Source organism: Engystomops pustulosus, chromosome 9 (assembly GCF_040894005.1).
Source record: "Engystomops pustulosus chromosome 9, aEngPut4.maternal, whole genome shotgun sequence".
In the NCBI taxonomy this organism is placed as follows: Eukaryota; Metazoa; Chordata; class Amphibia; order Anura; family Leptodactylidae; genus Engystomops; species Engystomops pustulosus.
In genome coordinates, this window is record NC_092419.1 from 29,892,923 (window position 1) to 30,014,818 (window position 121,896).

Consider the following 121,896-nt stretch of genomic DNA (forward strand, 5'->3'; position numbering starts at 1 on the left):
CTGGCACTAATAACTTTTTGATACTTCAGTGTACGGAGCTGTGGGTGGTGTAATTTTTTGCGACTTTTGATGACGTTTTTAATGCTTTCATTTTTAGGACTGTATGGGCTTTTGATCACTTTTTATAGAATTTTTATATTTTTCAAAATGGCAAAAAAGTGCCATTTTCGACTTTGGGCGCCAATTTCCGTCACGGGGTTAAACGCCGGAAAAATTCGCTAATATATTTTGATAGATCGGACATTTTGGGACCCGATGATACCTAAAGTGCTTATGATTTTTACTGTTTATTTATATTTATATCAGTTCTAGGAAAAGGGGGGTCATTTAAACTTTTACTTTTTTTGCTATTTTTTTTTTAAATAAAATATTTTTTTTATTTTTTTTTACCATTATTTGAGATCCTCCAGGGTAATTTAACCCTACAGGGTCCAATTGTTAATACTATATACTGCAATACTACAGTATTGCAGTATATAGCTATTTTGCAATGATTTTAATAGCCTGCCCTCTGCTGGCTATTATATTTTATTGCACATGGCAAGCCTACGAGTCTCAATGAGACTCTAGGCTACCTTAGCAACGGATCCCATATAAAGGTAAGTTAGGTGCCGCGGTCGAGTTTGGCCGCGGCACTTAACAGGTTAACTGCCGCGATCGGTGCCAGCAGTTTTATACAGCCGTCACCCGCTGTGTATGGAAAAAAGCTCAGCTTGTAAGCAAATGTGCCCCATTATGATTCATCCAACACACTGACACATAGAGATGAGCCAGATCAGAGATGCATGAAGTGATTACACAGAGGCTGATAGACCATTACACTGTGAGCTCTGCTACATCTCACAGCTATGTGCCAGCCTCCCCCTTCCCCCAGGCCACTTATCTCTTTGTAGTTTGCAGTCTCTCTCTCTCTGCTCACCATGTGCTGGCAGGATGTGATGAGTGAGTGTCTCTGAGCTCCGTGCAGGGGGTGTGGTTACGGGTTCACAGCAGAGACAGAAATCTCATCCAAGATGGCCGCTCGACCCTAAGTCAGAAGTTACTGAGTCGTGTCTAGGGGCAACTGAAATCATGTACAGCAGGACTGATAAAGACAGGTTGGACTTATATCTGTGAAATTCTGTATGTTTGTTAATAACAGTGAATTAGAGAATGTGTTATTTTGTTATCCTGAGTACATATAAGAAACTTGTCTTTGTGGAAATACCCCTTTAAGGTTTTAAAGTTCCCCCCTCGCCACCCCCATGGGCCGGGGGTAAGCTGCTATGGTTTGGTATTAATGGATGAATTTTTGTAAATTTTCTGAAAATAATATTTTTTATTTTTTAATCCAATGTGTATTTCACAAGATATTCCACCGTTTCAACCTTTTTGTTGCACACTGTGGAGCTCTTCTTTAAGGTATACAGCAGTACACCCTCATAAATAATAGTCATACTGGTAGAATCATATGTCCTCAGAAAGTTTCACACATATTTGTTTGGAAATATACAACGTAATTGACCTTGAATGAATCGCTGAACAGATAAACTCTGGAACGAAATAGTAAATCAACAAACATAAAATGTCCTGGGCAGAGGAGCAGAGATTCACATGTAGAGTGAGTCAGAGATTTCTGTAATGAGCGTGAATCCAGCAAGGAGAAAAATTTCTACTGTTCTCAGGACAACTGTGTAAAAAGCTGATTTATGGGTTTTGTCCCTATAGAAATTCACAGATTGACCAAGATTGTGTAATGCAATGTGAGCAGCTCAGTCCTGTTTAAAGGGATTGTTATATTGTTATTGTATATTGTTATTGTTATAACAGGCTGATTAGGGAGGGTCCCAATGCTTGAAGACCCCCAGCAGCCCAGAGAGTCAGGTCCCGTTCACACTAATGGGTGAAGAACAGTTTGCGTCCTGTCGAACTTTGTCAGAAATTGCCAAAAGCTGCTATCTCCGGGACTCTCACAGAGTGCCAGAGAAACCTGAGCGCCGTGCTCAGCAATTTCCAACACGCCCATAATAATAGAATGGAGCCTCAGGGTGCGTGCTCGTGTTACTGCTGTACCCATTCATGTGAATGGGATCCCCATTCTAGGAATTGCTAGGATCCCATTCTCGTGCTTAGTCGGGATCCCAGCAGTCGATCCCTCACCAATAAGTGTGTTATCCTTTATCCTGTAGATAGGGAATAACTTGGCACAACCCCTTTAAATGAATGGGGCTAAGTTTCAATATCAAGTTGCAATATACTTTGTATGGGTTCCAATATACAGTATATGTACTGTATCTGTTATGTAGTAAAGTGGAGAAGGTACCATTAGTCTAGTTCAGTGTTTCCAGGAACAGTAGTAAATTACAATTTGTACAGTAATTTAATGTTCACATTCACAGATCACAATGCAGCTAATGTAATTTCCTCTCCTTATATAATACTACACAATAACTAAGTATATAATACTTCCTCTCTTCCTCTGCCATTTTGAATTCAGAAATGCCATTATGGTGCATCTGAATAATTCTGCTGCTTTTTAATCCTTTCTTTAATATTACCTGACTCCCTGCCAGCAATGTGTGGTGAGTCCCGGGGGGAAAGGGGTAAGGGGCAGTTCAAATGGCACAAGTGATCTTCTCCTCAGTTTCTCCTCCTCTCATCCTCACTCACTGCCCCCCACCTCCATCAGCCTCTCCCCTGCTCCCTCCATTCTCATTTGAACTGCCTTTTCCCCGGGACTAAGCACATACTGCTGGCAAAGAGCTGTTAAAGAAACAGTTACATTAACCCCGTATCACTCCGCCCCATAGTAGTACTCAGCTAGTACGGCGCTGAGCCTATGCTGGTTCGGCTCTGCACCAGAGTAGAGCCGGCATTGGGAGTTGCAGGGTGTCGGTGTCCCCGAGAAACACCCGCTGTCGGAGTGGGATCCGTTTGCATGTGTTTAACCCATTAAATGCCACGGTCAGCATGACCATGGCATTTAATTTGCCATTAGGGTTAGACATCATCTTAAAGGCACAGTGTCAGCCTATGCATGTGCATAGACTTTCACAGCTAATACCCTGCAATACATCAGTATTGCAGAGTATTATCATGAACAAGCAATCAGGTGATTGCTTGTTCATGTCCTATGGTGGAAGAATTAAAAAAGTTAAAAAAAAAAAAGATATTCAATTCAAAATAAATTAATAAATCAATAAAAATTCCCATGAGCCCCAAAACATATGAAGAGACATATAACGCACAAAAAAGTCTAAATCATAACACAAACCCCACATATATAGCATCACTGTGTCCGTAACAACCCGTAAAATAAAAGTAAATAATTATTGAACCCGTACAATGAACGCCGTAAATAAAACCGCAATGCAAAAATGATAGATTTTGCCCCACATTAGGGTTATTTGGCAAATTTAGTAAAACATAAGAAACAATATTCATGTCTAGTATCTTCGTAATCGTATCGACCCATGGAATAAAGATAACATGATTATACAGTGTCATACAGTGAACACCAAAAAAAAAAAGTAAAAAATCCAATAGAGAATTGCTGCTTTTCTACTCCTAAACTAAAAAAAAAAGTTCAACAATTTTCAACAATACCAACAATACCAACCCCAAAATGGTAACAATGGAAAAAGCATCTCATCCCGCAAAAAAAATGCCGTCACATGGCCCCAATAACGAAAAAGCGAAAATTTTATAGCCTTCAAAAGAAGGTAACGAGAAAACTAAAATCCTGGCAGCTGCAGGGTGCTCCTTCCCTTCTGCGCCTCGCTGTGCCCCAATAAAACAAGTAACGGCCACATGTGGGGGGCCGGTGCACTCAGGAGAAATTGTTTAACAAATTTTATGGTGGGTTTTCTCTTTTTATCTTTTGGAAATGTGTAAATTTTAGGGCTAAATGAACTTATAAACGGCACAATTTGACCATTCTAAATTTCACCGCCATTTTTATTCAATTACTATGAAGATCTCAAGGGGTTAACAATCCTCCTAAAAGCTGTTTCTGATAGCTTGAGGGTGGAGATTTGAAAATGGGATTATTAAATATTATTATTAATAAAATTTAATTCAAAAAAGTATTTATCCCCAAAATAGTCAACTCTGAATATACGGAAAATCAATATTCGATTTGTAAGCCGCGCCAAGCCTACATCAAAATAAATTATCCAGAAATTTCAAAAATGATGAAAATGTAAAGTTGACAAATGGAAAATGTTATTCAACAACTTATTTAGGTGGCAAATCTATCTGCCTGAAAGGGTAATGATTTTGAATTTCGAAAATGGCAATTTTTTCAAAAAATTCATCATTTTTTCTTTTTTTTTTGTAAATAAACGCAAAACTTATCAGCCAAAATTTACCATATTTAGTAGATATATAGCCCAATACTATCCTTCTGTGAAATGTGGATATGTGAATAAGGCTTCTTTCCACAACAATACTCATGTGATATAATGTATGTGATATAAAGTAAGTCACATTACTCCTCATCCTCTGTCCTCACATTCAGTGTCCAGTGATAGTGGTTGCAGTAACAGAAGTAAATTACAATTTCTACAGCAATTTAATGTTCACATTAACTGTAATTTCCTCCCCTTATATAATACGACACAATGACTTAGCATATGATCCTTCTTCTCTGCTGACATCTACAAAAAATGTCTCTACTCCATTAAGATTAACGGAACAGATATGGAAGGGTAGCAGCTAAATGTCATAGAGCAGTGGTGACGAACCTATGGCACTGGTGCCAGAGGCGGCACTCTGAGCCCTTTCTGTGGGCACCCGGGCCATCACCCCAGCATGAAGTTCACCAGACAGAACTCAAAGAATCTTCCTACAGAATCTTCCTACAATGATAGATGAACTGGGTTGGTGTCCTTGGGAGGCTGAAGGATTGAAAGTTGTCAATGAACAAGGAGAAATAAATTACTGCTTAAATTTCTGCGCTGGCACTTTGCAATAAATAAGTGGCTTTTGTTTGAAGTTTGGGCACTCAGGCTCTAAAAGGTTCGCCATCACTGTCATAGAGAATGTACAATATATGGAGAAGTTGTCACCCGGATCAGTGGAGGACATAAAAAAGCTAATAAAAGTTGAGCCATTTTTCTGGGGCTTGAGTCAAAAACCATTTCCCATTGCACCGCAGGGTAACAGTCGATACATTGTGATTTGAGATTTTATTTTTCAGGTTTTCAACCTCCGGTTCATCATATAGGTTTATATAGTAGGTTTTCAACCTATTAAAAAAAATAAGACCCACTACTAAACCGATAGAAATATCACTGAACATTTTTTACTTTTTCAGAATTTTAACCTGACCCTAACTGGAATGAGAAAGGATTAGGTAACCCCCCCCCCCCCCCATAATTTAGGCCACCACGTATGGGATTTTTAATCTACCACAAGATCAAGATGTAAGACTAGACTACACCCGCATGGAGGATGTTACTCCGTGTGGAGCAGGGGTATGTCGTTGCCCCTTGGATTTGTAGTTTGATGTGCTGTAGGTCAGCGTGTATTGCATCCCTATACACTGTGGCTAAACTTTGTGGATTAACCCAACATTATTTCCACTTCCATAACCAACATGTCTCTTATTGACCTGGATTTTAAATCGGCATGGAAAAATCCACCCCTTGAATACTCCAGTTTTATTTTCAACCTAATCAACTATTCATCTAAGGTTTTGTTCACATTTACTTAATGGGGTTGGCCATCTTTAGGAAAGTTTAACGGGCTAAGTGACCCTTAGGAGGGACGGCAGGTAAAGACCAGCAGAACTCCGGGTTCCAGTGTCATGCTGTCTTCTGGCAGAGGGGATCTGTAGTCATTGCTGCCTGCACATCCCCTCCGTGGTTGGAGGGTTAGGGTGCACTACTAGGGCAGTGGTTATGACAGATGCCAGAAAATTTGTAATAGACAGTACCCCCATTCCCTAGACCATTGACGGCGAACCTTTTAGTGGCCGAGTGCCCAAAAAGACACCAAAAACCCTCCTTATTTATCGCGAGGTAAATCTGCCTCTTCCTACAGTCCCAAGTAGCGAAGTAAGTATCAAAATATGACTGAAAGCAGCATCTTTTAAGCTGCTTGGAACTGAGGGAAGATTCTTCGAGTCCTGTCTGGTGTGCCGGGGCAATGGCCCAGGTGCCCACAGAAAGGGCTCTGAGTGCCACCTCTGGCACCCGTGCCATAGGTTCGCCACCACTGCCTGAGACTAAACGAGCTGCCTAATTAGTAAACTCTACCACCAGGAATCTGGTGGTAGATGTTCTTTGAGGCAACCATGTGCAAGGTGTTGAACAAAGATGGAGGGCCTTAAATTAGCCTCAAGTTTTACATACACAGATAAAGCTCAATACCTCTGGTCCCCTGAACTGATGACATACAGCATCTCCTAATTATTATATATTACATCAATCATACACATCAAATCCTAATGAATTAATATAGAGGACTCCCTCCCAAGGGTCCAACCACACAGTTGGCGGAGCCTACAGCAATTGTGTGGGCATGACGGGCTGGGCTGGGAGGGTTTGGATTATAGAGTATAGGTTAAGGGGGAAGAGAACAACAAGACAGGAGATTTTTGAAAGGGGTTTTGAAAAGTGGGATGGAGTTTAGAATTTATAAGGGCTAGCCGGAAGGGTGAGCCTCATTCTAGCTAGAAATAAATTGTCCCACCCTCCCCTTAGTTATGTTTGTTTTAGGGGCACTTTTATGTGTTTGGGGAGAAAGGATACATGTAGTCTTTAAACCTTTTGTCAGGGGGGGGGTAGTTTGAGGTAGTGAGGATGTTAATTGTAAGGTGGCGGGTTAAAATGGAAGCTTTTAAAATGGTGCATGAAACCAGGAAGGTGGATTTATATGAATAAGATTTTGTGGTTTTCCCCCTAGAAATGACCAAGGAGGAATGGTGGTCGTTTATTGTCTCCAACGGTGGGTCTAGGGTCACATCTCCATTTGCCACGTACCTTGGAGGTTGGTGGCTGGTGGAGCTGTGGGTGTGCCTCTTGCGTGCTGTGCATGTGGTTACGATTTACGAGGAGACAACTTTATCTATATTCAAGGGTCCCTGCCAAGCATGCCTACGGGTTTTGTGCTGGTTGCCAAGAGCTCGGCTATGAACAATTACAATGTTATGTGTTTTATATTGGCATGTTCTTAATACCAGTTTTATATCTTTCAGATTTCACCTTTCCAAAGAAACCCCATCTCTGCGTCTTATTTAGTTACGTGGTGGCCAGGCCAGTAGTATTTCATCTTCTCCCTAACCCTGAACTCAGTCACTGCCTGGTCGTGTATTTTAGGACAACTACTATAAGGCTGCATTCACATGAACGTGTGATTTCTCCAGTCCCGTATTTCCGTGGAGTATGAGACCATATATATGTGACATTTTTAATACACATGAAGCACATATTTAACTCGTATTTTATACGTCCCTATAGACTTCTAAGGGCATACGGAACTGAAATACGTGAGAAAATAGGACATGCTCTATATTTTTATACGGCTAGTATATGGTACAATACAGTGTTAACGGTTGGATGTATAGTCCATTGAAATGAATGTGGCCGTATTCAGCCTGTAAAAAAAAAAAAATATATGGTACAGGTAACAAACGGCCATTTTAATATGGTCGTGTAAATGCAGCCTTACCTTGCAAGGCATGTAGTTGCCTGCTTAATAGGGAGTAGCAATGTGTAACAATTCGTTTCGGAGGCTCTATCTATTTAGAAGTCTCCCGGTTCCTAAAAATATTTACCAGGGATAAACATGGTACATATTACATAGATAGACCATAGAAGATCTTCTTTGTTAGGTACAATCATCATGTTATATCCTACCAATGTGTAGAGGGCACAAGGACTTAATTCTGCAGTCAGCTGCTTTAGGCAAAACAACTGTACCAGCTGAAGAACAGAATAAATCATGTAAAACAGTCCTATATAATATAGACCGCCGATTCACCCCTACTGCACACTGCCAGCACCCGCAGGGCAGGAGCCAAAATAGCTTCTGTTTCATTTTGTGGTATTCTAGGAAAACAAGGCGCTTTCTGTATGAAAATAGGCGTCTCCCCTTCCAAGTATACTGCTGGCCTTTAACCAAGTAAAATGGAATATTAACCTTTACGTCAATCTCAACCTTCTGAAGATCATTCGCAGTAGTAAAATTGATACAAAACCCAAAAAAATTGCACCCAGGGGCCTACTAAAGACTCAGTATTCTTGAGGCCCCCATGCAGCATTACCTCCTGGCCATCAGTATATTTAGGAAGCTCGTATCATGCATTAATGCAGCAACAGAAGTTATGTCCTTGACAGGGTCTGCAAAATAAGGGTCAAGGCCAGAACATGTTTTTCCCTAACCCCAATAAAATCTATATTGGAAAGATACCAACAATACATGTTCTCTAACAAGGCAGCTTAGATACAGCAGCTGAGTTCTGTGTAAAGTGGAGGCCCAAATAATGTACTATGGATCCCTATATAATGGCAGCACAGATACAGCGTCTCAGCTCTATGTATAGTAAAGACCCCTATAATATGGATTAGACACCAGCTGGACACAGTGAGAAATTAATATGCACCAGTTATATCTAGTAATGTTTTCTATGAATGTAGCGAGAACTAATCTTTATTGATATAGAGATATTGATATTTTACTTATATTGATATACCGATATATCATATTCTGTAGCGCTTTACGAATCAAATACTACATTACAGAGTACAAACACTCATATGGAACAATAGGAATGAGGGCCCTGCTCACAAGAGCTTACAGTGTATGAGAATGAGGGGTTGACGCAAGACTAACCTCTTCCTGTACTTGCCCTGAAGCTGAGTCCAATTGGCTCTGCCCATGATAACTTGTGTTCTCTCAGTAATTTAGCACCAAATACTGTGAGATTACTACAAGCAAATCCACTGAATACTGCATATTGTACATACAGGATGCATATGGTGACTAGCATGGTAGCTTTCATCACCATGGAGGAGCATGGAAGTAGTAGAAATCGGCCATTCTTTATAAGGGAACACAATAAAATAATTTAATGAATAAATTCAACCATCTTATATACAAAGTCCAGGGTCAATGGGGCTTCAGAGAAGCCTAGAGCTTGTTATCTGGTGTATGACGAATAACAGACGGGAGGAGGACACAGGATGGGTAAGTAATGAGAGAGTTGAAATCCAGTTGGCGAATGTGATAGGTTTGCCTTAAGATATGGTTTCAAGATCACATTTAATACGTTGGAGGTTGGATATTAGCCAGGGGAGGACATTCCAGAGACATGGTGCAGCTCGGGAGAAGTCCTGGAGACGTACGCGAGAGGTGTAATCACCTGGCAGATCGAAGAGCACAGGTTGGGCGTTTGACAGAGATGAGAGAAAAGAGGTGAAATAGGTGAAAATAGAGTGAAGCGAGAATAATGTAAACCTTGGATCTGCATAGTTCTCTATAGCCTCAGTTACTTTAATTTATTCTGACCTATTTCTACTTCTGACATTTAAAATTGAATAACCTCCAAAAAAGGAGGCTGAGAGAAGAGAGGTCTGGCAGAGATCAGAAATCTCAGTGCACAGAGTAAGGTTGAAGGATTTACAATGTCTGGATTGCTAGAAGGCAATGGAGATCAAAGCAGCAGCGTGGAAGCCTCAATGCCATATGAAACCTGTCACAACTGTGACAAGGGTAACCTCTATAGGTACACTATAGAACTGTACCTGTCCTGTTTGTACTCACAAATCAGATTTTGGCCCAAAATAGCTTATGCAAAATCTGATTACATTATTGAAATGCAAACTGATACAGAGATACCAAATTAATATTTTTTGCTTATAAAATTGTAAAAAAAAATATTTTTTTTTGTGTTTGCCTACTTTTTGTAGATCTAGCTGTAATTTAAATATTTACCTTACAACTTTTATATTCATTTTTAGATACAAACCTTGGATTTTTGTTCAACCTAGGAAAAAAATTGCATTAGTTTCACAGTAAAGGCCATTACAGATACACACATTTAGATATTTTTGGATCAGATTTATGTCTATGTCTGTGCCGTTTATGCTACTTTTATCATTCCTGTTCAGATTTAAAGGGGTTGTCTACTGTCAGCAAATAATTGATATGGTTTGTGTAATGAAAAGTTATACAATTTTCCAATATACTTTCTGTATCAATTCCTCAAGACCTCTAAATCTCTGCTTGCTGTCATGTGATAGAAAGCTGTCCATTACTATCACACGGCTCTAATTACACTTTGTAATGCTAATGGATTGTGTACCTGTGTGTCTATCACAAGACCATGGACACTATAGGACACTGTGCACTATAGGACAGCAAGCAGAGATCTACACTCACCGGCCACTTTATTAGTTACACCATGCTAGTAACGGGCTGGACCCCCTTTTGCCTTCAGAACTTCGTGGCATAGATTCAACAAGGTGCTGGAAGCATTCCTCAGAGATTTTGGTCCACATTGACATGATGGCATCACACAGTTGCCGCAGATTTGTCGGCTGCACATCCATGATGCGAATCTCCCGTTCCACCACATCCCAAAGATGCTCTATGGGATTGAGATCTGGTGACTGTGGAGGCCATTTGAGTACAGTGACCTCATTGTCATGTTCAAGAAACCAGTCTGAGATGATTCCAGCTTTATGAGATGGCGCATTATCCTGCTGAAAGTAGCCATCAGATGTTACAGGGTACATTATGGTCATAAAGGGATGGACATGGTCAGCAACAATACTCAGGTAGGCTGTGGCGTTGCAACGATGCTCAATTGGTACCAAGGGGCCCAAAGAGTGCCAAGAAAATATTCCCCACACCATGACACCACCACCACCAGCCTGAACCGTTGATACAAGGCAGGATGGATCCATGCTTTCATGTTGTTGACGCCAAATTCTGACCTTACCATCCGAATGTCACAGCAGAAATCGAGACTCATCAGACCAGGCAACGTTTTTCCAATCTTCTACTGTCCAATTTCGATGAGCTTGTGCAAATTGTAACCTCAGTTTCCTGTTCTTAGCTGAAAGGAGTGGCACCCGGTGTGGTCTTCTGCTGCTGTAGCCCATCTGCCTCAAAGTTCGACGTACTGTGCATTCAGAGATGCTCTTCTGCCTACCTTGGTTGTAACGGGTGGCGATTTGAGTCACTGTTGCCTTTCTATCAGCTCGAACCAGTCTGCCCATTCTCCTCTGACCTCTGGCATCAACAAGGCATTTCCGCCCACAGAACTGCCGCTCACTGGATGTTTTTTTATTTTTCGGACCATTCTCTGTAAACCCTAGAGATGGTTGTGCGTGAAAATCCCAGTAGATCAGCAGTTTCTGAAATACTCAGACCAGTCCTTCTGGCACCAACAACCATGCCACGTTCAAAGGCACTCAAATCACCTTTCTTCCCCATACTGATGCTCGGTTTGAACTGCAGGAGATTGTCTTGACCATGTCTACATGCCTTAATGCACTGAGTTGCCGCCATGTGATTGGCTGATTAGAAATTAAGTGTTAACGAGCAGTTGGACAGGTGTACCTAATAAAGCGGCCAGTGAGTGTAGAAAACCATGAGGAATTGATACAGAAAGTATATTGAAAATTGTATAACTTTTCATTACACAAACAATATTATTAATGGCTATCTGTGGACAAACCCTTTAAAGTTGTAAAGTTGCAGGCGTCAGCCACACGGGGTAGCCGCGGGATAGAGGAATTATGTTATGTTGTCTCTGTGTTTAACTGTTTAATGTGCCATGGTTAATTTATATATACAGGAGGTCCCCTACTTAAAGACACTTGATACAGATGACCCCTATTTACAGACGGACCCCTCTGACCACTGTGATGGTGAAGCTCTGTGGATACATTACTATAGTCCCATTCTGAAATGATCAGCTGTAATATGTCTGTAATGAAGATTTATTGACAATCCTTGGTCCCTTCACAGCCAAAAATTTAGAAAATCCAATTGTCAGTGGGACAAAAAAATTTTTTGTCTGGAGCTACAATTAAAAAATATACAGTTCCAACTAACATACAAATTCAACTTAAGTCCAAACCCAAGGAACCTATCTTGTACGTAACCCGAGGACTGCCCATATAAGAAAGTTATTTCTCCACCATTTCCCCTTAATTTTCATTTTGGATCCTAAGTCAAAAATTTTACGAAAAACCAGCGAGTAGTAATAACTAAACCTTGGTGTAAAATTAAAATAAATAAATATATAAAATAAAATATAAAATAAAATAAATCTAAATAAAATAATATAAATATATATACAGTATACATGTATATATATATATATATATATATATATATATATATATATATATATGTTTTCATTTGAGAGCTGTAGTCTTTTTGTTTTTCAAGTCTAGGACGACCTTTTTATCTGTTTTCTTAAATGTCTCCATTAAAGGGGATTGCACTGTTAGTATCGAGGTCTTCTCCTAAGGATAGGTAGTTAGTATATGACTGGAGGGAATCTGACACTTGGACACCAATTCTAGACACGCTCTGATGTCGGAACAATTCTGGCGATAGGTCATCAGTATCAAGAAAGGTCCAGAGATAGAAATAAACGTAATGAAAAGTAATTTTTTCCCGACAGTTGCAATACATAGGATGTAGAGATCTATTTCTCTATGTGTCTGACGTTGGGAAGAAGTGTGGTAATACGGTACCCCGCATACAGGAACTGCGATTTTGTTTACAAATCAGCGGCAAATGAAAACATTCTGATATCTCCTTAATGACAATGAACCCGAACATCTTAACTCCTGCCAGTTTGTACATGGTGATCAATGATTCATGTCTTGTTAAGTTTATATAAAGCTTATGTAAATATTCATAACCTCGGGGAGAGTTCAATAAACACAATGCTAGGGGCTTTGATATCCAGCCTCACATCCTCATCCTCAAATAACTTACACAGATCCCTGTTTCTTCCCTCTTTGATGCTATTGATCTGCGATGATCACATCACTTCTAAGTCAGAAGGAAAACCAGCCATGGTAATGGCTCAGACAAGTCCTGGTGTGAAATTAAAAACAGATGCACAAAACATTTAAGGCGTTATATAATGTAATAAGAGATCCCATATGGTAAGGCTGTTGTGTCGGCCATGTTACATTTTATCTTTCATTTATAGTTTGGGAAAATAAGTTTTCCAGGGTGGGATAAGAAAAACCACACACTTTTTAGCTACCTTGTAAGGCAACTCCCTTGACATCAAGCATGACCTACAAGAGGCCTTAATACATGATGCAGGATTAAAACCAAACCAGTATCTCTATTCCATTAGGAACAGACTCCTAACTGTAGGCAGGGCTGTTTCGACCTTGTTGGGTCTCGTCAGTACAGTGTAGGGAACTGGTTTGGCTGGGTGAAAGGCTTGTGAGTAGGGTTAGGAAATAAGAGTTCTTCAGAGACTGCCAATTAAGGCCACCACGTAGGTGTGTGGGGTCTGAGGATACCCAATCAGATCTAAATAGTGCTGTTCCTTCTGGAATAGATATGGCGGTTTGGTTTTAATGCCTATTTTAGGTAATCCTTGATGTCTCACAAGGTAGATAAAAGAGTCATGGTTTTCCTTATCCCATCTTGGAAAACTTTGCATATTTTTCCAGAATCCAGAACAGTGTGGCCTTAATTGGCAGTCTTCGTAAGGAGAACTCTTACTTCCTGACCCTCATTTATAGTTTGAAAGGTTGATCTTTAGGGCTCCTAGACTATGTGTTTAGAATCCTACATTGGTGTAGCCCTCGGGCCCAGCCATTAGAATTGGATGGATTTGTACCCCTAAGTGCTAAATATATGTTGCTGTCCTTTGAAAGGGGTTGGCCACTTTAACTAATATCTTTTGCAATATCTTCCCTGAAAGTGGAAGTGGTTGGCTGCTGCCAATGTTCAGGGTGTTTCCCCCAGTGATGTCACGATATTTTATTTGGATAGTTACATAACTGGGGTCTCCGCAGAGCCTACGATCAGTGGAAGCCATGGGGGATGCAATACTGTTACATTAGTCCCCCATAAGCTATCTGTTTTGAACATAGATTCAAAAAGGATGACTCTGTTTGCCAGTATAGTCTTTGGATACATTAAGATTATACAATGGGAGCTTTCCTGGCACATACACTGAACATATCCATATAAAAGTTGCATGAATGTAATTTAAAGGGCTTTTCCCACTATAAACTATTAATGGGTCATACAAAGGCCAGTTCCCGTAAATTGGAGGATGGAGTTGTCTGCTTCTAGCTCTGTCCTTGGCGGGGCCAGTGTTATGGGGCAGCAAACAGGGCATTTGCCCAGGGCCCCCTATTCTGAATGTGGACTTTTTTGGGCAGAGGATGTATTTCTCTTTTAATACCCATCGGTTGAATGCTGGGTATGCTATAAATCTATCTATTCTCTATAACTATTAATATCTTGTCTTTCAAATGTATCTGCTATCATCAATCTCCCTATCATCTGTCTATCTAATATTAAATTCTCCTACATTCCCATATTACAGGTGGCCTTACCCTACTACTGTGTTATTATTGTGCAGGGCTAAAGGAGCCTCTTACTGACTGTAACTGTTTATGAAATAGTTTCATTTTGGGCCCTTACTTTTAGTTTTGCTCAGGGCCCCACTGTATCTAAATCTGGCTCTGGTCCTTGGTGTAAATCAGATGATTGGTGGGAGTGCCCTTACACAATGTAACAGCCTGTGAAGCTACAGCATGGAAGGGCTCTGGAAACGCCCCCCAGAGCCCTTCTTTCTGGCTCATTAGCATAATTATAAAAATAGATTTTAGAAGGAAGGAGGCCATGGATAACAAACATAAGAAGATCTCTACAGCCACGATGCCTGGATCTATGAGTAAGTGTCCCTGTTTTATCATGATGGATTTTGATGGTAGATTTTCTTTAACCCCTTAACGCTCTGCGCCGTAGCTCTACGGCGCAGAGGTATAAGGGATGTATGAAGAGGGCTCACGGGCTGAGTCCTCTTCATACAGAGGTGGGGGTTGTTGCATATTGCAGCAAACCCCCACCGCTAATAACCGCGGTCGGTGCTTGCCGGCGGCGTTTAAAAGACGGCGGCGCTCAGGCGCTGCCATCTTTATTACGATCGCCGCGCCCCTGAACGTCATCGGGGGGCGGCGATCGGTTGCCATGGTAGCCTCGGGTCTTCGTTTGACCCGAGACTATCTGGCATCTAAAAAATAAAAAAAAATTATAAAATATTAAAAGTTCAAATCACCCCCCTTTCCCTAGAACGGATATAAAACATAATAAACAGTAAAAATCACAAACATATTAGGTATCGCCGCGTCCCAAAATGCCCGATCTATCAAAATATAAAAACGGTTACTGGCGGCGGTGACCTCCGAGGCGGGAAATGGCGCCCAAATGTCCGAAATGCGACTTTTACACCTTTTTACATCACATAAAAAATGAAATTAAAAATGATCAAAATGTCGCACAGACCTCAAAATGATAGCAATGAAAACGTCGGCTCATTTCACAAAAAATGACCCCTCACACATCTCTGTGCGCCAAAGTATGAAAAAGTTATTAGCGTCAGAAGATGGCAAAAACATTTTTTTTTTTTTGTACACATTCCGGTATAAATCCGGTATCACCGCGATCGCACCGAGCCAAAGAATAAAGTAGGCGTGTTATTTGGAGCGAAGAGTGAAAGTCGTAAAAACTCAGCCCACAATTCCACATTTGGAATTATTTTTCAGCTTCGCAGTACAAGGCATGTTAAAATAAATAACATCACGGGAAAGTAACATTTGTTACGCACAAAATAAGCCCTCACACAGGTCTGTACACGTAAAAATGAAAAAGTTATGGATTTTTGAATTTGGAGAGCGAGAAATGAGCCAAAAAACCCTGCGTCCTTAAGGGGTTAAAGCAGAATTCCTATCAAAGAAATGCATGATATAATAATGTCATCTTTGTACTAGTGGTTGTATATATAATGTATCTGCTCTGGATACATGAACATCCCAGACTGTGCAGTCTGCAGTAGGAGATCAGCATCACATTGCTCTGCCGCCTCATTTTCTTTCCTCCTATACTACTATACTACATTATATTCATCTCTCAGTAATCCTTAATCACCAATTTGTATAAAAATTAGAATTGGTTAATATCTAACTTGCCTGTAGAATGGTCCACTCTTGCTGTCACGTCAATGCTTTCCTGGATGTCTATGAGCCTATGATTATATTTTTGGTGTCCTTTAATACTTTGCAAATACAATTTCACTGGACTGGTCCAAAAATGCATCTTAGTCACAGTACAGCATACTTTGATAGTGGCTAAATAGCCTAACAATACAGGCAGTCCCCTATTTAAGAACACCCGACCTACAGAAGACCCCTAGTTACAAACGGACCTCTGGATGTTGGAAATTTCCTGTTCTTTGGCCTCAGGCTACAGTAAACAGCTTTAATAGTTATCAAATGTGTCTACAATTAGGCTTTATTGTTAATCTTATAACAAGCCAACATTTTTAAAATATATTTGTCACAGAGACCAAAAAAAATTTGTCTGGGGTTACAATTGTAAAATATACAGTTCCGACTTACATACAAATTCAACTTAAGAACAAACCTACAGAATCTTGTACATAAACCGGGGACCCCCAGTGCAGGAATAACATACAAATACCAGTCCCAGCATGGATAACCATGCTGTATTTAGGGGAAGTGTGATAAAGCCCCACGTGTATCGCCACATCTGTGGCTTCCTCAGGGGTGATAAGGTGTCAAATAAGCAGGATATATATACAAATCCAGTTTGTGTGTCTGCCTATGGAAAGCCACGTTCTTATGGAATAGTTGATCCTACGCTTCCTGGGAACATCCCTGCACTTTGTAAAATACTGAAGACCCCCTCAGCTTTCTTAGACCTCACCAACACCACCCATTTCCCAAAGTCAAAAATCCCAGCATCACATTTTCATGTATTGCGGCTGCATAATAATACATTACAATTCATATATTTGTGTTTTTCATTGCCTTTAGACATATGGCGTATTATCCATTGCAGGGAGCATGCGGTAATGGGACACGGCGTGATCTGTAAGCGAATATGCTCTTAACTTCAAAAAGAAATGATGTTTCATCCTCCAACACCCCTGAGGACATGTTGATGTTTCTCTGACTTTACATATTTTCTTGTCCCTATATAAACTGTAGAGGATTCTCTATGATTTGCCTCACTGGTTGCTACATGCTGTGTTTTCTCCCAAATGATTTAGTCCGAAGAAAAATGTTTCGGATGAAGGTCAGAGATTACAGATAACGGAGATCTACTCTGCCAATACATTTAAGGGAAACGTAGGAGCCTCAGCTCTGGCTACTCCACGCCCCAGTAGCCTCTTTAGAAAATGTATATATTAGGGAATTAAAAGTTATTAAAAGAATGCGGGGACATGAGGAGTAGCCCTTAAAAGGGCTATCCTCATGCCCTATAGATGCACCTACTACCCGATCTACCTTTATATGTACATCCGTGGTGGTAGGCTTCCTTCAAAGGGGTTGGCCACTTCTATTCATGTTTTTTTATGTTAGTGTGTGGGGCAGGATATTAGGTAATTACCAATATACATCTATTTATAGTTCTGCTTTCCTGATATGTAAAGTGAAGCCTCCTGTCTTACCTCATGTTACCTCATCAGCCAGAGATTCTCTAAAATGGCCGCAGCTGGAGGGTGTGGTGATAAAATCTAAATTATGAGAAAGAGACTCTAAAATTCTTCTGCTTTTCGAAAACACAGGCCCCAGGCCAGGGCAATAAAGCGCATGCAGTGATCACCCAGACCCCCCTATTAAAAATAATGAAGGGGGTGGAGAGACTCTACATCCTTTCACCAGTTCAACTATAGGTTACGGCCAACTCACTAAAGGTCACAGGTATAAAACCTCATCTTGCTTTATAGATGAAAGGAAAATGTGGCATCATCCATATTTCAGCTTCAGCTTCCCTAATAACTAGCGGTAGGCTTCTACAGTAACCATGTCAACGGCTAAGAGGTGGTTTCACTACAACAGGAAGCAATTACCTAATTCCTAAACTATTACCACTCAAATCATTATGTATAGTATGTACGAGTGCGGGACATTATGAAGGACAAGCTGGAATTAAAACCAAGTTTATTGCATAAGATATCAGATCAGCCAAGAAAGATTCTGAGGCCTACAAGATTGGTTTACACCTCATAGTAATAAAAGGCAATTATCCTATGGCAGGCCTCCTGGTGTCATCACAAGCAGAGGGGTGGTCAGGGAATCTTAGAATCTATTTAAATAAGTCTTCAGCTAAACATTTGTCATTCATTGGGGGGTCCCAGGTGGACAGTTTGATAAGGCTTTTTTGCTTCCCCAGGCACCAGACTTAAAGCGTCACATAATGTATTAAGTTCTGTTTTCTTTATCCCTTTATATTTTTTGCATTGTATGTTTATGTCTGTTTAACGCGTCACCATTTTTGTATAATTACCTTTTTTATTGTAAGCACTGTCCTTTTGATATTAAACATCAATTTAATAAGAGACTTCTTGTGTCCTAACAATTCCATAACTCTGAGGAGACATTACCTACATTTATTGCTTAATTGGTGACTGTAATCTAATATTGGTGCTTAATATATCTTAGGTGTCTTGTCGACCTATATAGGACAAGTGGGGGCAGCTATATCACTCAGGTTATTGGAGGGCAGAGAGCTGTCAGAGCATTTTCCAGTGAGACCCGGCAGACTCCCTTCCTGAACCCAAGTCAGATCCAGTCAGCGAGCAGCCAGATTCCTGACAGAGGGTAATGTGATTGTTACCTTGCCATGAATATTCATCCTTGACCTCATATTCATGAATACTATTATGAGGTCCTGGCAGGGCGATTGCTCATGGACAGATAAGATCACATGACCCTCCATCTGCAGCCATTTTATAGTCAGGAATCTCTGGCTAATGAGATAAAAGTCAAGAGACTTCACTTTACGTATTAAGAAAGTAGTGCAGAACTATTGGTAAATTACCTAATATCCTGCCCCCTACACTTACACACACATTACATAAAATGGCTCCCCCACGATGCCCCCCCCCCCCCCGAGCCGTTTTCGTGGGGTGCCGATCGTTGCTATGGCAGTTCTGGGGTCCGATCAGATGGTGTCTGTGACATCATCTTAAAGACCCAGTGTCAGCCTATGCATGACACTGCATAGTAAAAAAAAGCAAAAAATAAATGTTTTTCAATAAAAAATAAAGTAATAAATCTATAAAAATGCCCATAAGCCCCATAACATATAAAGAGACATATAACACAAAAAAAGTCTAACTCTTAACCCAAACCCCACATATATAGTATCACCACGTCTGTAACAAACTGTAGAATAAAATTAAAGAATTATTGAACCCGCACGATGCTGTTAAAAAAAAACTGTTAAAAACCTGCCCAAAAATATGATTTTTACCTATTGAATCTCACAAAAACTGCAATAAAAAGTGATCAAAAAACATATGTACTCCAGAATGATACTGTTGCAAAGTACAAAATGTCCAAGAAAAAACAAGCCATCAACAAGCTCCATAGTGGAAAAAGCAAAAATGTTATGCCACTTGGAAGACGGCAATGCAAACTCATTGGGGGTCATTTACTAAGGGCCCGATTCGCGTTTTCCCGACGTGTTACCCGAATATTTCCGATTTGCGCCGATTGTACCTGAATTTCCCCGGGATTTTGGCGCACGCGATCGGATTGAGGCGCATCGGCGCTGGCATGCATGCGACGGAAATCGGGGGCGTGGCCGAACGAAAACCCGACGGATTCGGAAAAACCGCCGCATTTAAGAAAAAAAAAGTGTCGCGAAAATAACACTTACCTTCACCAGGTATAGGCCGGTGAATTTCAGGGCATTCCAGTGCGCCTCCGGGGAACTTCAGCGCAGCAGCGCCACCTGGTGGACGGCGGAGGAACTACCTTAGTGAATCCCGGCCGGACCCGAATCCAGCGCAGAGAACGCGCCGCTGGATCGCGAATGGACCGGGTAGGTAAATCTGCCCCATTAGGTTTTATTTGGCAAATTTAGTAAAATGGAAGAAAAAATATTCAAGTCTGGTTTCCCCGTAATCGTATTGACCCATAGAATAAAGATAACATGATTATTAGTCTATACTGTGAACACCGGAAAAAAAAAGTAAAAAATCCAGTACAGAATTGATGCTTTTCTACTCCTGACCTCAAAAAACTTCCTAAATTTTCAACGATACCAACCCCAAAATGGTAACACTGGAAAAAGCATCTCGTCCCGCAAAAAAATGCCATCACATGGCCCCAATAACAAAAAAGCTAAAATTTTATAGCCTACAAAAGGGGCCAATGAGGAAACTAAAATCCTGGCAGCTGCAGGGTGCTCCTTCCGATCCTGCGCCTCGCTGTGCGCCCATAAAACAAGTAACTGCCACATGTGGGGGGTCTCTGTACTCGGGAGAAATTCTTTTTATCTTTTGTAAATGTGTAAATTTTAGGGCTAAATGAACGTATAACCGACACAATTTGACCATTCTAAATTTCACCTCCGTTTTGATTCAATTACTATGAAGATCTCAAGGGGTTAACAATCTTCCTAAAAGCTGTTCCTGATAGTTTGAGGGGTGCAGATTTGAAAATGGGTTGGTTATATAGGGTTTTTAATGTTAAATATGTAAAATTTCATTCAAAACAGTATTTATCCCCAAAATGGTCAATTCTGAAAATACTGAAAATCGATATTTGATTTGTAAGCCGCGTGACGTCAAAATAAATTATCCAGACATTTCAAAAATTATGAAAATGTAAAGTAGACAAATGGGAAATGTTATTTAGTGACTTATTTAGGTGGTAAATCTATCGGCCTGAAAACACAATGATTTCGAATATGGAAAAGTTTTACAAAAATTCATCATTTTTTCTTTTCTTTTTTTTTTTTTAGAAATAAACGCAAAACTTATCAGCCAAAATTTACCACTAAAATGAAGTACAACATGTGGGGAAAAAACAATATCAGAATCATTTTGATAAGTAACAGAGTTCAAAAGCTATAACCGTATAAAGGGGCATTTTTTGTTCTTTTTTACTTCCACCAAAGTTAGGACGTATGCCATGGAGGGGCCTTTTCAGTGAACTATTATAATTCTGTTTCTTGAGGCAACCCAAAATCATCAGGATCAAATTCCTGGAAAACCCCTTCAATAACACATGGACACTCTTTTACCCAATATCTTGTCCAACAAATTTTAATGAACATATTTTCTTTAAAGTTTAGGAAAGTTTTGCCTCTTATGACAAAATAGTTTGGTGCGCAACAGTAGAAGGTCAGGAATAATCTTCAGCTGATGACATCTGAACCTCATGGGAAGAAGACATAGAATCCTCTGAAATATGTTACATAAAAGCACAGGAATCAGACGTCACTTCTGTAGTTTTACGGTCAAGGGAAGATGTGGTGCCAAAAATCCTTTACTTACTGGCTCCAATAGGGGCTGGAGGTTAATTGGTAACTAGGCCGTGAGAGTGAATAAATATGTTCGTCCATCGCACAACTTTTTACTATCTTGCAACATTTTGTTATATCTAAGGTTTCAATTCCTCTTGGCTTCAGTTAGTATCAATCTAGACCTGAATAACACTAACATACAGTCATAGGGATATGACTATGTTATACAGTGTGTGTTATTGCAGCAGGACTATGAACAAGGTATTTACATTCTAGGATTGTTGCTGGACTTGGAGTACTATGGTGCACTGGTGTATGAGATCTTGTCTTACTGCAGTACTCTGGGTAGATATTTTGTGCTGTACTACTAGCCCAGGACCCTTGCTATTGGACAGTGCGACAATGTCACCCTCAGGCCTGAAAGGGTTGTGCACCCCTGATCTAAAGGGTCTATACTTGCAAACTCTATAGAAGATCTAAGCCAACATTTCTAACACTGAGGTAGTCAATAGTTCACAGTAACGTTTTACATTGTTGTCCAATATTTCCATGGCCCTTGTTTTTAGACCAATCCGAACCATTGTTTTACACACTGTGACAGTTTACACCTCCTTTATGTTTATTTTTAGAATTATCAAGTATCTGACTTAAAATTTGGATCGGGAGGTAAGTGGTCTTTTTACGGAGACTGTTAATTAAGACCGGCATGTAGACGCGTGGAGTCTAATCCCGCATCATATCATAAGGCTTCCTGAAGGTCATGCTCGATGTCAAGGGAGCTGCTTTAAAAGGTAGCTAAAATAGTCGTGGTTTTCCTTATCCTATCCTGGAAAACTTTGCCTATTTTTCTTAAAATTTGGATAACATACATCGAAACTACCTAGCATTGCATTGAAGACTGCTCTTCTCAAAGAAGATTATATATACCTTATTTTTTGGACTATAAAACACACTTTTTAGCAAGAAAAAATCTTGCTAAAAAGTTCCTGTGTCTTATAGACCAAAGGTCAGGAGGATCCAGCACTGCCAGACCCACTTGACCACTGTAAGGGAGATCGGGTGATGTCCTGATATAGAGCTGCACCCGATCTCCCAGAGAGGAGAGCCTCCACACTGCTCTCTCCTCTCCCGGGTGTCCTACAGAACCTGTGGTGATGTCAGAATCACGTGACTTATCACATGCTTCTTACATCCCCACATACTGCCGAGAATGGGGATATGCCGCCCTGGGACAGGGTAAGAAGAAGAGGAAGAGGGAAATAGAAGAAGGGGGGGGACTGTAGGGATGATGCAGAGCTGTTTGTGTAACTGTATGGATGTAGCAGAGCTGTGTGTGTATTTGTATGGATGATGCAGAGCTGTGTATGTAACTGTATGGATGATGCAGAGCTGTGTGTGTAACTGTATGGATGTAGCAGGTTTTGTGTGTGTAACTGTATGGATGCAGCAGAGCTGTGAGTATGTAACTGTATGGATGTAGCAGAGCTGTGTGTGTAACTGTATGAATGATGCAGAGCTGTGTGTGTAAATGTATGGATGTAGCAGAGCTGTGTGTGTAAATGTATGGATGTAGCAGCGCTGTGTGTGTAACAGTATAGATGATGCACAGCTGTGTGCATAAATGTATGGATGATGCAGAGCTGTGTGCATAAATGTATGGATGATGCAGAGCTGTGTGTGCTGTGCTTTAGTGCGACCAACAGGGATATTTTAATAGTTGTAAAATATGTTTTTCCTTTTTTGGAAGCCTAAATCTGGGGTACGTCCTATAGTAAGAAGCGTCTTATAGTCCGAAAAATATGGTATATAGTATATCGGAGGTGGACTACTAGAACAGGTGGTCTTTATGAGAGATTTGAGTGTATTTCACAGAATGTAACCAAACCCTACAACCCCCACTGTTGGCTGCAGGACCCATTAAAACAACTATAAACTATTCTCTGCCATCTTGATACCAAGGAGACGTACAAGTAAATGCTTTACTCCTTGATGTCACTAATTAAACACAGTCAATAAGGCAGCGTAACAACAAGAATGCAGCTTGGACCCCTGCCACCACAGGGGGGTCTGATTAATTGGATACAGGGGGATCATCTATAGAAATAGTTGGAGTTCTTCTTTAAACATTTCTCAGTTTGAGCTGTAGACTCGGAGCCAAGTTCAGTAAATTAAAGGACTGAATAACTCATGGTGGGGCCTTTATCTCGCAGCCTTAGACTCATGTCAGTTGGATTATTATTGCTATTATGTTGTTTGTTTTTCTAAGGTCATCCATTGCCCTGGAATTCTGCTCAAGTTCAATGGTAAGACTTGTGCAATTAATTGCAAGCACAGCCGAGCTGTGATCCCAAAGAGAAAGCATTCCAAGTACCGGCATAGTCCGTCTGAAATATTAAACATGTCCCTATTGTGATCCCACCTAACAAGCTGGGAAATGTGCGGGCTATAGACAGAGCCGCATTGTCATGGCTCTCAGATTACCGTCAGAAAGATAAAGGAGCACAATACTCGAGTCTTGTTAGCTTCTGGCCAAAGCCCCGAAATTCCATAGTAAATCACGGTAGAATTAAACCCATATTCTGTCTTACATCAATGGGGATCATAGTTTTGTGAAGCTCCGAATTAAGGATTTTATTTACAATCCATCTAATGAATTATCCCTATTTAGGCATGCTGGGACATTTCTCTGCCTAGTGGAGACGGGTATTACATGTAGGCTTGTAAGAGAAGCGGAATGCACCATCAGTGATATGTAACCAGAAGAAGTAAGATTTTATTAGGAAATAGAATAATATGTTGTTTTTTTTAATTCTTTATATTTTTTTAAATTTTTTAAATTCTTTTTCATTACATTTTTAAATTCTATCATGAGATGCAGCAGATGACCCCGAAGCACATTTTGCGCATGAATGTAAGATTCAATTACTCACTGGGACTCATTTACTAAGGGTCCACGGTCCGCACTATCGTCAGAATACCCGACGATTTCTGATCCGCACCACATTTAGAAGGGGTTTTTGGCGCACGCAACCTGATTTTCCGCTGACTTTCAAAGGTCATGTGCGTCTGTCAATAGGGGCACGAAAGAAGGGGCGGGACCCAGATAAGGCTTCACCAACCACTACACTAGACTAGAAGTATAATGTTCTATGCAATCCCATATACACTACTATATATTTAATACAGCCAGGATATATATAAAGAAAAAAATACAATATGCGCTCATCAAAAAATAACAGTAATGACTCCAAAATGAGAATAACATAATTCTTAAAGGGGTTGTCCGGGACCTAGGTTCCCCTGACTAATCTAAAGCTATGTGTGAATTGACTAACTTTCTAATATACTTACCGTTCCTGAAGTGGCAGGTTCCCCTCGGTCCAGAGCCGGTCACGTGACATTGCGTCTTCTTCTCTCTTCACTTCCGCTGACGTCACGTCCACAGGTCTATCTTCTACATGTTGCCGCCCCCGGGATGGAAAGGCGGGGTCTTCTCCTCCTCGTCACTCGATGGGCTGGGAAGTCGGCATCTATCCGGCGCATGCGCAGTAGAGGAAGCGCTTCGATGCGGCCACTGCGCATGCCCGGAATTTCTAATACTCTGCCATGCATGGCACGTCCTCCGCCGCATATTCTCGTCCAATCACAGCAGATCCAGCACAATCCAGCAGAGCCTGGAAGGTGTAGTGGGCGCGGTTGCCAGCACCGTGTAGGCTGGAATGGGTGGATACACTCCCTGCTGTGTTTACAGTACAATGCACTGTGGGGAGTGTAGTTTCTGCATCACAAAAACGTCCATACAGGAAGCTGGCATTGTAAACATTTGCAGGCTGATGTGTAACCCCATATGCAGGGAGGATTCAAAGTTTGAATCAAGGTAAGGCATGGTCATTAGGGTGATGATTGATGACTACTGGGAACATCTGGTGAATTTTTATAGTTCCGGATAACCCCTTTAAGCTGATCAAAAATACAGTTATTCTTCCCAAGTAGAAAATGCTAATCAGAAATAAAGTGCTGACACAAATACATTTAAGTGCTTGTTCGAGATATAATGTAATCATGCACAACCCTGTTGATTTTCTATAAATATCTGTTTGTAAACTACCCAATATTGCTTGTATGATGAAAAGTTATACAGTATACATTCTGTATCAATTCCTTACAGTTTCTAGTTCTCTGCTTGTTGTCATTCTATAGGAAGAGTAATCAGAGCTGTGTGTTATAACAAGTGTTATAACAAGTATGACATCACGTGACCAGGGATAAAACAAGCCATGCACCTGTGTGACATCACATGACCAGGGATATAATGAGATGTGCACCTGTGTGACATCACATGACCAGGGATATATAACAAGCCTTGCACCTGTGTGACATCACATAACCAGGGATATAAAGAGCTGTGCACTTGTGGGACATCACATAAGCAGGGATATAACGAGCCACACACCTGTGTGACATCACATGACCATGCATCGGGGATATAACGCGGCAGAGTACATGATCGTCGGACAATGCACTTTCTGTGAACTCCTCCGGACGTATAAGTAAATGTTCCCATCTGTTAATGTGTATTTTAATATCTTGTTAACACATGCATTTTGTAAACACAATGTTGACAGCAATGAAATTGGGCAGATCTACTCTTCTCAGCTGTTGTGATGCATTTGAAAACACATGCATAACATCACTTGTGAGCGCAGCCTGATATGTCGTCATCTGGGGTGTGATTAGAGAGCTTAAAAATGCAGGCTACGGCCTCAAATCCAAAATTTAAGGTGGTATCCACTCCTGCATATAACCCCCCTTCCCCCTGACATGGCTTGTGTCCATGTAGATTTGAGACATTTGCCCCACAAGTTGCACCTTCCAGGATTGGAAAGACTAAACATGTATCACAAGAAAAAAGACCTGATCCTATATAACAGTGATGGCAAACCTTTTAGCCACTGAGTGCCCAAACTGCAACCCCAAACCCCTCCTCATTTATTGCGCGGTGCCAGCCAAAAATTAAAGCTGTAACTTATTGCTCCATGTTCTTCAACAACGTTCAATCATATTGGCCTCTTGAGGACACAAACACAGTAGAAAGAAGGCGGGAAAATTTGCATAATTGTAGCTTCTTTCCATTGTCCTTCTGTACACAGAGAATCATGGGGCCAGCAGGAGGTCCTCCAAAATAATTTGGCCCTGCTACATATTCTGCCTCTTCCTACAGTCCCAAGTAACCAAGTAAATATCACTTTAAAATATCACTGAAAGCAGCATCTTTTAAGTTGCTTGGAACTGCAGGAAAATTCTTTGAGTCCTGTCTGGTGTGCCGGGGAGATGGCCCGGGTGCCCACAGAAAGAGCTTGGAGTGCCGCTTTTGGCACCCGTGCCATAGGTTCGCCACCACTGCTATATAAGGAGCAAAAAAGACCTGCTAAATGTCTTAATTATACACCAAAGGAAAATAAAACTAAGATCCATGTCCCCCAGTGAGCGTCAAGATTCCAGAACATAACCAGAATAACTTGATGGAAGAGGACAATACTTGGAACTATAGTGCTTTATATGATTACTGCAGCGCTTACTTCTTCAAGAATCATTTGCATTTGACATATTATAGCCGCAACCGTACTCAATTATATTCCCATATTGTTAAGATCCACAGCGATTACCTAACCACCGACCCCATGATAGTAAACTGTCTGCGGAGTCACATGCTGCTACTTGTGACCCAGAAAGAGATGATTGGACACGCTGAAACACAGAGCGCCCACTGTCTGCGCTCCACAGAGGAGCCATTGAGCCGGCTCACATGGACCACAAAGACCTCGCTTCCATGTGAACAGTTTGTGGTTAAAGAAGTTACCCCCTTCTTATAACTTTTTTATTTTGTATTTTTTTTACATTTCAGTCTTGCACATGATAAGACACCAGTGCAAACAGCTATCGCAGCCCATCACTTGACTAACCTTGTGTCAAAGAAGTGATTTTATGCTTTTGTTGACTTATGAGCCAAAACTAACACAGAGAACATAAAAAGCAAATTAAATACGGTAACAAATGTTACAGAAAACGACTTTAACATCTATCCCAGGGCCGACAGCTTAAAGGAGAGCCATTTTCTTCTATCATTGCCATTGCTGGTACACAACAAAAACACAGAAGATTTCAGTTCAAACATTTGGGGAAGCTGGATAATGACTCCCTGTTGAAGCACTGTAATAAAATTGGTTGTATCAGGTGTTTTGTTTAGTTGGTGCCCAACGGACACATAAAAATGTCATGCATAAGGCTTGGGGTATATGCTATTTTTTATTTTAAAGTGGAATAATTTGCATATGCAGCTTTTCAAAAATATGTTTACATTAAATATTAAATTATACACTCACCGGCCACTTTATTAGGTACACCTGTCCAACTGCTCGTTAACACTTAATTTCTAATCAGCCAATCACATGGCGGCAACTCAGTGCATTTAGGCATGTAGACATGGTCAAGACAATCTCCTGCAGTTCAAACCAAGCATCAGTATGGGGAAGAAAGGTGATTTGAGTGCCTTTGAACGTGGCATGGTTGTTGGTGCCAGAAGGGCTGGTCTGAGTATTTCAGAAACTGCTGATCTACTGGGATTTTCACGCACAACCATCTCTAGGGTTTACAGAGAATGGTCCAAAAAAGAAAAAACATCCTGTGAGCGGCAGTTCTGTGGGCGGAAATGCCTTGTTGATGCCAGAGGTCAGAGGAGAATGGGCAGACTGGTTCGAGCTGATAGAAAGGCAACAGTGACTCAAATCGCCACCCGTTACAACCAAGGTAGGCAGAAGAGCATCTCTGAACGCACAGTACATCAAACTTTGAGGCAGATGGGCTACAGCAGCAGAAGACCACACCGGGTACCACTCCTTACAGCTAAGAACAGGAAACTGAGGCTACAATTTGCACAAGCTCATCGAAATTGGACAGTAGAAGATTGGAAAAACGTTGCCTGGTCTGAGTCTCGATTTCTGCTGCGACATTCAGATGGTAGGGTCAGATTTTGGCGTCAACAACATGAAAGCATGGATCAATCCTGCCTTGTACCAACGGTTCAGGCTGGTGGTGGTGGTGTCATGGTGTGGGGAATATTTTCTTGGCACTAATTGAGCATCGTTGCAACGCCACCGCCTACCTGAGTATAGTTGTTGACCATGTCCATCCCTCTATGACCACAATGTACCCAACATCTGTACTCAAATGGCCTCCACAGTCACCAGATCTCAATCCAATAGAGCATCTTGGATGTGCAGCCGACAAATCTGCGGCAACTGTGTCATGCCATCATGTCAATATGGACCAAAATCTCTGAGGAATGCTTCCAGCACCTTGTTGAATCTATGCCACGAAGAATTGAGGCAGTTCTGAAGGCAAAAGGGGGTCCAACCCGTTACTAGCATGGTGTACCTAATAAAGTGGCCGGTGAGTGTATATGCAGGTTTACGTACAAGATAGGTTCTGTAAGTTTGTTCTTAAGTTGAATTTGTATGTAAGTCGGAACTATATATTTTATAATTATAACCCAAGCCAATTGGACAATTGGATTTTTAAAATGTTGGGTTGTCATAAGAACCAGGATTAACAATAAAGCTTCATTACAGACACCTGTGATAACAGTTATAGCTGTTTATTGTAGCCTAAGGCTAAAGTACGGTAAATTACCAACATCCAGAGGTCCGTTTGTAACTAGGGGTTGTCTGTAAGTTGGGTGTTCTTAAGTAGGGGACCACCTGTACAACAATTATGATAACTACAATAATAAAAATAAAATAAATGTAAAGTATTAAAATGATTAAAGCAGATTGAAATGCAGGAGAAAAAAAAGACAAGTAGTCTGTAAAAGCAGGACACAAAATAGAACAGTGAGCCCAAATTCTGGGCCGCCAAAATAGCCCCTACCAGCTTACTGGGTACACCCTAACTAGTAACTAGGTGTAGGTCCCTCGCTGCGCCAAAGTGTATACAAGTACCAAGACAGATAAGTGATAAAAAGGGGAGGTTGGCAACCTGGGTTATAACAAGATATCAAGGAGAATTGAATATAAAGGAGAATAGTTGAGAACGTAAGCCAATATTGAAAAAACAGAAGTAGAGATAAATATCAAGATAAGCATAGACAAAAGCTAGCATAAAAACTGTTTGGAAAGCAAAGGAGGATGGTGCACACAGGTTTATAGCAGAATTCTCTAAGTAAGAGAGGTTTGGCTCTCAAGGGAGGGGGCCCTGATCATTTCTGGTTCAGAGTAAGGATTACAGAGCGCCAGCAGTCCAGCAAATAGAGCACTGTTCAGACTGCAGACTGAAAAGCACCAGATGGAATTCAGCGCCTTCTCAGCCTGACTGTACGTACTGCAGAAGACCAAGGCCCAGATGTAACATCCCTTTCCTTAATCCTGGACTACCCCTTTATTAATTCAAAAACATACATAGCTATTTTTACTATCACGTTTAATATCAAACATGCAGGTCTTTTCATAGAGTTTCACAAGTATAAACAAAAAACATAAAACAAAATAATAAATTCAATTAAAAAATAACATTGATCTATTTATATTTTCTTAAACTGATAGAAGAGAAATCGAAAATAAAAGGTTGTTTTTTTTAATCAATAACAAACTTTATTAAGGGTACTTTAGATATGCAATTTACACAACAAACAAGGCACATGCAGCATGGTCTTGCAGGACCCAATGAAGAGGTAGGATAAGGAGTTTACACTTGCAAAGTACACAAAGAATGTATAAATGGTCAATGGGAAATCAAATAATAGGCGTATAAAGTAAACTATTTGCCAGCATAACCAGATGTACAGTACTTACCCGTAGAAGTTCAAGTTCAAACAAAGCACCCAATAATGCACCTGCACCGTGCCTCTACCTGCCTCACAAAGTACCATCCAATGGAGAGGGCGAGGACCTATGCTTAGTATGATGTATGTAGTTAGGTCGGAATTTGTAGGACAGCAGTGAATGGCGATTCAAGCCACTTATACCAAATAGCATGGAAGATCCTATATTTTTTCCTATGGATGTATATCCACTTCTTGAGGGGATTATCATTATTAACAGTTTTTATCCATTCAAGATGAGAGGGGGGAGGGGTGGGGGGAGAAGACATCCAGAACCTAGTAATTCCTGGCACAATATAGGGTTTCACTGAGGAAAGCTCAATTGACTTAATGGACTAAGGTTATTCTCCCAACGTGCACTTGCCATGACAGGCGTTCACTTGATGGGGCTGGTTAGCAGCGGAATAAGAGGAATGGGGAAGGGGTTATCCACCAGTTGATCACCCGGGAGCTGTGTGGTTATGGCGTGGCGGAGCTGGAGGTACAGCAGGTGAAAATAGTTAGGTAGAATGCGTGAGTCTTTTAACTCTGGAAACGTATTCTGTCTTCGTAGAGGTCTCCCATATAGAATGCCCCCGGGCTCTCTAGCTGACCCCATAAGGCACCAAGGAGAGCTCATGGAGAGCTGGCTTATTCCACAGAGGGTTAATTTTCTCAAAACCAGTGGTGTTATACTGAGAGTGTACTCTTGCCTATAAACAGAAAGAATTCATGCAACAGGGAAGATACCCAGGGGGAGCATTTAGTAGGTAGTGGTCTACGACTGAGCGCAAGATCCAGGTATCTCCAAAGTCACTCGGCGAGGCTGAGCTGCGGCTTTTGTAGTATGGACTAGGGAGAATATGCAACTTAGATCAATTTATCCCACGGCTCAAGTGGAGACCAAACTATTTGATCACCTCCAGTACTGCACTCAATGAGGGTCTATTAAGAAAAGTAGAGTATTGTACGCTTACATACTAACTCCACCATTTCCACCATCCCACCAATCCTCGGTCCCCTAACGCCAGGTGAGCACCGAAGCCAATACAATAGCATAAAGGAGGGGGAGAGAGGACAGCCCTGGCGAGTAACTCTAGCTAGCGTAAATTGTTTGGAGTAAAACCCATTAACCAGGAAAGAGGCCACTGGGAATGTTAAACCCCAGTACCAACCACATTTTAGGCCATTCCACTGTGTCAAAAGCCTTAGCTGCGTTCAACGAGACCAAGACCTTCAACCTGACATTATCATGGACTGCCTGAAGGTTCAGAAAGAGCCTGCGCACATTGCGAGCAGTAGACTTTCCCGGCATAAAGCCATTCTGATCAGGGCCAATAATGACGGGATTATGAAGTCGACTCTGCGTGCCAGGACCTTAGCCAGGATTTTAACATCAACCTGGAGCAGGGAGCTGGGCCCACAAGATTTGAAGTGCGTTGGTTCCTTTACTCGTTTGAGGATGACCAAAATGTGTGCTTCAGCCATGGAACTAGGCAAGAAGCCTGCCTTAAATGCCTCTTTGTGCAATGGTGAAGGGGAGCCTGGACATCAGTGCGTTCCTTATAGAATTTGGGCAGTAGGCCGTCGGTAGCAGGGTACTTACCATTGGAAAGATTTCCAGCTCTGTAATAGGGGCCATTGCCGCACCGTCCTGCAGGAGAGGGAGGAGAGGGAAAGAGACCCAAGATATCAACAGTCTCCCTATGGGTCACTGCATATGTGGAGGAGTACAGAGAGGTGTAAAATTCCCCAAAGGGTGAAGCAATCCACTGTAGCAAGAAATCAGTGTTTTTCGGGTTTTTTTATTATGGTTATAGAACCTACAGGAACCGGTAGTGTATATCCACCATACAGTATCTGCCTCAACAAAGTCTGTATAGAGATTAGGGCATCATGGATACTCACTAACAAATTCTAATAGTTGTCTGCTTAGTGTTTCTTGCAGTGTCTAAAGAGGCCTTAACATGACTTTAAGCCACATTGGATCTACGATGGTTGGACATTTATGGCTTATCTTTGAGTAGACTCTCTTACGGGGCTATGTGGCAACTTTTTGTAGTGTTACCAATTGATTTTAACGATTGAGCAATACAAAAAGTCTCTGTGTAGTCTGTAGCTAATGCAGACAATTCTGAAAGGCAAAGAATGAACCCAACAAATTAGACACTTGTGTGAAAGGTCATGGGAGGGCATGGAGCCATGGAATCAAGCATAATTATTGTAATGGGAAAGATGAAGGTTTGCACTCATGGCTATCATTACATAGAAGCTAGCCTACAACTTGGACTTGGTCACGCATCATCTTCTGTAAACAAGTTGTATATAGCTCAATATATGTTGTGTTATTGTGATTTTTTAAAAAAATCCCAAAATCTTAGTAGAAATACTATGGGGCAGATTTACTTACCCGGTCCCTTCGCGATCCAGCGGCGCATTCTCTGCGGTGGATTCGGGTCCGGCCGGGTTTCACTAAGTCAGTTCCTCCGAGGTCCACCAGGTGGCGCTTCTGCGCTGAAGTTCCCCGAGGCCCGCCAGACTCGCGCTTACCTATTCCTAGTGAAGGTAAGCGCGAGTCCTGCAACCCGCTTTTTTTTTTAAATGCGGCGTTTTTTCCGAATCCGTCGGGTTTTCGTTTGGCCACGCCCCCCGATTTCCATCGCGTGCATGCCAGCGCCGATGCGCCACAATCCGATCGCGTGCGCCAAAATCCCGGGGCAATACAGGGAAAATCGGCTCAAATCGGAAATATTCGGGTAACACGTCGACAAAAACGCAAATTGGGCCCTTAGTAAATGACCCCCTATATGTGGAAACCAGCCAAAATGGCTTCCCTCCTGTTTTCTACTCAACTGTAAATTATCCAATCGAAAGCTTCTGGTTTCTGTCAGCTGACAAAGAACTGATGTCTGATTGGTCTAGAAGCTGCACACACTGGGCCATATGTATTACTATGTGATAGAAATCAGTGGTAATTTTCTCCAAAAAAATAAACTTGTGAGACGTTATCAATCATTAAGCATTAAGCACATTGATGAATCTTGTGAAGTTTGTGACCAACCTAAAGAAACTCTTGAAAAATCTGGCCCAATCACTACAAGTGACACACAAATGCTGTAAATGTTGTTTTAAAGTAACCGTGATCAAGAAACCATGGATCCTTTGTCTGATTTAATTCACAATCTAATGGGCTCCTTAAAGCATTAAATTGGTGATAGAAGTCTGTTAAATCCCACACAATGGACTCTTTGCATATTTCGGGGCCCGTGTAAATATTTTGGCACCATACTGTTGGCTTTAGTTGTGAATTGTATGTACTACTAATATAACATGTGTTGCCTGAAATTCTATTTTGAATGTAATTCCTAGTTTACGGGCTGGAGACGTTTTGCACACATTTTGTCACAAAATTTTATGGCTACCATATGGTTAGATTGTTGGTCATCCATAGAGATGAGCGGAACTGACATTCACATTAGGGTTCATCAGGCATATTCGCCGATTGACCGAACACTGACCCATCATTACATCACTACTGACAATAGATGATGTCACAGCTTATCTCCTCCCCCTCCCTGTTCAACGACCTCTATATAGATAACACTGAGCCATCATTACATCACTACAGACAATAGATGATGTCACAGCTTATCTCCTCCCCCTCCCTGTACAATGACCTCTATATAGATAACACTGAGCCATCATTACATCACTACTGACAATAGATGATGTCACAGCTTATCCCCTCCCCCTCCCTGTACAATGACCTCTATATAGATAACACTGACCCATCATTACATCACTACTGACAATAGATGATGTCACAGCTTATCTCCTCCCCCTCCCTGTTCAACGACCTCTATATAGATAACACTGAGCCATCATTACATCACTACAGACAATAGATGATGTCACAGCTTATCTCCTCCCCCTCCCTGTACAATGACCTCTATATAGATAACACTGAGCCATCATTACATCACTACTGACAATAGATGATGTCACAGCTTATCCCCTCCCCCTCCCTGTACAATGACCTCTATATAGATAACACTGACCCATCATTACATCACTACTGACAAAAGATGATGTCACAGTTTATCTCCTCCTCATCCCTGTGCAATGACCTCTAAATAGATAACACTGACCCATCATTACATCACTACAGACAATAGATGATGTCACAGCTTATCTCCTCCCCCTCCCTATACAATAACCTCTATATAGATAACACTGTCCCATCATTACATCACTACTGACAATAGATGATGTCACAGCTTATCTCCTCCCCCTCCCTGTACAATGTCCACTATATAGATAACACTGAGCCATCATTACATCACTAATGGCATTAGATGATGTCACAGCTTATCTCCTCCCCCTTTATGCACAATGACCTCTATATAGATAACACTGAGCCATCATTACATCACTACTGACAATAGATGATGTCACAGCTTATCTCCTCCTCCTCCCTGTACAATGACCACTATAGAGATACCACTGACCCATCATTACATCACTACTGACAGTAGATGATGTCACAGCTTATCTCCTCCTCCTCCCTGTACAATGACCTCTATATAGATAACACTGAGCCATCATTACATCACTACTGACAATAGATGATGTCACAGCTTATCTCCTCCCCTCCCTGTACAATAACCTCTATATAGATAACACTGACCCATCATTACATCACTACTGACAATAGATGATGTCACAGCTTATCTCCTCCCCTCCCTGTACAATGACCTCTATATAGATTACACTGACCCATCATTACATCACTACTGACAATAGATGATGTCACAGCTTATCTCCTCCTCCTCCCTGAAATGGCTCTTGTGTACATGTGTATTGAGTGCAAGAACAGATGTAAGTGGATTTCAAGGGTGAAGGTCCCTCTCTGTATAAACGTTGGTGGGCGGTATAGGTGGCCCAGGGCCCCTAGATAATAATCCACTGCAGGCGGTCCCCTACTTAAGAACACTCGACTTCCATACGACCCCTAGTTACAAACGGACCACTGGACATTGGTAATTTATTGTACTTTAGTCCTAGGCTACAATAAACAGCTATAACAGTTATCACAGGTGTCTGTAATGAAGATTTATTGTTAATCCTGGTTCTTATGACAACCCAACATTTTTAAAATCCAATTGTCACAGAGACCAAAAAAGTTCTGTCTGGGATTACAATGATAAAATATACAGTTCCGACTTACATACAAATTCAACTTAAGAACAAACCTACAGACCCTATCTTGTATGTAACCCGGGGACTGCCTGTACTGGGTTCCTCAACCCCCGTGCACTTCAGTACTCCATTGATTTTTACCATTTCAGCAATTCCACAGCGTGAATTGGATAGGATAGAGGTCATTAATTCACCACCACTTTATTGATATGGACAATCCCTTTAAGGGCAGGCATTCCAGTTCCCATAGTGATCAAACTAGAAACTTTTCCATATTGCATTACTTTAAAAAAAAAATAAAATAAAATAAAATATTTTACAAAAAAATTCCAATTGGAACAGAAGAGAAATATGTTATGGGAAGTAATGGTCATTATTACAGGATCCAAGTGCGGTCCAGTTCAAGGAACAATCGTCTTTTGTTAATACAACCTACCTCGAGCCACCCACTGTGACGCTATATATCTTACCCATAGTGCCCGGGGGCATGAGAGCATTGCCAGGTTACATCGTACAAAAAAAATGTGCAAGAATGACTCCGCTCCGCAGGCCATAGAGACAGCAGTAAATAAAATAAGACCAAGGAGAGGAACCCCCAAAAACCAAAGTGTAATAAGCAACATCAATAACTTCAAGTGAAAATAAAATCAAAAAACTAAAACTACACATAAAAGTAGTTAGGTAAGATCACAGATTCCATCCCAAAACGATCGGAATCATATATATCTAACAATACTAATGATACAAGAGAAAGTTAAACCACAAATGTTTTGCCGTTCCTCTGTAATTCCTCAGGGAAAGGTGTGGGAATGTTTTCATGGGGATAACAAAGGAGATGTTCACACACAATAATGAAGCTCCATGCCACTTTCCATTACTAATAGAGGGGGAAAAAGTGCAGCGGCGCCTTTTACTCCACCATAAATAATGACTACATTAAAGTCCATGGAGAAATAAGATGAACTGAAGACCTGCCGTTCAATGTACAATTTTAACTTCTGTTACAATTTCCTCAAATGGAGGGGTGTAATGGAAAACCTCATTGCTGGTGTGAAATTGGCCTAACGGGACATTGTACAACATGAGGACCTCTAGGGGCCATTATACTGTTCTAGGGGGCATTATACTGTGTGGAGACCTCTAGAGGGTTATTATACTATCTGAGAACCTCAGGGGGACAGTATACTGTGTGAGGACCTCTAGGAGGGGCATTATAATGTGTGAGAACCTCTAGGGGGCATTATACTGTGTGACAACCTCTAGAGGGGCATTATACTGTGTGAGGACCTCTAGGGACAATTATACTGTGTGACAACCTCTAGGGGGCATTATATTGTGTGAGGACCTCTAGGGGGCATTAAACTGTGTGGGCACCTTTAGAAGGGCATTATACTGTGTGACAACCTCTAGGGGGCATTTAACTGTGTGGGGACCTCTAGGGGGCATTATACTATGTGCAGACCTCTAGAGGGGCATTATACTGAGTGAGGACCTCTAGGGGGCATTATACTGTGTGAGGACCTCTAGGGGGCATTATACTGTGTGAGGACCTCTAGGGGGCATTATACTGGGTGAGGACCTCTAGGGGGCATTATACTGTGTGAGGACCTCTAGGGGGCATTATACTGAGTGAGGACCTCTAGGGGGCATTATACTGTGTGGGGACCTCTAGGGGGCATTATTCTGTGTGACAACCTCTAGGGGGCATTAAACTGTGTGGGGACCTCTAGGGGGCATTATACTATGTGCAGACCTCTAGAGGGGCATTATACTGAGTGAGGACCTCTAGGGGGCATTATACTGTGTGAGGACCTCTAGGGGGCATTATACTGGGTGGGAACCTTTAAGGGGCATTATACTGTGTGAGGACCTTTAGGGGGCATTATACTGTGTGCAGACCTCTAGGGGCATTATACTGTGTGAGGACCTCTAGGGGGCATTATACTGGGTGGGGACCTCTATAGGGGCATTATACTGTGTGAGGACCTCTAGGGGGCATTATTATACTGTGTGAGGACCTCTAGGGGCATTATACTGTGTGAGGACCTCTAGGGGGCATTATACTGGGTGGGGACCTCTATAGGGGCATTATACTGTGTGAGGACCTCTAGGGGGCATTATACTGTGTGAGGACCTCTAGGGGGCATTATACTGGGTGGGAACCTCTAAGGGGCATTATACTGTGTGAGGACCTCTTGGGGCATTATACTGTGTGAGGACCTCTAGGGGGCATTATTATACTGTGTGAGGACCTCTAGGGGCATTATACTGTGTGAGGACCTCTAGGGGGCATTATACTGTGTGAGGACCTTTAGGGGGCATTATACTGTGTGCAGACCTCTAGGGGCATTATACTGTGTGAGGACCTCTAGTGGGCATTATACTGTGTGAGGACCTCTAGGGGGCATTATACTGTGTGAGGACCTCTAGGGGGCATTATACTGTGTGAGGACCTCTAGGGGTCATTATACTGTCCTATTTTTTTCATATTTGCGGATCACAGACAATAATAGATTCTATGAAACTGCAAAGAAAATGCTGTCATTTTTTTCCCTGATGATCCCGGAGAACCAGGTGTGACACCTTCTAATTAACGTTAAACCATAACTTTATGATATTTACTGTCCCAATTAATAACTGTATTTACGAGAAACCTAATTGCCCGCATTCCTCCGACCAGTCAGGCCACAAACCTCCTTTGTAGAAGACTCTAAATTAGAAGGGGATGACCCTCGCCATTTCCTTATAATGACCCATGTTTCTTTATTAGTGTGGGAAGAAGCGTGTCACCCGCCCCGCTGTGCCAGAGCCACTAGAGAGGCCGCCGGTCCCTCACACAGCAAGCAGAGATCTGACAAGCTCATAAGATAAACACGGGGACACACTACTTGGCAATTAATAAAGCCTTCATGTCAGGAAGTGGAAGCAGATAAGACTGGAATATGATGTCACCCCTCATTACTCTGCGGGTAGTATGAAAACACTTGAAAGAGGACCCGGCCAACAATGGGAACTGAGTGCTGTTTACACTTCACATGATGCGGCCAACACTCTCTGTGTTACTCCCAGCTATCTCGCTGTTTTGTTGTTACAATGTGTCAGTGACTGATCATTGCATTATGGGTTCATGATCTATTTATCTGTACTCACAGCGAGAAATGTATTATTAACCAGAAGAAGAACCTCATCTGATGGAATTTCTGTGTGATCCCTTCTCTGCTCTACTCGTCTTTGTCTGAGGAGATCACTAAAATGTTTCAATGGAACATTCATGGCCCGGCTTAAAGGGGTTTTCCCACGAACTATAGTTAGGCTCTATCTGAGGGATAGGGCCTAACTTGCTGAACAGTGGGGGTCTCAGAGCTGAAACCGCGAAAATGAGGGGTCCGTCGGAACCCTCCCTTCTCCTTCAGACTAATGGAGCAGACGACCGCGCACGACAGTTCTGCTCCTTCAGACTCTCTATGGAGCTGACGGAAATTGCGGAGCTCCGCGCTCGCCGATCTTCATCAACTCCATAACGATTAATGGAGCGAAACGCTCATGCTGGCCGCCTGCTCCATTAGTCTGATGGAGCGGCGAGGGGTCCGATGGTCCGATGGACCCTCGGTTTCGTGATCTGCGGAGGATCAGTACTGAGACCCCTACTGTTCAGCAAGTTATCCTGAGGATAGGTCCTAACTTTAGTTCGGGTGCAAACCCTTTTAAGTCACCCTTTGGGTGACCTGTGGCTAGGGGCATCAAATTGCCGAAATAGAAGTTCGGCTGCCAATCCAGCAATATGTCACTGTCGTGCAGGACACACCCAAACGCAAATGGAAGGTTCGTGTCCGTTCATCTATAGCTCCAAGCCATTCTCCCTTGTTTTAATTCTTTTGTATCGAAGCCTTTTATTTTTGGTAGGCTCCCAACTCACCGCCTCTGTAAAATTTTCTTCTCCCTTGGTGTGATGATGGAAGAGAACCATCTGAATTTAACTTAAATTCATTTAATTTATTATTATTATTTAATATTTTTCTATATTATTACTATATGTTATAATTAGGGGGCACAATGCCAGCACTTTCTAAATGAGGCAGCACAGTGGGGCATCTTAGAATGAGGGGACGTATTAAGGGCATTTTTTCCCCACCAGAATGCACAATGTTCCTTCAACTCCCTCACAACAAAATAATAAAAGCAAATTAATAAATTCTCCTTGCTTAAAAATGGTTTCAGTTTAAAATACAACTTGTGCTGAAAAACCTTAATAGATAAATAAAAAAAATATAAAATAAACACTCCAATAATAATAAAAAAAAAATGTAAATATATATTTGGACCTTAAATTAATACCCTGTTCTTCTTATGTTGGGTTCTGCTGAGGGTCCCATACAAACAAATGACCTGTGTTGAATTAATTTCTGGTCCCCCCGACCCATCATAAAAAGAACAGGATCTTTATTATGGTCCAAACATATTTTTCTATTTCCTATTTTTTATCATTGGATTCTTTCATTCTTTCTTTATCGCTTAAAGCTTCGTTATGCATCGGTTTTTCAGGATGAGTTGTATTTTTAAATGGCACAAATTTGGGCAGAGAGAATTTATTAACTTGCTTTTTTGTTTTCTTGTGGGAGACAGGGTCGGCTCCAGGTTTCAGTAGGCCCCTGGGTAACAGAGTCTCAGTGGGTCCCTTTGCAGTAAACTCATGTGGCGGCATTAAAACTTCAGAAACTAAAACAGTCTCCTGTTCACAAAAATATTCCCTAGTTTATCATCCCGAACAGCCCCCTCATGGTTTTTTTTATATACAGCCCCCTCACCCCCTATGGATTCATTACATACAACCCACTCTCCCATCTCCCCCATGGAATCCTGATGTACAGCCTTATGTGCCCCCCCCCAGTGCTGGTGCCGGCCCTGGTGGGGCTGATGGGGCTGAACTCTGGAAAATTTTTACACTGTGTCCCTGCTCATACATGAAACTATGTAGTTCTGTTTTTTTACATCCTTCAGATTCTCTCTACAAAAGTTCAGAAACTTTTCTTTCAAGTAGCAAAGCTGTCAGGTTTGGATTTTTATCTCTACACCCATCTTTTATATAACTGCAATTTGTGTCCATCAAAATTGTACACAATTATTTCAAAGTTATGTCTGCAATGTATCTGTATGAGGTCTTGTTTTTTTGTGGATGTATAGATATTTATTTCTCAGTGATCAGGATAAAAAAAATAAAAATTCCAAATATGTTTTTACAAACATCATTCACTCTCTGTAATAAATGAAATAAATTCATGGAAATGTGGACTCACAGAGCAGATCTGACTTCATATTCTGCCCTTCAAAAAATAAGACTCTGCTTTTACTGGATGTTATGGACAGAGATCTAACTGTAGAATTTTTTTTTTGTTTGTGTTCTGTGTTTGTTGTTTATATGTTAATTATGCAAATTTTCTTTCCCAAATTGTGCTTTATTTTTAAATTCATTTCTATATCATGTCCAATTTTTCATCTTTTCTCTCATCCCAGAAATGTAACATGACAAGAGAAATTCAGGGTCGTATTAAGTAGGGGGTATAACAAAACACCCTTTTCTCTTCAGTTCATTGGTAATTAGGTCTCCTTGCAAAAGGGCGAAGAAAGACAGACTAAAGTGCAATAAAGGGGCTTTACAGTCCTGGCTGAATAGAGCCTCTGTGCCAAATTCATCTATTGATGTTAAAATATATAGAAAACTTCTTGAAAACACATATTGTCAGGGAATATAGTATTTTTCTGTCTGCTGGAATATCCCCAGGCTGCTGGAGCAATGCAGTTACATATAGGGGGCAATCACTGTATTGTGTGCACATTGTGGAAGCCAATATAGGCTCAGCTGGGGTTGGCTAGAAGACTACCAAGAGTCTATAGGGATCACAACGGGCATATCCATCTGCTGTCCTTAGTTTGACCTAAACGTGTAAATTATAAACCAGTTCATTAGACTTTCATCTTATTTTCAATTGTTAATTATACAATTGTAAAGGGATTTTCCAGATTATTAAAATTGGTTATCTGTAGGATAGGTCATCCATGTCATTTCATGGGCGTTTGACACTCAGGTTCCTCAGCAAACAGCTGCCCCCATCAGCAAAATCATCACATAAAACAGACAACAGCTCCACTAGTTCTTGTGTTGTACTTATGGTAGGAACTTTGTTCTGGTGCTGTATTTATGGTATGAACATTGTTCTGGTGCTGTATTTATGGTATGAACATTGTTCTGGTACTGTATTTAAGGTATAAACATTGTTCTTGTGCTGTATTTATGGTATGAACATTGTTCTGGTACTGTATTTAAGGTATAAACATTGTTCTGGTGCTGTATTTATGGTATGAACATTGTTCTGGTGCTGTATTTATGGTATGAACATTGTTTTGGTACTGTATTTAAGGTATAAACATTGTTCTGGTGCTGTATTTATGGTATGAACATGTCACGCCCGTGCCAAAACGCTGCACTATCCGTAGGTGGCGTTAATATGTGTGTAAACTGTGCCTTAATGTTTGTGTTTATGTCTGCCGCACCCCTCAGATTCTGTCCTGCAAGAGTTTTACTCTGGACCTGTAATTGCTTGCTCCTTCCACCTGAGGCATTGCCTAGTTCCTATAAGTGCTCAGTTTACCCTGGACTCTAGTTTCAGTCCACTGTGATATCCAGTTCAGTCTTAACCGTTTATCTAGTGGTGGTGGTTGCGCAGTTGCTGGGCTGGTGCTCACAGAACATTGTTCTGGAGCTGTATTTATAGTATGAACATTGTTCTGGAGCTGTATTTATGGTAGGAACATTGTTCTGGTACTGTATTTATGGTAGGAACATTGTTCTGGAGCTGTATTTATGGTATGAACATTGTTCTGGAGCTGTATTTATGGTATGAACATTGTTCTGGAGCTGTATTTATGGTATGAACATTGTTCTGGAGCTGTATTTATGGTATGAACATTGTTCTGGTACTGTATTTATAGTATGAACATTGTTCTGGTACTGTATTTATGGTAGGAACATTGTTCTGGTGCTGTATTTCTGTACAGAGTTTGGTTTTAGTGCTTTATATCTGTACTTAATTTGTTTTTGGTGTTTTATATTTAGAATGGACTATATTAATTCCTGGGGACACTGTAAATATTTTTGTTACGTTGAAGAACCCCGAACAGATTGATGACTTCTCTTTTTGATAGGTCATTCATATCAAAAATCTTGAACACTTCTTTAAGAAAAAACTTGGTAGAAAAGACTATATGCCACACAGTGGCAGTGATGTGTACAAAGTTCTCGAGTTACAAACAAGACAGGTTCTATTGAATTTGTATGTAAGTCGGAACAGGTATACTTTGCAAATGTAATGAATGAATCTGTTGCACTCTACACATGCAAACTGCACTTAGCACAGACTGCACTGTTTTAGATAAACGTGCCACACAGTGTACAGAGAGGTCTGTCTGTAACTAGGAGTCATCTGCAAGTTAAGTTTGCAGATAGGTCTGTCTGTAACTAGGAGTCATCTGCAAGTTGGGTGTGCTTAAGCCAGGGACTGCCTGTGTCTTTAATCTCGGTAAACTGTCCCTAGCTCCATATTGACAGCCAAGTGTGGACTACTCTGGGTACCATGACCAAGGATTCCAACTTAGAGAGTCTTTACACTCCTTCAGAGATTAAGGCCTTATGCACACGACTGTATGCATACTGTATCTGTTCTCTATATACATGTCTGTATTCTTGCCATAAATATGGGACGTATTGCAACCATATGGCAATGTATTGCACTGTACCCGTACCGTAACCTAGGACCGCCCACAGGCCCAGGTCTCAGCATGGAAACATATTTAGCCCGTATTTCATACGCTCAGATCGACTTCTATGGGCCATACAAAATGGAATTACAATGGAAAACAAGACATGTTCTATATTTGTATACGTCCCACTCATGGTACTGTGGACAATATGGCCATGTACATGGATGGCTTTATTGCCCATTGGAATGCATTGGGCCGTATACCGGCTGTATATATGGGCGTTTTAATACATTCTCTACATGTACGTGTGCATGGAACCTATCGGTGAAGAAGAAAGGGAATGTGCATACTCTACACCTCTGGTTAATCAGATAACCCATTACCATGTTTCAGGGTTTTTTATTGGGTCATCCATCAATTTACAAGGTAGCTGCCAACAGGTGATTGAAAAGCTAGTTTGCTAATATTTCCCCACACAACATTGCTTCTAAGATTATTTACATAATCTCCACAATTAGAAATACCGTATATACTCGAGTATAAGCCGACCCGAGTATAAGCCGAGGCCCCTAATTTTACCACAAAAAAACTGGGAAAACCTATTGACTCGAGTATAAGCCGAGGGTGGGAAATGCATTGGTCACAGCCTCTCCAGTATGTAGCCAGCCAGCCCCTGCCCCAGTGTATATAGCCAGCCAGCCCCTGCCCCAGTGTATATAGCTTGCCAGCCCCTGCCCTGTGTATAAAGCCTGCAAGCCCCTGCCCCAGTGTATATAGCCTGCCAGCCCCTGCCCCAGTGTATATAGCCTGCCAGCCCCTGCCCCAGTGTATATAGCCTGCCAGCCCCTGCCCCAGTGTATATAGCCCCCCCCCTTCCCCGTCGTGCAGCACAACAATACCGGATGGATCGCACAGAAGATCTACGGGTGCCGCCAGAAAGACGAGTTTTGATTTATTTATTTTTTTGACTCGAGTATAAGCCGAGTTTGTGTTTTTCAGCACATTTTTTGTGCTGAAAAACTAGGCTTATACTCGAGTATATAAGGTAGTCAAGGTGACTTGGTGATGAGCAGATCTAAACCGCAAAGTTCAGGTTTGAACCGTGACTATCTAAGAGAAATCTATGGAAGGTGGTCCCTATAGTGAGTACAGGGACTACGTCCAATAGCCCTTGGATCCTACTTAGTCTAATTTTTTAATTTTATAATACCCCACATCAGTCCATAGTGTGTTTTCAGTATTTGCTCTTGACTTTCCATGAAAAAAAAAATACACTAATGTATACTTTGACCCAAAACTTGAAATTTGTTCTGTGTCCTAAAATGAATTACATGCAAAGACCTAATGACTAGCCACTGGTTATAGACCATCCAATTGTAAAATTCTATTAGGACATCAATTATCACATGCAGAAGAAGAGACAAGAGCTGACAGATGGCTGCAGATTAAGACACAACTCTCATGTGATAGATATTTGCTAGATACCAGAGCAAACCTGACAAATTATTTGGTTTTATTTCGACACAAGCTAGAACTGACGACAAACCAGTTCCAACCAAGTCTGCCCGGTATCAATAAAAAGAGGGCTGATCCGAGCATGACATTATCATGCGGGCAGCGTCATGCTTTTCAATCAATCCATTGGATTCGTTTCTGTACATTTACTTATCTCCATTATATGTTACTAATGATAATGTGAATATATAGGGTAATAGGATCAAATGCTGGGCCGCAAATTATAGAGCGGGACCTATTCCTGCCCAAGGAATAGGTCCCGCACGCCAATGATAGACAGGTCACAATAAGGGACAATGGGCTCGTTGTTCATGGGCTTCAAATAGTCCTCATTCATGTGCATGCAACACACCAACGGGTGTATAGGAGGTCCCCTACTTAAGGACACCCAACTTACAGATGACCCGTAGTTAAAGACGGACCCCTCTGCCCCCTGTGACCTCTGGTGAAGATCTCTGGATACTTAATTATAATCCCAGACTGCAATGATCAGCTGTAAGGTGTCTGTAATGAAGTTTTATTGATAATCCTTGGTTTCCATTACAGCATAAAATTTTGAAACGCCAATTGTCACTGGGGCAAAAAAATTTTTGGGCTGGAGCCACAATTATAAAATATACATTACATACAAATTGTACGTAACTGCCTGTATTTGAGTATAACACAATGGGGGAGATTTATAAAGCTGCCTGAGCCAGAATTTGTGACTCAAATGAGGTAATTTATCTTTATTTTTCTTCCTGTTTTTTCTGTCTTTTTTGAGACTTTTTGGCACATTGCAATTTTTGCGCCTTCTTGGGGACATTTTGAAATATCCGCCGGACATTTATTTTTCGTCAGTCAGACACATTTATCCTCTATTCCAGATGTGCTAAATGTCGCAAACGATATTTATCATTTCAAACTGTTTAAAATTTGCAAATTTTTTGTTGCAAAAAACTACGGATGAAACCTTACTTAAGGAAAACTTAGAAAATGAAAAGAAGTGACTTGAAACATTTGTGCGAAATATTTTGTGACAAATGTCTCAAAAAGTGATTTGAAATAAAATAAACCATTTAACACAAGGAAAAAGTGAGATTGAGAAATTACCAAAGAAGCAGATGGAAAAACGGAAAAACGACAGGCAAAAATTAGCCAAAACTAACAGAGATAAGATAAATGACCCCCCCAAACTGTCTGAATTGCCTTGCAACACATTAAAACCATTCTAAGTTTAGTTTGCTGCACAACAATAATTATTTTTTGGCACAATGGTTTAATTTTTTTGCCCACAGAATGTCTACATTTAGGACACGCCCCCTTTCCCAGGCCATGCCTCCTATTCATAGAAGTCTGAAAAGAGCCTCCAAATTATCTAAGATCCTTAATAAATGTGGTGCAAGACATTCCAGACAGTTTTTTACATCTTCGACATTCTTCTGCTGCACCAGATGACCCTGACGATGGATGATAAATTTGGAGTCGTTTAACCCTTCCCCTTCCCGGTGTTTATGGAAATTTGGTCACGTGACTGCCAGAGCAATTTTTTAAAATTTTGACATGTACATATAAATATGAAATTACAGCATAATGAATCATACTAAACCCATTTGCATTAAGGATTCAAAGTGTAATATAAATAAATGCAAAAAAAATTACTTTGATGGCAAAAAAATAGCAAGAAATGTGCCTCAAACAGAAAATAATTCACATGAATAAATCAATATATAATCACTAAAACTGAAATAACCAAAACTCTGCTTTTCAGGTAGAAATTTTAAGATGCTCACAACCTGCAAAATATAGTGGTTAAACACATTGAAATGGAAAGTCACCATAAGCTATATATTTTTTAAAAGCAGTCTGTCTGGCAATTGTATTTTATGAAAGGAAATCTACCATTTGCTTTTATGCATTATGAAGCAAACATACCTTGAGAATGCTGTAGCTATACTGATGCAGAAACATATCTTGTTTAATGCCTGAACTGACTGCTTTTGCTGAAATTATGCACTGCTCTAGCCTTGTACTGCCCAGCATAAGCTAAGAATAAGTCATCACTGTGTTGTCCCTGACAGGCAAAAGTAGTCAATCGCTGCACCATCACCCCTCTGCTGTGTATGAGTCATCCAGCTCAGTTTGATTAGTCATGTCTGGACAGTTCAGGAAGCTCCATGTAATGTGTTTATGTACCACAGCATGCATGCAACCCAGCTTTCCCAAGATCCTGAATTTTGAAATAGTTTGTTGAGCAAAACCACTTGGATCAGGGATTAAACAAGATATGGTTCTGCATCAGTGTAGCTACAGCATTCTCAAGGCATGTTTGCTTCACAATGCATAAAATCAAATGGTAGATTTTCTTTCCTATGTGACAAACACAAAATATTAAAAATAACATTAAAACATATATTTTCACATCAAACTCACATCAAAGCCAAGCTTTATGCACACATTGGAATGTAAAATAAAAAGTCAAAGTGAGCAGATTTATATTTACCACAACACACCATAAAGAATTTACACTCCCAAAAATACTAAAACAAAAGTCGTGCAGAATTTGGTTGAAATCCACAAATAATAAGTCCGAGAAGTTCAGTCTTAGAAAGATCAAAGGGAACCGGCCATTCAAATTAACCCACCGAAAATAAATTCTTCATTAAAACCTATGATTAGAAAACACATTGCCCTTGTCCCTAAATCCTGAATCCCTATCCTTTTTATGGGATATTATATACAATGTTGACAAATCAGCTTGTAAACTTATATGCAACTCACCTGAGGTGAGTCAAATGATATTAATGGGGTCCTGCATAATACATTTATGCGTACACTGCCCTGCTTCCTTGTTCTTGATTGACAGGCCTTACTGCTACAAACATGCTTCCATATGGAATTAGTACTTAGGAACCATCTATCAATATTCAACTACAGACATACACCGCTTCCTTTATTTTCCCCTGCAGGGGCAGTAGGAAAGGTAGGTAGAAAGTTGTACACAATTCCTTGGTGGAGCGTTGAGTGAGAGACAGGCAGGGGCTGTGTATGACTCAGCACTACTACATCATATCATTACCCACTCCCTCAGAAAGCTGAGGACTGAGATCTAGCTATATGTAGAGAAATCAACCTCACACTACCCTCAGGAATGTCTCTTTCATTCATGAGGGGGGCCGGGTTAGCAGTGAAAGCGAGATGAAAGGGAATTTAAATACTGGTCAGAAGTTAACAACGCTGGGTGGGACAAGGGGCACATAATTAAATATGTTTAAAAATGTATAACGCAAAAAGTAAAACGCTCCTATCCGGTCAAAAAAAAATTTGACAACAGTAAGACGATAGGAGTTCATCCATACCCCACATGTGTATATTCACCAAAATATGCAACAAAGGGAACATCAAATCCACAGGAGGCACCAAACAATTTTTGCTGAAAATTGCACTTTGCTTCACACTGATTTATTATTGTACAGTTCCTTACACAGTGGTAACCCAAAGCAAGTTTGCTTTCATATTGTTCTGGGTAAGAGATGGTTAATAAGATGAATACAAATTAATGTTATCCCTTTCCAAAATTTAGATACAAATTAAGTCAATGTTTACTCTGTCTGTGAGCTGTGATAAGCTCCTCTCTTCAACCTCCTCTTTCTTCTATCTGCATGCTGGCAATATGAAGCTGGAGAAGGAGGAACATATTAGAGGGCTATAACTTTGGATACCTGGCACCTAGAATCTCACACACTTATCTCTCTCTTTCTATCTCTAATTCTCTCTTTATATGCACCTAGAAGCACCACAATATTAGATTCGTTTTTTGCAGTAGTATAAAATGTGAATGACACTCACCCCTTATTTGTTGCCTCTTCCCTAAAATAATGTTTATTTAAACATACTCACATGCAAGCATATATATGGTGCAGGGAGGACAACACCAACACCTCACGTGTATGGGAGCATAGATTCATATAAAAGAGGAGATGCTACTTAGTATTCCTCTTTTGAGATTCCATGTGCCACTCTTTGACGTATAAGATACATCCTTGGTGATAAAAGGGTGAAGGCCATCAAGTCCTACTTTGCACCATCTATTAGTTGGACTACTATCCTGTGCCAAATAAATACAATTTTAGCGTACTGACTTTTTGCTGTGAGACCATGCTCCCTTTTCCCAAGACCATGCCATTTATACAAGTCGGAAAGTGTCTAAAATGGTCTAAAAATAATACATAGATAAAAATGGCAAAATGAATTTACATTTGTTACTGGGTTCATGCAACTGGGTTTTGGGAAATTGCAAATCTGACAAATTTACAAATTTTAACAATATATATCAGTTGTGTTTTGGAAACATTTACAGGATTATATAATAAGTGAATACATCAAATATATTGTATGATCATCCAATTATGTTCCAATTGGCTGCAGGGTGGTAGCATACAGTACTGATTGTCGTTTAGTCCTGACCATACAAAGCTACAGACAGTGTTAAGTATTGGTCCTGAAGATCTGTGTAACCGTAACTTTGTGTTTGTTGTTTGTAGCAGCAGGACTGTGAAAAAAGCATTTATATTCCAAGATTGTAGCTGGACTTGGTGTACTGTTGTGCACGCCTGTGTGACAGCTGACATCACATCGCCTCCTCTTTGCTCTGAGTAAAAGAAGTTGCAATCTTCCGGATAGATATTACAGCAGGGGGTAAGGAGCAATTTTAATTCAGAGTTCGAAGCACACAGCATGGACAGGAGACTCCATGACCAGCAAAAAATCCTGGAATATAGATGCCCTGTTTGTAGTCCTACAACACAAACAAAGGTATGGTTACACGGTTTTCCAGGGCCAATAGCTAACACGGCCTACTGCTCGGTATGGTCATAATTGCTGGAAGACTACATTTTAATGGGGTTAGTCCTATGTAAGGCACCAGATGCACCTGAGAACAGTTGATTGGTGGGACGCAGGGTTTCAGCACCAAACTGATGACCTACCTAATAGTGGGTAATCAATCATTATAACCCAGAAGTCCACTTTAAATTGACTAAAATATGATCAAGAATAGACAATGTGAAGTATGGAGCTGACATAGCGGTGATATGCACACAATGTGGAGAGTGTGGTCCTCTGGATGATCAGTCATGTGATAAAATTCTGAATAAACAATAGCGATTTTTCTAAGTCGACCATTAATAGTAAGAGATGCAATATGGGGCCTGACAGGTCAAAATGTGGACTTTAGTGTATGAATGAACAGAGGAACATGTGTAATCTACACTAGTGATAAAATGTAGTGATGTACACAGAAGAGACGTGATAAAAGTTATATAATACAATATATAATGCAGCTTTATATGTATAATATAATCCCGTATTGAAGAAAAGATCAGATAGGATGAGAGTCTATCAAGGGTGGACATTCAGGCAACATCGCATACATAGCAACTAGAGATGAGCGAACATGCTCGTCCGAGCTTGATGCTCGGTCGAGCATTAGGGTACTCGAAACTGCTCGTTACTCGGACGAATACTTCGCCCGCTCGAGAAAATGGCAGCTCCCGCCGTTTTGCTTTTTGGCGGCCAGAAACAGAGCCAATCACAAGCCAGGAGACTCTGCACTCCACCCAGCATGACGTGGTACCCTTACACGTCGATAGCAGTGGTTGGCTGGCCAGATCAGGTGACCCTGGGATAGACTAGCCGCTGGCCGCGCTGCTCGGATCATTCTGTCTCTGGATGCCGCTAGGGAGAGAGCTGCTGCTGGTCAGGGAAAGCGTTAGGGTGTTCTATTAGCTTACTGTTAGGCAGGAGTGATTCTCAAAGAACCCAACAGCCCTTCTTAGGGCTACAATAACGTTCTACTTTTTTTATTTTAATTTGCATCTTTTACCATTTTGTGAGGAATTAGCAGGGGGACTTGCTACCGTTGTGTTTAGCTCTTAGTGGCACACATATCCATAGCAAAGACCGAAGTGGGAAAATTCAGTAGGGGTTGGATTTCTATTAGGCAATAACTCAGTGTCATCTCATCTGGCATAGTAGTGTGCTTCCTTTGATACTTGGCTAGAAAATAGCCATAGGAGAATACAAACAGCTTCTTGAAGCCTACAGTAGCGTTCTATATATTTGATTTCTGGTTGATCTGCTGGTGGCTGTAGTTTCTGCAGTGCATGTACTTGCCAATTCTGAGCAATTTGTAGTGAGACTTGCGACCGCTGTGTTCTGCGCTTAGTGGCGCACATATCCATAGCAAAGGCCGAAGTGGCAAAATTCAGTAGGGGTTGGATTTCTATTAGGCAATAACTCAGTGTCATCTCATCTGGCATAGTAGTGTGCTTCCTTTGATACTTGGCTAGAAAATAGCCAGAGGAGAATACAAACAGCTTCTTGAAGCCTACAGTAGCGTTCTATATATTTGATTTCTGGTTGATCTGCTGGTGGCTGTAGTTTCTGCAGTGCATGTACTTGCCAATTCTGAGCAATTTGTAGTGAGACTTGCGACCGCTGTGTTCTGCGCTTAGTGGCGCACATATCCATAGCAAAGGCCGAAGTGGCAAAATTCAGTAGGGGTTGGATTTCTATTAGGCAATAACTCAGTGTCATCTCATCTGGCATAGTAGTGTGCTTCCTTTGATACTTGGCTAGAAAATAGCCATAGCAATAGGATAGGATTGTTTGGTTTTAAAAACTCAAAAAAAAACAAAAAACACAAAAAAAAAAAAAAACACAAAAAAACACCAAAAAAAACAAAAAGAAGTAAAAAAAAAAAAAAAAGTTATAACTCTCATTTTAAAAATGTTTAACCCGAGGGCTAGGGGTAGAGGACGAGGGCGGGGACGTGGGCGTCCAACTACTGCAGGGGTCAGAGGCCGTGGTCCTGGGCGGGGTGAGACACCACCTGCTGATGAGGGAGCAGGGGAACGCCGCAGAGCTACACTCCCTAGGTTCATGTCTGAAGTTACTGGGACTCGTGGTAGAGCACTGTTGAGGCCAGAACAGTGCGAACAGGTGATGTCGTGGATTGCTGACAATGCTTTGAGCAATTTGTCCACCACCAGTCAGTCTTCCACGCAGTCCACCCATGTCACCGAAATCCCCACTCCTCCAGCTCCTGCACCTCAGCCTCCTCCCCCCCAGTCTGCCCCCTCCCAGGAAAATTTGGCATTTGAACCGGCATACTCTGAGGAACTGTTTTCTGGACCCTTCCCACAGTCACAAACCACTTGTCCGGTTGCTGCTGAGCAATTTTCCGATGCCCAGGTTTTCCACCAGTCACAGTCTGTGGGTGATGATGACCTTCTTGACGTAGTGGAAGTGTGTAAAAGGAGGTGTCCGACGATGAGGAGACACGGTTGTCAGACAGTGGGGAAGTTGTTGTCAGGGCAGGAAGTCCGAGGGGGAGCAGACTGAGGGATCGGAGGATGATGAGGTGACAGACCCAAGCTGGGTTGAGAGGCCGGGTGAACACAGTGCTTCTGAGACGGAGGAGAGTCCTCGACCTGAACAGGTTGGAAGAGGCAGTGGTGGGGCCAGACGGAGAGGCAGGGCCAGAGCTGGTGCATCAGCGCCACTGTCAACTAGTGAAGCTCCCGTGGTGAGGGCTCTTGCGGCGAGGGCTAGATCTTCAGAAGTGTGGAGGTTCTTTAAGGAAACACCGGATGACCGACGGACTGTGGTGTGCAACATTTGCCAAACCAGGCTCAGCAGGGGTTCCACCACTACTAGCTTAACTACCACCAGTATGCGCAGGCATATGAATGCTAAGCACCCCACTCAGTGGCAACAAGCCCGTTCACCTCCGGCCGTGCACACCACTGCTCCTTCCCCTGTGTCAGCTGCTAGTCAGCCCCCTGCCCAGGACCCTGGCACAAAAACCCCATCGTCGCCTCCACGATCCTCCACAGCATCCACCAGCGTTCAGCTCTCCATACCCCAGACGCTGGAGCGGAAACGCAAATATAGTGCAACCCACCCGCACGCCCAAGCCCTTAATGTGCACATCTCCAGATTGCTTAGCCTGGAGATGCTGCCCTATAGGCTAGTAGAGACCGAGGCCTTTCGCAACCTCATGGCGGCGGCCGCCCCTCGGTATTCGGTCCCCAGCCGCCACTACTTTTCCCGATGTGCCGTCCCAGCCCTGCACCAGCACGTGTCAGACAACATCATCCGTGCCCTGACCAACGCCGTTTCTGACAAGGTCCACCTGACCACGGACACGTGGACGAGTGCTGCCGGGCAGGGCCACTATATATCGCTGACGGCACATTGGGTTAACTTGGTGGAGGCTGGGACCGAGTCTGACCCTGGGGCTGCTCATATACTGCCGACGCCGAGGATTGCGGGGCCTACCTCGGTCCAGGTGTTTCAGGCCTACTATGCCTCCTCCTCCTCCCACCCCTCCTCCACCTCCTCCTCCGAACTACCATTCGTGGGCACGGCGCCATCAGTCGGTAGCTCTAGGCACAGCAGCAGTGCCGTCGCTAAGCGACAGCAGGCGGTGCTCAAACTGCTGAGCCTAGGCGACAAAAGGCACACCGCCCAAGAGCTATTACAGGGCATCACGGCGCAGACTGATCTGTGGCTGGCACCGCTGAACCTCAAGCCGGGAATGGTTGTGTGTGACAACGGCCGTAACCTGGTGGCGGCTCTGCAACTCGGCAGACTGACACATGTGCCATGCCTGGCCCATGTGTTAAATCTGATAGTGCAGCGTTTCCTCAAGACATACCCCAATCTGTCTGATTTGCTCACGAAGGTGCGCCGCATCTGTGCGCATTTCAGGAAGTCCAGCCCAGATGCTGCCACTCTCAGGGCAGCGCAGCGCCGCCTCCAACTGCCCGCTCACCGACTGTTGTGCGACGTGCCCACGAGGTGGAATTCAACACTGACCATGTTATCCAGAGTTTACCAGCAGCGCAGAGCGATTGTAGACTGCCAGATGTCAACTTCCACCAGAACTGGTAGTCAGGTCAGTCAGCTTCCTCAAGTCTACAATGAGGAGTGGACGTGGATGTCTGATATCTGTCAGGTGCTGAGTAACTTTGAGGAGTCAACACAGATGGTCAGTGGCGATGCCGCCATCATCAGCCTCACCATCCCGCTGCTTGGCCTGTTGAAAAACTCTCTGGTCAGCATGAAGTCGGAAGCTTTGCGCTCGTCACAAGAGACGGGGGAAGAATATTCCCTTGTTGATAGCCAAAGCACCCTGAGGTCTGTTTCTCAGCGCATATCGGAGGAGGTGGAGGTGGAGGAGGATGAGGAGGAAGAGGAGGAGAATGTTGGCGAGACACAAGAGGGGACCATTGTTGAGTCCTTCACTGTTCAGCGTGTATGGGCAGAAGAAGAGGAGTTGGAGGAGTTGGAGGAGGAGGAAATGAACAGTCAGGCCAGTGAGGGGAGTGAATTCTTACGCGTTGGTACTCTGGCGCATATGGCAGATTTCATGCTAGGCTGCCTATCCCGTGACCCTCGCGTTCAAAGAATTTATTCCAGCACCGATTACTGGGTGTTCACTCTCCTGGACCCACGGTACAAGCAAAATCTTCCCACTCTCATCCCTGGAGAGGAAAGGAGTGTGAGAATGCATGAATACCAGCAGGCCCTGGTGCACAAGCTGAAACAGTATTTCCCTTCTGACAGCGCTAGCGGCAGAGTGCGTAGTTCTGCGGGACAAGTAGCGAGGGAGAGTAGGCGAGCAGGCAGCTTGTCCAGCACTGGCAAGGGTACGCTTTACAAGGCTTTTGCCAGCTTTATGTCACCCCAGCAAGACACTGTCACCTGTCCCCAGTCTCGGCAGAGTAGGGCTGATCTTTACAGAAAGATGGTGAGGGAGTACGTAGCTGACCATACCATCGTCCTAAATGATCACACAGCTCCCTACAACTACTGGGTTTCAAAGCTGGACATGTGGCACGAACTGGCGCTGTACGCCTTGGAGGTTCTTGCCTGCCCTGCCGCTAGCGTCTTGTCCGAGCGGGTTTTCAGTGCAGCTGGTGGCATCATCACCGATAAGCGTACACGCCTGTCGACTGACAGCGCTGACAGGCTGACGCTTATTAAAATGAATAAAGGCTGGATTTCTCAGAATTTCCAATCTCCACCAGGTGAAGGAAGCTCAACCTGAATAATTGATCCACTCCTCCTCCTCCTCCTCATTTTCCTCCTTCTCCTCCTCTTTGTACAGTAAAGCAGAGGAAAATGGCTATTTTTTGACAGGGCCCACTGGCTCTTGCTATAGTACTTCATGCATTTAATTTTTCTGGAGGGCCACCTACCCGGTCCTCTGTTTGAAACAATTTTTGTGAGTGCCACATACAGGCACTCAATCTATTCCATTTTTCTGGAGGGCCACCTACCCGGTCCTCTGTTTTAAAAAATTTTTGGGACTGCCACATACAGGCACTCAATCTATTCCATTTTACTGCAGGGCCACCTACCTGCTCCTCTGGTTTGAACAATTTTTGGGACTGCCACATACAGGCACTCAATCTATTCCATTTTACTGGAGGGCCACCTACCTGCTCCTCTGGTTTGAAACATTTTTGGGACTGCCACATACAGGCACTCAATCTATTCCATTTTACTGCAGGGCCACCTACCTGCTCCTCTGGTTTGAACAATTTTTGGGACTGCCACATACAGGCACTCAATCTATTCCATTTTACTGCAGGGCCACCTACCTGCTCCTCTGGTTTGAACAATTTTTGGGACTGCCACATACAGGCACTCAATCTATTCCATTTTACTGGAGGGCCACCTACCTGCTCCTCTGGTTTGAAACATTTTTGGGACTGCCACATACAGGCACTCAATCTATCCCATTTTACTGGAGGGCCACCTACCTGCTCCTCTGGTTTGAAAAATGTTTGGGACTGCCACATACAGGCACTATCCAAATTAAATTGTCTCCATAGCAGCCTCCACACGTTGTCTCCATTGCTACCTCCAAAAGTCGTCCATATAGCTGCCTCCATACATCGTCCCTTTATCAAACGAGGTGTGTCAGGCAGAAATTTGGGTTGTTTTCATGGATTCCACATCAAAGTTGTTAACTTTGTCGCCACCCTGCTGTGTTATCCACAAAATATACTGGCAAACTTTTACCATTTAGGGATATTATTTCAGCGCTTCTTACGCATCTGTTTACATTCCCCTCACCCGGCATATCCTAAACTTATAAGAACGCTACTACACTTGATCTTATACAAAAGGTTCTTAGAAGTGCTGTTTGGGGAGTAGCCTAGAGACAGGGGCTTGGATTGGCGAAAGCTCACCTGGCAGCGGAACGCCAGCTCCATGCGCATCATGCGCTTCTTGCGCATCTGTTTACATTCCCCTCACCCGCCATATCCCAAACTTATAAGAACGCTACTACACTTAACTTGGTGCAGGCTGGGACCGAGTCTGACCCTGGGGCTGGTCATATACTGCCGACGCAGAGAATTGCGGGGCCTACCTCGGTCCAGGTCTCAAAGGCCTACTATACCTCCTCCCACCCCTCCTCCACCTCCTCCTCCTCCGAATTACCATCCGTGGGCATGGCGCCATCAGTCGGTAGCTCTAGGCACAGCAGCAGTGCCGTCGCTAAGCGACAGCAGGCGGTGCTGAAACTGCTGAGCCTAGGCGATAAAAGGCACACCGCCCAAGAGCTATTACAGGGCATTCCACATCAAAGTTGTTAACTTTGTCGCCACCCTGCTGTGTAATCCCCAAAATATACTTGCAAACTTTTACCATTTAGGGATATTATTTCAGCGCTTCTTGCGCATCTGTTTACATTCCCCTCACCCGCCATATCCTAAACTTATAAGAACGCTACTACACTTGATCTTATACAAAAGGTTCTTAGAAGTGCTGTTTGGGGAGTAGCCTAGAGACAGGGGCTTGGATTGGCGAAAGCTCGCCTGGCAGCGGAGCGCCAGCTCCATGCCAAGATCCAACTAACATAGTTTTAACTGCAGCACCTTTAATCTACTACTAGTTCACTGCCTCCATACATGGTCCCCTTATCAAACGAGCTGTGTCAGGCAGAATTTTGGGTTGTTTTCATGGCTTCCATGTTAACTTTGTCGCCACCCTGCTGTGTAATCCACAAAATATACTGGCAAACTTTTATCATGTACCGATATTATTTGAGCGCTTCTTGCTCACCTCCTTTGGTTCCTCTCTGCCACCCATTGGTTTGAAGCCTGAGTCCATTTAGGGTATGTCGCCATGACACTCTCTAGCCTGCTGCCGCTGCCTCTGCATGCCGTCCCCTATAGTGTCAGGGTCAATTATTGGATGTTTTAGATGCTATCTAGCTTCATTCTGTCACTCTGTCATGGCCATGCTGTTGCCCATAATTTTGGCATAATGGTGCGATTATGCAGCCTCAGAGGCATCCATGCATGCTGCCCCTGCTGTTTCCTGTCCATTTCCGTGGTGTTTCCATCCTTTTCTGAGGTTCCCAGGTGTTTGGCCAAGCTTCCCTGTGCAGAGCCTTGGTCCCCTTGAAAAATGCTCGAGTCTCCCATTGACTTCAATGGGGTTCGTTATTCGAGACGAGCACTCGAGCATCGGGAAAAGTTCGTCTCGAATAACGAGTACCCGAGCATTTTAGTGTTCGCTCATCTCTAATAGCAACTTCTTAAGGTTATAACCCAGAGTATTTAAAGGGACACAGTCACATGATTTTACCCCAATACAAACCAACATCATCATCATTCCCTCTTTTATGTTAACATTTCCCTTTTTTCCTCCTCCTAAATTTAAGTGAAAAGAAGCAGAGCACAGACACTTTTGCCTTAGAGGAGTCACTTTTGGAGACTGGAAGGAGATAATCAATTTAAATATCACTATCTAAAGCTCCATAGTACAAAGAACCATGGTTCTGGTGTCATTGTAAAGATGAGAATCTCACCTTTCAAACTGCATCAGTTGGAAACCAAAGATAAAAGCACTCAAAGGGAAGAGTGACTTTTTGCCTAAGATTAGTCACTTTAAGTCACTGGAGGGAGATAATCAATTGAGATGTGTCATTGTAAAGAATCTCACTTTTCAAAGTACAGGCAGGTAAGAAGAGTCACTTTTTGCCCAAGATGGGTCACTTTTATAGACTTCAATTCTCTCATTTGGGCTCTATACCATGGTTCTAGTGACATTTTGTGGATGAGAATGTCACCTTTCAAAGACACACAAATCTCAAGGACCCTGGGAATACAAGCTGCAAATAAAGATCTGTTTACTAACTATGTTTTTAACTGCCCGTATCTCCACTTCTACAGCACACAGAACCAGACTTGATGCCTTTTGAAATTCTCATCTTTGCAGTGACACCAGAATCATGGTTCTTGCTGCTAAAGAGCTCAAGAAAATCTGAAGATTTCCCAGCTTCTTAAAGTGACACCCCTCAGCTCATTTGCTCTTGTGTACATATTGAGAGCTCATAAGTAAGAGCAGATATAGGAGGATTTCATGGGTGAAGGTCCTTCTCAGCATAAAATTTGGTGGGTGGTTTAGGTGGCCATGGGTCCCCTAGAAGACTTGGGCCCCAGGCTGCCACCCAAACCCCATATATTATAATCCACTACTGGGGGAAAGTAAAAGTATACAGTTGAGATAGGTTGACCTTGATACCCATTAGGTGTCTCCCATTATAGTTGGGGGCCTGGTAAAAAAAAAATTCCGTAGAAGAGATTGCCTTTTCATGATACATAGATTGAACAGGTAAAAACCTACAAAATATCAGGTAAAATAAGAAATTATTTGTGTAGTCAGATAAAACCTCATTTAAAACATCACTCATGAAATGTCAGATCTCTGTAATACACAGAATATTAGCGTAGAAATATCACTAGTGTGAATGTGGCCCTTCAGAAACTACAGCTGTGTGTGGCTACTCCACCGTCCACAGTCTCCCCACACATACGACGGACTAATGCAATTATTGGTGCCTGTAGGAAACAGATTCTGTGTCTGTTTGCATGAACTCGAGGATTTATCAGGACCTGCCAAATAAATGAACGAGAAGGAGATAATCTCATTACTGGAAAGACATCATTCACTCACAATCCCAGAAAAAAAGATAAATCCATCTGTGTTTTCGAGCCTAATATTTAGGCATCTGGTTCTACAGGAAGTGTCACCAGGACAAACCACTACTACGAGCCTGGGACATATCAACTTCATTCATCTAATACCGTATTTTCCGGACTATAAGGCGCACTTAAAAGCATTGGATTTCCGTGGAAATCCAAAGTGCGCCTTATAGTCCGGTGCGCCCTATGTATGGCGCTGGGCACAGGGCAGCGGACCATACTTACATAGGTCCCCGCTACCGGAGATCTCCAGCGGGAGATCTGCTGTCTCCGGTAGCGGGGACCTATGTAAGTATGGTCCGTTGCCCTCCTCCACCTCCCCCTCACCTTCTCCGCTCACCTTTCCCGCGTTCCCCGTCGCGTCTCGGCGTCGCGTCGCCGCGTCCCGTCGCCGCGTCACGTCACGTCGGGTCTCCGCCACGCCCCCGGACCTCCGCCACGCCCCCGGCCGCCGGACCCCGCGCCTTATAGTCCGATGCGCCTTATATATGTAATTATTACATATATAAGGCTCATCGGACTAATGCGCCTTATAGTCCGGTGCGCCCTATAGGGCAGAAAATACGGTAATTCTGTATAATTTGTCAATGTACAAAGATGACAGATGTATCACCATGTAATTGACAGATGTGATCTCCAACAATTTTACAATGTTGCAATTTTTGTCCGATTAAAAAGTCACTATTCAATAATAAATGATAACTACTTACATGCTTTACTCTAATGCATCAGCACAAGTCAACTTGTTGGACATCTATTAGGCCCAATTTTGCCAGTTAGATGTTGTCTCTTTTTGCAAACTTTTTGATTGACCCTTTTCTGTTTCCATATTTTGTGTGTATTGCCATTAACAGTACGAAAAAAAGGAGTAGATCGGCACTCACTGGGTCCGTTAAAATTCGCAGCAATTTTATTCATCCGTAATTAGGACAGTACACATAACGGCAGATACAAAGATAAGGTGCTGTACACAGGTTACATCTTACGCGTTTCAGACCATTAGGTCCTTAGTCATAGTCATCTCCATTGTATAATATTTGATGGATTTTTGTAAGGGGTGCACCAGGCCACTAGAACAGTGTTTTACCAAAAAAACAAAGTATGAACAGAAACCCTTAGCCAAAACCGTGATGATCATAATTAGAGCAATGACAGCAATTACAGCAATGACTATAGAAAGATTACATTTTTCTGAAGGTAATAACAATAACTAATCAGTAGTAAGTGCACATGCCTTTGCTTTGAATGACTTCAGCACATCTGCGGCCACAGGATACTAGTCTCTCACACTGCTCTGCTGGGATTCTGCTCACTGTTCTTCCATTCTCTTTCACATTTATTTGCTGTTGTGGGTTTCTTGGCCATAACTTTTCACCAAGGATTTTCCAGAGGTTTTCTATTGGGATTAGATCAGTTGCAGAATACAAAACCCTAAACCATGGTACTTCCTCCACCACCTTTCACTGACTTCACTACACACTTCGGTTTCAGTCTTTCCCCAGTTTGTGGATGAACTTAATGTTTCCCATCAGATCCAAATAAATCCAACTTGCTTTCATCACTAAAATGAACTGTGGACCACTTCTCCTCTGTCCACACAACATGCTCCTTAGCAAAGGTGAGTCTAGCCTTTTGATTCTTTCGGCTAATGAGAAGTTTGGTCACAGCAGAGAGGGCTACTGATACAAATGCCTTTAAATGTTGAGGCACTGTATGACGTGACTGTGTTTAGTGCTGAACTGGCAAGCAACTTCAGCTCCAGTGTTGGAATGATTACTTTAAATTACTGTGGAGATAAAGATTCTCTGCATAAGGCTACATTCATATGGACATATGCCCTTATGCGCTGGAGAGGAGGGGTGACTCCCTCCCCTCTCCATAGAGATGCATGGCGCACGGCTGTGCACACCGGAAAGATAGGACATGTTCCATCTTTTCCCTGTGTATGGAACAGTACCACCCATGTGCAGGAACCATATCGCTCCGTGCACCTATTGCCGTCTATGGGAACATATGTATGGATGCAAGCTGTATATATGGTTGTAGCCTTATTCTGTCCTTTCTTGCAATTGTCTTTTGAGGGCAACCAGCCTTTTTGAGGGACTTGAATGAGTTTGTGATGCAATATTCTAGAAAGCACAGACCTGGAAGACCAACATCTCTTTGTGGTTATACAATATGGCCACAATAATTCAGTATGGTGGATTTATGAGAGTGATATGTGGTGGTTTCCCCTGGGGTTGATCTGGGAGGAATGTTTGGTTTTATTGTCTCCAATGGTTGGTCTAGGGCCAAATCTTCTTTTGCCACTTAGCTAGGAGGTTGGCGGCGGTGTCATAGTGTCATGTTTTAATAAAAATTTTTATATCTTTCAGATTCTATTCAAGATTCTTAATAAAAGCTGTGACCATTCACCTTTCCATTTAAAAATCTCTCTGTGTTTTATTTAGTTAGGTGGGTGTTCAGGCTGAGGGAATTTGGTTTCTTCCTGGGCCCGAACTCAGTCATTGCCATGTCATGATCATTCTCCACGGCCCTCTTGGTGGGAAACTCCTGGGCTCCAATGAGATTGGAGAAGACTCTGAAAGCCATCCTATTTGGTCTTAAGCCCATTGCCAGGCAAGTTTAGTCCAAAAAACTCTCTCCATGAGCTTGCAGGATTTACCAGACTGATCCAAAAACCATTGAACTAAACTTATTATATCCAGTCAGCTCAGTAATTATAGGTTGGATCCAGTAAATTCATCACTGGGAGGGAATCAGCATTAGAGTTAATCATTGTGGACTAGGTTATGCAGCCCCTCTTGTAGGCCTCATGCACATGACATAAATGTAAGCCATGTACTAGCCACACAAACACCTAGCAAACATCTAGCTCACGGCACACGCTGACTTCTATTGCTCACGGTCATGTTGCGGCGCATGCACCATGTCTCACCACATCATGAGCGTGCTGATAAATTTTCAATGGACATCGGTAGAGTAAGGGGAGCTCACCCGCTAATGTCCTACAGGCCACTAGCAGTGGCACATGGCCCTTTGGTTGCGGTCCGCAAACTGCACATTGTGTGAATGAAACCTAAAAGGATTATTCTCCAAAGATTATGACACAGGCTATACTAAACTATTCTACTTATTATTATTTAAAAAAATAAAGGGAACAAGTCAAGAGGATAAAAGTCCATAAGTCACAATCAACCTGATACCCAGAACCACAATGATGTCCTTCTATATTATGGAGAAAAAGAACTTTCAATGGTCGATTCAAATGCCCTTTAATGGTTCATGGGGGAGGAGAAGAATGAAATTGGCCCAAACAGTAGCCTACAGGACTAGTATATGTCATCAAATGAGCTACACTTCAGCAGCTGTCATCATGACAGGTTCACTGTAAAGGGGCCCACTGAGGCTCTGTCGCCCAGTGGCCTACTGAAACCTGGAGCCGGCCCTGCTTAGTGCATATATTATACTTACAGTTACTGGAAGGTATTCTAATATGCCATGGCCTAAAAAGAAAGATAGTGCGAGTGCCCTTGGGGGTCCAGGACTGTTGGGAGATGCCATTGGCACCGTGGTTGCAATTGCAAGGGGGTGTTGGGTGACTAAAGGAGGTCACTCCCTCAATAGCCATTTAGGTAGAGTGATCAATGTCTGACCGTTGTGTCTAAGGGGTTAAACATCTGGGATCAGGGGTTTTCTTATTCTGTGTGTTAGTGTTAGGACCTGATGTCCTGCAATCTTCTTCTGATCAGAAGAGGAGGACTCTATATTACTGCCTCAAAAAGCTAATAGGGCAGTCGTTAAGGTGATAAGAAGAGCATAGTCACCGGATCACTCATAGGATATAGTTAATGAGGAACAGTGAAAAACGGATGGCGCACTGCTACAAAATGGTCAAGAAATGGTCTTCACACTGCTTTTTTTCACCGTTCATGTGCAGTTAGCCTCAGAGTTTGTCATTTCGTGAGGAGCACAGTACTCATTACTAGGTACAGTATATGGCAACCGTGGTCATCTGAAGAAAAACATCCAAGCACAAAATTCTTACAAGCATTGATGAGTGACTATCCCTTTAATTCCACATATACATGTATCCATACTAGTCGTCTGCTGATAATAGATGGGGACAGTCCCTATAGAAACATCAAACACTGCCCCCACCACTGCCTCCCGCACAGCTCTCCATCTCCCTTGTGACAGGCAATTTGTTTTTTTGAAAAGCCCTCTGTGCTTATCATAGTATGGGGTCCGTCCTGCCCCCCTTGTCCTACCTCATTGGCTGCGGCCACACACATCAGACAGACAGCCCAGAGATCTCTATATAGACACATAGTCATCCATCCAGCAGCATTTATCATACAATCACTGGGGAAGAGGATTTCTAACTTTATGGATCTTTTTTTTGTGACTTTGGCTGATCCATGCGCTGATTAGATACATGAGGTCTGGGGACACTACTGTGCGATCAGGTATGAAACTGTATATTACAGGCCTCTCTTTTATTATTTTATTATTTACATTTTATTTAAAAAAAATTGCAAATAAAAAATATTATATGGGGAAATTAGCATGCAATATAAATGTCCTTATAGATAGATATATAGCAGTGCTGAGTTTTTTTCATCTCTTTAATGTGTAACTTGCAGATTAATTTATTATAAATTATTATAGAGTTATTATTAAGCTACATGACATACTCTGCTCTGCTACATATGATTGTCTATATATATATATATATATATATATATATATATAGGTATAGGTATAGAATGGTCTATCGGTTGCAGACTAAGCTGTAGTTTTAAGTTCAAAAGTAATGTGGGTCTATAGTGAACATAGGAACTCAAAAGGATGAGAATGTCAACTTTTGCAGCACGGTGGCTGAGTGGGTAGCACTTCTGCCTTGCAGCGCTGGAGTCCTGGGTTCTAGTCCCAGCCAGGCCAACATCTGCAAATAGTTTGTATGTGCTCTCCATGTTTGTGTGGGTTTCCTCCGGGTCCTCAGGTTTCCTCCCACACTCCAAAACATACTGGTAGGTTGTTTAGATTGTGAGCCCCATGGGGACAGGGACCAATTTATCATGCCTTGTGCAGCGCTGAGTAATCTGTGTGCGCTATATAAATAAAGAATTATTATTATTTTGCAGTAGAAGTTTGATGGATGAGCGGCTGGCCAACATCATTGACACTGCTTATCCATACAGTGGCACCGCTTATCCATACAGTGGCACCACTTATCCAAACCTGGCTATGGGACTAGACAGAACTAGTCCAATCTGCTTCATACAGGTCTCCCTGATAGAAGAAGACCACTGAGGGGGATATTTTCTTGCCCATTTCATTGATATTTAGAAGTAGATATGGATGGCGCCAGTGACCAGGAGGCTATAAATATTTCTGTAAAACTTGGACCAAATCAGAAATATTCGTCTGGTGCTCCCTTTACCGGTTCTGTCTAAGGACATTTCACACAAGCACAAAAAAATGTCCCCAATCAGCTTGGGACTGATTTATATTTGGGTATGAAAATAGGTGCAAAAAACAGATCCGTTTCCATGCTGTTACCCCTTGTATCTAGTGGGGTTATCTATTGCCAAATCTGTATCCATCGAATTCTTTCCCAGATTTGGCCGATATTTATTTATTTAATTTTTCATACTCGTGGTGTTTTTTTATCACTTTGTATATAGGTCAATTTTGGTTTTTGTTCCATATTTAAGGTCCATATAGGTATTGTTTTAGTTAAGTTGTAGAAGTTGATGGGTTGAATTAAAAGTGATATTTCTGTAAAGTTTACAGAAATTTTATGTATAAACAGGAAAAAGACCTATAGGCCTAATTTTTCAAGTCGGAAAAACTTTGTTGCCAGTAACCAATTACACTTTAGCTATTATTACTTAAACTTCTGAATGTAAGCTCCTCTGTCATTGGTTTTTATGAACATCAAGGATGGTTTATCTTTCAGAAAGGGACATCTATATCGAAGAGTCTAAGAGCAAAACTGTTCTAGTTGCCAATGGCAACCAATCAGAGATCAGCTTGAGTATTCCCACGGGAGTTTATAAAATTAAAGCTGCGCTCTGATTGGTTGTCTTGAGCAACTAGAACAGTTTTGCACTTCTCATAAATCCCCCTCTATTGCCTGTAGCAACCAATAAGAATTTTGACATTCAGAGTGATCATATCCCATTTATTCAATGTTATTTAGGTAACAAAAAGCCTGAACTTTCTCCACTCTATTCTCCACTGAGTTTTTATAAATGAGGCAAAAATGGGTTTAGTTCTCTAAATTGATAACACCATGGATCTGTGCCTTTCTGTTGGGTTTAAGGTCCAGTCACCAGCGTTTTGGCTTATTTCAGGTATTAGTTAACTTGTTTCTATAGCTGTCATAGGCTAAACCTATCTCATGTGTCAAATTTAAAGGGAACGAATCACTACATTTTACCTCATCAAACTACCAGTCCCCTCAGGTATAGTATGAAATGTCCTTTCTAGAATTCCCTATTGTATGTGAAATCTCGCATGTTTCCCTATAAAAAAAAAAAATCAAGAAAACAAATGGATGTGAAAATGAGCAGAGTCATATTTTACCTGAGATGAGTCACTTTTAGAGGTTGCAGGAGGTTGGGGCATCACTTAACCCCTATCTTCTATAGTCACTGAAATCTTTGGATGTCATGTAAAAGATAAGAATCTCATCTTTCAGATCACATCAGACTTGTGGTTCTGCAAGCTACAGAAGTGGAGATTCAGGCGGTAACTGGATCCTTTTCTATCCTGTTCTAAAGTTCACAACTGTGCACATCATTTTTTGGGGAAAAGTGACTTTTCTAAGATCATTTGCATATGACTATGTGATTTTTTATCTATAGGTAAATGGGGGAGTTTGAACATAAAAGAGGGAATTATAGAAAGGACATATCATACCCAAGCTGAGTCTACTGGTAACAGCTGGTATCAGAGTCCTTTGAAGTTCTGGGACCTAGTGCAATATATGTTACAGGACCTCCACCTACGAAATGTAGAGGAAAACCCTTAGGTTGACGGCAAGTGCATGTCTGTTGCCTCTGCACTCCCATAGCCCATAGTAGCTATAGTAGCTAGGAAAATACAAGTGGTCTCGGACTGATTGCTGTGGGCTCTGGTGGTTTTTCAGGCTGCTGGGACATCCAATGTATCCACAATTACAGGCTTAACTTAAAGCTGCTGCGCTCCTTAGAAAAATGTGTATAAATGGGTAAATGATACATTATGGGCAACCCAAGGTTTCCAGATCTTACTCTATGGATCTCAAGTTACAGCCCTACTATAAGTCTCCCCAATGTGAATACACAGGTGGTGTGAATGTGTGGCCAACAGTCCTTTCACTTATACAGGCAGTCCCCAGGTTACGTACAAGATAGGCTCTGTAAGTTGAATTTGTATTTAAGTCAGAACCGTATACTTTATATTGTAGCCCCAGCCAAATTTTTTTTGATCTCTGTAGCAATTGGATTTTAAAAATGTTGGGTTGTCATCATAACCAGGATTAACAGTAAAGCTTAATTGCAGACACCTTTGATAACTTTTATAGGTGTTTATTGTAGCCTAGGACTAAAGTATAGTAAATTGCCAACATCCAGAGGTCTGTTTGTAACTAGGGGTCGTCTGTAAGTCGGGTGTTCTTAAGTAGGGGACTGCCTGTATTGAACTTTTTAATGCATTCTCATAAGTGGTGTCCCAACATGCATCTCTATTCAGAAACGTTTCAGACCCCCAGCAATCATTGTAATGGCACCTATAGAAGTCTATAGTCTAAAGCCATATTCCTCCCAGGAGATGCTTTGTTTGAGTTCATAGCAAATTCTGGGTGGAGACATGTCCCATCAATTATGTTTTAATTGAAATGAATAGGAGATGTGAAAACTTCATAATGAGATCTTTGTTCTCATTCCATGGGCCTAAATTGTTTTATCTCCATCCTGATTTGGAATATAACCATGTATCCTCCAAGAAATTGATTCTATGGTCTGTGAAATATTACAAGACATGGGAACCATGCTGGAAAATAAAAGAAATATCTATGCACTTAGCATAAGCCATTACCTCCGGGGTTTATTACTATACTATACTATATTATACTATATAACTAATCATTTCCCCCATGAAATTAGGGACAACGGGATGTCGAGACAAGACAATCATAGAGTATAAAACGTTAATCTTTATTCATAATTAAAGAATGTTAAAATAGCTTAAGGCCATAGGTAATGGTACACAGAAAGGAATTATCACCATTACTACATACGAGCACAAGCGGTAATAAACTATCATGTGCCTATACAGGTTCAAAAAATTGGATACATATAGAGTGGATGACAGAGGTTCAAAAAAGAAAACTTTCGGGGTTCACATGGATAATGTTATCTCATATCGGCTTTGCTAAACTAAAGGGAAAGCGGAAACAGTAACACTAGCGTAAGGAAACTCTGTCTTACCCATAAGTCAGTCCACGCTGCTCAAATACCAGGGATAACACCATCCCCAATACGGGTTTCGGCTGGAATCGCCTTTGTCTGGTGATTCCAGTTGAAACACGCGTCAGGCATGGTGCGGCTTGTGCACCATTGATGACATGTTGGCACCACAATTTAGCCTCTTTTCCGACATTCACACTTTTTTTCTTTCTGTCGCTCAATTTGGGCGTAGCTTTTCAATCTCAACGCTTTTCCTACACTTTAGTTTCCTGACACTTTCTTGGTGCAATTTTTAGGGTATACTCAGACCAACAAACAGCAGGTCTACCAAATTCTATGTCTTCTTCATGAACGCGGGGCCTTTTCAGACACTTTTCAGTCACTTTTCAGTCATGCGCTAATTTATCAAGCCCTTGTGACACAACCTAAAATGGCAGTTAAATAAACCACACAATTAGTATGCCAAAAAACCAGACCCTGTGCCAAAAATAATAAATGAACCCCCTTGGGTTCTTGTGGTAACAGTCATATAACCTTAGGGGATTCATAAGTTGTTGCTTCAGTACAAGAGATAATATATTATACAAGTGTAATATGGTGGTTCGCCTGGTACAGATTGTACATTGAGGCCTATAAGTTTCAAGTTATGCCTGATTTGATTAACCCATTAGGTCGAGGCACATGTCAAGTGATATACAGTATCTACATTTATGATGTATTCTAAGAAACATGTTTCTTGACAAGAATACCTCTGTACATATGGCTCACAATGGAGATCCAGATAAAACAAGGCCCCATGCACCTCCTTGGTAGTCTTAATATGGTCCATTATAAAATGGAGCCATAGTATAGCATTGTGCACATTTTGGAAAGGTTCCTCCTTAAAATGCTCCAGTCTCCTATATACATTACATACAGCAGTGATTGGAAGTGACTATTTATCTCAGATTTATGACTTTTTACCTCAGAATAAATTTTTATTCTTGGATATAGCCTCAAGGTTTAGACATGTAATAGTAGGGCAATTTAGGACACCAATAACCTATATAATAGTATAGCATTGTGCACAAGCACTTATGAACATTTTATAATGGCTCTTCCTTAAAATTTTCCAGTCTCCTATATACAGCAATGATTGGAAGTGACTATTTATCTCAGATTTATGACTTTTTACCTCAGAATAAATTTTATTTGTGGATATGGTCTCAAGGTTCAGGCATGTAATAGTAATAGTAGGACAATTTAGGACACCAATAACCTATAATAATAGTAAAATGTGGCGCATAAGCCCTTATTTTTTAAAAGTTGCTTCTTAAAATGGACTAGAAAGGACTATTTATCTCGGATTTATGACTTTTTACCTCAGCATATATTCTTATTCTTGGATATGGTCTCATGGTTCACACATGTAATAGTAGGACAATTTAGGATACTGATTACCCATAAGATAGTATTATCTAGTTCTCAATTTCTCAGTTCTAATGAACATTTTATAAAGGTCTCCTCTATGCCACTAAAAAATATTTAATTTTAATTTTAAAAAAAAGTATACCAATATGATAATTTTGGATTTTACTACTAAATTTAATAACTTAATGTCTGTGGAGGCCAAAGAATAAAAGTGCCACAATGGCTGCTTTATTCTGCAGAATGAAGGACATTATTCATGACAAGAGGAATGATCCCTTGTATGATGTAGACACAGTATGATTCCACCGCCTCTAGCCATGAAGGGGTATGTGCTGATGTGGCTGCTGCCGCCATCAGATGGAATATAGACTGCCATTTACAGCGCTATGATTACAGCAAACAATCCCGCCTTTAGTCGAAGAAAGCCAAAATAAACCCGCAACCCAGTTCTATTTTATAACCTTCCATTCATGAGCAGATTCTGGATTAGAGATTTCTAATTGTAGATCTTCTATTTATAACTGGATTGAAAAGCAGTAAATTCCATTGCTGAAATGATCTATATATATATTTGTAGTAGTGAATTAATAGGATTGTCAGCTTTGTAAGTCCTCACAATGATGTGAGCTTGTTTTATAGTCCTTGATATTTATGAGCTGCCGGATCCTCCTTCACACCCACGGTTGATTGACAGCACCCTCCCTATACACAGAAATTGAGAGAAACCTGAATATCAGCCGCAGGAGGTCAGGAAGCACCTGCCACTCTATGTTGAGTTAACATTGTAGATTATACCCATCCTGTTGTGGGCCAAGATGTCCAAGCACCTTTTCAAAACCATGACTTTTAAGATTTTCATAGCCTCACTGAATTTTGTAATGACACTAATTTGGGGATACAGTGAATTAATTGATGAACTTAACTGGGGGTTTAAGTCACCACTATAATTTTAGTTTTCTACTTACAGACCTATTTCGACTTGTTTTTTGTAGGATAAGGTGAATTTTAAATTGGTTATATGTTGGGGCTTATGACTTTGTGAAATAGTTTTTTGTTTTGTTTACTTTGCACAGTGGTTAAACAAAAATCAGTGTATTTTTTATGACCTATACCGTGGGGACTAAATATTGGTACAAGTACTCCAGCACATCCACATCCCGTGGACGTGCTGGAGTACTTGTACCTTTGTTTGCCATATAGAGAAGGCTTCTGATTCTTTCTGCACCAGGGCAATTGTGCACTACATTGTGGGAACTAAATGTTGTTTTACACATATAGACAACATTGTAATTGATGTGGCAGTATCCTCTATGGAGTGCTAGAGTGAAACACTAACCTCTGCACGGAAACTCATGACTATAGCATCTAAAGAGTTAACCACTAGATCCCCTCTTCTACCAAACTCCCTGCATGCTAACATAGTATTAGCAGTAGGTAGGGAACTGGGCAGGACATGATTAACCCCAGGATCAATCTTCAGGTGAATGGAGCAGCGCCTATTTAAAACCTATTAAAAACTGGACCAGTTTATAGTAATGCAGTAGGAGCCAGGGGTTAAGGTGTTTTCCACGACCATCCTATGAATAATTCAGATTAATAAGGGGTCTGAAGTCTGGCACTCTCACTGATCAACACCAATTGCATAGTGTTTACATAAGTACAGTAGCATCTTCACTCCTTACCAAACACAGTGCTGTACAGTGTAAAGTGGCTGTACTTGGGATTGCAGCTCCCTCCCTTAAATTTGAATGGAACTGAGCCGATGTATTGCCATGTAACCTATAAGAGTGACATCAGTGGCTCAGATGAGGTTTAAAAAACTCATGTGCCTCTGGATTGGATCCCAATACAATAAATCATAAGATTTAAATAATGAGGCCTATTTTTTTAAATATGTAGATAAGGTTAGTAATATAATGAGCACTGAACATGGCGTCATAAGGATAAGGACACTAAGAACAGCCGACTGCTATGTACTATATAAACTTCCATGTCCAGTATGGGATGTCCACAGGGACGTCAGCCTCGAGTATCCTTCCCTAGCAGCTGTCTAATTATTAGTCAAATGGAAGATGGCAGTGTCCCCAATAATACAGAAATGTGACTTTGCTAAAGATTCATGCACCAGACTTGGTTCTGTCACGGAGACACGGTCTGAGGCTCCATTTACATGTCTGTAGATGGGAACTGTGAGCTAGCCGCAAAAACGGCTTGCCTTCTCCACCTAGACTTGTGCTACGACTCGGACTACGGCCTGGGTGAGCACATAGACGTGTCAATGGAACCATCAATATTTTACTGAAGACACTTCTGTTCTAAACGATTGGACTTATGTCCCACACAAACTCGAGGTTCTGAGACCTTGATGAAGCTTGAACTCACAGCATCCTCGATAACTATGACTTTGGGTCAGAGAACAATATAAACATATGAACCCTGTAAAGTGGATCATACATTTTATATAACTGTTGGTCAAATGTTTGCCTGGTTGATAGCAATTTCTACTATCTCCCCCAAACACATGAACACTTTGCAGAGTATGAACATTTTCTAAAGGGAGAGTGGGTAGGCCTCTGGTAGTGACTATGGTGATGATTTATCTTTTTTTAGTACAAAGGCATTTGTAATGTTGAGGTAAAACACACTTATTCGTTTGTTCTGTCATATGTCGTTGCATCATACATATAGGTTTCATTCACACCTGTGTTCAGCAGGTTCCGTTCCCCTTATATTATTCACTGGTGGAAAATAACTGCAGCAGCCCATGTATTTTTTTATGCTACAAATAACGAAAGCATAATGGAAGGTGAACAGGGCCTTAGGTAGACCGTCATTTAGCTTTGCCAAAATCTGTATCTTCAGCTTTAGTCATCCACGTATGTGGCCACCTTATATGTTGACTCTTGTTGAGATAAAGAGGACCTATTGTATGTGTATTGTATCGTCCGTATTCCAATTCTAATACCAGGATCCCCTGTCTCTACATGGGGATGGCGAATTCATTTCAGCCAGCAAGTTGGCCAGGATAAAATGTAGGTGGACCTGACTGGACTTCAAAATTTGGCAATGGAACACGACTTAAGGATTTAGGGGAAACATTGTGTAGAAGTTAGAATATGGCCTTTTATCCATTATCATGTATGTTTTTTGACTTTCCCTCTTGTAATATCTATGTGTGCCTGAACGCTCCGTGCTCCACTGGCGACTGAGGTTTGGGTTGGGTGATTGTCATGTGTTATCTTACTTTTCGCTCAGTCAATTCTGGTGGAAAACTGATGATCATTGACGACTTCTTCCAGCCACAAACCATGTCAAATGATGTCTTCTTCTCCGCTAACACATCACTGCAGGCTATGTTGCACAATCTGTTATCAGAATGTTTATTTTCCCATTCTAAGTTCTTTTTCATTTATTCCAGGAAAAGCTTCTTCTTTTTTTAAATCTGAGATCTGAGGTTTGATCTTAGAGTGTATGTACCCAATCCAGACTTTATTTTAATACATCCTCTATTCCATATATGTAAAGAAGTCCCCAATCTTCAAGGTTTGTCACATGTCTTAGGTGGTCCCATTTGCCCCTATTTCCCTTATATTAATTCTTAAAAATTTGATTAATGGATTTCAAGGAATGGCCAAGTGTGAAAACTTACTTAAATCAGAATCAAAGAGAACTGAATGGGGGAGGTCAAGCAGAGGCAAAGAGGTCAAGTTAATTCCCCTGATTCGGGAAATTGGTAGAGTTCCATCCTGACCTTATCCCAATCTTAATACAAGAGTATATAACTGGGGAACCCTCTTAGCATTGACTACTAACTACAGTTCACTTCCTAATACTACACCATAATTTTAACCCTTTCACAACATTTTCAGTTTTTGTGTTTTTTATTTTTTATTTCCCGCATTCCATAAGCCACAAGTTTTTTTTCCATTTACTGAGCTGTATAAGGGCTTATTACTTATGAGTGGCACACAAATTTGTGCAATCTACGGGGAAGCTGGAAAAAAAATTGACAAAAGAACGCAACTGCACCAGTTTCTAGCGTGTTTTGCACTTATGGAGTCCTGCATAACTATGCAGTCCAGATAACACATCCCCTTCTATAGGTCATTATGATAATAGAGATACCAAATATATGCAGTTTTGCTATCTCTGAAAAAATTCAAAACTTAGCGGGAAAGTAGTTTCACTTTTAGAACTGTTATACCTTATATCACTTTTTATTAAAATTGTTATGGGTTGCAAAACTGTAAAATAAAAAACAGCGGTTTGGACATTTAATGTGTACTATGGGCATTCCCGATGGGGCTTTCCCATTTAATTTAATTCATCCGCTATATATATATATATATATATATATATATATATATATATATATATCTTTATATATGCATTTATTCATTTGGATGTTATAAAAAAAATCATCTGTGGGAGATAATTTCCCATATATGTAGTTATATTGCCCTTTAGAAATAAGATAGCTGCCCTTGCATACGACCACCACTGCACCCGGGCTGCAGTAGCCGGACATGGGCTATTGAGGTGTCCGAGCAACTGGATTCCACGTTCATTAGCACAGGACGATTTTGGGACATGCAGTATCTCCCAGCCATTTCATTTGCTAAAACAATTTGTTTCTTTGTACAATCACTCCAGCAGCGGTGGTCGTATCCAAGGAAAGTTGTCCTCCATTTCTAAGGGATAATACTGCTACATTTATGGGAATTCATCTTCACACAGTCAAATTCTTTAATTAATAAGATCCAATTGAAAAAATGGATGTACAGGCAGTCCCTGGGTTATGTACAAGATATGTTCTGTGGGTTTGTTCTTAATTTGAATTTGTATGTTTAAGTGGAACTGTATATTTTATAATTGTAACTTAAGACAAATATTTTTTGGTCTCTGTGACAATTGGATTTTAAAAATGTTGGATTGTCATAAGAACCAGGAGCAACAATAAAGCTTCATTGCAGACACCTGTGACAACTGTTATAGCTGTTTATTGCAATCTAGGGTTAAATACAGTAAATTACCAACATCCAGAGGTCCGTTTGTAACTAGGGGTTGTCTGTAAGTCTGGTGTTCTTAAGTAAGGGACCGCCTGTATATGGCAGATGAAATAAATTAAATATGAATATCCAGATGAGAACATCCCTTTAAATAATTATTCAAAATTAAATAACTTTGCAATAGATCTTGATTAAAATAAATGCATCTCCATTGTAATAGACAATTAACACGTTGAATGTTGATCACCCATACACATAATATGGCCCTTAAAGTCCCACAATATTCAACGTGTTTGGCTTATTTTCACTCCTATTGTTTCCATGTGACCATGTTTTAGTTGGTATTGTCTCATTTTATTTGTTTATGCCCCCCATGATTTGTAAAAGGATGTGGAATATGATGATGCTATATAAATAAAGATTATTATTATATCATTTATGTATATGAGGACCTTAAAGGGGTTGTACAGCCTATTGATATTGATCATGTATAGGTTATCATTATGAGATTAGTGAAAGTTCAACACCCACAACACCTATGATCAGCTGCTTTATGCAGCAATAAGAGCAATGGTTGTAGGTAGAAGTAAGTGGCTACTGCAGCTCTTCTTTCATTTTCTTGAATCGGAGTTGAGCAGTACACATCTCCATCACACAGTGGATAGAGGCGACTACTATACTGGTGGCTGAGACCAACTCATCATGAGAGGTCCATATGTCAGACCCCATTAATCCGATTTTATATCAAAAAGTTGGACAACCCTCTTAATTTCTATTCAAAATTCTTATAGTACAAATCATTGGCATACAATATATTAATAAGCATCACGATGGACCCATGAACTTCGCAAATTTGCAGCTGTCCATTCCTCTAAATTACCGTATATACTCGAGTATAAGCCGACCCAAGTATAAGCCGAGGCCCCTAATTTTACCACAAAAAGCTGGCAAAACCTATATTTTTTTACTCAAGTATAAGCTGAATTTGGGTTTTCAGCACATTTTTTGTGCTGAAAAACTAGGCTTATACTTGAGTATATATGGTACCTTTCCACCTCTAAAGAACTTGGTAGATGTTTCAGCTTCTCTGATCTTCTCCTCATATGCTCCCCTCATAATAGGCATCATGATCGTTTATTTTCAGGCCTTCACCCAATTTTTGTCTTTTCATAACTTTCGAGAAACAATGAACCGTCTACTAAATGCAAGTCATTATCCCGCTCAAATCTGATTTACACTTGGTAATAAAGTGTAGCCACCTTGGGGCATGTCTTGCTGATGTCTGAAATACTAATAACGCTCAATGCTCTTCTTGTACTTCTGTTCAGAAAGGCCTATTCATATCATGTTCTACTGGCTGCTTACCATAGGTCATCAAAGCTTGGATTCACTAGTCACTACATGAGAAAAGCCTAGGGTGAAGCAGGGCACTCATGACCTTGGACAATAAATGATGCGCCTCCAAAGACAAAGGTTTATTTGTACGTTGACTGCGAAAACCACATTATGACCAGAAGATAAGGGATCTCTGTGGTTCATGTGATTTTGGAAATGTAAATAACTTGATCAGTAGGACTTCACCAATGTAGGACTGGTGGAGGATCTGGAAAGGATGACCAAGGTGCAGTCAGTAGTGATTTAATGAAGAACCTGTTCTGTATATTCAACACCAAAAAGTAATATCCAAAATGCTTTGTCCCATTATATTAAAACTGGGTTTGCGTGTTTCGGGTCATCACAACCAATATTTGTATCCATAAATAAGCAACTTTGCAAACAGATTGTCCTGTGGGCATCTTTGCATCATGTACAGGCTACTACTTAAGAACACCCGACTTACAGACGACCCCTAGTTACAAACGGACTGCTGGATATTGTTAAATTACTGTACTTTATTCTTAGGCTTAAATAAACAGTTATCACAGGCGTCTGCAATGAAGCTTTAGTGTTAATCCTGGTTCTTAAGACAATCCTACATTTTTAAAATCCAATTGTCCAATAGACCACAAAAATTCTGGCTGGGGTGACAATTATAAAGTATACAGTTCCGACTTACATACAAATTCAACTTAAAGGAAACCTACCATTTAGAATGGCAGGGGTAAGCTGTAAGTACCGAGCACCAGATCAGGGTGAGCTGGTGCCGTTACTTACTTTCGTTAGTGTTATAAACCGCGATATCGCGGTTTTAACACTTTTTAAACTCTAGACCAGAACAGGCTTCGGCGCATCGTGCGCGTGCCTACATAGGAAATAGCGGAGATGTTGCGCGTGCACGGTCGTGCGCAGCGCCGAAGCCTCTCCTGCTCTAAAGTTTAAAAAGTGTTAAAACCGCGTAACCGCGGTTTATAACACTAACTAAAGTAAGTACCGGCACCAGCTCACCCTGAGCTGGTGCTCGGTACTTACAGCTTACCCCTGCCATTCTAAATGGTAGGTTTCCTTTAAGAAAAAAACCTACAGAACCGATCTTGTACGTAACCCTATATAACTATGAGGCTAGGACTCTTGGTTGAGGTTTCATAGACCAAATATGTAAATGTGAATGAACCCTTATATTCTGGGACTACAGACCACCAGAAAAAATAAAGTTACCTATGTAGTAGCCTATTTACAGATTATGTACGGACTAGGGCCCCTTTACATCCGTGATATATATACAAACATGGGCAGATGCTACAAGATATCTAAAGATGGTTGCCTCAGGGCTACATCAAAGTATGGCACGAAAAGAGTGAATACTGGCAGGCCTACCTCTTGCACCTTGTTTTCTTCCAAGTAACCCATCCTGGTCCCTTGTTGGTCAGTCTAAGACTGTTTTTGAGGTCACTTGCACCACTAAAATTGTTCTAAAAGCTGCATTTTATTCTGATTCCTACAGAAATTGTAATTTAGTAACTAATGGAGTTAACGTTTATGTCAATGTCTTTCTACTCTCTACAGATTATTGATGTAAGAGACATCAGTCGGAGTCTTTTCTGATATAGCAGCTGCCCGTCTTACGATGCCTCCTGGATCTTTTGCAATTTGGATCCTGTGCCTACTTGTGGGTGTTTCCAGTCAATATTCCCCGACGCCACTGTCTCTTGAGGAGATTTCTGAATTATCACACACAGCAGACCAGGGTCAGCCTGGCAACCTTCAGATAGACACCAACCAACAGAACAATACTGACAATGACTCACAAGAAAACTTTGGAAGAATGCCACCTCGCCCACCACCTCCTTGTCTATCCCACTTCAAGATCAAGTACGCTTTCAAATATGTCACCACCGTATTGTCCTGTGTTATTTTTCTGGTGGGAATTGTAGGAAATTCCACCCTTTTAAGAATCATATACAAGAATAAATGCATGAGAAACGGACCCAATGTCCTTATCGCCAGCCTGGCACTGGGCGACCTCTTCTGCATTCTCATTGCCATTCCCATCAATATTTATAAGGTTAGTTCATTTGGATTTTACATTTATGGTTATCACATTTTATATTTTCAAGACAGGTACTAAATGTGGCTCCTCATATAAGTCAAGTGGGTGCAGAACCAGTGGCGTAACTAGGAATGGCAGGGCCCCATAGCGGATTTCTGAATGGGGCCCCACTCACCCCTTAAAAAAATATACATACAGTATATACACTCCCATATATAGCCATGCATCATATACATAGACATACGGGATATACACATCACATATGCAAACACATTTAGAGAATATACACATAACAAATACATACATATAGCATATTTAAACAAAATACCCCAGATGTCGGGGGCCCCCTGACACAGTGGGCCCCATAGCAGCTGCTATGGCTGCTACACCTGTTGTTACGCCCCTGTGCAGAACCTTCGATAGCTTACAGGAAGTCTTATCCCCTCCTTTCTTCCACATTAGAGTACACATTTTTGTTAAAGAAAACACCCCTTTATGGTGGCCAGAAAACCTTTAATAGCTTATCATTTGGAATTGACTGAAAGCTATCCTATCCTGTCACCCATATGCATGGATTCTCAAGTAGGGCGAGTATTCATGTGAATAGAATAGGGAAGATGAGTAACCCTAAAAGGGGCAAGTAACATTCAAAATTGTAGTCAATGTTTAGTCTAACCTGTGCAGTAACCCTAAAGGGAAATTTGTATCTTTCCAAGTGGGGCATCCTAAGCTCTTCATACACTTACATAATCAGATGGAGTCAATAGAGCCCCTAGACATCAAAGAGTGGAAAAAGCCAAATTCTGATGAACATCTTTCTATTTGCAGCTGCTGGCAGAGAACTGGCCATTCGGGGTGTATGTGTGCAAGTTGTTCCCCTTCATCCAGAAGGCATCTGTTGGGGTCACAGTGCTCAGCCTTTGTGCTCTCAGCATAGACAGGTAATGTCTAAGCAAAAATAAACGTCTAAACAAACTAAGCATAAATATACAGTATTTTTTGGACTATAAGGCGCACCGGATTATAAGGCACACCATCAATAAATGCCTGCTAAAACGTCTAGGTTCATATATAAGGTGCACCGGATTATAAGGCACACCTAATTATAAGGATGAATGACCAGCTGCTGGCAGACCTGTGCACAGTTCGAGGCAGCTGTTGTCTGTAAGTACGGTTCATATATAAGGCGCACTGGACTATAAGGCGCACCTTTGATTTCTGAGAAAATCATAGGATTTTTTTGAGCGACTAATAGTCTGAAAAATACGGTATTTAGCAATTACTCACTACTTCTGCTGGATATAGATATTGATATCCCCAATTACAGGACATTATTCATCTTGTACTGCCTGAGATACACTCCAGTGCTAATCTCTCAATTCTGCATACTGTCATTGGAAACAGACTACACATTTGTTCTCAGACACACCCCTTACAGTTCAGATGGTTGCAAGAAGAGAGCTACTTTTCTCCACATCCATTTCTAAAATGTAAATCCCCATAAAAAGTATATTCATGATAGGAGAATTCTGGGAGATTTCAAGCACAATTAATTAGCATAGTCCTGGACTACTTTAGTGAACTTCTAGCGATACTTGTTTTAATATGTACAGTAAATCTGCTTTTGAAACTTAAGTTATCCTCAGAAACTTTCTTAGACTGATCCCGAATTAACTATTTTTTTTCACATCATTTCTCAGATATCGAGCAGTGGCCTCCTGGAACCGAATTCAGGGCATTGGGATTCCAGTGTGGAAGGCCATAGAACTGACCCTGATCTGGGCTGTAGCCATCATCTTGGCAGTTCCCGAGGCCGTTGCCTTTGACTTGGTGAAGTTGGAGTATAGGGAGCAAACCATGTTTGTGTGTATGTTGCCCAGGGAACAATCCTCAAGATTTATGACGGTAAGAAGCCTAGATAATGCACCATCATCCTGTTATTTGTTATCTACATCATCTTATGGGTTGTGTATCCTATTTGTGTACCTACAGTCTATACTGCTCTTGTATATGGCACTTTCATAATAGGGGCAGGAGGAACATATACTAACAACACAATACTTCTCTGTTCCATAGTTCTATCAAGAGGTGAAGGTCTGGTGGCTTTTTGGTTTCTACTTTTGCCTACCCTTGGCCTGCACCGGAGTCTTCTACACCTTGATGTCCTGTGAGATGCTGAGCATGAAGAATGGGATGAGGATTGCACTTAATGATCATATGAAACAGGTAAACCCTACCTGAAGCTGAATGTAATAGATTTTCCAACATAGGCATGGGGTGGAGCTTATTTAAAGGTTTCCTTTTCTTAGTGGTCTATTTGTACTGTCATGATATGTATCTCATATTGTTTCAGAGAAGGGAGGTGGCTAAGACAGTGTTCTGCCTGGTGGTGATCTTTGCTCTGTGTTGGTTGCCTCTTCATGTAAGCAGTATACTGAAGAAAACCGTGTATGATGGGACAGACCCACATCGTTGTGAGCTGCTCAGGTAAGATATCCCCCACCTCTACACTGGTATATAGATAGTGCTGTATACAGAGGTGTATATTAGGTAACAAAGTCAGTGTGCTACGGACAAGACATTGGGGCAGAGTTACTAGTACTTTTATAGAATTTTTTTTAGACGTAAAAAGGCACAAAAAGTTGTATATATCTCATGCGATGCTCCTCTACACAATGATCTATGCAAATTAGCTATCGTTACAGAAAAAGCTCTATTTTTGGCATCACCTATTGCCTATAAATCAACGTCCAAACCTTTAAAAGGACCATGAAACAAAAAAACTTACCTGGGTGAGAAGCGATTGGTTAGGCTTGCGATAGGTTTTTTTTTAACTATAATATTTTGCTCCGGTTTTATGAATATGACGCAGAAGTTACTCATACAACAGCTTAGCCTCTTACAATCATAGCAATAGGCCCTGTCCTGGGAGGGGGCAAAGGCTCCTCTTCCATATGTGCTGGATGTTACTGAAAACACTATGTAATACTTGTACATATCCCTAGATTTTTGCTCACATTAACCATATTTCTTTAATTTCTCAGTTTTTTCTTGGTCGTGAATTACATTGGTATCAATATGGCCTCGCTGAACTCCTGTATAAACCCAGTGGCTCTCTACTTTGTCAGCAGAAAGTTCAAAAACTGTTTTCGGGTAAGATGACTAATATATTATTATTAATATTATTATTATTATTATTATTATTTTATTATAAACCAGGACGGGGCAGTGGAATATCTTGCAAAATACATGTTTTTCTAAAATCTCCTACCACTTAGAAGGAGAGAAAAGCGATATTTTGCATAAATATACATCAGATCCAAAATCTGAAAATAGGCCCTTACATTTTTGTAAAAGCTTTCAATGTTACCAAATTCAATCACTTAATGTGAGTATTGAAAACTTTGCAATAAGAACAAGAATGCCATCTTCAGAGGGGACAAACATTACACCAGCCCCTGCTGTGTGAGAGGCGGGGACTCACATTACACCAACCCCTGATGTGTGAGAGGAGGGGACTCACATTACACCAACCCCTGATGTGTGAGAGGAGGGGACTCACATTACACCAGCCCCTGCTGTGTGAGAGGCGGGGACTCACATTACACCAACCCCTGATGTGTGAGAGGAGGGGACTCACATTACACCAACCCCTGATGTGTGAGAGGAGGGGACTCACATTACACCAACCCCTGATGTGTGAGAGGAGGGGACTCACATTACACCAACCCCTGATGTGTGAGAGGCGGGGACTCACATTACACCAACCCCTGATGTGTGAGAGGAGGGGACTCACATTACACCAACCCCTGATGTGTGAGAGGAGGGGACTCACATTACACCAACCCCTGATGTGTGAGAGGAGGGGACTCACATTACACCAACCCCTGATGTGTGAGAGGAGGGGACTCACATTACACCAACCCCTGATGTGTGAGAGGAGGGGACTCACATTACACCAGCATCCGATGCGTGAGAGGTGGGGACTCACATTACACCAACCCCTGATGTGTGAGAGGTGGGGACTCACATTACACCAGCCCCCGATGTGTGAGAGGAGGGGACTCACATTACACCAGCCCCCGATGTGTGAGAGGAGGGGACTCACATTACACCAGCCCCCGATGTGTGAGAGGAGGGGACTCACATTACACCAGCCCCCGATGTGTAAGAGGTGGGGACTCACATTACACCAACCCCCAATATGTGAGAGGTGGGGACTCACATTACACCAGCCCCTGATGTGTGAGAGGAGGGGACTGACATTACACCAACCCCTGATGTGTGAGAGGAGGGGACTCACATTACACCAACCCCCAATATGTGAGAGGTGGGGACTCACATTACACCAGCCCCCGATGTGTGAGAGGAGGGGACTCACATTACACCAGCCCCTGATGTGTGAGAGGAGGGGACTCACATTACACCAACCCCTGATGTGTGAGAGGAGGGGACTCACATTACACCAACCCCTGATGTGTGAGAGGCGGGGACTCACATTACACCAGCCCCTGATGTGTGAGAGGAGGGGACTGACATTACACCAACCCCTGATGTGTGAGAGGAGGGGACTCACATTACACCAACCCCCAATATGTGAGAGGTGGGGACTCACATTACACCAGCCCCCGATGTGTGAGAGGAGGGGACTCACATTACACCAGCCCCTGATGTGTGAGAGGAGGGGACTCACATTACACCAACCCCTGATGTGTGAGTGGAGGGGACTCACATTACACCAACCCCTGATGTGTGAGAGGAGGGGACTGACATTACACCAGCCCCCGATGTGTGAGAGGTGGGGACTCACATTACACCAGCCCCCGATGTGTGAGAGGCGGGGACTCACATTACACCAGCCCCCGATGTGTGAGAGGAGGGGACTCACATTACACCAACCCCCGATGTGTGAGAGGAGGGGACTCACACTACGCCAGCCCCCGATGTGTGAGAGGAGGGGACTCACATTACACCAACCCCTGATGTGTGAGAGGAGGGGACTCACATTACACCAGCCCCTGATGTGTGAGAGGAGGGGACTCACATTACACCAGCCCCTGATGTGTGAGAGGTGGGGACTCACATTACACCAACCCCTGATGTGTGAGAGGTGGGGACTCACATTACACCAGCCCCTGATGTGTGAGAGGAGGGGACTCACATTACACCAGCCCCTGATGTGTGAGAGGAGGGGACTCACATTACACCAACCCCCGATGTGTGAGAGGAGGGGACTCACATTACACCAGCCCCCGATGTGTGAGAGGAGGGGACTCACATTACACCAGCCCCCGATGTGTAAGAGGAGGGGACTCACATTACACCAGCATCCGATGCGTGAGAGGAGGGGACTCGCATTACACCAGTCCCCGATGTGTGAGAGGCAGGGACTCACATTACACCAACCCCTGATGTGTGAGAGGTGGGGACTCACATTACACCAGCCCCAATGTGTAAGAGGAGGGGACTCACATTACACCAGCCCCCGATGTATGAGAGGCGGGGACTCACATTACACCAGCCCCCGATGTGTGAGAGGCGGGGACTTGCATTACACCAGCCCCCGATGTGTAAGAGGAGGGGACTCACATTACACCAGCATCCGATGCGTGACAGGAGGGGACTCGCATTACACCAGCCCCTGATGTGTGAGAGGCAGGGACTCACATTACACCAGCCCCTGATGTGTGAGAGGCAGGGACTCACATTACACCAGCCCCTGATGTGTGAGAGGCGGGGACTCACATTACACCAGCCCCAATGTGTGAGAGGAGGGGACTCACATTACACCAGCCCCCGATGTATGAGAGGCGGGGACTCACATTACACCAGCCCCCGATGTGTGAGAGGCGGGGACTTGCATTACACCAGCCCCCGATGTGTGAGAGGAGGGGACTCCTTTAAGATTTTAAAGTTGCTCCCCGTCCCACCCCCAGGGGATAGGAGGCTGAGTTTGGTATCATTAAATATATTTTTGGAGAATATTTGACACCTTTATTTTTAGTTTTTTGATGTGTATTTTGCAAGATGTTCCACCATGCTGCCTTTTTTGTTACACCCTGTATACATAATGCCATACTTCCACCCCAAAAGCTACAAATTCAACAGCATTTTTCCCGTTAAGGCTTTAGCCGCCCATTTTTATGCCTTCATAGACCAGGCATTTGCAGTCAAATAAATAACCGAGAATTGGATCTTTATCTGGAGCTTACATTTCCAACATCTGCTTGTGTCTCCTGTACAGTATCCACAAGCCTGATGCTGTTTAAAAGATGAGATTCTTATCTGTAATATTATACCAAAAACACGTCTCTAGGTACTACAGGTCCAAATACAGAGATGTCTAAATTTCAATTTAGTACTGGTATTTAGTAGGGTAAAAGTTGGTTTTATATATAACATTTATGTTTGTGTCCCTACAGTCTTGCCTTTGCTGCTGGTGCCACAGGCCAAGTCTAGCCATAACCCCTATGGATGAGAAAGTTTCTGGAGGAAAGTGGAAAGCCAACGGCCACGACCTGGTTCTGGATCGCAGCAGCTCTCGCCTGACAAACAAATATAGCTCTTCCTGAAAAATGTCTCCCCAGACCCCAATTTATTGGACATAGATCCCCATTTTCTACCTTGTTGCTCACTGAAATTCCACTGAAAGACCTCCAGTCTCAGCGAGCACCTCGCATGTGACGTTCCCACGTCTTCTGGACCACCATGTAGGACTGTCTCATGCTTCATGGTGGTAACAAGTGCCTGCATTTGTATAAATCAGGAGAAGGAATTGTCCATAATGAAGGAAAGCTAGATCTTCGAAAGAATTTGCGATCTAAAAAAGAAACTATGATAAATTGTAAGCTCGACCACCATCAGTGTAAAAATGCAACTTCCCCTCTAAGGGAGCACACGCTTATAAGATGAATACAGTAGCCAATGTTTTAAATTTGGATGTAATGACATGGCCCAATCAGATTTCCTTATGTACATGAGGGGGAGGGGGGGGGAGTTACTTCAAAAATGTAAATTACTGTCTCTTTAAATGAAGTTCGCCGGTTTGGACTTTCTAGCACTGCCATTTCAATGTATGACGTAATATTGCTGATTATTTTTTTTCTGACATGGGAAATTAATGTGACTGGGTCATGCCGATTACATTTTGTCTGTACTTAGCTGATGTAGGTAAAGGGAACTTGTCAGTCTAACGCAGGCAGCATATTATAGAGCAGGGAGAACTAACCAAATGTACATAGTGTCCTATCTGTCCTTCTGTTAGCCTGTTATAGACCAGAAAGAGCTGAGCAGATTGTACATAGCGTCCTATCTGCTGGCAATGTATTATAGAGCAAGAGGAGCTGAGCAGTTTGTACATAGTGTCCTATCTGCAGGCAGCATGTTATAGAGCAGGAGGAGCTGAGCAGATTGTACATAGTGTCCTATCTGTCCTTCTGTTAGCCTGTTATAGACCAGGAGGAGCTGAGCAGATTGTACATAGCGTTCAATCTGCTGGCAACCTATTATAGAGCAAGAGGAGGTGAGCAGATTGTACATAGTGTCCGATCTGTCCTTCTGTTAGCCTGTTATAGGCCAGAAAGAGCTGAGCAGATTGTACATAGTGTCCTATCTGTCCTTCTGGTAGCCTGTTATAGGCCAGGAAGAGCTGAGCAGATTGTACATAGTGTCCTATCTGCAGACAGCATGTTATAAAGCAGGAGAAGCTGGGTAGATTGTATATAGTGTCCTATTTACAGGCAGAATGGTATAGAGCATGACGAGCTGTGTGGATTGTAAATGGTGACCTATCGGCAGGCAGCATGTTATAGAGCAGGAGTTGGTGGGTAGTTTGAGTGTCCTATCTGCAGGCAGCGTGTTATAGGACAGAAGAAACTGAGCAGATCTTACATAGTATCCTTTCTACAGACAGGGTCTTATAGAGCAGGAAGAGCAATCAGATTGTAAATAGGGTCAAATGTTTAGGCAGCAACTTATATAGCAAAAGGAGCTGAGCAGATTGAACATAGTGATTTCAGGATCACTTTAATACTATTGTTAAATCATGGATTTAATCCCTAAGTAGATTTTGGGGGGATTTATGACCACATTGTCTGTTTTCCTGTACTACATTTTCCTCAACAGCTACGTCCATATCTGTTGTTAGGATATGTTGGGTGGATTCACAAGGTGTCCTTATAACGTAGGGTTAGGGGGTAGCCTACTGTATGCTCACCAGGAGATATCCAGGGCTTACAAACATGTCCTTAGGTGCACAGGAAATCTACAGGCCGGGTTGCTTTTAGCCATCTTTCTATCATGTAAAAACTTGCGACCACTAGAAGTCAATATAGTCTTATCATTGTATTGTCCTTGTCCTGTTCTGCTCATCGTGGTGGTGTGTATGTTTTAATATTATTGAATTAAAAAAAGATTTTCTTTTTGTATTAAAAAATGTATATGTCATCCACATGTTTTCCATAGTTGTGGATCAGTTGCTCGGTAACGTAACCATGTGACCATGGAACAAGCTGATTATCACGATTCAAGCCTTTGGAATTGGTAAAAAACGCAATTTTAAAAAATGACGCATTGTATGAATGCGGCCTGAGGTTCGGCACCGACCAGTCTATATTTGGGCTGTACTGTCCACTGGTCTCTATCTTACCAGATTGCCCTGAGTGTACGCATATTAGACTTGGTTATGGGCAGAGGATGTTGTGCGTTTGTGTACATACAGTTTTTCTGGGCAAAGTGTTCAGTATTGGGTCAAACTCTGTTTAATTGAAATGATAAATTAGTTTTTACTCTCATCTTATCCTTCAGAGATTTCAGATATAGGCCATTTATCAAAAGTACTGCAAACTGCATTTTGCCTGTGTAGTGTGCAGAGGGCGTCCCCTGCACCTTAACATAAGGCGTGCAGCACAGTTCTGTGAAGACACTGCCTGGACTGTGCACCGGAGCACCCCTTTAAGTCCAACATTTTGTGTTGTGTCGGGTGTAGTGCACAAATGTGTTGCAGACACTTTATAAATACATTTGCATGAAGCTTGCGCTGAAAAGAACGTGTCAGACAAAAAACGGGTACAGGAGCTGTAATAAATGTGGGCCATGAGTTACACTTTTCAGAGCAGAGTAGATCTGCAGGTTTGGGCTTTCATGGATCAGATTTGTTCTTTCAGCACTTCTCAATTAGATCATGTTCTAGAAACATTTTCTGCATATGTTGAAGAGTGGCCAGGCACATTATACCTTTGTGAGAAGTTACTCAAATAGCAGGTGGACTAGCTGTGAAGAAATATTTAGGTAGACGATAACAACTAGTGACAAGCAGACCTGTTCAGGGTCCAGTGCACTGCGGTCGGCTGAACCTGAACCAGCCACCAATAGTGGAACACACATTATAATAACCGTACCGAGCCTGGGCGCCATAGACTTATATGCGCCCGTAAATATGCCCCCTTGTACATTAGTGTGCATCGACCCTTAGTCTGCCTTAGTTGTCTCGTCTTCTTTCCTTAAAACTTCCTGGCAGGTAACACAAATGGTCATGACATTCACCAGGCCATTTTCTTCCATTGCACCATGGAGCATGGATAGGAACAGAAATGTCCTCTGTGTAGACATTGGGGGGAGAATTCATTACGTCTGGCATTTTAAACAACAGTTTTAAGAATCGGCCGCCATCCGTGCCGTACTCTCAGAAGAGTTGCCTGCCTCCGTATGCTGTCAAAAATGAGTCGTTTCTGACATGCATGTCATATGTTACAATCACTGGTCTGACCACTGCAAACCCGGAGTGACGAACACGACTTGCGATAGTTAGAGATTCTCTATCCCTTACAAAGCAGCTCTTGATACACTCGACTGAACATATTTGGCTTGTGAATACAAACTGCTGGTCTAATCTCACAAACTGAACACATTGCACAGGACGCAAGTCCACTGCCAGTGCTACAGTTCAGCCAGCAGACAGGGAGTCCTTGCATCATTTCTGTAAAACACAAGGAATCCTGTCCACTGCAGTGTATTCAATCTGTGGGATCGGGCAAGGAAACGGGTTCCTTTCCACAGGTCGCACGCATTCGTGAGCGGGACGCCTTTGCAAGCAAATTTTTCGACATCTTACACAAGGAAAACTAAAACCACATGAACAAATCAGTTTCTTTATGTTACAAGTGGGATTGGAAAAAAAAAAATGCTAAGAAACATATATTACACAGAACATGGTATATACAGAGTGCTGTGCCGTCACTCCATCGCCGTCTCCTTTTCATCATTGTATCGTTTCACACTGGTCTGTAAGACAACAGAAGGAGAAGAGGTTAGGACACGATGCTACACATGGAAAATAGACGTGAAAGATTGTTTTCTAAAAGTTTTTAATCTTTTTGAACACAATTATCTTAAAAATAATAGAATTTCCATTTTTTTTTCCTAACAACCAGAACAGTTTCTCACATAATTGTGAGATGGGTTTCTTTCTTGTGGGCATTTTCTTTTTGGGAATACATATGAATTTTTGATTGTTCTTAAGTCACAAAACATTGTGAAAGTTTTTTTTCTTGTGCTATAAGAAAGGCGCCCGACGTGATCACTGAATGGGTAGCAGTAACACACACAAATTCACCAGGCAAGATAGTCCCTATGATAAAAAGTTTTGCAACGCACAGCCAAACCCTAAAGGGCCAGAATTTTCTCTGGAAAGATATTCCCAGGCAATGTCCGGGTCTTTCAAGGCTGATATGCAGAATTATAGCAATTTTCACGGATTTAGATATGAAATGGGAAACCTCCTCTGGAAGTCATTTAACGCATGAAACCAGCCCAGGGCAGACACAAACCAGCCCTGGGAAGATCATTTCTTCTCGGGTAGGAGCTGATACATGACACTGCGCCTCCAATCTGCAGGCAAAGCAAACCGGATATTGATTTGGGGGCACGCATTGGAAAGGAGAGTACAGACTTTTTTGTAATAGACTCGAGTATAAGCCAAGTAAGGATTTTTAAGCACTTTTTTTCAAGCATTTTTTGTGCTGAAAACTCAGCTTATACTTGTGTATATTCGGTATTTTATCAGGGGGCATGATTAACATCTACCCGGACTCAGATTATACACTGCTACCCATGACACGGGACTCAGGCTCATTTTATGTTTTTTCACAGATGTTCGGACTGTGACTGCACATGGACATCACGTGCCTGCATTTTTTAATGCAACGGACACACCCGTTTTTTTCTGTGGATAACATACTTATCCGTTGATTTCTACGTCTCTGTACACGTCTGTGTTTTTTTGACAGATGTGTAGACCATGCATGCAAACCACAGACCTCCCTAGAAGTTAATGGATTCAAAAAAACAAAAAAAAAAAAACCCTGACAGCACACGGGAGACATTTGTACGTTGTCAGGTTTTATCTCAAATGTTGTTGAAAAAACGTGATGTACTCAACAAGGATGCAGTGGGACCTGGGGTGTTGGGATGCTCGTCAACAGAGGAGGTTTAGAATTTTCTTCAGCTTTCCGCCCCCAAACTCTGCCCCTTTATAGTGTTTTTGAAATATTTCCAATTCACCTGCATCATCTTTTGTACAAAACTGGGAAGTCTGGAAAGCGCCTGCCCTACGATCTTCATGTAAAGACTTGTATTGTGCCAGCTGGGTGTACCCAGGAACACATGGCAGACAGAACATAGATCTACCCCTTTCATCCAGATAACTGTACCTCAAATGTGTTGAGAACATGCTGGCAGACATCCATGAGGTCATTCAGTCCTTTCCTGAAAGGCTCCACTGCAGGCAATCCATCTGAGGGAAAACAATCACACAATGTGATTTTAAGAAATGGAGGGAGATTTGGTCTGCACTCGTTTATAATTGCAGCCACGACCCCCCCGACCACCACCAATTGATGCTCCTGGGCCTGACAGGCGGCGCTCGGTCCCGACCGTAACAATGCACCTGCCTTGCATGCTTGAAACTTCTCCCCACACCCTCCCAGTGACTTCACGAAGCTCTCGGAAAGCACTGGCACATGCACACTGTATCTTCATTACGTACGGCCGTCCGCTTTGTAGTGCAGCCGTGTGTAATGAAGATACAGTGTGCATGCGCCAGTGCTTTCCTGAGAACTTGTGACGTCACCGGGTCTCGGGAGGGAGAAGTTTCAAGCAATGGAGTCATTTGCTTAGTGTAAAAATAGATTTGAATTTTTGGGGCGAAACTGCGGATTTATGTGCCTTATCAAGACCACCTCCAGCATCAGATTACCCACCCCAAAGTAAAGGAATGTTTAGGTCAAAATGACCATTTTGAAATGGTAGGTTTCCTTTAATTTCTGTGCAGGTGTATGTAGCAATGTTAACAATGAAGAGCCGGAATCACTTGTAACAGTAACACAGCCATGTAAAGGAAATCCACTATCAAATAAACCGGAGACTTTGTCATAGATCCTGGCACCGTGGCTGTGGTAATCTTCTTATCCATGGCCTTCCTTTCTTCTAAAATAAAACTTTTTCAATAATGCTAATGAGCCATACGGCACTTGGGGCGGGTTACCAGGGATGCTCTGTGCTGTAGCTAAACAGGCTGTTACACTATCTCGGCCTACTGTAATCTCATACTATGCAGGAGCACTTCCCCCTCCCACTGTGTAACAGCCTGTGAAGGTACAGCATCCAGGGACTCTGTTAATGCCCCCTTGAGCCCTTCCAGGTCATTAGCATAAAGTTAAAAGGCCATGGATAACAAATATAAGAAGATTACCAAAGTCACCGTGTCTGGATCTATGAGTAGTTGTCCCCAATTTATCATGATGGATTTTTGATACTAGACTTCCTTTAAAGCTAAGCAGCCATTTATTTGTGTAACATAGTAGGAGCCATCCATAGATGACACAGCTTAGTTGATCACTTCAGCCAGTTTAACAGTAGGGGTGGGAAAAGTCAGACCGCAGAAGAACAGATCTCTGCCACCAATAAAGAAAACTAATCCTTACACAGAGCACAGTCATCTTGAGGCTAAATAAATACATACTTCGTGTCTGGACGCGGAAATTGATCTTGCTTTCTGAAGGGTGTGTGATGCTGTATCCGCAGAACTCTACTTCTGGGCTGAAAGCACAAAGAATAGAAGATTCATAAATCACTGCTAGTCTATAAACCCTGCATTCGGGGACAATACTGCATTTTGGCCAGTTATTTTTAAGGGTTTTCTCCCCAACCAATCCCTGAACCCATGTTGTGGATTAGTGTGGTCGGACTTAAAGATCATGAAAATGTAGGTCCCTACCCGTGGTAAGGAGAAGACGTTACTCTGTCTACAATGTAGTGAAGGTGACTCCTTAGAGTAACATTTTGCAAGTAGCATGCTAGGGCCATGATATGAACCCTAAACTAGTGGGTTGCCATAACCACAGCCTGTAGAATTACAACCTTACAAGATTTAGCAGGCAGTGAGTATGATAACACCAGACTCCTGAAACACACCTATAATACCCATTTACACCTCATACAATTTTGTTAAGCGATTGTACAGAGCCAAACCTAGAACAGTTCTCCCACATGTCTGGACACTATATGCCCCATCCTGCAAAACTGTGTAATAGTCGCTCTACTATGTCAGGCTTCTGGCACCAGCTCATAAGCTGGTGTTTGTCCAAACAATTTACAAATTCTAAGGCCCCTCCTCATCCTCATAGACTGCAAGCTCTTTTGTCATCTCCTCATCCTCATAGACTGTAAGCTCTTGTGTCACTCCTCATCCTCATAGACTGTAAGCTCTTGTGTCACCCCCTCATCCTCATAGACTGTAAGCTCTTGTGTCACCCCTTCATCCTCATAGACTGTAAGCTCTTGTGTCACCCCTTCATCCTCATAGACTGTAAGCTCTTGTGTCACCTCCTCATCCTCATAGACTGTAAGCTCTTGTGTGCCCCCCTCATCCTCATAGACTGTAATCTCTTGTGTCACCCCCTCATCCTCATAGACTGTAAGCTCTTGTGTCACCCCCTCATCCTCATAGACTGTAAGCTCTTGTGTCACCCCCTTATCCTCATAGACTGTAAGCTCTTGTGTCACCCCCTCATCCTCATAGACTGTAAGCTCTTGTGTCACCTCCTCATCCTCATAGACTGTAAGCTCTTTTGTCACCCCCTCATCCTCATAGACTGTAAGCTCTTGCAAGCAGGCCCCTCACTCCTATTGTTCCATATGAATTATTTCATGTACAGTATACATGTCCTCTATTATTTGTAAAGTGCTACAGAATATGATTTAAAGATTATTATTATTATTATTTCATTGTTCAGTGGTTCAGATCAGAAAATCCCTTCAGCACATGGAGCGTTTTTACTGACTGCAGTCCCTCATGGCCAAGAGGCTAAACCACACCTAAAGCGTTAAATTTCTTAAAAGCAGATTTACTTATGTTGAGGGTTGTAGTCACTACAATGATGTTATGTATGGGATTTTACAATTACTTAGCCCTATCAAAGTCAAAAGATGAAAAGACCTGAAAATCACCTAAATATGATAAATTGTTTCAAAGTCATAACAAATTTTCCTATAACTAGCTCAAAACCCATCATGATAAACCAGGGACATTACTCATAGATCCAGGAACTGTGACTGTGGGAATCTACTTATATTTGTTATTCACGGCCTCCTTCCTTCTAAAACCAACTTTCATAATTATGCTAATGAGTCTGAAGGGCTCCTAGGTGTGTCACTAAAGACCTGTGGCTGCAGATTCCCAGAAAACTTCCTCTGCTGCAGGGAAATAAATCAGGCAGGGGAAGTTCTGAAGGGGCAGAGAGGAGACAGTGTAACAGCATGTGAAGCTGTACCACAGAGATGCTTCCCCATTAGGCAGAGGGATTTGGGAAAGAGTGCTGACTGAGCAAGGCATAGGGGGGAGAAAATGTAACAGTCATTGAATCTAAGGGGCTTTAGTAGTACTCAAAGATGCCCTTCAGGCTCTAAAGAATAAATGATACAAGTTGGTTTTAGAAGGAAGGAGGACACTGATAAATATAAGGGTTTACCACACAGTGATTGCGTAGGTTCCCTTGGATTATCATGATGGATTTTTGATGGTACATTTCCTTTGAAGTTACCCAGCCATTAGTTTGAGTAACATAGTAGAAAATGTCATGTACTGGAGTTTGTCTACTTACTTCTTCATGACCATGTAACGTAGAGCATTACCCAACGTGTGATCTTCCTCATGTAACACAAAGGTCACACAGGACTCATCTGTCCCACTAGCCTGGACCTAAAGAGAGGGGGGAAAAAAGAATATATTAGAATGTCACATGGTAGAGTGTTTTCAGAGTCATTATATATACTGATATCTGGCGCCACCTAGTGACCGGTGTCAAACCTAACTGTACAGTACCACAGCATGATCAAAACCACATATTATCCTTTAAAGGGAACCTGTCAGGGCGATTTTGCACACCCACAGGTCCCCATGGACCAGTGGAATAGTATCCCAAATCACCATGTCTGATTTCTTTTTAAGCAGGGGTATATTAAAAAAAAAACAAAAAAAAACAAACAAAACCTTTATACTCCCCTCCTTCTTTGCTCCCTTCAGTGCCTGTGCTGAATGAATCGGGCGTATTACACCCCAGCTTCACTGTGCAAGCGCTGCACGTACAAACGGGCCCTTAATATCAGCTTCACTTGCCACATCTCAGGAGAAGGGGTCGGCACAGGATGTTCAGATGAGAGTCCGATACACCTCATCAGACTCACATCTACATAGGCATAAAAGTTTTTACATATAAAAATTTTTACATATTCTACATGTACAGCCCTCATACAGGGCCAATTTAAGAACCCTAAACCACAAGCCCATACGGACTTGTAGTTGGCTTAGTGTCCCAAATTGTCCTGACCGTTCCTCTTTAAAGGAATTTCCCCTGGAAAAAAGTCAGGCTCTATCCTGTGGATAGGGCCTAATTTGGTGACCGGTGGGGTTCTCAGTGATGGGACCCCGACAGATCATGAGAACAGGGGGGTGCAAGGAATCTCTGTTGGACCCCTCGTGGCTCCCAGAGATGAGCAGATGGCCACACAAGTCCATTCTGCTCCATTCATCAGTATGGAGCTGCCTAACTTGGTCCCCAGGAAAAAAAAAAACCTTTAAAGGACACCTGTCATCAGGTCTGTGTCACTAGTCCTGTCACCTCTACCTGTTGGAGCAGCTCACAAGGATCCCATCCCAGCCTTTATCTAGTTATTTCATACATTCATTGTAAAATCATCTATTTATCATGTAAATGAGGCTGGTCACATGGTCAGAGGCAGTGATGTCACCCCTGTTACCCCTCCCCTCTCCTCCCCCTGCTCATGTCTGTGTGTAATGTATAGTAAAGCATGGCTAGTGTGTGTGCTGCATCTGCTGACATGCTGCATCCTTCTAATATACAGGTGAGAGACACAGACATCAGCTACACATGAATCTGACATGTTCTGCTGTAACATGGCTGCCTGGAGCTGCTGTATCTCTCCTAAACACACACACATGCATACACAGGCTGCAGGGGGAATGGCCACCAGCAAGCACATCATTATACAGCCTCACATCATTACACAGACTGTCAGTCATGCACTGGGGGTGTGGCTGTGCCTCCCACTCATGAATAGAGTGGACAGCTTGAATATGCTAATGCTTCATTGGACATTTCACAGGTCGTTTGCATACAGCTTTAGGACCTCATTGCTTAGGTTTACAGGCATGTAGAGGGACAATGAAGGGATAGAGGCAATGCTCTCTAATGGCAGTTTATGAAAATATATTTAGTTTAGGGGGGTTATTTTGCATGACGGGTTCTCTTTAAATACGAATGTATCCTTATTAGATTACAGTAGTAACATTGACACCTCCAGAGTTACCTGCGGCCGGTTCAGTTGTTCATAATGTAAAGCTAAGAACTGATGAGACTGCGGGAACTATTAATTCGTATAGTCAGATTCACAGGCAAGAATGACCCTGGGAGTGCCCAGTGTTGCATAATTAGGCGAATTCGGTCACAATCCCTCATCCATTAAAAAATGCTTAAAGAGAACCCGTCATGCAAAATAACCCCCCTAAACTAAATAGATTTTCATAAACTGCCATTAGAGAGCATTGCCTCTATCACTTCATTGTCCCTCTACATGCCTGTAAACCTAAGCAATGAGGTCCTAAAGCTGTATGCAAATGACCTGTGAAATGTCCAATGAAGCATTAGCATATTCAAGCTGTCCACTCTATTCATGAGTGGGAGGCACAGCCACACCCCCAGTGCATGACTGACAGCCTGTATAATGATGTGAGGCTGTATAATGATGTGCTTCCTGGTGCTGGTGGCCACGCCCCCTGCAGCCTGTGTGTGTATGTGTGTGTGTGTTTAGGAGAGATACAGCAGCTCCAGGCAGCCATGTTACAGCAGAACATGTCAGAGTCATGTGTAGCTGATGTCTGTGTCTCTGTGTATAGGAGGATGCAGCATGTCAGCAGATACAGCACACACTAGCCATGCTTTACTATACACTACACACAGACATGAGCAGGGGGAGGAGAGGGGAGAGGTAACAGGGGTGACATCACTGCCTCTGACCATGTGACCAGCCTCATTTACATGATAAAAAATAGATGATTTTACAATGAATAATGTATGAAATGCCTAGATAAAGGCTGTGATGGGATCCTTGTGAGTTGCTCCAGGTAGTAGTGACAGGACTAGTGACAGAGACCTGATGACAGGTGTCCTTTAAATTTTTTTAACGGCTGCAACATCACAACAGCATGGAACATTTGCTGTTGCCCCAAAAAGTTTTTTTGTACAAGAGAAGGCTGAGAATATATAAGACAATACTCAAACAGAACTCTGCTGTGCAGTAGACCGACGTTTCTTGCAGTCCTTTGACCCAATCTTATCCAAGAAAATCACTGCATGCACTTCTATGATCAGAGTTGTGTGTGAAACTTGGGCATCGACGGGTGAGAAAACTGACCGCACTAGGCCAGTTTTTCACGGAAGAAGCTGAGAGATGTATAAAGCGGACCTAACTAGGATGGCTTCAGACCAAAATTACCTAATTGTACAGTTCCACAACTGTGGGCAACTGACTGTAGACATGCTGGGATCTATACTTCTAAAACTGTTCTATGGTTTCCTGAGACTGAACGTGATCAGATTTAGGGGATGCCTGCTCCGATTTATGCATGTGGCTTAGTGGTTAGCACTACAGCCTTGCAGCGCTGGGGTCCTGGGTTCAAGTCCCAGGGTCAACATCTGCAAAGATTTTGTATGTTCTCTCCGTGTTTGTGTGGGTTTCCTCCCACACGCCAACACACTGGTGGGTTGATTAGATTGTGAGCCACATTGGGGGCAGAGACCGATTTGTCGAGCACTGTGCAGCACTGCGTAAGGAATTATTATATAAACATATACACACACACACGGGAAAGTGGGAATATCCTGACTCACTGGGGGAAAGATGGACATAGCAAATGGATATCTACATACAAAAACCTGTACACACAGAGAAGCAGGTTTTATAGTAACGTCCCCCAAAAATCCAGGGGAGGGGGCTGGCTGGCTGTTGGTCAATTGTTTGCTGAAATTGGCAGGTGACATCTGCATTGATGTCCACTATAAAGGATGAGTATAACAGAACCTTTGTGCACATTTATAAGATCATTTGCTTTCTCTGACAACCCCCACCATAACCAGTGCTCTATGGAGCTCAGGGCGGTCCACATAATCCAGTAATGGGATTAAACAGTTGCTTGTGGCTGGTCCATGTGATCTCCACACACCTGAGCAGGTACTAGCTGCACACCGCGCATGCGCTAAACGTCCCATCCTCATACATGCGAGCATGGTAAGCTCCGCTGTGGAGACAGCATGTCCTGAGCCTGGCCTCGCATATCACTCCCGGCCAGGGTTACACCACTCCCGGCCAGGGTTACACCACCCCCGGCCTCTCCATGACACCCCGCACACATCATACCATCTCCAGCACCGGCTTCTTCTCCGCTCCCGCAGCCATGCTTTCCAATTCGCGGCGCCTACTGTGTGCGTCATCAGCGCGTCGCGCGGTGATTACGTCACCTGGCCCGAGGGAGTGACGGGAGTTGTAGTCTAACTTCAGAGTAGATCAGGTGACAGTTTGTATGCGCTGATCGGGGTAGGTACTAGACCCCAAATATCAGGTATCTGGACAAGGATTAGGACGGATCAGTTGACTTTCTTATCACTTTGTAGATTTATGATTTTTATTTTCCCAGTTCATGAAGGAAGGAGTTCTGTACAAATATACTATACATAGCTATGTAAAAACACTAGGAGTGCATTCACACCTTCAGTTGCTCAGGTGCAGTTTTTGATGTCGTAGAAAGGAGTGAATAGAATAAAGAGAAGGAGTAGCACTTGTGATATGTGATTACACATTGTGATCCTCACCTGGTTTTGGCTGCAAAAACTGAATGTGTGAACACAGCCACATGCTCGCCACACATAAACATGCCCAAAGTCACATCAGTGTGGACCTGGACCGTAAACTTAGGGTGTGTACCTAACTTTGCTGGTTTAGCTCAAACCCCCTTCACCTTTGGGCCACGGACACACATTACCCTAGGGTTGTGTACATAACACAATGTTAGCGCACGGGGGCAGCCCTTGGCCCAGAGAAACGCATGCGTTCGGCTTATCGTTCGGGCAGAGGAACCCTGTGCACTAGCGTCGCGTTATGAACGGACGCCTAGCGGTACGTGTGACCGCGGCCTAATAGTCTGAGGCCGGTGCCAAACGCTCCGCTTTGTCTGCATTTGAACGGCCCGATCGCATTGGCGTTTCTATGGAAACGCCTGCGATCGGGAAAGAGCCACCGGTGTTTTGCATTAAACACCGGTGGGTGCGGCTTTGTCTACGTTTGCGTTTTCAAACGCAGACAAAGCGGTACCTGTGGCACCAGCCTTAGAATTCCCTCTTTTATGTGAAATCTCCCCTGTGTACCTATAAATAAAAATATCCCGCAAATACGACTCTTCTCATCCCATTTTTACATGTGATTAGGCAGGTTTAGTGGCTGCAGGGATAGTGTCACGCCAGAAGCTCCAATCTGGTTCTATAGTACATAGAAACACGCTAGTTATGTCATATTCAAGATAAAAATCTCATCAGACTTATAGTTCTGTGAGCTACAGACCTGGACATACAAGCAGTTCAAAAATAGGCGAGCACTGGATCTTTATCTGTATCTAATAATAATATAATAATAATAATAATAATACTCATGATAACAAAATAACACAATATCTAATTCACTGTTATTAACAAAAAAACAGAATTCCACAGATATAAGTCCGACCTGTCTCTATCAGTCCTGGTGTACTTTACTGTGGTTGCCCCTGGACTAGACCCTGGAGGGTCAGCAGACATCTTGCTATTCTGTCTGACGCTCTCTGCACCATAGCCCTCACCCTTTCATTCCAGGACGAATTCACACACACTCACTGACTTCCTGCCGGCAAGCAACTAGTGATGTGCCGTTCGCGAACGAGACGGCTTGCACGCGAACGACGGGAGCCGATGGCTCACTTAACCCCGCCCCTAACTGGTTCACCACACCCCCTTTAACTTGATACAATCGGGTTAAAGGTGGACTGGTGTGGGTGATTGACTGGCCTGCAGCTCCCTACTATATATTTAATAGGGAGACGTTCAGAAGCCAGAAGAGCCGACTCTTCTTAGTAAGCGGAGCTTAACGAGCCAGCTCACTAGGAAGAGCCGTAATTCCCATCAATACAAGCAACAGTGTGAGGAGAGTAAGGCTACAGACAGATAAGGTCTTTATCCAGGGCACAGGAAGGCACATCAGATCTGACAGTATGTGATGGCTGTGATAGCAGAGGGGAGAATGTCATGTGTTATATGCATCTCATGGATCTAATCATCTCTCATCTCTGATCTGCCTCATCTCTCTTTTTATATGTGTCAAATACTAGTTCAATGTTCAGAAGCTAAATGAAAGTGTAGATAAACCTGTACCCTGATAATCTCAGCACACAGCATCTCATAGCACAGAGGAATCATGAAGTGTCTGTTTAGAGAGTCCCCGCCAACACCCTGGAATCTTACACCGATCATCACTGAGTGATGGGAGCTAAGGGGTTAAAAATGATCTTTATTGTGTAAACATCACTAGGGGATTGAAATTTTCTTTCATGGGCAAACTCCTTTAACAGAATTTTTCCAATTGAAATCCATTATTTTGTTTATCTACGTTACAAATAGTAATGCTGCCTTCTTTTATAACAATGTGATGTTGATGTGTTCTGTTTAGGGCTCCAGTGAGGTCCGTGATTGGCTGCAGTCATGCCAAACAGCAGTGAAGAACAAAAGCTCTTGCCAGAAATCGAAGAAGGTTTTGTATAATCTAATACTTTGTATTTGTTCTGTTAGCTTTACTATTGCTTTACACTTTAGTATGTGACATTTATTTGCACAATTTGTCCTTCTCTACTTTACCTTGTACTTGTATATTCAAATTTACGTCTTTTAATCCCCTCCTCCCAAAAGCTGGAAATGTTTTATTTTTCTGTTTACAGAGCTGTATGATGGTTTGTTGGGACCATTTATTGTAAATCCGGGTACATGTCTGCATCTGCCAGGATCCTCTCGAAAATAGTGGCTTGATAATTTTTAAAAAAGTTGTCAGGTATTCACAGCGGATCTAGGGATCAGTCACATACCTCCCAACTCTTGGGCTTGAGAAATAGAGACAAAAAGCCCCTCCCTTTTTCAGAAACCACACCCAGTGTCCACCCCTTGTCCCACCCCCAAACATAGTATAATATCAACCTTAACCCCTTAAGGACGCAGGGTTTTTCGGCCGATTTCTCGCTCTCCAACTTCAAAAATCCATAACTTTTTCATTTTTACGTGTACAGACCCGTGTGAGGGCTTATTTTGTGCGTAACAAATTTTACTTTCCCGAGATGTTATTTATTTTAACATGCCGTGTACTGCGTAGCTGAAAAAAAATTCCAAATGTGGAAAAATTGAAAAAAAACGTCACGTGCGTCACGTTCTTGTGGGCTCAGTTTTTACGACTTTCACTCTTCGCTCCAAATAACACGCCTACTTTATTCTTTGGTTCGGTGCGATCGCGGTGATACCAAATTTATATAGGTTTTATTTGTGTTTTAATACATTTTCAAAAATTAAACGAATGTGTACAAAAAAGAAAAAAAAATTTTTGCCATCTTCTGACGCTAATAACTTTTTCATACTTTGGCGCACGGAGATGTGTGAGGTGTCATTTTTTGCGAAATGAGGCGATGTTTTCATTGCTTCCATTTTGAGGTCTGTGCGATATTTTGATCATTTTTTATTTCATTTTTTATGTTATGTAAAAAGGTGTAAAAGTCGCATTTCGGACATTTGGGCGCCATTTCCCGCCTCGGAGGTCACCGCCGGCCGTAACCGTTTTTATATTTTGATAGATCGGGCATTTTGGGACGCGGCGATACCTAATATGTTTGTGATTTTTACTGTTTATTATGTTTTATATCCGTTCTAGGGAAAGGGGGGTGATTTGAACTTTTAATATTTTATTAATTTTTTTTATTTTTTAAACTTTTTTTTTAATTTTTTTTTTCACTATCTTTTAGACCATCTAGGGTACATTAACCCTAGATGGTCAGATCGCTGCTACCATATACTGCAATACTTCTGTATTGCAATATATGGCATTTTTGCAGCACATTCATTACAATGAGCCACTGGCTCATTGTAACGAATCTGCAGCTGCCAGATAGCCTCGTGTCAAAAGAAGACACGAGGCTACCATGGCAACTGATCGCCGCCCCCCGATGACGTTCGGGGGCGTGGCGATCGAAAAAAAGATGGCGGCGCCCGCGCGCCGCCGTCTTTTAAATGCCGCCGGCGACTTTGCCGGCGGCAACGGGGGGGTTAATAGCCGCGATCGGTGCTAGCACCGACCGCGGTTATTAGCGGTGGGGGTTTTATGCATTTTGCAAAAACCCCCACCTTTGTATGAAGAGGACTCAGCTCGTGAGCCCTCTTCATACATCCCTTATACCTCTGCGCCGTAGAGCTACGGCGCAGAGCGTTAAGGGGTTAATGATACACATAGTAGAATGGCCACCACCTAATGCAACTCAGAAATATTTAATACCCCTCTATAATTGTATCCTCCCTTTACTTTTGTGGCCTCCTAGCCTCCTCCATCTCCTTTCATAAGGCGATCTTCTGTCCTCCATCTCCCCTCATATAGTGGCCTCCTGTCCTCCATCTCCCCTTATATAGTGGCCTCCTGTCCTCCATCTCCCCTTATATAGTGGCCTCCTGTCCTCCATCTCCCCTCATATAGTGGCCTCCTGTCCTCCATCTCCCCTCATATAGTGGCCTCCTGTTCTCCATCTCCCCTCATATAGTGGCCTCCTGTCCTCCATCTCCCCTCATATAGTGGCCTCCTGTCCTCCATCTCCCCTCATATAGTGGCCTCCTTTCCTCCATCTCCCCTCATATAGTGGCCTCCTGTCCTTCATCTCCCCTTATATAGTGGCCTCCTGTCCTCCTCCATCTCCTTTCATATGGCAGTCTTCTGTCCTCCGTCTCCTCTTATATAGTGGCCTCCTGTCCTCCTCCATCTCCTTTCATATGGCGGTCTTCTGTCCTCCGTCTCCTCTTATATAGTGGCCTCCTGTACTCCCCTGTTCCCAGGTATTAAACAAACCAAAAATACTTTGCTACTTACCTTTGCCTCGTTCCCCTGCAATCCTGCTTCCTCCTCTCCAGTCCCAACAGCTCTGATATGATGGAGTAGGGGGGAGGGGCCACCAGGGGAGTAGTCGGCCTTCACACATCTCTGCTATAGACGCCTCCTGGTACCTGTTCTACAGCTCTAGTGAGTAGGACCAAGAGGCGAGACAACCCTGGGCAGCCTGGGACATTCTCCCAACCGCCCGGGACAGCGCCCAAAAAACAGGCCGTTGGGATATATGCCGTCAGCTCCCACTGATCTTACATTTATCATCATCGTGTAAAGTTCTGATAAGATCTTCTGCACACATGCAGTCAGTAGATGTAGCCTTTCTTGACATATATTGATACTCAGCATCTCCTCTTCAAACTGTAGCCCCCCCCCCCTTCAGCACCCCGGGTGCTGGCGCCGGGCCTGCATTGTGTAAACACTGCCTAAGAATATACAGGTAATATTTCCATGCAGCAGTTGGCGGGCCCTGGCCTCTACTGTGTGTAGCTGATGCGGAGGAACGTGGATAGACAAAAGGGGGGTTTAAGAGGGGGAGCAGCTGGAGGAGAGCATAATAAAATGGGGAGCTGCTGGAGGGCAAAATAGGAGGGGAAGTGTCTGGGGGGTTGGGGCAAAATAAGGGGGGAAGTTGCAGGAGGAGGGCAAAAATGGGCGAGGCAAAATAATTGGGGGAGCTGCTGGAGGGCACATTATCAGAGGCTGCAATGTAACAGGGACCTGGGTGACATAATGTGATGGAGGGCTCATGGAGGGCACTAGGGCGGGAGTGTACTGTGTGGGAATGGGGTAAGGGGCAGGTGCGGGGTAATAATCTGCAGCAGATGTCCCTGCAGTAACGTGGATGCAGTGTAACCTATGCCGCATTATCACCTATGAGGCTGCAACAATTACAAAAGTTCTTCTGCTGCAAAAATAAATAAGATTTTGGGAGTTAGTTTTGTTCGAAGCAGAATTCGTCCAGTTTTCTCCTCTTGAAGGCAGCACGTGTCCTCCCGTATACACTGCATGTAATGCGCCGGCGCCGCCCGCACTTGTTGCTCCACACACTGCCAGGAGGACTCAATCACCGGCCAGAACTACATCTCCCATGATGCTTCACTGTGACAAAGAGTCACCTGCGGAAGTCAGCGTGATCCGTGCTGAGTGCGGGGAGGAAGCAGCTGCAGGGTCCTGGCATGTAATAACGCCCTGACTCTATCTGCGCTCTACAGCCTGAGCCATTCCAGGTACGGGGACAGGGGGGGATGGAGCACACCATTATGGGGTGACAAAGGGGGGTGGGTGCAGGAATGGGGGGCACAGTGTCCCTGTGATGGGGGGATGTGGTAATGAGGGCACAGGCTGCAGCCTCATGTGACTTGTGTACAGGAGGGAGTTTTGAAACAACAGGAAATTGCATTTTTAGATGTAGTCAGAGATGTGGGCAGCCACCACCACGTCCTATATGATCTGCATTCTACCATATATCGCATATACATAGCGATGAATACCCCCGATAGTTTACCGGACAAGCGTGACTAGGTCTAACCGCCGGCATTGCCCACATCAAGCAATCGGAGTCAGTGTTTATGTTCCCTACATGATTATATCGGTCGCTTTGAGCAATGACTACCGTGGTCGCGTTGACGCAACGACCAATGGATATTTAGTTCGTGTATCGGATTATTTTGGTAACCGAGTCTACCTTATATAGCTGCTGCCTTATTTACAGGATGCCGCCCGTCACCAGGCAGCAGAAAGGGGGAAATCTGCATAATTTAGAAAACAAAGTGAAGTTTTTTCCCCTCTGTGTCCGGATTTACTGAAGTTCGGCCCAGAATCCCCCACGTCTGGTCTCCTCTGTCAGCTTTAGGGTACCACAAGGGACATGGTTACAGAATTTCAGTTGACAGTGGCTGCAAATATTGGGGAAATAACCCGAGTATAGCGGGATGCCAGTATCTGGGCAGTGCCACTCCTCTGTGGGCATTGGCTCCCGTCCTGGTGGTCACTAATATCGAGCACTTATGCACATCAAAGTCCATTGTTTGTGGTCAGTGTCAGTGGCGTAACTAGAAGCTGGTGGGCCCCAGTGCAAAGTCTGTGCCAGACCCCAGACTATAATGTATGGTGTATAGTAATAGTCTTCTCATATGGGAAACCATAAGGGCCCCCTAAACCTCTTGGGCCCTTTTGCGATCGCAACCTCTGCACCACCTCAAGTTACACCCCTGGTCAGTGTCTTCGGGGGGCCCCCCAATGGCTCGGGCAGGGTGTATAAGGGTTGTCTGCATATAAGGCCTTAATCCTGTGAATATTGGACTGAGAACGTGTGACTTTTGGCCTGCATCCAGGAATTGGCTTCCGAGAAGGAAAACATTGCGCAAGTGCATACCTCCCAACCGTCCCGTTTTGGGCGGGACAGTCCCGTTTTTTAACCCTTGTCCCGCCTGCACGGACCGTTAAGTGAAAGTCCCGTTTTTTTTGCGTTTTCACGGATTTTTCCGTTTTGTCCCGCCCCCGAGTCCCGCCCCCCCGAGTCCCGCCCCCGAGTCCCGCCCCCGTCCTGCTCAGGATACAGAGAAGCCAGGGGGCGGGGTGCAGCGTCCTCCTCCTCTCCAGCTCCCGGGCTGTCTGCTGCAGAGCCGGCACCTCCCCCATCCCCTCCCCTGGGAGGCAGAGCCCTCCCTGTCCTCAGGCTGCCACTTGCAGGCACATGGATGGATGGATGGAGCAGTGCAGAGTGTCATATTCTCTGCACTGCCGCTGCACAGCAGCCCCAGGGGATCAGCCTCCGTGCAGACAGGAGCTCACCAGCTCTGCTACATCAATAGCTCCCTGCCCCCACCTCCTCCTCCTGCTCCTCACTGAAGTTCATCTGATGAAGCAGAGCCGAGTGTGTGCAGCTGCTGCAGTGTGATAACAGGTACTCTACAGTGACTGCAGGCAGCAAAGGGTTAAACACTTCACTTTCCTCCATAGACCCCCTGCCCCCACCCCTAACCCCCCCCCCCCCCCAGTGCCCTTCTATTCTGCTTTTATTGTACCATATACTTAATCCCTTATCCCCTTAAGGACGCAGGGTTTTTCTCTCATTTCTCGCTCTCCAACTTCAAAAATCCATAACTTTTTCATGTTTCCGTGTACAGACCTGTGTGGGGGCTTATTTTGTGCGTAACAAATTTTACTTTCCCGTAATGTTATTTATTTTAACATGCCGTGTACTGCGAAGCTGCAAAAAATTCCAAATGTGGAAATTTTTTTTAAAAAAACCGCACGTGTCACGTTCTTGTGGGCTCAGTTTTTTCGACTTTGACTGTGCACTCAAAATAACACCTCAGCTTTATTCTTTGGTTCGGTGCGATCGCGGTGATACCGGATTTATAGGTTTTATTGTGTTTTAATACATTTTCAAAAATTAAACGAATGTGTGCAAAAAAAAAAAAAAAAAATTTTTGCCATCTTCTGACGCTAATAACTTTTTCATATTTCGGTGCACGGAGCTGGGGGTGGGGTCATTTTTGGCGAAATGAGGCGACGTTTTCATTGCTACCATTTTGAGGTCTGTGCGACATTTTGATCATTTTTAATTTCATTTTTTATGTGATGTAAAAAGGTGTAAAAGTCGCATTTCGGACATTTGGGCGCCATTTCCCGCCTCGGAGGTCACCGCCGCCCGTAACCGTTTTTATATTTTGATAGATCGGGCATTTTGGGACGCGGCGATACCTAATATGTTTGTGATTTTTACTGTTTATTATGTTTTATATCCATTCTAGGGAAAGGGAGGTGATTAGAATTTTTAATATTTTATAAATTTTTTTTTCTTTTTAAAACCTGTTTTTTCTTTTTTTTCCACTATTTCTTAGACCATCTACGGTACATTAACCCTAGATGGTCAGATCGCTTCTACCATATACTGCAATACTTCTGGCTCATTGTAACGAACCCGCAGAAGCCATGTAGCCTCGTGTCAAAAGAAGACCCGAGGCTACCACGGCAAACGATCGCCGCCCCCGATGACGTTCGGGGGCACAGCGATCGTAAAAAAGACTTTGCCGGCGACAATGACCGTCTGCGGTTATTAGCGGTGGGGGTTTTCTGCAACATGCAAAACCCCCCACCTTGTATGAAGAGGACTCAGCCCGTGAGCCCTCTTCATACACTCCTTATACTCTCTGCGTCGTAGAGCTACGGCGCAGAGCGTTAAGGGGTTAAAGGGGTTTTCCCACAAATACAAGTCAGGCCCTATCCATAGGACAGGGCTTAACCTGCTGATGTGTGGGGGTTTCAGTGATGTGACCCCCATAGATCATGAAAACGAGGGGTGTTTTGGGGTCCACATAAGGTCCATGTCATCGCTCTATGACAGTAATGGAGCAGAATGGTCATACACGGCCGTCTGCTCCATTACTCTGACGGAACGATTTTTGCGTTTCCATATTTCACTCCCCACTTTCAAAAATCAATAACTTTTTTATTTCTCCACGTACAGAGCTGTGTGCGGCCTGTTTCTGCGTAACAAATTATACTTCCTAGTGAGGGTATTAAATATTCCAGGCCCTGTACTGGGAAGCGGGAAGGAAAATATCAAATGTGTTTTTTATGGCTTTCACTGCGCGCTCCATAGGACCCCTCCCCTTTACTGTGCTCCATAGGACCCCTCCCCTTTACTGCGCTCCATAGGACCCCTCCCCTTTACTGCGCTCCATAGGACCCCTCCCCTTTACTGCGACAACGAGCATGTCTCCCCCCCCTAGACAACAAGCATGTCCCCCCCCTAGACAACGAGCATTTCCCCCCTAGACAACGAGCATTTCCCCCCTAGACAACGAGCATTTCCCCCTGCTAGACAACGAGCATTTCCCCCCCTAGACAACGAGCATTTCCCCCTGCTAGACAACGAGCATGTCTCCCCCTGACCCCTAGACAACGAGCATGTCCCCCCCAAGACAACGAGCATGCCCCCCCCCTAGACAACGAGCATGTCCCCCCCTAGACAACGAGCATTTCCCCCTGCTAGACAACGAGCATGTCTCCCCCTGACCCCTAGACAACGAGCATGTCCCCCCCCAAGACAACGAGCATGCCCCCCCCCTAGACAACGAGCATGTCCCCCCCCCCAGACAACGAGCATTCCCCCCCCTAGACAACGAGCATGTCTCCCCCCGACTCCTAGACAACGAGCATGTCCCCCCCCCCTAGACAACGAGCATTTCCCCCCCCCCCTAGACAACGAGCATGTCTACCCCTGACCCCTAGACAACGAGCATGTCCCCCCCTGTGGCTGCGTGCCCTTTTTTGTGTGTTTGTGTTATTTTTGTCTTCCAGGACCGTGCCTGCTGTGGACTGCTTCGGATTCGAAGGATTACGTCGATGACCGACATTTCTAACAAATAAAATGGTCAATGAGGGTGTGTCTGCGTTTTTTGTTCAATAAAATTTTCTGAAAACGGTGTGATTATTTATTTTTTTGCGACACTCTTCATAGTTTGCCGTAGTAGTGGTGCCGGCTAGATGACGGTGCTCATTACTAAGGGCTGGCCTTAGTGTTTGCCTTAATTTTTTTGGCAAATTTACACTAACGCCCATACCATTACCCCGGTACCCACCGCCACCAGGGGTGCCGGGAAGAGCTGGGTACAAACCAGTACCTGACCGTCTATAGATGGTCAGGTAGTGGGGCGGCTGCAGGCTGTTATTGTTGCGCTGGGATAGCCCCCTAACAGTGGCCTATCCCAGCTCAGTAATAGCAGGCTGCTGCTGCTTTTTTGTATCTGGCTGATTTGAACAATAGGGGGCACCCCATGCTGTTTTTCCCCCCATTTTTTTGTAAAAATGGGGGAAACAGCCTGGGAGCCCCCTTTAAAGGGGGGACCCCACGCATATTTTTGTCAAAAATTTGAAGAAAAAACGGCATGGGGTGCCCCTATTTTTCAAATCAGCCTGATACAAAAAAGCAGCAGCAGCCGCCGTTACTGAGCTGGGATAGGTCACTGTTAGGGGGCTATTCCAGCGCAACAATAACAGCCTGCGGCCACCCCTCTACCTGACCATCTATAGACGGTCAGGTACTGGTTTGTACCCGGCTCTTCCCGGCACCCCTGGTGGCGGTGGGTACCGGGGTAATGGTATGGGCGTTAGTGTGAATTTGCCAAAAAAATTAAGGCAAACACTAAGGCCTGCCCTTAGTAATGAGCACCGTCACCTAGCCGGCACCACTACTACGGCAAACTATGAAGAGTGTCGCAAAAAAATAAATAATCACACCGTTTTCAGAAAATTTTATTGAACAAAAGACGCAGACACACCCTCGTTGACCATTTTATTTGTTAGAACTGTCGGTCATCGATGTAATCCTTCGAATCTGAAGTAGTCCACAGCAGGCACGGTCCTGGAAGACAAAAATAACACAAACACACAAAAAAGGGCACGCAGCCACAGGGGGGGACAGGCTCGTTGTCTAGGTGGGGGACATGCTCGTTGTCTAGGGGGGGGGACATGCTCGTTGTCTAGGGGGGGACATGCTCGTTGTCTAGGTGGGGGTACATTCTCGTTGTCTAGGTGGGGGTACATGCTCGTTGTCTAGGGGGGGTACATGCTCGTTGTCTAGGGGGGGGTACATGCTCGTTGTCTAGGGGGGGGCATGCTCGTTGTCTAGGGGGGGACATGCTCGTTGTCTAGGGGGGGCATGCTCGTTGTCTAGGGGGGGCATGCTCGTTGTCTGGGGGGGACATGCTCGTTGTCTAGGGGGGGGCATGCTCGTTGTCTGGGGGCGGACATGCCCGTTGTCTGGGGGGGACATGCTCGTTGTCTAGGGGGGGGCATGCTCGTTGTCTGGGGGCGGACATGCCCGTTGTCTGGGGGGGACATGCTCGTTGTCTAGGGGGGGACATGCTCGTTGTCTAGGGGAGGACATGCTCGTTGTCTAGGAGGGCATGCTCGTTGCCTGGGGGGGGCATGCTCGTTGTCTAGGAGGGCATGCTCGTTGTCTGGGGGGGGGACATGCTCGTTGTCTAGGGGGAGTGGAATATGCCCCCCAATTATATACATAAATATACATTGGTGCCAGTGGATGCGTTGAAGGTATGAGCAGTGGCGTGGCCAGGGGGTGTGGTTAGGGGGCGTGGCTAGGGTGTGGCTTCTGTGGGTAAAAAAATCGCCGCGGCGCGCTTTGCGCGCCGCCATTTTGTCCCTCTTTCTCCTCCACAAAAGTTGGGAGGTATGCAAGTGCTTAGTGCAAAGTGAAAGCTGGCAGACCCACGGCTGGGGTGTGACGTCACTCTATGCAGTCTGGAAACTGTAATCCTGTACTAGTGTGGGGAACAGTATGCTGGGACTTGTAGTTCGGTGGCAGCTCTACAACCAGACAACTATTATCTTCATCTGTCTGGGCTGCAGTTTGTGACCACAAGTTGTTATTGTTGTTAAAGTGTATATTTTGAGGGTTTGGGGTCAGCAGGATTTTCAAGGAAAATTTAAAAAAAAAATGTGTTTATTATAATCTGAAAAATTAAGGTACTTTTTGTTATCTACATTATGTTTTTATTTCCATTTTTAGTATTCTATTTTGTGATATCGGGATGTGGTTACGTTTGATGCGTTGGCCACAACTTAAAAGTATAATTTTGGATTTTGAAAGTTGTGGTCTGTAAGGATGTTACTCAATCCTCAGTTCCTACCCCCAGTAATGTGAAGCCCAGCACAAACAGTAGCTTATGGGAAGCTCCCGTAAATAAACCACCATGACGGCACAGAATGAATAATTAGTTGGGGGTTTGGTCTTCAGAACGCCCACATGCATTGTGACCTGGATTGTTCATGATGGTTGTGGTTCTGCACCCTCCAGACATTGCTGCGTAGAAGATGGTGGCTACTTTATGCAAACTGCTTATATACTGCAATATTGAAACATTATTAGTTAAAAAATGGGAAATAATGTTTATTTATGCTTGGCTTTGGTGGATATAATCAGTTCAGATCTCAGAGAGTCCTTCCACAGCTCCTTATGAAGCTCCGCCCACTGCGTCTTAAGAGAAAATCGTGAGGCATAGGTTAAAGGTTCAGCATGGACGCTGAGCTGTTCATTCATCGAGACTGGTTTATGTGTGACGCTGTGCTGGTTCTTATACCCCATTTCTAGCTGGCAGAGGTTTCGGACCGGAGATGTCTAACTATTCATGGCGATGCTTAGATGTAAGGGTGATGGCACATGTTTGAATGCGTTTTTGGCCCGTTTTTAAGCAGTCTGCGTTGCAGTATGCGTTTTTTGACGGACTGCTTAAGAACGGGCCAAAAACGCGTTCAAAACGCCACGTGTGCCATCACCCTTAATGTGACAAGGGAAGGTGGGAGAAGAGATATAATGACAACTGGTCATCACTTTATACAGACTAGGAGAAAAAGATGGGGAAAGAGATACAATGACAACTGGTCACTTTCTGTAGAAGCTCCCAGAGGTCAATGACCTTTTAGTGAAAATAGACTATGGTGAGTACTGAAAGGTCATGAAGTTTAAAAAAAAATACACAATGGTAAATGTGTAGCGGTTACATGACATAATAATAATAGAATTTAACTATTTCATATACAGGCGATTCCCTACTTAAGACACCTGACTTATAGGCAACCCTTAGTTAAAGACGGACCCCTCTGCCCATTGTGACCTCTAGTGAAGATCTCTGGATGCTTTACTAGTCCCAGGCTGCAATGATCAGCTGTAAAGTGTCTGCATGCTCTATCTTTCCCCATGTGTGGCGCTGTTTTCTATGGAGAGGGGAGGAATGGGCACCGCTCCTCCTCTCCAGCGTGCTTCCTGTAGGGCAGGCATACGTGTGTGTGAATGTACCCTGGCAGTTAAGTATCTGTTGTTTTTTGCCACCAGAGCCTTTAAGGATCTCCATTTTCAATAACACTAAACCAGGACAAATTTAGTCCCAAAGTGCCCTTTTACAGCTCTGTTAAATTACATGACTACGGAGGGACAGAAAGCACAATATTAAGGTAAGTATTTAAGTTACTTATTTTTTTTGTTGTGGACAGTTTGGTGTCCCAAATTACACTGAGTGGTTCCATTTAATGGGGAGAGCTGGGATCCTACTTGAAGGAAAAATAAACTGCTACCAGTGCCTCGTTTTGGAAGGTAGATCCCTTGGCCAATGCCCAAAATTCCAGAAGGAAAAGACTCCCATCTGCAGGAGGCTGCTCCAGAGTTTTTGCTCCTCCTCAGTGCAGAGCAGGGTGAGGAGGGGTTCCCTGCACGCCCTTGTAACCTGCCACTTGTAGCTGTAAAACACGGCTCAGCAGATGACTACACATCTCCGTCAGGTTCTTCCTCAGACTCCCCCACCTTTCCTTACCCGGTTTACAAGACTCCATAAACACGAAGCATAAGTGACGCTGAGTATTTATAAGTATTTCTCATCTCATCTCCACATCCACCTGACTTAACTTTCTTTTCCACCTCTAATGGAGGATATAAAGTACATTTTACTAAATCAAAATGTCAATGAGAAGACGCCCCCTCAGCCCAGACTAATAAATGGACGGCAATTATATGGGCGCACGGCTGGCAGACTGATTGTATCCGCAGACAATGCATTTGTCTCTTCTCATTCTTGAGTCTGAGGAAATTTTGGCTTTGATATTGATTTGCTGTAGAACTGGTTAAACCACTGCCAAGATGGTCAGATATAAGGGGTTCACTCTGATATAAGGGGTTCACTCTGATATAAGGGGTTCAGCGTGACTGCGCTGTGTACTGTGCTTATTTCAAGTGACTTCACATAACTTGTGAATTGTCCTCTGATTAATTTTTGGGGTGCCCTGTGTTTTATGACCTACGTTGTGAAAAGCACATGAGAACAAGTCCCCTGGGGTAGAGCGCATGTACATATTTCTGCAGGACCTAGACCTCTAATTTAATGGGTTCCGGAAAAGTTCTTTTTTGTGGTGATACCTACACTGTCTGCAGATATGACGGCGTGTTTAGGATCTGCGTATATTTTAGGTGGACTAGTTATGTCAAAGGGTTTGGCCAGTTGTTTACATGATTTGCCCATGTACCTTTAATTCCTTGTGCACAACCCCTGAATGTTCAAGTGGTTCAAGCAGTTCTGCTATTTAATTTTGTACATCTGTGCTAAGAAGAACTAATGGCACTTGCCCTTGGTTGTCCTCAAAATTCTTTATTCTAGCATGGATAATTAAAATAACACATGGATAGGGAGTAATGCATAGGTTCTGTAGAAACAAACAGCGGCCGTATCGTGTGTGTTGCGCTTCTTCTGGCTTGCTGTCAATTTTTGTGCTGTTGTACTTTGTATTGTATGCAGACTCTCTTTGATTCTTTGCTAACATGTCTGAGCTCAGCTGAATAGGAGGAGCTGCAGTAGGAGAGTTATGACTCATCCTGCTCCCTCTCCCAGTCTCTCGGTGAGAAGAAAGATACAGTGGTAGAAATCATGAGGACGGCTTAGAGCCGTGAGATAGACGGCAGCTGTGTGTGTATATGTCGAGGGCAGCATGGTGGGAACAGGGAGAGGTACATATGCATGTAGAGACACCTCTATTGGAACTGATTTGCCTAAAAGTGGCTGACCCCTTTAATTGGCATATTTTTGGAGGATGCTTCTAACAGAAAGGGGTTGCCTAGAGTAGAAAGTCTTTATACCATGCGAATATACCGACGGCTCCCGGCATCCTATTGAAAAACTTCTCCCTGCTCCGCTTGTATTGAGTGACAGATTTCTCCCTCTTTGGTGGCCATAATAGAGGCCTATGGAGGTAGGACCTATATATCATCAGCTGTGCCTATAGTTTACCAGCAAGTTTGGCCACGGCAGCCCTGTCGGAGATGTCCACATCAGGTGGAAGGTTAGAAACCCCAGTTTTGATGTGGGATTGGTTTTGGATGATTGAAATTTTCCTGCGGATCTCTCCATGTTTCTAGCAGAGCCGTGCGGTGGGAGTTCCTTGCTCGCTGTAGCGGGGCCGCTTATATATGCAGAGTCGTGTAGTGGTGTAATTATTCTCATTAGTGAATTGCAGATCTATAACAATAGGCGAGTAGTGGGCCGTGAAGAATCGCAGGCAAAACAGTAATTTACCAGCCTGAAGTCACCGCTTTTATGCCGAGGACTCCCGGGGCTTTTGCGGTTTCCACTCACTGCGCCTCTAATGGAGTTAAAGGGGTTGTCCGGTGACCACAACAAGTTAGCTCTTATCCACAGGTTAGGGGTTAATTAGCTGATCGGTGGAGGTCTCAGTGATGGTTGTACCCCAGATAAACATAGCAGCCAGTGCCAGCACGTGTCCTGTGCTCTATGCATCTCTGTAATACTGATAGAGATGCCACATGCCATGCTCAGCTAGGTCTGTGACTATCATAGACACTGCCCATGTGCAATCGGGATCTCCATTCTATTGGGGTACAATGGACCCCCATTCTCATGATCCGTGGGAGTCCCATCACTGCGATCTCCACTAATCGGCAACTTAGCCCTTGTGGATAGGTGATAACTCATTGTTCCTGGACAACCCCTGTAAGACTTTCAGTATAAACTCTTATCCCTTCTATGTAGGACCCCCCCCCCCCCAAACGATCAGGAGAATGGAGGTCTACAAGTGCATAGAATGGTGGTGATGCACAGCTGGCGGTGGTGGTCCTGGAAGTCCCATAGATTGGAGTAAAGAGCCCCATCATCATATGGGCACTTACATTTCCCTTATTGTTGGAAGTTCTCAGACCCAATCCTTATGTCTAACCCCTCAGAAGTTGGATATGTTGATGGGGTGCAGTAAGGTTCAGGGCCATCTGATGGTGGTTACTTTGTATCAATAAGGCATCTAGGGATAGGATGTGGGGAGTAATAGTTTCCCCCTCCATCTCATTTGGGTCCCCCTTTCCTTGTAATGTTGGGTTGCCTTCTCCCGGAGGTTTCTATGTAACCAGTAGGTATCTCTGACCTTGTCCTTCTGTGATTTGTCTCCTTTAAATTGATGTCAAATCTTCTTGAAAACAATTTATAAGATAGAACGGAACAAGTAAGATGTGGTGTAGAAGAATCCGGACTGACCGTTCCCTTCTTCTAGCAGATAATTGACACTTGATGTTGAAGATGCTGAATCTACGTAACGAGCTCAGTAGAGTCTGTGGCTTCTCCTCTCTCACATGTCCGTTCTGTTCTCGGCAGGGGGAGATATGGCCATCCTCTTCTCTGTTGTTGCGAGGGGAACCACCATATTGGCAAAACATGCCTGGTGCGGAGGAAATTTCTTGGAGGTGACGGAGCAGATCCTGGCCAAGATCCCATCAGAAAACAACAAGCTGACCTACTCTCATGGCAGGTGAGGTGCCGGCTGGGGGGTCGTGTAGGACATGTGATAAGGCATTAGATGTGTGGATGGATATACAACCTAGGGAGAGAACAAGCAGGAATTGTCCAGTTAATATAATAATCAATGGGAAAATTGTGTGAATTATCTTGTTCTTGCAAAAGTTTAAGTACAGATGCTGGAAAAAGTAAGTGAACCCCTTTGAAGCGAACACAGTGTAACCAATAACAGATGATTGTGCTGTTCATGGCTATAATTCTAAATAATTATTTTTTTGTCTTTTTCTTTCCAGTTATCTGTTCCATTACATCTGTCAGGATAGAATTATCTACCTTTGCATCACAGACGATGTGAGTACCTCCCCCCCCTCCCTTTCTTTTTTTAAAGAGATATTGGGGCAGATTTATCAAGCTGTCTGAAAGTCAGAATATTTCTAGTTGCCCATGGCAACCAATCACAGCTCCCCTTTAAAATGTTCATGAGCACTGGTGAAATGAAAGTTGCCATGGGCAACTAGAAATATTCTGACTTTCAGACGGCTTGATAAATCTGACCTATTATCTGTATATAGCCACATTGTCTTGTCAGCAGTGAACCTTTATTAGCCCAAAATCTGTTCATAGGACCTATAAGCACCAGGAGGTTGAGAATATTGGGCAGTTTTGATGTGAATAAAGCACTTGGGGTGACATAGAAACTTCATATCTAACTCCAGTAGCTTTTTCCTACCTCTACTTTATCACTTTGTTCTTGTTCACTCTTCCCGCTCCACGTACCAGAGAGATCTACAAGTCCAGTTCTCTTGTCCTAGCACAATGGATTTAGGAGAGATTCCTTATCCGGTGAGTTGAGAGGAAAGGAAAAGTGCCTAATATGTCCTAGAAGCAGCATTTTCCTCAGATCTATTACAAAACATACAGTGTTATTACCCAGTCTGATATCCAATCAGTGCTCACAGTGTGTCAGACTGTATAGGGATAGCGCCCACACATTGGTAACGCCCAGTTGTCAGTTTTTAAAGAATAAATATTGAGTAACAGAGGAAGCTCTATCGGCTGTACGGCTGTGAGTAATATATGGAGCATTTGTTATTTTCAGGATTTTGAGCGTTCCCGAGCCTTTAATTTCCTGAATGAAGTCAAGAAGAGGTTCCAGACGACTTATGGATCCCGGGCACAGACCGCGCTCCCCTACGCCATGAACAGCGAGTTCTCCAGCGTCCTCGCAGCACAGCTGGTTAGTAGAGAGGGGCGGGATCTATTAAGACTGTTATTATTAAGACCGTTGTTTTTAAACAGCTTAAATTCCCAATCCCTCCAACCTTCCCTCCCTCCCGTGAACCTACCGCATCCAGAATCTACAGATTCCTGCAAAATTCCAAAGGGCGGAGCACTTCTCTCCCCTGATCTCTGCCAGGTTTCACTTGTTTAGAAGAAGTCAATTATGGTGTAAAATTCAGGAGAAGTCTCCAACGTTTTCTGCCAGAAACTTTAGTAAATTTGGCGTGCCCCACCCATTCAACCCCACGCCCCGTCATGTGATGGAAAACGTAAATCAAACATGTCATGTGACGGCAAAGACTGCTTTTTTACAAGCCTCACCTGCCAGGAAGCGGTATGGCAATGCTTAGGAAGTTCCCCATAGTGTTTCTCAGGAAAAAAAAAATATTATTATTTTTCTTTGAAAAATGAGCATAATCCACAATTTTTCTGGAAAATCATCATAACTCTCCAAACCCTGAATGCCATGTTGAATTTTTGCTGACTCCATTGTCTTCAGAATTATTGGCCCCCATTTTCTCACTTCTGGCAGCGGTGAGAGTTCCTTATATGAGCCCCTCTTGTCCGTGTAACTACTTGTAGCCATTGGATTTGTCAGCTCCCCCTTCCCTGCAGCTCCCTCCTCCTGCTTACCCATGCTACTTTCAGCTGGAGGGAGGGATGCAAATTTTAAACAGCTATAACTTCTACACAGTGGTGCCTACTGGAGTCATTTTAAAGAAGAGAATCTATGCTTTGATATTGCACAAGAGTTGTGTTTCTAGGTGCCACAGAACATGAGATACTGGCAATTCATTTTAGTCATGCGTGGGAGCTGTATGTGATTACTGCCCTCCTGACTGCAACTTTTACAATGAAGTTATCCTTTTCTGTGTCACTAGATTCAGGGGGAAAACCCTCTCTTTAAAATGACACCAGAACTTAAAGTGCAATTGTGTTAATCTGTTTTGATTATATCTTATGTATTATACAATTTTTTTTTTAAATAAAGATATGTGACAGAACTGTGTCTCTAGGTGCCATGATCCGTCTGCATTAGGGTTAGGGCTTATTTTTGGAGTAGTTATAGAATCCACAACAGGTATTATGAGACATCCATAGCAGCTAAGCCGGAGGCCTAAGTTGTGTTTGAGCTCCTTAATCTTTGTATCTTGTATGAAGGAGGAGTAGATACCACGGATCATGTGAGCCCTTACTGATCACAGTCTCTGTAAGCTGTTCACATGAGCACATGTGACCCCTGCACTGGGTACACGCCGGCCATCATGTGACCACACACAGACCACGCTGTTATTCATAGCTTTATGTGAATGTATGATCAGACCTTCACCTTCATGGATCACAGCTTAACTAGCAAATCCCTGACACATTGCTGGTTCTGCAGGAACTCTGCTGTAGGACTGATAATATCTGCAGGGCTTCCTGTAGTCAGACAGCCAATATGTGCGGTATTAATGCATTAAAGGGATATTGCAGATATTTTCTTTTATTGATTACTTATCCTTAAAGGGGTGTTCCCATTTCAGCAAATTTAATGTTATTGTATGTATTATAAAATGTTGTACAACTTTCCAATATACTTTCTGTATCAATTCCTCACGGCTTTCTAGATCTCTGCTTGCTGTCATTCTATAAGAAGCTTCTATGTTTACTTCCAGTGGACAGAAATCTGACCATGGTCACACAGGTGCACGGCTCGTTATGTCAGAGTAATCGGAGCTGTGTGATATAACGAGCCGTGCACCTGTGTGACTATGGTCAGATTTCTGTCCACTGGAAGTAAACATAGAAGCTTCTTATAGAATGACAGCAAGCAGAGATCTAGAAAACCATGAGGAATTGATACAGAAAGTATACAGGCAGTCCCTGGGTTACATACAAGATAGGGTCTGTAGGTTTGTTCTTAAGTTGAATTTGTATGTAAGTCGGAATTGTATATTTTATCATTGTTATCCCAGACAGAACTTTTTTGGTCTCTGTGACAATTGGATTTTAAAAATGTTGGGTTGTCATAAGAATCAGTATTAACACTAAAGCTTCATTACAGACACCTGTGATAACTGTTACAGCTGATCATTGTAGCCTAGGACTAAAGTACAATAAATTACCAACATCCAAAGGTCCGTTTGTAACTAAGGGTCATATGTAAGTCGAGTGTTCTTAAGTAGGGGACCGCCTGTATTAGAAAGTTGTATAACTTTTTATAATAGATACAATAACATTAATTTGCTGAAATGGGAACACCCCTTTAAGATGGGTAATTAGTATGAGGTCAGGATGAAGGTTGACACCAGGACACCTACTGCCATGATACCAAGCACACTGCTGTACATTGTGGCTACATTGGGTATTGCAGCTTTGCCCTATTCACTTGGGGTTAGTGACTAGCAAAACAGATCATGTGATGAAGGGACATAACATCACAAAACTGACCCTCACCTCAGTCTCATCCACTTCATATAGCAGGGAATTAAGGTGTTATATCTCCCTAATTTCTCCTATTTTTATTGCCTATTGAAACTGGGGTCAGGCCTTTAAAGGGGTTCTCCACCTTTAGCAAATACCATAATTGATAATGCTTGTGTAGTGAAAAGTTATACAATTTTCCATTATACTTTTGATTTCAATCCATAACAGTTTTCTAGATCTCTGCTTGCTGTCCTTCTATAGGAACCTTCATTGTTTACATCCTGTGGGTACAAAAGCTGTCAGGTGCATGGCCGTTATAGACCTGGTCATGTGACGTTACACAGGTGCACGGCTCGTTATATCCATTGTCATGTGACGTTACACAGGTGCACGGCTCGTTATATCCATTGTCATGTGACGTTACACAGGTGCACGGCTCGTTATATCCATTGTCATGTGACGTTACACAGGTGCACGGCTCGTTATATCCATTGTCATGTGACGTTACACAGGTGCACGGCTCGTTATATCCATTGTCATGTGATGTTACACAGGTGCACGGTTCGTTATATTCCTGGTCATGTGATGTCACACAGGTGCACGGCTCATTATATTCCTGGTCATGTGATGTCACACAGGTTATCATTATATCATAGATGGTAATCAGTGCTGTGTGATACAACTAGTTGTGCACCTGTGTGACATCACATGACCAGGGATATAACGAGCCGTGCACCTGTGTGACATCACATGACCAGGGATATAACGAGCCGTGCACCTGTGTGGCATCACATGACCAGGGATATAACGAGCCGTGCACCTGTGTGACCTCACATGACCAGGGATATAACGAGCCATGGACTTGTGTGACATCAAAACAGTGGAAGTAAACAATGAAGCTTTATTTAGAATGACAGCAAGCAGAGATCTAGAAAACTGTGAGGAATTTATACAGAACGTATATTGGAAAATTGTCTAACTTTTCATAACACAAACCATATCAATTATTGAAAGTGGACGACCCCTTTAAAATGTACAATGATTTGCGATTCCCCAAATGAGCCCAATGTGCCAGGATTTTATTGAGTAGACTGAGACAGAATAGGATGGAGGGACATATTGTAACATTATAGCATGTGATGTGTTCTCTTTACTTTATCTTTAGAAACATCATTCAGAAAACAAGAGCGTTGACCGCGTAGTGGAGACTCAGGCCCAAGTGGACGAGCTGAAAGGAATTATGGTCCGGAATATTGGTACGGTCTATGTGCTTAAAATGTATTAATTGTTCCGAATTGTAAAAATATGACTGCTTTCTTCCTGAAACAGCGCCACACGTGTACACTGGTTGATTGTGGTATTGCAGCTCGTGCCTTTTAAGTGGAGATGGGTTATAGGACCATTCACATTAATAGATTTTACTTTTTCTGTTTTGCAGATCTCGTAGCCCAAAGAGGAGAACGGTTAGAGTTATTAATAGATAAGACGGAGAACCTCGTGGACTCAGTAAGTATCTCGAGGAATCCCAGAATTTTCCTTTTTGTTTCCGCTCCTGACAGACACATGATTTTTCCTTGGTGTTTGCCAGGGAGCGACCATGTGAGATTATACATGGAGTCATATCTGCAGGGTATATCATCCTGGAGTGTAATGCCTAGTTTGTCTACTGCTGTATGGGCATGCTGGGAGTTGTAGTTATTCCACTTTCGTCAATTTGTGGAAGTTCCCTCAAGAGTTGCTATCCGGCTTTTCCAGAATCCTGCATGACAAGGCTGCAAAGAGAGATGGCTTCTGTGCATAACCAGGAAAATGTGTCACTTAGTCTGGGAAAGCTGGGTGGCAACCCTGAAGGGAGCTCACAATGCCAACAATGGAGATGAGGACTACTTAGTAGTAATCTAGAGATTATCAGTATGACGGCTATCTATGAGGAGGAGGCCAACTCGGGGACATGTTACTGCCATGACATAGGGGGATCTACACACTGGGACCCCAAGTGATCAGGAGAACTGCGGCCCCATGTAAATGATGGACATGACTGACCATGACTCCATTCACTTCCATGGGACTGTGTATAGGGTTACTGTAAAGGGCTCAAAGGTTGCATCAAAATATAATCTAATATAAAGGGGTTGTACGTAGTTTGATTGCTTCCCACAGGATAGTAGGATCAGTAGGGGGCAGACTGCTGATAAGTACTTGTGGGGGGATAATTCTCACAAATTGATGGAGCGAGCATGCGTCGTTCCGCTCAGCTCAATACAAAGGGAGCGTCAGAAATTGCTGAGCACAGCACCCAGATGCGCCATTAACTAAGTATGAGTGGCAGAGATACCCAGCGTTGTGCTCGGCAATTTCAGACACTCCCATACTATTAAGTGGAGCGGCAGTACACATGTTCGACCTGCAACTCCATTTTTTTTGTGAGAATGTCATGAACAGTGAGGTCCTTATCAAATGAAAATGTACACATTTCAGCCATATATTAAAGCAAGTAGCAGATACTATGTTGCTTCTATAGTCCTAGATTTCTGATGGGTCACTTCCTCCATTGTCCTAATTATCATTTATCATCTAGACACCTAATGGTAACACATGCCCAGGGTGCATCCGCCATCTAGTGGCTGCTTTTATTAGTGCGTCACAATTGTTGGACCATTTTAGAAACACTGGGATCCCAGCTGGACTGAATGTGCCCCCTCTACTTCTTTCTGCTGATATTGGGGCACCTTTTTTAGGGAATTGGGTTGCTATGTAACCACTTTATTTTGCATGTAACATGATAATATAGCTTGAAAGACTTAGAATGACATATATCCATCGGGTCCTTGCATCAATGAACCCTATTCAAAAATCTAGTCTGCATCACCTGTAATGTTCTCACATTCAAGGGGTCCTTCATGAAACCTTTAAGTGACCCCCCCCCCCCCTTTCCCCTACACAGCCCTGGTAGTGTCACTGCTCTTACAGTAAAGAATCTTCATCGATGTCAATATAGAAACTTCTATCATCGAGTCCTTTCATTTATGTATAGTTATTAAGTCACCACTCGCTCATTTTGTTTTACCTTAACCCTTTCAATGTGTTTGCAGTCTGTCACCTTTAAGACCACAAGCAGAAACCTGGCCAGGGCTATGTGCATGAAGAACCTGAAGCTGACCATCATCATTGTCATTGTAACAATAGTAAGTACTTGCCTCCATACCTCTCCATGTGATTGGTACATATTGGATGTACATTTACTTTAGCTGATGTGGAGATGTCTTATCAGGGGGTTAATCTTATCTCTTGAGCACAGTATGGGAGATGCTGATTCATGAGAGTCTTATCTACTCATATCTAATTGTACAGCAGGTCTCTGCCACTCCTGTCTATGGGGTTGTAGGAGATAACTCAATCCAGTGCTCAACTATCTCTTGCAGGGTGATACAGAAAGAATGAAGCGGGTGGGGGAGGGGTACACCTGATTCACCAACCACTGCCTTCATTTTCAGAAGACACGATCTTGGGTTTTGCAGCAAAAATAGTTCTGGTGTCATTTTAGAGATAAGAATCTGTATCAGTACATCAGTATTGAGGTTATGTGAGCTACACAACTGGAGATGAGCTGAAATATGAGCTGCAAATAAAGATCCAATTCCCACCTTTTTTTTTTAACTGCCTGTATCTCTGGTTCTGTAAATCACAGAACCTCACGCCTGATACGACCTGAAAAATGAGATTCTTCTCTTTACAATGACACTAGAATTGAGTTGGATGCTACAGAGCCCAATATATGGGTTTCTAAAGTAATGTTCCCACTTCAAACTCATCTTGGTCAAAAATTGACTCTTCTGCTCATTTTCACATGACTTTGGAGATTTATTTTAGAATTCTAGATAAACGGATGAGATGTCACGTAAAAAGGGAATACTAGAAAGGACATTTCATTCCCTACAAACCCCCCTCTGGTAGGGTTTGGAGTTCCACCCTTATAGAGTTATTTTATGGGACATAAGTGGGAATTCATAGTCAGGCAGTGGATTCAGGGACCCGTGTTTGATGATGATGATGATGTCCGGGGTCACCCTCTGCTGATCTGTTTCCTTTGCAGGTCGTCATCTATATCATTGTGTCGGCAGCATGCGGAGGGCTGACATGGCCCAGCTGTGTGAATAAGTAACCGTCCTCCTCTGATGCATGAAGACCATCAACAGGAAGCAGAACGTAACGTACTACCTGTTCACACATGTAGCGTCCCATAGAAAAGAGACTTATCAGAAAAGCCTTTTCCCGCCCCCAGACACCGAGGTGTCGGAGTTCTTCTTCTTCTCGATCTGTCGTCCCTCCATCTTTACTGGACAATGCATCTCTCTGCCTTATACCGGAGCCGGGCATGTGCTGGAGATGAAGGCCTCGTCAATGGCGTTAGACCACTCGTTTATCCCCCTCCGCGTTTCTTTCTTTCATAAATAACATGAATCTATATCAGAACGCTTCATGTCTTAACCTTCGGTGAGCGCTTCAGTTCTTTTTAACCCCTGCTTGTTCTGGCATGTCGGAGCCATCCATACGCTACGCCACAATGTGACAAACCTACCGTCCTCTTCAATGTTCGTCTAACAAATGAAGGGACGTTGGACTCTGATCCCTTTAAATCCTCCTCCTGCTGCCACTTTGTGAAATTTCGATAGGTGGGATTAGTGTGTAGGGTGATGGCCCCAAATTAAAAGCCCCACTCTTCTTCTCTCCAGAGGTGTTCCTGGAAAAGCTGGGTGATAACCTAAGTCCTGCCCTGGGGCTCATCGCAGCCCCAGCTTCTGCATTGTAAGGCCCTGTTCACACACTGTTCATGTTTGACATGGCTTTGCACTAACATTGTCACCAGATCTGCTAAGAATTTGCTTCCCATGGATGTAAATGGGATTTCTGCTGCTGATCCTCTAGTAACTATGTGTCAGAGT

General features: G+C 42.9%; 3 protein-coding genes across 5 annotated transcripts; 2 read left to right on the top strand and 1 right to left on the bottom strand.

The window, feature by feature from the left end:
* The first annotated feature begins 63,174 nt into the window (after nt 1–63,174).
* Nucleotides 63,175–85,601, top strand: LOC140076797 (endothelin receptor type B-like). The gene is made up of 8 exons (XM_072123509.1): nt 63,175–63,332; nt 76,685–77,183; nt 77,997–78,109; nt 78,869–79,073; nt 79,245–79,394; nt 79,522–79,655; nt 80,213–80,321; nt 83,591–85,601. Exons 2-8 carry the CDS (start codon nt 76,746–76,748, stop codon nt 83,738–83,740), a joined length of 1,299 nt encoding a protein of 432 aa, XP_071979610.1. The 5' UTR covers nt 63,175–63,332; nt 76,685–76,745; the 3' UTR covers nt 83,741–85,601.
* Nucleotides 85,602–87,302: 1,701 nt separating this feature from the next.
* LOC140078108 (DNA-directed RNA polymerases I and III subunit RPAC2) lies at nt 87,303–96,317 on the bottom strand. Its single transcript, XM_072125966.1, has 5 exons — nt 96,159–96,317; nt 92,327–92,424; nt 90,187–90,263; nt 88,877–88,959; nt 87,303–87,449 (listed from the first exon to the last, which is right to left on the bottom strand). The coding sequence occupies exons 1-5, from the start codon at nt 96,195–96,197 to the stop codon at nt 87,402–87,404; spliced, it is 345 nt and encodes a 114-aa protein (XP_071982067.1). The 5' UTR covers nt 96,198–96,317; the 3' UTR covers nt 87,303–87,401.
* On the top strand, nt 96,234–121,418 carry VAMP7 (vesicle associated membrane protein 7). Of its 3 annotated transcripts, none has more exons than XM_072125963.1 (9): nt 96,234–96,335; nt 98,493–98,568; nt 113,121–113,276; nt 113,557–113,614; nt 114,363–114,500; nt 118,119–118,209; nt 118,392–118,459; nt 120,046–120,138; nt 121,047–121,418. In XM_072125963.1, exons 2-9 carry the CDS (start codon nt 98,525–98,527, stop codon nt 121,113–121,115), a joined length of 717 nt encoding a protein of 238 aa, XP_071982064.1. In that variant the 5' UTR covers nt 96,234–96,335; nt 98,493–98,524; the 3' UTR covers nt 121,116–121,418. The 3 variants fall into 3 exon arrangements, with proteins under 3 accessions (XP_071982064.1, XP_071982065.1, XP_071982066.1); XM_072125964.1 differs by lacking the exon at nt 96,234–96,335 and adding an exon at nt 96,339–96,360; XM_072125965.1 differs by lacking the exons at nt 96,234–96,335; nt 98,493–98,568 and adding an exon at nt 102,007–102,175 and having other exon boundaries at nt 113,123–113,276.
* Nucleotides 121,419–121,896: the final 478 nt, after the last annotated feature.

Coding starts and splice junctions, on each gene's coding strand:
- LOC140076797 (XM_072123509.1), top strand. CDS start 76,746: ATGCCTCCTGGATCTTTTGCAATTTGGATCCTGTGCCTACTTGTGGGT. Junction 79,074..79,244: donor AATCCTCAAGATTTATGACG/GTAAGAAGCCTA, acceptor TCTGTTCCATAG/TTCTATCAAGAGGTGAAGGT. Junction 80,322..83,590: donor AGTTCAAAAACTGTTTTCGG/GTAAGATGACTA, acceptor GTGTCCCTACAG/TCTTGCCTTTGCTGCTGGTG.
- VAMP7 (XM_072125963.1), top strand. CDS start 98,525: ATGCCAAACAGCAGTGAAGAACAAAAGCTCTTGCCAGAAATCGA. Junction 113,615..114,362: donor ACCTTTGCATCACAGACGAT/GTGAGTACCTCC, acceptor TGTTATTTTCAG/GATTTTGAGCGTTCCCGAGC. Junction 118,460..120,045: donor CGGAGAACCTCGTGGACTCA/GTAAGTATCTCG, acceptor ATGTGTTTGCAG/TCTGTCACCTTTAAGACCAC.
- LOC140078108 (XM_072125966.1), bottom strand. CDS start 96,197: ATGGCTGCGGGAGCGGAGAAGAAGCCGGTGCTGGAGATG. Junction 88,960..90,186: donor TTTCCGCGTCCAGACACGAA/GTATGTATTTAT, acceptor GTTTTCCCTCAG/ATGGATTGCCTGCAGTGGAG. Junction 87,450..88,876: donor ATGTTCTCAACACATTTGAG/GTACAGTTATCT, acceptor GTTGTCTTACAG/ACCAGTGTGAAACGATACAA.